General features: G+C 40.8%; 2 protein-coding genes and 1 pseudogene across 2 annotated transcripts; 2 read left to right on the forward strand and 1 right to left on the reverse strand.

The window, feature by feature from the left end:
- Positions 1-389: 389 nt before the first annotated feature.
- On the forward strand, positions 390-54291 carry TDRP (testis development related protein). The gene is made up of 5 exons (XM_063313945.1): positions 390-514; positions 1189-1378; positions 19898-19963; positions 49067-49170; positions 49742-54291. Exons 2-5 carry the CDS (start codon positions 1262-1264, stop codon positions 50085-50087), a joined length of 633 nt encoding a protein of 210 aa, XP_063170015.1. The 5' UTR covers positions 390-514; positions 1189-1261; the 3' UTR covers positions 50088-54291.
- Positions 54292-61587: 7296 nt separating this feature from the next.
- FBXO25 (F-box protein 25) lies at positions 61588-85248 on the reverse strand. Its single transcript, XM_063313908.1, has 9 exons — positions 84996-85248; positions 77813-77910; positions 75171-75220; positions 74491-74583; positions 73367-73460; positions 72919-73103; positions 72227-72409; positions 71446-71589; positions 61588-61858 (listed from the first exon to the last, which is right to left on the reverse strand). The coding sequence occupies exons 1-9, from the start codon at positions 85130-85132 to the stop codon at positions 61769-61771; spliced, it is 1074 nt and encodes a 357-aa protein (XP_063169978.1). The 5' UTR covers positions 85133-85248; the 3' UTR covers positions 61588-61768.
- A 25946-nt stretch (positions 85249-111194) lies between these two features.
- Positions 111195-114681, forward strand: LOC134493844 (genetic suppressor element 1-like; annotated as a pseudogene).
- The last annotated feature ends 29498 nt before the right edge of the window (positions 114682-144179 follow it).

Consider the following 144179-nt stretch of genomic DNA (forward strand, 5'->3'; position numbering starts at 1 on the left):
GACAGGAGGCTTTTCTCTGTTCGCGCGAGTATTAGAAGCTACAGTACTGTTAAATTTCATTCCTGCTGGTGAAGGAATGGAGGGGAAAGGACTTGTGTGAGTTGGTCGGTGTGTTGGAGAGCGGATTGGGCGAGGAAGAGGATGATGGATCCACTTTTGCCCCGCGTGCTTTAAGTTATATCACGAGTCTTCGAGGACTCCCCGCTGCGCCACCAGTGCGGAGAGCGCGAGGCAGGGAGGGAGGGTCTTGGGGGAGCCGGAGACCGAGGAGACCTCTGCCCCTCCCTCTCCCTCCCCAACTTTGAGGCCAGTTCCGCGCGCTGCCGGGTTGCTGTGGCGACGTAGCAAGCCTGTGCTCTCTCGCGCGCGCTCTACCCCCCACCCGCCCCCCGCTGGTCGCTCTCTCCTCGCTCTGGCTCCCTCCCACCGCCCAGTCAGCCGCAAACATGGCAGCGGCCGCTCGCAGGTTCTGCGCTGCGGTGGCCGCTCTGACGACGACGCGGAACGGTCACAGGTGAGGGGGCGGGAAGGGTCGGGGTCGGTGGACGGGGAGGCAGCTTGACATCCTCACCCGGCCCTTCTCCCCTGCTCCGTCCCAGAGGCGGCAGCGACTTTTTCCCCCGCGTGGAGCGTCTAGGGGATAGAGTGACGGCTCTTCGCCGTCCCCGCTTTTGCAGAGAAAAAAAGGGAGGGGACTGCCTGTGGGGCACCGGGAAGGGTAGCTGTTCCCCAGCGCTGAGCCTCAGGGTCGGGCTTCTGCCTGCTTTACCGCTTCGCGTAGTTTCTGGCGGCTCCCCGCCCGCCCCTTTCGCTGCAGAAATGTCTCTGAGCACGTACAGGTTGCATCCACCCCTTTTACTTGGCTGAGTCAGCGGGACCCATATATTTGACTCTCGGGAGAGTCCTTGGAGCACTGGGACTATGCTTGGAGGGCCACTATGCTGGTCCGTACGGCGAACCCAGAAAAGAAGCCGCTGGGGCTCTGTGTGTATGTGCGCGCAGTAGGGTTGCACTTTTCACTTTTTTTCCCTGTGCCTTTTTGCCCTATAGTAGCGTTTCTAAAAATCTGTCGGATCGACCTGTCTAGCTTCCTTTAGCTGTTGCTCCAGAAAGCTTAATATCTGTAGGCTGGTGTCTGAATAGCAAAGTCATTGCCATTTCACCCAGTTCTTTCTCAAACTTTCTCAGGCATAAATAAGAGGGACCAGTCCACTTTTCCTTTACCTCCTCCCCCTTCCTCTCCCTCCCACCTCCACTAATAATGTGGAAGCTCAGCAAGAGCAGTAAAGTTCTCCTGGATGATTCACCAGAGGAAGAAGAGAGCCATCGGCATGATACACCATCTCCACCAACTCCAGCAGGCACCTTTTCAGCTCAGGTAAAAGTCACCAGAGTGCTGACTCTGTGGATCATAGTATCTTTAATATCTCTGCCATGGTGGTGCTGTCACCTTTTGTTCTTGTTCATAGGACATACCTTGTCTAACCTCCCTCCCTCTGGCCTTCGCACAGGCCAGCATCTTGGCATTTGTTTCATATCTCTGATCTGGCATTATGAGTAATCACTTTCTGTAGTGACTCTTGTGGCAAGAAGGTATGTGCTGCTACTGTTTATCCTCTGAAAAGCTATTTTCAGTCTTTCCCTAAAAATGCCCCACTCAGCAGTGTTAAAGCTCTACTTCATGCTTAAGTAACTTTTGTCTCTGCTTTTGAATTTAGGCATCGTATAATTATTTTTTAATTAAATACAATGATGAAAATTATATTTAATATCAGTTAAACATAATAAAGAATATTGAATACTAGAAGAGAGTGGACTGTTGAAATTCTCACATTTATGTTTAAAACAAGACTTAAAACTTGAGGTAGAATTTTGTTGCACCTAAGCATTCTAATTTATCTTTGGATATATGAAAACACCTTTTATAACTCTTAGTAGAATCTACATAAGCTGCATTTTAATAATTAGCACTTGAAGACATATTAGTGAACACATACATATTGAACTTGCTCATTAATTTTACTGCTTCTTTAAAAAATCTTGCAATAGCTTTTGTTAACATTTAATTTTAAAAAACGGTCTGAGATTTTTGCATTTGATTTTTCTCCACTTTCTTCTGAATTGAATGGTGCAGAGGAATGAAATAAACAGTATCATGAATGCTTGAATTCAAGATCTAAATTATATTTACTTCAAAATAAATTTGTTTGATTTCCAAAATTATTTCTTTTATTATAGTGTGCTAATAACACAATACTATGCACTTTACACTAAAGTAGGATCCATAATGTTTAGCGAAGTAAGGATTTATTTAGGATTGCAATTCTAGGTGTGCAGTTTTAGGTCCATAAAAGGGAGGCTTATGTATAATGTCTGATCTGCTCAGAGGTGGGTATCATTGTTTCAAAGGGGCTTACTCTCAGATTCATATGTGGAATTTTGCAGTTTTACATTCATTTATCTCACACCGAATTTAATGGAAGTTAATGGAATTTTTAAAAAATGTTTTAAAGTTAATGGAACTTAAAAAAATGTTTTCTAGGCTTATACTGAAATGATATTTTAAAAGATAATAGGTTTGCTTATGTTTATACTGAAAAAGGAATAACAACTTTTATAAAGAAATAAAGTAAAATTTATGTCATTTGAGTGTAAAGTTTAAACATTTTATTAATTTATTTAAACACAAAATTGATTTTCTTGAATTAAATGTTATTTGAATAATCTTTAAAAGAGATTAATTTCTGATGAAAATGGAGTGAGAAACAAAGAAATAAATTGTGCAAGCAATTATGCAGAACTTTTAGTGTTGATTTAAAATTATAATGTTGTTATTACCATATTAAAAATTTATAAATATAATGAATACATTTGCATTTGGTAAATAATATATCTGTGAATAAGCTACAACAGAGGTATCTAAGCAATATAAGTTCTCAGATTTTCCATAGTTAGAGCCTCTCAATGGTCAGGCAAGAGAGTGTCCCAAATCACTGTTTTATTAGTAAGAAATGAGCTTGTGTTATTTTGCAAATATCAGTCTTCCTGACCTCTTCTTAGCACTTTTATGATATAATTAATATCCCTGCTCATTTGGCCATATGTTTTACCTAAGTGCAGATATTATTGACTTTGCACTCCAAGCAAAAGAGAGAAATGCTTGCTTTCCTTACTTAAATGAAGAGTAGGAAACAACAGTGGAAAACTGGAAGAGACCTTATACTGCCTCTTTGAGACAACCGTACGATTTTATATTCCATCATATATGGACACTGTGATGAGATGTGATTAATTTATTCACTATAAATTAGTCATAACTTTATTAATTACAGCAACTTTGCCTGCATTGTAGAATAGTTCAAGCTTTAAAAAAGAATATTGGGAAAGTTCAACCTTGGCTTTGACTTGAAACAAATAGATTGTTTCATCACCTTCTCCAAGTCAATAAAAACCTAGTCTGAAGAGCCCCTTTAATCATCTTGATGCCTAATGACATTCAACAACATTTGGTTGTTTTTTTTCTATCTGTACTCTCTGTACCAGAAAGGGATAGCACTTGTATAGTCTTCTCCCTCTACCCATGCTCAAAACATTCTAGCAATACGTTATACCCTTTCCTTAGAGGTGTAAACTATTAGCTCCGTATTGTTGTGGCAAGGAATAGTCTATCTCTGAATGTTAGTGTAATGCCTTCCCTCTTTGGGAATAGTTATGGGCTATGAGCTCCTAACATGGCTTTCCTGAATTAATTTGTGCTTTAAATGCTTTAAACACCTATAACTTAAAGTGCTTGCTTTCCTGTTATTTGTGAATGCCTAAGTACTCTAAAACGTTCAGAAAAAATCCTACAGATTGACATAAAGTCCCCTTTGAACCAAGCTTGACTTATAGTGACATCATGAGCATGTCTGTGTAGTTTTCTTGGCAACAGTATGGATTATCCATCCAAAACAGATACCCAGTTTAACTGAACTGCATGGTTTTTCTCCAAGTTTTATGACCATTGCCACCTTTCTTTCCTGGGTGGTCTTGTATTCCATCTGTTGATCATCTGACTTTTAGGCAGGTTGTTATTGAGTACAGATATGCTTAAGTAGAGCATTTTTGTCTCTTTTTGCATAGGCAGTGGTTGTAGCACCTCAGGAAACTCAGCTTTCCAGCTGAGGAAGTTATATCCAAAGGGCAGGTGAATGTTTGGCCACTGAACTTTGAACATTCATGTTTGACAAGCCTGATGAGTGTCATATATTTTAGTCACAATTGAGTTTCTCCAGGATAGGTGGCTGTGGTTTAATGCAGGCTACAGTACATATAAAATATTGCACCTGAGTAATAGAGGACCAGGGAGCCCAAAGACTGCTCCTGTCCATCAAGTCTATAAGTACTCTTATAAAAGTAATAGAGTTGGTAAGGAAATTTGTTCAGTTTTATTAGTTTTCTAAAGCTACATTTTTATGTTTCTGTTCAGATATTTTTATATCACATATCAACTCCGATAGTGACATGGTTTCAGTTTCTGAGGAATTGAAGGGAGGGATCCAGTGCCCTACTTACCCTACAGTTAGGTAGGAAATTAACCCTGATTTTATGAAAGGAGATGCCATCAACATTGTTAGGGCTGTTGTTCCTGCTATGCCTGCTCATAGTCCTTATTGAAAGTGGACCAGGGGGCCCTGGAGTATTAAAGGAATTGATTTTTTTTTTCTGTATTATTTGCTTGCTGATCCCAATATGCCTGGTTTGAATAACTATGCAATTTAGTAAGGTAGTATTTTCTTTTACCTGCTAAAGGCATCATAAACATATTCTACTTTTCCAATTGTACACTTCCTTTAAATGTATCTGATTTTTCTTCATTCACTTTCTTTCTTCAGAACAGCTATAAGTGGCCCAATTTCCTATAGTTGTTCAGCATGTTTACCATATTTATTACAGTAAGTCTCTTGCTTTCCACTTTTTATTAAACTTTTTTCTTACTATCTTTCAATGCACTTAAATCATATTATAATTTCATTTTCTTTGCTTTGGGAGAGTGGATTCCTTATGAGAGGAGGTTGTTTACTTCAAGACTCTTGTCCTTATTTCTGACTCTTCTTTCTGGGACTATTTCTTCTTTCTCCTAACCAAGATTCATTAGGTATCTCTCGTCTTAAACTTACTTCCTTTAATATGTATGAACAGTGGGGTTTATCCCCTTTTTTAGCACTTTTTCTCTTGTAATGGTTTGGATTTAAGGCTTTTCTCATGTGAGAGATGACTTTTTGAACTCTTCTGTGATGTTCTTTAAACAAAAAGACATGGGCACTTTAATAATTTAAAGATGCATGCTTTGTATACAGTCCTGCACCTCCTTCAAAGGATTTGCACAGTCATGGTATATAAAATTAGAATGTGGCTGCATTGTTGCATGCACAGCTACAATAATCCGATAGAAGTATAGCAGTTTCTGTGGATTCTTCCACATTCTTCTATGCATTGGAATGAAGGATTACAGGATGGCTGTCTATCCTTTTCTCATATTGGACACAACAATATTAAGTCAGCAAGATTGTAGCTGATTTATTTGTGTTTGGTTCACAGTTTCTTGTCAATAAATCATATTTATAGAATTCCTATGTATACACCACATTTGTTTCTAAACTTTTTACAAAAATATAAAAGAAGTTGAGATACCTCTGTCCCATATTACAGCCTGTATAAACTATCAGTGATCTGTCAAACACAAATAACTGCACTGAGAGGAATTTTAAAAAATCTTGGTCTTATAAGTATTAAAAACTAATGTAACATTCTAAGGATTGACTGCTAGAGTGTTCTATCTGTAAATTAATAAAAGGAAAAATATAAAGTGGCCTGAAATACATTGATGTTCTTTTGGACTGTTTTCATTTAATCTTGTACTATGTTGCATTTAAGTTGCAGACATGCAGAGAAACATTTCACTTTAATTACATCATGTGGGTATTTGGTGTTTTAGAAGTTGACCATAAGTTTTTCTATGTATATTAAGGAATTTTGTAAAATTATATGTATAATTTATAATTTAATGTAAATTTATAATATAAATGTTTTGTAAAAATTTTATCTATTGAACTAGAGTATTGTAATATGATTTACAAAAAAAAATTGTAAAATTTTTACACTTAGCTTTTATGTTAATTGAAGGAACCTAGTACTTAGTACTAAGGGAGAAGTAGGAGATAAATAATGCTTTGATGAATTTTAGTAAGGAATCTCAGATGGGAGGAATGAAGCCAGTTTTATAGAGTATGAATATACACTTAAATAACTGATATAAATTGGAAAATGAACTTTTGGGACAAAATACAAATAAACTGAAAATTGGATTATATAGGTATGCTTATCCATGTTTGGACTACTCATTTTATTTCTTAACATTGGAGATAGGACCTGTGCTACTTAAGAAAGTAAAGCAGAGTCTTCCTCCCACATGGTTCCATGTCCATGTCCATGGTTCCAGGTCTTCTCTAATTTGCTTTCAGTTGTTCTCTCTATCTCGTATCTTTTGAACTAAAAATAATGTCTGAAAGCAGTTGAATATCCATAATATTCAGATGGTTATCCTTTTTAAAAATAGTTTTAGAATTAATGATTTGGAGGGTATTTTGCAATTTTAGGATACTTCCCTATCTTGGTGGTTTCAGTCTGTTGGCATAGGGCATCTACTGTACTGTTAGAAAGAGTAGTATTCTCTTAGCAGACACTTTAATATCTATAAAATGGAAGAAGTGAGAGGTTGAGAAACAGCACCAAACAAAAAAGATGCTATATAATCCTCCATGGGGAAAAACTACCTGGGAGGGGGACTGCTCTTTTGCCTTTATCATACATGTATCATCACGTTTAATTTTTGCCCAACTACTTTGTAATTTAGAATTGAAAACAGTACTACATTTCTTTTGAAATAGTCAGTCTATGTATTTAGACTATTTAGAATCTAAAATGCCATTCAGATTCTTCATCAGAAATAATTAATTATGGACATTCTTGATTTATATACTGATTTTGTATTACATGTAAATTCTTCCTTATCCATTAGGCATGTAATCTGAGATATACTTTAGGCTCTTTTGAAACTATGCTTGAACTAGTTTTTGCTCACCATATTGATGCCTCTTGCTCCAAAAATTAGATCTTGCATGCAGGATCAAATATTTCTGATCTTTGTGCTGTAGTAATAAGTCACCACTGAGATTTTTCAGCAGTTTCCGTCTGGAAAGGGAATCTTTTATTTTAAGGATTAATTAAATATTTTAAAAAGGCTGGAAATAATACCTTTTCTGTATTCATAATGTATAGTCAAGAGTATTAATTGCATGCAAGAAGCCTTACAGCAGAAGCTAATAGATAATTTAGTTGCCACTTGTTGCCACAAATTGCTATTCAGAGGAATCTTTTTACAAAGAATAAAACTCACAAGTGCTTGTTGTTATTTCCTGCCTAGGGAAAGTTTGCTTGGAATTATGCATGCCAAGGTATCATAAGCTATATCAAACACTGACATTTTATTTAGTGTTCAGTGAGATGTTTTTTTATCTTAGGCAACCACAGCCATCTAGCCCTTCCTATAAATACTCAGTTTTTCTTTCCCTTGTGTTTGTAACAATCTTTCTGATAGGGGCAAGAACCGTATAGCTGTACAGTATCCACATAGCTTCATATACAGAAAGTACATGTTTTTTCAGCACAGATATTTGCAGGTACAGGTTTTGTGACATTTGCAGATTTGCTAATCCAAATCTTCCCTCCTGGGCCTTTTTAAAAATATCTTCCTCGTAATTATTTCCAGACAGAAAATGGACAAAAGTGGTTAAAAGAGGAGTTGCAGGGGAGAGATAGCAAAAAAAGAAAGGTTTAATTCTGATTCTCATGTGCAAATACTCTCCCATTCTGATACTGTGGATTAGCATTATGAGGCACACAAATTAAATTTTTCTCAAATACAAGAGATCTTCAGTTCTTAATCAGTGATGTACCTGTATCATGCCAGCCAAGAAATTCTTAAATGATAGCATATTAATTATTTTCTAGATTTATAGAAAATGTAAAAGATATATAAATCATATATAGGAATGAGAAATGTGTGCGTTTGTGTTTAGGAAGTCCAATTATTACCTCGAACAGTTACATTTCAATCCATGTAGCAGGCTTCAGTTTTGACAGAATTTGTAGTACTGCATGAGAATTTGCAGTTGCTTAGCACAACGTAAATGTTGAAATGAATGATTATTATTTAATATAAATGAAAGGGAGGGAAAGTTGATTTAGAATTTAATCCCTATATAAAGAAGAGTTGTGTTCTTGTTTAATTAATCCCTTGAGTACTTGTTCATTTGAAGAATTTCCTAGAAAAGAATATTGGTACATTCCTCTAGAAATACTGAACGCACTGGCACAGTTATTGCTGAAGTTTGAAAGCTTGTTACCAAGGTATTAAACAGCATAAGACAAACTGAACCTTAGGTATGATAAGAAAAGCCTTATCCTTTGAATATTTAGTGAAAGAAATGCAGTAGCTTGACCAAAGAGCATAACATTAATTACTTGCTTAAACTAGGCCATTAAAATATACAACGTGGGTGCTTAGTTACATGTATGGCCCTGTAAAAATTGCAGTGGAGGTATGAAACCACATAAACATTTTTGTTCAGGCACACATTTGCTTTGTCCACTGAAATGAATACAGTAGAATTGTTTCAATTAAATGAAGTTCATATGCATTTGAGTATGCAAATCTTTTGATTTTAAGTTGGGGGTATTTGTAAATTTACAAAATTATCTGTAAGCAGCAGTCCAGATTTCATTGTGCTTGAATTTTTTTTTCTGTTGCTATTTAATTGCTGTTGCAATTTCTGTTGGATAATAGATTATTATTGTTCACAGTGAGAACTGTGAGTGTGAGCTAGAATTTGACTTGAATGGAACTTGACTTGAATGGGAAGAGTGGTCAGGTTCTTCCTTTGGCATAACACATTTGCCACTTCATGTTGTGGTTTACCTCAAAAATTGATAGAAAATAAAACTTACTGAATGCCATTTCCTACAGAGCTTTGTTTTTATTAGAACTCTCATTCTTTCTATGAAGCAAGCATAGCCTGTCAAGCAGGCTTGACCTGAGTAACTTAATTTATGAGATCTAATTAGATTTATCCTGGGGGAAGATGCTACCAGCATGAAAAGGCAGTCTGCAAAACATGGTGCCCAAAATTTATATTTGAATTTACACTAATTTATAGAAAGTTTGCTAATATACTAATAAAGTATTTAATTTTTAGGGGAACAATTCAAATTATTCAATGTTAACTACTAGGTACACACACACACATTTTATATACTTCTATAAATAATATGGTACATGTGCAGCAGTTTAAGCCCATCCTTAGATATAAGTAGGTGCATTCAGCAACCTGTGGAGCAGAACATCTGGTGTCATTCAGGGTTTCTCCCAATATCATTGCCATCCCTCTTTCCCAAGAAGAGAAATCATGGCTGCTGAAATATTTGAAACTCAGTAAGGCAGATTACCCACAACCTCACTCAACTAGTCCTCAGTTATACAGGACAGGTTTTCCATCATTCCTCCTTGATTATGTTGCTGAGGAGTAGAATCTTACGGAGTATGGACCATATATTAATAGCAGCCTGAGCTGGAAAGTCTCAGTAATCTGGCATCCAGAACTGCAGGAACCAGCATTTAGTTTAGAAGTGGCAATTGGCACTTCTACTCTTAACAGCCTCCCATGAGATCTCTCTCTACCTGTTACAGTGGCAATCTTACTTCAGTCCTCCTGTTTTGTATAGCCATGCTACCTGTCAATTCAAGCTCTCTGGACCATCCTTGACTAGTAGCCTTTGAACCTTCCTCCCCTGCCACTGTATATAGATGACTCAGTGTTTAGTTGATGGCCATTTCTTCTGGACTCCTAATATTGTCTCAGACCATCTGTCTACTCAACCTTATCCCCACTGTAGGACTCAAGGTTCCTTTTTCTCACTAGGTCCTACTCCTCTTAGATCCCAGAAGATTGAGACTACACCTCTCCCTGTACTCTCATTTTGAGGAGTCCTCAGGAAACACTATATTGCCTTGTTTCCAGGGGAGTAAGTGTTCTCACTTCATAGTCTCCCTCCAGAGGGTTCTTCCCCATTGACTGCCTAATTCTCAGTCAGGGAGTAAGAATTTCATAATGTCCATAACCTATTGACAGGTGAGGCTTGAGCCAAACATAGTAGATTGAGATCTTAGTCCATGGCCACCCAGATCCAACAGCAAATCTGTGATGGTGGAATAGCAGCCTCTGACCAGCACACTAGGCCTTCTGTTTTCCTGTCAGTCCGATTCTTAATGGTAGCCAGTATGATGTTGTCCCAACCATCAACATGACATATGTGGCAACAGTTGAAGCAGTGGCAGAAGTGGTGGCATCAAGCATCCACATTTCCTTTCTGTCTCATCCAGTTCTATAGACACTCCGCCATAATTCTCTTTCATCGTTATGCATGCTATTGCATTTGGTATGCTTGCATCCCATTAAGGCCATTCGCCCGCATTTGCACACATCTGCCACAATTTTGGTACATTTTTAGCAAGTAGTGAGTTTTTAATTCACCTGCCCTTTCCCTTGTCTGAAAGCCTAGGACTAAATTAAGCCTTTTTTAAAAAAAAAAACAACCCTTTTTATTAGAGATTTTAACAATAGTAAAAGATAATACAAACTGAAATCAAAAAGAAAGAACAGAATAGAGAAAAGGAAAAGGAAAAGTAGAAAGAAAAAAGAGGAAAAAAACCAAAAAAGAATATAGTGACTTCCAATCTTCTTACAACAAGTCAAGCAAACTTAGTATTTCTCTACCCCCTTTGATATTATATTACATAAATCACATCTTCCTATATCGCAACCGTTAACCATCCTCAAATCCAAAAATCAGGATTAGCAAAAAGTCCCTAAGGGTACCCAGAATGTTATAAAAGTATTTCTTATTTTAACCCTGATCAAACAGGTTAATTTTATATTCTCTTCTTTTGCTCCTAACAGTCTTAATCTTTACTTCCTTAAGATGCTGTTGTAGGATCTGTTCTCCATCCAAATTTTCTTTCTCCCATCTCAGGAGTTTTTTCACGTCTTTTAACAACCCTCTTTTGTAAATCCAATAATGAGTCATTACCCAGATCATTTTTCATCTCTTGGCTTATCATTTGTATTTCCACTTTAGTGTACATCTCTATCCTATAGTCCACAACTTCTATTTTATTTTCCAGTAATTCCACATAGGTTAGGATTCATTTTATCTTTTCATCCTGTCAGTCTATAAATTCTTCCAAATTAATTCTCCTTCACATTTCTCATTTCTTTAAAATCTTTTTTTGAATAATAATGCATTTGCATAGGCAGATGCTGTCACTGTTGCTATGAGCTTCTTTCCCATTTCATAAAAAATCCTCTTAAGTGTCTCCAGTGTAATATCTTTATCTGTCATTTTTACAAGTGTCACCGCTAATCATCAAATTCAGAAGTAAAAAGCAGGCTTTTCTTTCTATTTTCCCCTCTGCCTGGGGTCTTTAGTCCCCTCTAGTGTCTCATTTCTATATCATATAGTCTGTCTCAAATTTCTTGCTTCTTTGTTTTAAAAAAACAGCCTATAATCTCTTTCCAGAAAGACTAAACAATTTCTGTTCCCATGATGATGCTGTTTTGTTTTTATTTTTCTCAAAGTCTTATAGCAAAAGTCAAATACTTCAAATTTGTCTGGTCCCTTAGTCCATTTCAAACTTTCTTGGATTAAATTATTATCTAGGTTTTTGCCATTTACTTTAAATTGTCAGATTTTCCCCTTCTTTCTGGAATGAAGTATCACTTACCAGGTAGTTTTTCAAAGTTGTTGCTTGGAAGACCTCTTTTAACTTTAAAATAGTTATATTCCAAAAGTGTTTAAAAAGTGGTTGAATGCTTGATAGCTTCCCTCATCTCCTGGTGCTCAAACTCATGAGTTGACTGATGTCTTGCAGTCTCCTTGTGAGGAGCAGCAGTCTGGAGCACAAGTGGGCAATCTCTTGTCCTCTCGTTATCCGGAGAGGTTCTGTTGGACTGGATGTTGCCGGTCCGTTGGTCTTGGCCACAGTGTCGTCTCTGCTCCTTCAGAGATGTCTTAGCTCGCCATTTCCTCACTCAGAGGTCCGAGGACTAAACTAAGCCTTATGCATACAATAGGAAACAGGAAAACTCTTACAGAATGTTCATGAATAACAGTGCATATGTTTTTTTTAAGGAATACACCCTTGTTTAGTGACTGCAATCTGTTCCTTAAATGGAAGAGAAATGGTTGCTAAGCGAACATGTGACTGAGAGAGAGATGCTGCAAAGATCACTGGTTGCTGCTCTCTTATTTAGATAAAGTTCTCTTGTACAGCTGTGCCAGCATTACTCTCACTCTGGCATGTGTTGTTGTCAGTTGTACAAAATTTGATCATAAGTGCACACATTGGAAAATTATTTTCTTTTAATACCGTCATATTTGTGAGTGGTCACTAAACGAGATAGCCACTAAAGGAGGAGTGACTGTAACATACACTTACTCACTTTTTAAAAAGAACAACTGTGGAAGTCATTGGCAGTAGAATGGATCAGGAGTGAGGGTGAGGAAGAGAAGGACTCCTTAAGCATTTCATCTCTTGGTAATTTCCATTTAAAATTCCAAGCAAGAAGAAAAGATACATATGTCCTCATAAAAAGTTAGAAGGTTAGAGGAGGAGGATGTTGTGTGGAAAGGGACTAATAGAAAAGAGGATAAAGCTGCTTCCCTCCTCACACTGTTCTATTGCTCAGACTTCTAAAGTTTCTGTGGCAGTTTTTAAATGTAAAACAGTCATGTGTATGTCTCCTATAAACAATTCATAATAATTTTGTGTGTGTGTGTGTGTGTTAAAATTGACATTAGTTTATGTCAGAGCTTAGTAAACTTTTCAAGTGCAAAGCACTAATCTATATATTTTAATTTCTTTAGATTTTGGCAATTTTGCACAAACTCATATGAGAATACTGAAAGCCCATGTGAGATTCTAAATCTGGTGAGATCTCATGCAAGAAATCTTACAATTTTATTAAACTTTTTTTCAAAAACCCTTTTATATAATTTTAGAGTTCTATGGGTATCATTTAATATTGTTATCTGGAAATGAAATACGTTTGCCATCACCTTATTTAACTAAAGTGGAGCTACATGAAAATTCAGTAGATCTAGGGAAAATTATTCCTGACATACTTTCATAGGGTTAGGAGGATTTACCTGGGTTAATAGTAACAAATTTAATATTTTTTTCTTAGGATTCAAATGGTTCTTAGCTAATTTAATATTTGCCAATTTTGAAATAGCAATGCTTTCAGATGTCATTGAAATCACAATGTCTACTAGATAAATTTGGACAATAACTCTGTCGGTCTTTTCAGTCTCACAAAACTGTTTTGAAAATAAAGTTTAAAAGGGAGACTACAGTAATATGTATGCTGCACTGAGCTGCTTGGGGAGAAATGATGTATATAAAAATGCAGCAACTATAACCTAGTGTTAGTTAAATGCATTTGATAACCTGATAGATTTGTCACAAGGAAAGCTGGTAAGCAAATCCTGAAATGAACAGATATCAAGTCAAGGGGATGGCATACAGTACTGGTTATATTCCTACTGATCATTATTATGATTTTGAATATAAATGCTTTATTGATGACTAAGGTAACTTATTTTAAGAAAAACAAAATTGTGTATCAAATAGCATTATAAAATATTAATACAGTACAAAGGAGGGGTTATATATCTGTGCATTATGCTGAGATATTTAAAAACTGCAAAATTGTCTATCTTATTTTGAAAATTAACTTCAGCGTACGTATTAAGCTAATCATGAAAATCTGAATACATCTTTTTGTGGTAATATAAAAACATTTAAATATGATTTAATTATGCATAATTTTGTGCCAAGCCAGGGAAAAATGGTAATTTTAATTTTATCATATGAATATTTCTAGGCCATGGCTCACTTTTTCAATTATATAATTTGATGCATGCAATAAATTTACATTTTATATACTGGGTTGTTTTTTAATGTATGATTTTTTTTTCCTGCTTATTGATTGTTTTTATTGTATGCCGCCCAGAGTCACATTGTTTCAATTGGGTGGTCCTATAAATCCAAATAAATAAATAAATAAAGTTGAACAAATATTACATTGGAATGTTGATTCTAGAAATAGCAGCATTTTGTTTATATGAGTGTATTTTTAAAAACTTACAATGCCGATTTTTCCCAATTGTCTAAGATTCAAGCATCAAAATAGTTATTGCAAATGAATAACTATGCTTTCACAGTTACGTTTTTTCCTTTTTGGTTTGAGAAAGCATCCAACAATGTGTTAAATTTTCTTCCTACCTAGGAAGGAAATGGCTTATATTCTTTTATTTTATTTTTTCAGTTCTGCTATCTCTCACAGATTTCTTTTTTTAACCTTTATGTTGTTCTTTCTAAGTCTCTTTTCTTCTCTGACCCATAAGGCAGTCTTTGGTTACTAAGCCTGTGAACAGAAGACAGAGACCATATAGCATATTTCATATAGATGAGGTAAGCCAGATTCCTCACAAATGCTCTTCTGCCAAAAAGAGCAGAAGAGCCACATAGTCTAATGCTAATACTTTCATTCAACACCAAAAATATATGTACATCTTTTCATATACAGAAGTGATGTGTCCTCTAAAAGGTGGACATGTCTTACTATGTTTTCTTACAACTTGTAGTATCAGAACCTTCCAAACCTAGTCTCTGTGACATGGGGATGGATGCCCATCTAGGCCTATGCCAGTTGCTACATATTCAGAAATACCTTCTCTCACTCTTCTGGTATCCCAAATCTCAGATAAAATGGGACTTGGAATAGAAATGTAAACTTGTTACCCATACCATTGCAGAAGTATAGGTCATGTGACCCTAATTTCCTTGGTGGGTGAAATAAAATTATTGGATACCTCAGTCCAACCAACTTGAAGCAATACTTAATTTTATATAATAGTGCCTTCTTTATGTTTATTTCCATCTTTCTTACATTCTTCAATTTTCACAAAGCCCACAAATACCATCCACTTTCCATTACAGTTCATAAAACATTTACCAGTAATCTTGTGGAGGAAACCACGTATTTTAAAACTATAACAAAAGTATGGATATGCAAGTGTTCTTTTAAAATTCTTTGACTTGGATCTTTTGACTTGGGTAACTATTACAAAGACTTGAAAATCTGTTTTGAAACTGTAACTAGCTTATCTTGTTTGAAAGGTCTTGGCTCTAGTGGTATCAACACCTTTTTGCTCTGATACACAGATAAGTAGATCAATATTGTAAGCTGGTTTTTCAGTAAGTAGGAATTGTTGCTGTCTGGGTAGATATTAATCATGAAATCTCTTAATAAATAAATTAGAAAATAACATGTATTTGATAGGAATGGAACTTCTACAACTCCAGAAAATAAGGAGGTCAAATTTTTGAGAGCGTTGAGATGGGAAAGGACAGAAATGAGACAGAATTATGAATTGGGTGTGCAAGAGTATAGATTTGTTTGTTTGTTTGTTTATTATTCCAATTTCTATCACCACCCATCTCCCCCTGAAAAGGGGGACTCTGATTCTTGGACTCCTATGGTAATTGGGAGGAATCAGAGATAATTGTACAGGCAGAGAAGGTCATGAGAACATTTTGGTTATGATGGGTTGTCAGAGATATGGTGTATCAGGTGAGCTTTTTACACAGGGAAGGGAAATCATCAATGTTATGCTGGCTCCTACTTTCAACACAAATGCACCACTCCTTGGTCCAGATGAGTGGATTGTTGATGATCCTTGCTTTGAGCTGCCAGTGGTGAATACCAGGTCCATTTGTAACAAGAGCATGTTTAACTAGTCTGTCAGTGAGTGAGTGGAGCTGGAGTACATTATTGAAAGCTGGTTGAGTGAGGGTGGTGATATGGCTCTTTCTGAAATCTGCCCTTCTGGGGTTCACATTCTTCAGCAGCCTCAATACCAGGGTGGAGGAGGAGTGATGAAAAACCTTGTCTGTGATTATGATTTCCACTACAAGAGAAATGAAATGTGAATGCCTGTATGTTAAGTTAGAAATAGGGACAAATTAGGAATGATGTAGTGAATAAAGAGGATGCCCTTGACAGAGGGAAAATCCCCCACAAGGCAACAATCAGATAAAAGAGGCCAAGAAAGTAGTTTGTGAAAATGCCTCAGGTAGCCCCCGCCCCCATTCTCATGAAGGTAAAAGTGAGAGGAAAGGTAATGCATTCAGATTTGCAAGATTATGTTACTATAGCTGTTCTAATAAAAGTAGCTTTTGGTCTGCACTGTATATGTTCCTTAGCCTTGTTTACCTGTATCAGCTGACTAACTCCTAAGCAGGATACTTACATGAACTCCTGACCTTAGTAACCTCTGTGCCTTGGGAGGCAGATTCAGGGGAGGCTTAGGAATTCGTGGCCTCTATTACAACCATGGTCTTGTCTCAAGTAATGTCTGGTGTGACACTCACAGGCAGACATACATTAGACCTCATTTTTGCTTTGGAGCAGATGACACTGACGTAGCTGTGGAGAATATCAGACTTAATTATTCAGCAGTAGTCCATTTCTGTGGCAGTTTATTTTAAAAATTCCTTTCCCCCCTTTTTTTAGAAAGAAAAAGCTAAAAAAAGAAACAAAAATATACAGGGCATATGTTTGCAGACAAACACATGCTCACACAAACGTATATGTTATACAATAAACATTTCAATGAATGGAAGCCATAATTCATTATAATCCATAGTTGATTTATATTGATATGATACTGGTTTGTAAATTTCTGGTAACTTCAATTTTGCAGACCACTGAATAGTGGGGTCATATGCTGAACAGTACAGGTAATCCTCAATTAATGACCACAATTGGGCCAGAATCTCTGTCGTTGAGCGAAGCTGTTAAGCGAGATGGCGTGTAACTGCTTTGCTCAACGACCGCAATATCAACACTCCCAGTTGCGGTCATTAAGCAATCTTGTGAGTCGTTAAGTGGATGGAGTCCCAGGTAAGGAGCGTGGGGTGCCTCAGGGGTGGGGGAGACCCTGGGAGGCCCGGTGCAGGCCTGGCACAAGTGTCTCTCCACTCGGGCAGAGAATCCTGCTTGGATCTCAGCTCCCTCTCGTCTCGGGGGGTTGTTTAAAGAGCTCCCTGCCAAAGGATTCCTGCTCCATGGCACGAAGGATCCTAAATCCTTTGTGCCTGCTTGCATGGAGCAGGAATCTCGAAGGATTTCACCCACCCCCAGGAAGCACCCCCTGCTTCTTACCTTACCACACTGCCTCTCCTGTCAGGCCCTACCCTCTCCTAGGAGTTCCAAAGAGGGCTTTGCACTGCAAAAGGAAAAGCAGCCAAAAGCAGACTTTTTCCCCCTTCTTCGCAGTGCAAAGCCAGCCCTACCCCCTCCTAATTGCTCCAAAGAGGGCTTAGCGTTCAGAGAGGGGAAATCCTTCATAGGGCTGCAGGAACAAAGCAGAAATCTTCAGGACTTGAGCTCTGTTCCTGGAGCCTGCCAAAGGGTTTCCCCTCCCCTCCATCCTCTCCACTTGCAACCTTCCTTGCTGGCTTCCCCGTTAACTTTCTGGGGAAGCCGACAGAGAAGATTGCAAATGGCAGTCAGATGATCATGGGGTACTTGGCAACCAGTTGTAAAGGTATGCCAGTTGCCAAGCACCTGAAATGCAGTCACGTGACCATGGGGGGGGTGTCGTGTGACATTTCATGATGGCTGGAAGTGCTTTATGGGCCATAAAGCACCCTTTCCAAGGCTGTAGTAACTTTGAACAGTTGTTAAGCAGCCGGTTGTTAAGCGAGAACTACCTGTAAGTCTTCTAGGTGTAAGTAGGATACAGAAAATCCATTTTCTTTGCCCAAATGTCAACTTAGAGTGAACTTCAAAAGAAGATGAAGATCTGAAAATACTGAATCTCGAAGTTGAGTTAATGCATGTAATAACTTCTTTCCCAAATGGAACAATTGTTGGACACTAGAACCACAAGTTAAATAAAGCATTCATTTCATTACATCACCAAAAACATTTACTCAGGTCTTTTCTATACAAATGCAATGGAATCCAATAAATCTGAAATATTTTTTGTTGTTGTTGTTGAAAAAGATGTAATCTGAGATCTATTGAGGTTATTGGTATTTTTTAACATTTTTTAAATTAATTAAGTAGAACCTCCAAAAAAAGAAGCAAAAACAAGGAGAAAGGAAAAGAATACACACAAACACACACGTGCGCTATGGTTATACATTTTTTTTTTAAGTTGAAATAAGGTGAAACAAAGATTTTAAAGAATTACATTCTGGTAGCACCCCTTTCTTTTCCCCTGCACCTTTCTTCCCCTAGCCGCTAGTTACTACTTGAATATTTTTATACTATATATACTTTGGACATGTGAGATTATTGCTTATTTCTATTTGGATCACTTTATTTTTTTAAAAAAAGAGTTTCCCTTTTTCTTCAAAAACCATATTCTAAGTGTTTTAGCTTGCCTTGCTGTGTGATATGTTGTATATAAGGGAACCATTCCTGCCTGAATTTGGTTAAACTTTTGTTGTGGATGTATACAATTTTTCAATTGACTCATTCTTCAATTTTAGTCTCCCAATTCTGTTCGTCTTTTCCAGTGTGCCAGATTAATTCTTGCCACTATCCTTCATTAAGCAATTCTTGTTGTGTCTTCAGTCTGTTTCTTGAGTCCAGATGTATCATGTTGGCATATGTGTTCAGAACTTTCTTACTGTATTTGTCCTTAAAATAAAACACATTGATGTAATTGTTTTGAAATAGGTCTTTATTGCATTCTATCAAGTAAAGTCCTAAATATTTCATTGGACCTTTTATTATTTCACAAAGAGTCTCTTTTTTTGTATTTTCTTCTTTGTAAGTTAAATCTTTATTTTCTTTTAATTGATTTTATATCCAGAAAAGTAACCATAATCTTTGATTACTTTCATCAGCTGTCATATGGAGCTTTGTGGTTTTGTAATTATTAGTATTGCATCATGTGCGTAACATTTCATCTTATATTCTTCTCCTTGAATTTTTATTCCAGTTATCTGTTTATCTTTTCATATCTTTTTGGCCAAGACTTCCAGAGCAATCAAAAATGAAGGGGATAGTGGACACCCTTGTCTTGTGCCTTTTCTAACTGAAAAGTCTGTGGAGAGCATTCCATTCACAGTAATCTTTGCTGCTTGCCATTGCTACATGCTTTCCATACAGGTTTTAAACTCTTCTCCAGGATTAATTTGGTTTAAGACCTGTAGTAAAAAAGGCCATTCCAAATTGTCAAAGGCTTTTTCTGAGTTTAGAAATATTACTGCTGCCTTCTTTTTCCATAATGTTGATGAATTCTAGTGCATTTATGATAAATCTGTTATCTTTCATCTTCCTTTTTGGAATGTAATCTCTCTGATCTGTGTGTATACTTTTAGGAATGCACTTCCTCATATGTTCAGCTAGTATAGTAGTAAATATCTTGTAATCGACATTCAATGAAGAAATTGGTCTATACTACTGGGGTTTCTTGGGTATTTTCCTTCTTTGTTCAAGTGGCATGTGCTTATGTATGTTTTATGTTTTGGCAGGTACAGTATAGATCTTTTAACAAAAAAATAGGAGAGGAAAGTAAATTAGAGCCCAAGTAAAGTATTTCTATGTCAGTAGTATTTTTATTCAAAGTTCACAATTCTTGTTATTTGTTACTCATGACATTTGTTAAACTCTCTTGAAATTATAGTATACAATTTATAGTTCTTTATTCTTTTTAGAATAAGAACAAGGATCCATGTCTTCAGGATGAGGTAACATCTTCTGTTTCACAACTTGCAACAAAGGTATGTTTCTTCTTGAGATGTGAATTTAAATTTATGTTCGATTCCTCCTGTTGGGGATATTTCAAGTATACTACTATTTGTTCAAGCAGCATTCCTTTGTTATATTTTTATTGGTCTATGACTGTTAAAAGATTGCTTTTGCATTATTGGGTATGTGTTCGTATTTCATAACAAAATAAATACAAATATATCAGTTTATATTCTTTAATTATCACAATATGTGTGATAATTTCATCTCTCATTTCTGTTTGTTTTTAGGATTTAAATTTTAATATTACAAAACCAATTTTTCTACTGGATGAGATAGCACTTTTTATGCTCAAATTTACGTGTTTATTCATATAGTGCAGAAGCTAAGCAGGGTCAGATCCAATTAGTATTTGGATGGAGGACCACCTACTAATTCCAGAACTGTTTGTGTAGTCTTATAACAATAGCTGTCTGAAAACACTAAAATAAGTAGTACAGGTAGTCCTCACTTACTGACCACAGTTGGGCTTATTGCCAGTCAGATTGTTAAACTATTTTAGTTATCACAGCAGGAATTTGGATTGCTTCAAATTGTGAAAAGGCAGTATATTTATTTAAAACCTTTTTAATTTCACAGTTCAGTCCAGAAGACAAAATACTATTGTTAGTATTGTATTTTGGTTGATTCTAAATTTACAGCTTTTTAAAAATAAAGTATCACTTAGTGTCATGAGTGCCGTTGAGCTGAAGACATCAGCGCAATGGCACACATGACAATAGCAAGGAAACAGGGGAAGGGGCTCAAGATAAGTAGCCATCAACTCACAAAGACTGAAGGACAAGAAACAATGGCTAAACGGATCGCGAGGCACACCCAAGCTGTTAGCGCTAATGCAACGGAGATCGCCCAGCTGACAGCAATCACCGGAGGAATAGAGAAACCGATGATGGGCGATCCCGGAATGCCAGCGGGGCCTCGCAACCCCTCACCTACCGGCAGGACAATGTGTTGGACAAAGGGGGGTGACGTAACGGTGAGTGAGGGGGCGCTGACCGGCGCGGGGTATTTAAACCCCGCACCGGCGCGCTCCTGTCACTCTCAGCTTTTTTCCTATACTGTACCTACACCGTGAATAAATCAGAGCCTGTTCCACAGAACCAGTGTCTGAGCATTATTCAGAGGTAGGCAGCGCATGACATAAAGCTGAGAGTCATAAACTCAGCCTCGCCGACCCCCACCGGACGACAACGAGCCGCGGGAGGAGTAGACGGCGAGAAGACCAGGAAGATGAGGCCGGCGCGACGCGGACAAGGAGGGCGAGCCGCACGGCAAGAAGCAGAGGAGGACCGACCGAGGCCAGAGGCACCGCGGACTCCCGGAGCCATGGACGCCCACCCGACCCAACCCGAGCCTCAGCTCCAACCCCAAGGGGAGATGGCGACGGAGGCAACCCGACCACGGGAAGGAGCAACATACCTTCCGAAACCAGCGGAGAACCCCGCACCCCACATCGCACCCCAGCAACGGGCATGGAGCGACAGCCCAACGGCGGTAAGCACGGAGGAGGACGATGGAGACACCCAGCAGACGGCGGAGGAAGCGGACCAACGGCCGAGAGAGACTGAACCCCACCGGCAACCCACCCCCGCCGACACACCGACAGAACCGGCCCCAGCGGCGGCGCGGATCGTGGACGAGGAAGCACGAGCTGGTCTGGCGGCCATGCAGACCCAACTGGAGGAACTCCGGACCATGCTTCAGTCGCTCATGCCCCCCGTGCCGCCCAACGACGTCCCCGCACAGGTCCGCACCCCGAGCGAAGCGCCGAACCCCCACGGGCCAAATGAAGGTCAACAGACGGCCCAGGCGGACGACACCACAGGCCGGGAAGCGAGAGGAAGGGCCGCACAAAACGCCCGGGCCCCAAAGGACTTCCCCATCTTCTTTGATGGGAACCCCGCGAAACTGTCGTTCTTTATCACGAACGCCAGGGAGTTCATGGGGAGGCACGGACACTCCTACGACTCCGAAGCGGACAAAATCGCTGCCGTGGCGATCAAATTACAAGACCGGGCGGCGGACTGGTACGTCCAACTGTACGAGTCCAGCTCCCCCGCCCTCGCCAACTTCCCCGCCTTCATCAAGGAGATGAGAAGCTACTTCGAAGACCCACTAGCCAAAGTGAGGGCGAAGAGCGCACTCCAAAGACTTAAACAGGGCACACGCACTGTCCCAGACTACGCCCTTGAGTTCAAAGCCCTCGCGGGGAAGGTCAGCGACTGGTCCGAGACCACCCTGCTGGGAATGTTCAAAAGGGGGCTCAACCGCGACGTACTGCAATGGGCCCTCTACCGCGACGACCCAGAAACTCTACACGGGTGGATCCACCTCGCGGGGAAAGCCGAACACGCGCACCGCACCTTCCTCATGACAACTACGGAAGACGCGAACTACAGCTGCAAAAAGGTACCCGCACCACACGTGGGGATGGCCGGCCCCACATACCCAAAGAAGAAATTTAATCGGGAGCCCTGCGGGAGGTGTGGAAAACTTGGGCACAAGACGGCGGATTGCTTCGCCAACCGACTGCCGACCAGTGCGCCTAAACCCACCCCGAAAGCTAGCCCCAAACCACCTAACCTGGTGCCGCCCCCTCACCGCCGAATGACCGTAGCCACAGCGACACCAGAGGAAGGCTGGGACGCCTACTGGGGGGAAGAGGACAACGTAGACCCAGACCAGCCGGCGGGAAAAGCCCCCCGCCTGCCCTGAAACGCATTGCGAGGCAGGCGGTGGGACAGCAGCGCGGACCACCTCGACGGAACGGCGAAAGCTCCGTGATAATGGCGGCAATTAAACTCTCTGCCGGCAACGGAGCCACCACGGCCGCAGCACTAGTGGACTCGGGGTGCTCAAAAAACCTCATCCACCCCGACTTAGTCGCCAAACTCGACCTCCGCTGCTTCCCCCTCCCCACGCCGCTGGCATTCCACCAGCTAGACGGCTCTACAGCGGGAGGGAAACCAGCTACGATGCAAACCGAGCCGGTCACCCTGCAAATGGGCACTCACACCGAACGCACATCATTCGTCGTCACCCACATCGGACGGCCCATTGCAGTCCTGGGAATGCCATGGCTCGCGACAAACAACCCGCGCATCAACTGGGAGACCCGCACCTTCACATTTGGCGACGGCAAGTATCGGGCACCAGTTCCAGCAGGCAGAACCAACCCCACTGTGGGACGAGCAGAGGCGACTACACAGGACAACGCCGCTACCACAGCAGACCTACCGGAACAATACGCCGACTTCTCCGAGGTCTTCGGAGAGGCGGAAGCTGACCAACTACCCCCCCACCACAAGACGGATTGCCGGATCGACCTGCTCCCCGACGTCCCCTTACCTAGACCGAAGATCTACTCGATGACCCCGAAGGAGATGGCAACCCTCCGGGAGTTCATCGATAAAAACCTAGAGAGGGGATTCATAGAGCCAGCATGCTCACCGGTCAGAGCCCCCGTCTTATTCCGGGAGAAGAAAGACGGCACCCTACGGCTCTGCACTGACTACCGGGGCCTAAACGCGGCTTCCCTGTCCAACAAATACCCCTTACCCCTGGTGAAAGACATGCTCGCCCACCTGTCCACGGGCAAAGTCTTTTCCAAATTGGACCTTCGCGAGGCGTACTACCGCATCCGAATCAGGGAGGGGGACGAATGGAAGACTGCGTTCAACTGCCCCCTAGGCGCCTTCCAGTACAAAGTGCTGCCGTTTGGACTCGCGGGGGCCCCCGGGGTGTTTATGCAGCTCATCAATGAGGTACTGCATGAACACCTGTTCAAAGGGGTCCTTGTCTACATAGACGACGTCCTTATCTACACGAAAACGCACAAAGAACATGTGACCCTAGTCAGGCAAGTCCTGGACAAGCTCAGAAGGGCACAGCTCTATGCCAAACCTACAAAGTGCGAATTTCATAAAGCGCGCCTAGACTACCTGGGGTACCGAATCTCCGGAGACGGCATAGAAATGGACCCCGCAAAAGTCAAGGCGGTGCTGAACTGGGAACGCCCCCGCAACAGACGCCAACTCCAGAGCTTCCTCGGCTTCGCGAATTTTTACAGGTCATTCGCCCGGGGGTTCGCAGAGATAGCCCTCCCCCTAACGGACCTCCTCAAAACCAAAGGGGTGGGGGACACCCGACGCGCCAAGAACCCGGGCACAGTATTGAATTGGACTCCCGCGTGCCAGACCGCATTCAACAAGCTGAAAGCGCTGTTCACGGAGCCAATCCCCGCGCACCCGGACCCAGAACGGCCGTTCGTGGTCCAAGCCGACGCCTCAGACTTCTCCCTGGGGGCCATCCTACTCCAAAAGGACCCCACGGGACTCCTGAAACCACGCGCCTACCTGTCGAGGAAATTTTCCGAGACAGAAAGGCGATGGCACGTCTGGGAGAAAGAAGCCTTCGCGGTAAAATCGGCGCTAGAAACATGGCGACACCTACTCGAGGGAGCCACCCAACCATTCGAGGTCTGGACCGACCACCGGAACCTCGAGGCCCTCCGAACGCCCAGACGCCTTAGCCCAAAACAGGTCCGATGGGCCCAATTCTTCAGCCGCTTTAAATTCCAGCTGAAGTTCATGCCGGGCAAAAAGAACTTCATGGCCGACGCCCTCTCCCGACTGCCCCAGGACGAAGAACCCGCCCCAGACACCATTGGGACGGTCCTATCCGCCTCGCAACTGGGGATGGCCGTGACCACCCGAAGCGGCGCTCGGAGGCAGCTCGACTCTACGGCGCAGCCGACGGCGGGACAACCTGCGACCAGACGAAGCCCACCGCAACTACCAGGGGGAATACGCACGGACCTCGCCGCCGCCCTCAAAACCGACCCCTGGTTCCTGGCAAACCCCGACAAGGTAACGATGGCACAGGACCTGGCATGGGGGGAAGGCAGAATCTATGTCCCGGACTCGCAACGCCAAGCGATCTTGCATAGGTCACACGACGCCAAGCAAGCGGGACACTTTGGGTTCCTCAAGACCCTACACCTAACAAGGCGTCAATTCTGGTGGCCCGCGCTCAGACGAGACGTGAAAGCATACGTAGCGTCCTGCCCAACGTGCGCTAGGGCCAAACGGGCACCAGGCAAACCCGTGGGGCTATTACAACAGGTGGCAGAACCCTCCCGCCCATGGGAGGAAATCTCTATGGATTTTATAGTGGACCTCCCACCCAGCCAGAAGAAAACGGCCATTTGGGTGGTGAAGGATTACTTCTCGAAACAGGCCCACTTCATCCCCTGCACGTCGGTCCCGTCCGCACAACAACTAGCCAAACTCTTCCTCATCCACGTATACAGTTTACACGGATGTCCCGCACGTGTGGTGACCGACAGGGGCACACAGTTCACCTCTAAATTCTGGCGGGCCTTCCTAAAGCTGACGGGGACCCAACAGGCCCTATCCACTGCCTGGTACCCCCAGACGGACGGAGCCACAGAGGTCCTTAATGCCACCCTAGAGCAATTCATACGCTCATACACCAACTATCATCAAGACGACTGGGCCGAACTGCTCCCGTTTGCCGAAGTCGCATACAACAACGCCGTCCACACGAGCACGGGGAAAACTCCGTTCGAGGTAGTCTCGGGGCGTGACTTCGTCCCCATACCGGAGCTACCACAACCCCCGGAACCCCAGGTGGACGCTAGCGACTGGGGACAGAAGATTGCGGAATCGTGGCCAATAATCACGGCAGCGCTGAAGGATGCACAGGCGGCCTACAAAGAGCAGGCCGACAAGCACCGGCGCCAACAACCAACGTTCCAGGCAGGGGATATGGTCTACCTATCCACCAAATTTCTAAAGTCACCCCAACCCTCGAAAAAACTGGGGCCTAAGTACATCGGGCCGTTCCGAGTCACGCAAACAGTGAACCCGGTGGCAATACGCTTGGACCTGCCACACAACCTACGGAGACTCCACCCGGTGTTCCACACCAGCCTCCTGAAACCGGCAACCACCTCTCGATGGCACCCAAGCACGCCACAGCCCTCACCGGTGATGATCGACAGGCAACATCACTTTGACGTAAGGGACATACTCGACTCTCGCAGGCAACGGGGAACTTTACACTATTTGGTCAGGTGGAAACACTCCCCCCACCCAGAATGGGTGGCGGCGCACAACGTTAACGCGCCTGACCTGACCCGGGCTTTTCACCGGGCATACCCCGACAAGCCGAAACCAAGGCTAGCAAGCCGTCACCTGTAAAACCCCTCCCCCGCGGGCCCCCCCGCCTACCGTGCCCCAAGGGAAAGGGCCCCCCCAAGCCCGCGACTTGGGTGGACCTCCCCCCCCGGGACTCACTCCCCCCGCCCCGGGCCCACGAGGCAGTAACAAGCGTTCGCCAGCACCCTCCCCCCGCCCTGGGCCCACGGGGGAGTGGCAAGCAAGCCAACAGGGCATCCTGGGGGCAACGCCCAGGAGCACACATAACAAAGGCAACGCACTTTGAATAAAAAAGAAGGGCCCTACCTGGAGCCGATAAGCACCCGACCAGCCACGCCTCTCTCCTCGCCGAACTGAGCCAAACTAACAGGGTGTGGCCGGAGCATGCGCACGCCAGGGTGTGACCTGGGCATGCGCACTAAGGACACACCCTAGGGAGGCACGTGGTAGAGGGCGGAACAAAGGGAGGGGCGAAAAATACTCCGGCGGGAATTTCAAAAAGTTTCTTTTGACAGCTCTCCTGGAAAAAAAAACAAAAAACAGAAAACCGGGGGGGGGCACTATTCGGACAGGGGGCAGTATGTCATGAGTGCCGTTGAGCTGAAGACATCAGCGCAATGGCACACATGACAATAGCAAGGAAACAGGGGAAGGGGCTCAAGATAAGTAGCCATCAACTCACAAAGACTGAAGGACAAGAAACAATGGCTAAACGGATCCCGAGGCACACCCAAGCTGTTAGCGCTAACGCAACGGAGATCGCCCAGCTGACAGCAATCACCGGAGGAATAGAGAAACCGATGATGGGCGATCCCGGAACGCCAGCGGGGCCTCGCAACCCCTCACCTACCGGCAGGACAACGTGTTGGACAAAGGGGGGTGACGTAACGGCGAGTGAGGGGGCGCTGACTGGCGCGGGGTATTTAAACCCCGCACCGGCGCGCTCCTGTCACTCTCAGCTTTTTTCCTATACTGTACCTACACCGTGAATAAATCAGAGCCTGTTCCACAGAACCAGTGTCTGAGCATTATTCAGAGGTAGGCAGCGCATGACACTTAGGTGAATATAATATTTACAAAAACACTGGAATAAAGAGCTGGAATATCCCGTATTAACAAATCAATTGCTAGGGGTTATAACAAGTATTAACTATGTTTCTCATAATCTCAAGATTAAGAAAATATTGACTTTCATGTTTATTGGTCATCCCAGAAAATGTTTTAAAATTGTAGACTGTCAAACTCACTATGCTGAAAGTGTAAAATGAGTAAGCATTTATTTTTACTGTATGCTATTGGCTTATCCCACTATTGCCCCCTTTTTTTAATAAGTACTTCTTCTTTCGTATCCAGATCAAACCTTAAGCTGCCAATATGATGCCACCTCCTTGGCTTTGTCATTGGCCAAAAACAAGTCATTTTCAGTGCATGCTATTGGTAATAATTGACAGGACAGCAGGTGGGCTGGATTCTGCATCTCTCCACATTCACATGGCATGTTATTATCTGTCAGCAATCCCATTTGAGCATATTAGTCTTGCACTTAGGCACTTCAACCCTCAACCTATTCAGATTCCTCCAAATAGCATAAGGGAGGTCAAATCCCTCAGCCATATTCTCCTCTGAGACTCTTCCTTCGTCAGTGATTTCTCTCCTCCATCTTCCAGTTTGGTTCTGCTCTTGCGTGCCCTCAAGAGTGTTTGTTCTTGCCATGAAATTCTTCCTAGATTTTAGTCAACGAGTTTGAGGCTCATACTCATACAGAGGGTGCCGGGGATCCTTCTCTTGTTTTGTTCTCTCAATATCTCCTGCTACTTCTCTCTTGATCTTGGGTGGTGCAATACCAACAAAGGGGTACATTTTCTCAGTTGGTGTAGGTTTAAGACAGCCTGTCACTATTTGTACTGTTTCGTTTACGGCGATGTCAATTTGTTTTGCGTGTGTAGATGCACTCCATACTGGAGCAGTGTACTCTGCTGCAGCAACACTCAAGGCCAAAAGCTGATGTTCGTAATGTGAATGGCCAGGCTCCCCATGTATAATTTGTCAATTTCCTAATAATGTTATTCCTCGCACTAACCTTGGCCTTAATATTCAGGCAGTGCTATTTAAAGGAAAGCATTTGATCAAGTGTCACACCAAGATACTTTGGTGTTGGACAATTCTGTAATTGGTTCCCTTGCCATGTAACTTTCAGTTGAGCCCCGGCATCTCGATTTCAAAGATGGAAAGCACACACTTGGGTCTTACTTGGATTACGCCTCAAATGATTAGTAGTGTAATATTGTCCTAATTTTTCAAGTGCTACAGGGGGTCTTCCAGCTATCTCATCAAAACTTGATCCTTGTGTAGCCACTGCTGTATCATCTGCATAGATAAACTGTCATGTGTTGTCGGGAACTGGTTGATCATTTGTATATATTATATAATATCAGGGACAGTATGCTCCCTTGTGGCAGTCCATTCTTCTGTAACCTCCATCTACTGTTCTTTCCATTCAAAATCACATAAAATCTCTGATTCTGTAATAGACTGCCAATAACCCTAGTGAGCTTACTGTCTCTGGTAAGACTATCTTGTGTAGCAATATCCTATGATTAATGGTATCATATGCTGCAGTTAAGTCAATAAAAGCCACTCCAGTAATCATCTTTTGTTCATAGCCGTCTTCAATATATTGCGTAAGATTAAGTATTTGGCCACAGCATGACCTCCCCAGTCTGAAACCTGCTTGCTCCTTCATGATTTTTCTATCAATAATATCCACAATTTGGTTAAGGATCATCTGTTCCAACACCTTGTAGAGATGGCAAACGAGTGACATCGGTTGATAATTTTTCGGGTCATCTGAGTCTTTACCAGGTTTCAGTAAAGCAGCAACTCTAGCCCGCCTCCACTGTTTGGGGATCTTAAACTCATCAATACAATTATTCATCAATTGTAAAAGCCACTCCAGTGTATGAGGGCCAAACTGTTCTATCTGTTCTTATTTCATCTATACCTGCTGCTTTATTTAGTTTCATATTCCTTAGGGCTTGCTCCAATTCAGATATTACAAAGAGGATATTTAACAATCCCTCCCTATGTTTCCCTGCTCGAATGACTTGTTCCTTTATCTTTTTCCTTTGTGTTTTCCCATTCTTAAACAGCTGGCTGGCTACTTGGTCTGCTGTTACACCAATATACTTATTCTGTAGTTGAGCTGGATCATCGCCTAGGGTTTTAAGTAGTTTCCAGGCTCGTTTGCTGTTCTGCTTCATGTCAGGATTCTCAACTAACACACAACAGCGCGAGTTTCGACTTTCAGCTAGTGCTTGCATCAGCTTTTCCCCTGCTTCGACTGTATCTTCCCGAAATGGTCTCATTATACACTCAAGTCTCGCTATGACAATTAAAATCTCCAATAATAAAATTAATTTGATCATACATAAAATTATCTGGTTCATTAAAACTAAAATTTACTTCTGGTGGTTTATAGACAGAGGTAACCAGGAATCGTGGAGTTTGAATGGTGAGAATTTTGATGTTATTTATTTCTGTCAATGCAGTTGATATGATACTGAGACCGGGCCTAACAAAAACTGCACTCCCATACTGATCGTGTGGTCTCTCAGTCACCAATTCTATTCCAGCCACTTTAGGTCTATTTTTTGCTATTCCACGATGTGTTTCCTGAACCAGAATTATATCACATTTATATTTATTGCACAAATCTGATAGTAAAATACTTTTAGAACTAGAAAACCCTTCAATGTTAATTGAGATTATTGTTAACATTGATCTTTTTGATGAGGTCATTCCTTAGTTTCTTTAGTTTGGTTTGATTTGGTCTGGTGTGTGAAGGATTAGCCGGCGGAACAAATTCGCCGTTGCCCAGGGTATTCCCAACTGTGAGATAGTACAATATTTTAGCTTAAAAAGAAAATCTCACAATCTTCAAGGAGGCTCCTTCTTTGTACCCCATATAGTTATATATTATATATTATATAGTTTTAATAACTATAAAGTTGTTAATATCGTGTTTTAAAAATTTGAATATCTCGAGTTATATTCTGACATTTGGAATTTATCACACTCAGGAATTATGGATTTATCAAACATGGAAGGCAGCAAAAATTTATTCTTCAGTGTTGGAAAGAGATTTACAATCTTAAATTGACAATATGTGTTCACTTTCTATTTATGAACTGGCTTTCTATCAAGGCAATGGAAACAGTGATTGATATTTCTCTTTGTGAACAGGGTTTAATTATGTTTTTAAAAACTGAATGATTTTTCGCTATGTGTAATATAGAGTACTCTGCAATATACCTATGTTTTTGTTGCTTCCTGTCCTGACTCCCAGGAAACACTCTGAGACAGGGAACTGGTCTCTAATGTTTTATTGATAATACACAACAGTAATCCTAACAAACTGAACAAACATGGGAAAACCCAGCCATATAAACCCCACAGGTTAAGGTGGTCCCAATCTGTGCCTCTTGGAATGGCTCACCAATTCCTCAGTGCTACGCATGCGCTTAACAGTCTGGAAGGGAGCCCCCTGCTCGCCATCCTTACTCATGACATCACCCTCCCCTCCAGATTCACATTCCATTTCAGCTCCCTCCCCTCCAGAGTCTTGATAAGATTCGCCGTCTGCTTCTAGGTCCCATGGGAACTGGGCAACGATGGAAAGTCTTCAAAGGAAAACTCCTCCAAGGACGAAGCAGTACTGCTCTCCAAGTCAGATAACGCCTCTGGGCCAGGTGGCTGCTGCTGGAAAACATCTAGAGAGTTAGAAAAGTCAGCCCCCCTCCCCCCTGGGAACTGTAAGCCCGAGGTGGAGGGCTGTGGTTCCCCCACCTCCTCTGTAACTGGAGGCAAGGCTTCGGGGGGGGGGGGGAGGTACACACTCACAAACTCCTCAGCTTGGGCTTCTTTGGCCTGCTCAGCCGAAAGAGGAATCTCGGGTAAAATGCGAGGCTTGGGTTTGTGAGGGAAAAGCTGATGAAAACGATGAACCAGTGCTGGAGCATGTACATCCCTGGCATTCTCCCACGTGCGCTCTTCCTCGGGGTAACCTTTCCAGTGTATGAAATATTGGATGCCCCTTCCCCTCCTCCTAGAGTCCAGAATGTCCTCAACCTCGTATTCTTCCTCCCCCTGCACAATTACTGGAGGTGGGGGGGGCAGTTGCGATCGTAAGGCACTTGGGGGAGGGTCCTTGGCTAACAATGATCTGTGAAAGACTGGATGGACTTTCATGGATGCTGGCAGCTATAAACGATAAGCCACTGGATTTATCTGCTGTACTACAGTGAAAGGCCCCACAAACTTAGAGTCCAATTTCTTGGATGGTCTGGTAGATTTCAAAAATTTGGTAGAGAGCCACACCTTGTCTCCTACCGCAATCGCTGGCCCTTCCTGTCTGTGAGCATCTGCAGCTCTCTTGTAAGCACTCTTTGCCCTGTTTAGCTGCTCCTTTAACAACTCCTGTGCGGCTTGTTGCTCTTTAAGAAAATCAGCCGCGGCTGGGACAGTTCCCTGCTGGGAGGAGGTGGGCAACACCTGAGGGTTAACCCCGTAGAGTGCTTGGAACGGAGACATCTGGGTAGATGACTGTACAGAATTGTTATAAGTAAATTCTGCCACGGGGAGCAGGGCTGGCCAATTGTCTTGCTGATAAGTGGTGTAACACCTGAGATACTGCTGTAACCATTGGTTAATTTTCTCTGCTTGCCCATTACTGGCAGGATGATGCGCTGATGACAGGTGGATCTGGACCCCTAATGACTGGAAAAGGGCCCTCCAGAACCTGGAAGAGAACTGTGGGCCTCGGTCGCTCACCACATGATTAACCATGCCTCTATACCTGAAGACATGGTCCATAAACAACTGTGCTGCGGCTGGTGCAGACGGGAGGCCCTTGCAAGGAATAAAATGTGCCATCTTTGTGAAAAAGTCCACTACCACCAGTATGGAAGTCAGCCCTTGGACCGGTGGTAAATCAGTGATGAAATCCATGGAGACAGTATCCCAAGGCTGACTGGGGGTGGGTAGGGGTTGCAACAGGCCTGTGGGCCTCCCTGGGAGAGGTTTGGCTCGTCTGCAAGTGTGACAAGAGGCAACATAACCCTTTATGTCTGCAACCATCTTGGGCCACCAGTAGTCTCTCAGAGCTCTATGGAGAGTCTTGAAAACGCCTCCATGGCCGGCCGTTTGGTGGTCATGGCAAAGTCTCAGTACTTCTTCCCTTAATGAAGGGGGGATATACAACCGCCCACTATGCCAGAGTATTCCTGCCTCCACATTGAATGGTGAGGCATTGTCTTGCAGGGCCCTCTGGAGGTCATCCATCCGGGCCCTGGCGTATGGGTCCTGTTGCTGCTGAGCTCTGGCTCTTGTAAATAGGTCCTCTGCTTGTCTGCCTGCTGCTAAAATCTCTGTCTGGCTCCCCCTCATAGACTGATCGAAGTTGTGAGGTTGTAATATAGTAGCCTGTACCTCCTGGTGAGCGGTGGGGCTTGCCTGAAAGGATCAAGACAGGGCGTCTGCCAAGCAGTTTTGCGACCCGGGCACATAAGAAATAACAAAATTGAAACGGGAGAAAAACTGGCTCCATCTGATTTGGCGTGGGGTGAGGGATCTGGTGTTTTGTAGAAGCTGTAAATTTTTGTGATCGGTACAAACTTTCACAGGAAAGGTCGCCCCTTCAAGCCAGTGCCTCCACTCTTGGAATGCTGCTTTAATTGCCAGCAACTCCTTGTTGAAAACATCATAGTTTCTCTCTGCTGGTAAGAGCAGGCGTGAAAAAAAGGCACAAGGCAGCAATGTATTCTCGGCTTTGTTTGTATATTGCAATAACACTGCCCCAATGGCAATATCTGAAGCATCTGAATACATTATGAATTGCTTCGTGAGATCAGGGTGCCTTAAGAGCGGCTGGGATGCAAAGAGCTGAAATTCCTGGAAGGCTGCTTGCTGTCTCTCCCCCCAGATGAATTTTGAGCCTTTCTTCAAAAGCTGTGTGAGGGGTCTAGTACGGTCACTGTAATTTTTTATAAAACGGTGATAAAAATTACAAAATCCTAACGACCTTTGTACCTCTTTAACATTTCGTGGAGGTGGCCAAGAGACAATTGCCTGGACCTTAGCAGGATCCATGGATATGCCTTCTGTTGATACTATATAGCCCAGGAAATGTACTTCAGTTAAATCAAAGGCACACTTCTCTAGCTTGGCGAACAACCTGTTCTCTCTCAGTCTTTGCAAAACATTACGTACATGGGTTACGTGAGTTGTGGCATCCTCAGAGAAAATTAATATGTCATCTAGATAAACGACCAGATACTTATCTAATAAATCAGCAAAAACGTGATTCATAAATCTGGAAAATATGGCTCCTGCATTAGACAAGCCAAAGGGCATAACAAGGTACTCAAATTTGCCAAACCTGGTGTCGAAGGCAGTCAGGTATTCGTGGCCCTCTTTCACCCGGATGAGATTGTACGCACTCCTGAGATCCAACTTGGCAAAAATGCGTGCCCTCTGTAAGCGATCTAGCAGATCCGAGATTAATGGCAGAGGATAGGATTCTCTTTTTATTACCTTATTGAGGGGACTGAAATCGTGTACTATTCTCATGGGTGTCTCCTGGGGTGCAGGTTCCAACGGGTCAGGCTTCTTTGGTATGAAGAAGGTCGGAGCAGACGCTGGGGAAGTAGATGGTCGGATAAATCCCTTTTGGAGATTAGAGTCTAAGTAATCCTTTAAGGTGGCGAGTTCCCTGGAGACATGAAATATTGTTTCTTTGCTGGAACTTTGGCTCCTGGTAGTAACTCAATGGTACAGTCACAGTCCCTATGGGGGGGTAGTGCTGTGGCCTCCTGTTCGCTGAAAACGTCTGCAAAATCCGCATACTTGGCTGGCAACTGGACCCCCCCTGCTTCAGTGACTGTGTTGGTTGCTGGAGAGCGTGGGGCGGCTTGAATCTTGTGGTGCTAGCATTCCTCAGCTGGGAAGGAGATTGCTCCTGTAGTCCAGTTCAGCAAGGGGTTGTGGATCCTCAGCCAAGGTGTGCCTAGGACTACCGGCACATTAAGTGATGCAGTAACATAAAGCTGGATCCACTCAGTGTGGTCTCCCGTTGTCAGTTGCACCGGTTCTGTGAGCCTTCTAATCGGCCCTGCCTTGAGGGGCTGGCCGTCAATGGTCTCCACTTCTATGGGGCATGGTAATTCTCTGGTCGGGATATTGCAGTCTTGTACGGTCTGCGCATCAATAAAATTAGTTGAAGCTCCAGAATCCACGAGGGCCTCTAGCTTGACCTGGTGCTCTGGGTTGTCATGGATTATTACTGGTAAGTAGTAAAAGGCTTGTCTGGAATCCTCGGAATGAGCCCTTCTTAATTGATTGATGGTCTCCCTGCTGAGCTCTGTGGAGGGAGACCGACGGAGTTTCCCTGATTGGAAACAGAGGCGGGGATGGGTCTTGTTTCAGCTGCCTGCCCTGGGGGTCTTACTAAGGCTGCTTGGCCTCTCGCTGGGCAAGCTCTCACCATGTGCCCCTGGGCTCCGCAGTAGAAACAAAGGGCTCTCTCTCTCCTTCTCTGCCTCTCAGCTTCGGAAATCAGTCTCCTGCTTGCCCCAATCTGCATTGGCTCCTCTTGTGTTGAGTGAGCGGCTGCTATGGGGAGAGTTGGAAATCCTGAAAACGCTCTGAGGGTTCTGTTTCTCCCCGGTTGCATCTGCCTAAGCTCCTCTAGTCTGGCATCTATGACCACCGATAACTGATATAGGGCTTCTAACGTAGCTGGTGTTCCCTGGCGCACTAATTCATTCTTAATCTCTTCATCCAGCCCCTGTTTGAATTGGTCTTTTAATGCACTCTCATTCCAGTCCAGATCTCCTACTAATAACTTGAAATCCGCAATGTAGATTCCCACCCTCTTGTTACCTTGCTTGAGCTTCCGAATTTCCCGGCTGGCCGTGGCTTCTCTGATCGGGTCGTCAAAGTGTGCTCGGAACCCTGCCAAAAAGTTCTGGTAGTCGTTGAGAATCGGGTCGTTGTTCTCCACCATGGGAATAGCCCATTTGGCAGCTGGTCCCTTTAGCAGGCCTAGGATGAAAGTGACTCTGGTTCTGTCTGTGGGAAACTCTGCGGGTCTGCTATCGAAGAACATAGTACACTGTGTGAAAAAGATTCTCAGCTGTCCTGCTTCTCCTCCAAATTTCTCTGGTAGCCTGCCCTGGGATCTCAACATTACTGGTGGAGCTGCTGCTGCTGCTGCTGCTGCTGGTGCCGGTTGTGGGTTAATCGGAGCTGGTTGTTGTAACTGCTGTAGCATGGCAGCTTGTAATGTGTTGATCTGGAGATCTACTTGTTGGTGGTGGTGTTGTAGGGCTGCTGCCAATTGCTGGATGGCGAGCCGCATTTCTTGGTTTTCTGCAGACATTTCTAAAAATCTCTCCTTAATTTCTTGTTCCTCCCTCTTTCGATGGGAGTAGGAGTTTGTTAGGATTGATGTCCTGACTCCCAGGAAACACTCTGAGACAGGGAACTGGTCTCTAATGTTTTATTGATAATACACAACAGTAATCCTAACAAACTGAACAAACGTGGGAAAACCCAGCCATATAAACCCCGCAGGTTAAGGCGGTCCCAATCTGTGCCTCTTGGAATGGCTCACCAATTCCTCAGTGCTACGCATGCGCTTAACAGTCTGGAAGGGAGCCCCCTGCTCGCCATCCTTACTCATGACACTTCCTTTTTCTTTTCTATTTGATTGTCCTTTGACTTTTTTTTCTCCTTCTCCCTTTATATATTAAAGCAATACTTTCTTTAAAAAGAAGAGGGATGCTTATTTTACATAAATGCACTTTGCAAACTTCCCCTTCAGTTGCTTTGCACAACCCTTTTAAGAGATACCAACCTTTTAAGAGATTGTGTAACTTTTATATTGTATGCCTGAATATATGAGATACAGTAGCTACAGTATATATAAAACTGGTTATAATTCAGTGAAGTAGTGCATTTCTCCAGTCAAATAATACTTATCTTTTGTAAACAAAAGGTTATTCAGCTTGTCAAGTGGCACATATTTGAATAAGAATAGAAAAGGCAATTTCTTGAGAAGAAAGGTGCTAACTCAGAAATTGTAGGTAAACTTCAAAGACGTAATAGCAACTAGTCAGTTATATATTCTTCACCTCCACTGCATATTCCTTAGTGACCTCATATCTAGCTGATAGGTTCCTGGAAGAACTATGGACAGAAGTTCACAACATTGTTCAAGAGGTGGCAACAAAATACATCCCAAAGAAAGAGAAAACCAAGAAGGCAAAATGGCTGTCTGCTGAGACACTAGAAGTAGCCCAAGAAAGAAGGAAAGCAAAAGGCAACAGTGATAGGGGGAGATATGCCCAATTAAATGCAAAATTCCAGAGGTTAGCCAGAAGAGATAAGGAATAATTTTTAAACAAACAATGCACGGAAGTGGAAGAAGACAATAGAATAGGAAGGACAAGAGACCTCTTCCAAAAAATTAGAAACATTGGAGGTAAATTCCAGGCCAAAATGGGTATGATCAAAAACAAAGATGGCAAGGACCTAACAGAAGAAGAAGAGATCAAGAAAAGGTGGCACAAATATACGGAAGACCTGTATAGGAAGGATAACAATATCGGAGATAGCTTTGACAATGTGGTCAGTGAGTTAGAGCCAGACATCCTGAAGAGTGAGGTTGAATGGGCCTTAAGAAGCATTGCTAATAACAAGGCAGCAGGAGACGATGGTATCCCAGCTGAGTTGTTCAAAATCTTGCGAGATGATGCTGTAAAGGTAATACATGCTATATGCCAGCAAATTTGGAAAACACAAGAATGGCCATCAGATTGGAAAAAATCAACCTATATCCCCATACCAAAAAAAGGGAAACACTAAAGAATGTTCAAACTATCGACCAGTGGCAGTTATTTCCCATGCCAGTAAGGTAATGCTCAAGATCCTGCAAGGTAGACTTCAGCAATTCATGGAGTGAGAATTGCCAGATGTACAAGCTGGGTTTAGAAAAGGCAAAGAAACTAGGGACCAAATTGCCAATATCCACTGGATAATGGAAAAAGCCAGGGAGTTTCAGAAAAACATCTATTTCTGTTTTATTGTCTATTCTAAAGCCTTTGACTGTGTGGACCATAACAAATTGTGGCAAGTTCTTAGTGGTACGGGGATACCAAGTCATCTTGTATGCCTCCTGAGGAATCTGTATAATGACCAAGTAGCAACAGTAAGAACAGACCACAGAACAACGGACTGGTTTAAGATTGGGAAAGGAGTACGGCAGGGCTGTATACTCTCACCCTACCTATTCAATCTGTACGCAGAACACATCATGTGATGTGCTGGGCTTGAGGAATCCAAGGCTGGAGTTCAAATCGCTGGAAGAAACATTAACAATCTCAGATATGCAGATGATACCACTTGGATGGCTGAAAGCGAAGAGGAATTATGGCCTTATGATGAAGGTGAAAGAAGAAAGTGCAAAAGCTGACTTGCAGCTAAACCTCAAAAAAACCAAGATTATGGCAACCAGCTTGATTGATAACTGGCAAATAGGGGGGAGAAAACATAGACTTTGTATTTCTAGGCACAAAGATTACTGCAGATGCTGATTGCAGCCAGGAAATCAGAAGATGTTTATTTCTTGGAAGGAGAGCAATGACAAATCTTGATAAAATAGCTAAGAGCAGAGACATCACACTGACAACAAAGGTCCACATAGTTAAAGCAATGGTGTTCCCCGTAGTAACATACGGCTGCGAGAGCTGGACCATAAGGAAGGCTTAGGGAAGGAAGATAGATGCTTTTGAACTGTGGTGTTGGAGGAAAATTCTGAGAGTGCCTTGGACTGCAAGAAGATCAAACCAGTCCATCCTCCAGGAAATAAAGCCAGACTGCTCACTTGAGGGAATGATATTAAAGGCCAAACTGAAATACTTTGGCCACATAATGAGAAGACAGGACACCCTGGAGAAGATGCTGATGCTAGGGAGAGTGGAAGGCAAAAGGAAGAGGGGCCGACCAAGGGCAAGATGGATGGATGATATTCTAGAGGTGACGGACTCGTCCCTGGGGGAGCTGGGGGTGTTGACGACCGACAGGAAGCTCTGGCGTGGGCTGGTCCATGAAGTCACGAAGAGTTGGAAGTGACTGAATGAATAAACAACAACAAAACCAACACAGTTATATGTCTAATCTAGTTATACAGGTAGTCCTCCCTTAGCTACCATAACTGGGACTGGCAACTCTGTTGCTAAGCACTGTGGTTGCTAAGCGGAAAATCATGTGACCGCAATGGACTTATGTTACTTCCCATTCAGTTGTAAAGCAAGTCACTGCAGTCGTTAAGTGAAACGTAGCATGACCCCAACATGCGGTTTTACCTCTGCATTCTCCATTAACCCTGCTTGTTGCAAGCTGGCTGGGAAGCATGCAAATGGTGGTCATGTGACCCCAGGACATTGCAACAGTTGTAAATGCAAGGATTGGTTGTAAAGGTTTTTTTTTTTTATACTGTCGTAAGTACAGTCGCTGAAGGAGGCAGTTGGTAAGCAAGGACTACCTGCATGCTCAAACCATAAGAAATATATTTATTAAAAGAACAGCGTTGTAAATACCAAATTGTAATATTAAACTTTTGCCCTTGAGATTTATGATGGGAGAACATCTTATTGTAAGATGGAACTCAAACTGTTTGAGAATAAAATAGGGACATATATAGATAAGTTACTGATAGTGCACTTAATATTGGTTGGCAATTTTAATACAAGAATTGGGTCAAATGGCAAATTGCTTTTTGCTATTCATCACCAGTCCCTAGATCTGACAACATTCACACTCTTACGCTGCCAATCTAAATATGTGATTCGAGATTACAGAGAACTCTGTCTCATCCAGATTTTTACAAAACTGAATTTGGCAATTTTTAATGGGTCCACTAGGGACGCGGTGGCGCTGCGGGTTAAACCGCTGAGCTGCTGAGCTTGCCAATCGGAAGGTCGGCGGTTCGAATCCGCGTGGCGGGGTGAGCTCCTGTTGCTAGTCCCAGCTCCTGCCAACCTAGCAGTTCGAAAACATGCCAATGTGAGTAGATTAATAGGTACCACTTCGGCAGGCAGGTAACAGCGTTCTGTGTAGTCATGCCGGCCACATGACCACTGAAGTGTCTACGAACAAACGCCGGCTCTTCGGCTTTGAAACGGAGATGAGCACCACCCCCTAGAGTCGGACACGACTGGACTTCATGTCAAGGGAAACCTTTACCTTTACCTAATGGGTCCACTAGAGATGACCATTCTAACCCTTCATTGTTAGATTATATTGGGATATTGCAGAGCTTAATCCCCTACTTATTTACGTTTACTATAGCAATTGTCTTGAAAATAATAACTTCCTGGGCACTTTATATTTGAGGACATTGATCGGTTGCAGTTACCACCTTGTCATAGTGCAACTGTAATGGATGACTTCTGTCCCACTAATCTCCTCAGCAAGAAGTTATGATTGTCAAATTGATTATATCAGAGCCAACAGTAGTGGATGGTGCATCAGATGATGCCATGCTGAATAGCTATAATTAAGTAGTTTCAGCAAATGTTAACAACCTCACAATTCTCCACTGCCAGAAGACACACAAATATTCACCATATCTGGTTTGATCATGAATGCCAAGATGTTAGGAGGTCTCTGAATCAGTATTCAATCAGTATTTCAAACTGTATAAAGAAAACCCTGTTTTTTGTTCAACTTCTGACTTACAGAAACCAAACAGCATTATAAACAGTTAACCCATGAGACAAAAGAAAGCTATAGGGGAATCCTAGCAATGTCTGATAGTGGCAGCCCATCTAGAGAACCGCACTAGTTTTTGGAAGTTGGTAGTTCTGTCTCCTTCAAATAACAATATCATTGTTCTGCTTTATATGCACCAACTAAGGCCCCTATATGGACATGGAATTGGATGTGGCCTCCTTACTCCAATGGCCCCCGGTTTCATGCTCAGAAATAATAAAGCAGTTTAAATCAGGAAAAGAATCCAGTTTGGATTTAATTACTTATGAAGTAATGAATTGGTGGTTTGGGCTGGAGGCTCCCAGTGTTGGCTTCTCTTTTTATAGGAATAGATTACTTTTCGAAGATTCTTAAAGACTGGGACTTGGCTATTATAATTCCGATTTACAAGAAAAGCAAAAGAGATAATCCCACTAACATCCACCCAATTAGTCTGTTAAGTCAAATTATCAAAATGTATAAGTTACAAGTTAAATTTCTAGACCGGCTTGAGAATCTGAATATATCCTGATGGATAAACAGGTTGAGCTTAGGACAGGTTGATCTATATTAGACCATGCTACGATGCTACAGCACTTGGTAGAAAAGTATACCCCCACACTTTGTGCAGTTTCCATTGATTTTAGATTTCCATTTGTCGCAGTTTCTAGAACTAAACTGTGGTACAAACTTAAAAACACTTCAGTAGATATATGTCCGCTGTTTTTGATATTTAAAATTTATGAGGATGTGAGACTGAAAATCAAGTATAGCAATCAAGGACATGTCACTAAAGTAATATTTGTAACAAGAGGAGTTAGACAGGAATGTGTATTGGCTGCAGTTTCACTTAATACATAAATTCCTTAGCAGTTAGGTGGATACACCTTTGAGTAGGTGAAAACCTTCAGATATTTATGGGTAGTTTTTCAAGCTTCTGAAAGCTGAAATGCTCACCTGGATTATATATTTTAAAATGCACAGAAATCAGCCTCAGATATCCAAGCTTATCATTTTGTTGAGGTGAAGAGTTTATACCTTCTGCAATTAAGTTATCTGCAACTAAATCCCAAACACAGCTGCTGTATGAGGTTCACTAGGGCCATAAAATGACATGGCTATTCTAGAGAGAGTCCAAAAAAAATTCTGGGAAATATTTTCAAAGATTATTCCAAGATTTCTCAGAATATTTCTATTATGAGAAATATTGTCTTCCAAATATGGTGCACTGGTGGGAAGTTGAATCTAGCCTTTGGATAAACATTTTTACTTATTAGTGAAAACCTATAACCCATCTGGATTGGCCAAACTCTGGCAGATACTTTCAATTTTTCTTGGGAAAAAGCTAACTCAACAAAAATTGAATTATTATGGTGTCTCCTGCGATGCTGTTTTGCCAATGGGGCCGGATCAAGCCAAATTAACCTTAAAAATAGAATTGTTGACACAGAATGTCAATTAGAACCTGCTGCTTATCCCTGGGATGCATTTATAAACAATTTTCATATCTCAGTCCTTTAACTTAGAAGAGCTTTACCTCTAGCTTATTTCAATGGGCTCCCTGCACCAGTTTTGAAAGGGAAATGCCAAAAAAATTACTTTGTACCATGGTACTGTCCATCTGGCATGAATGCCATAGAAACCACAGCCCAAGCTTGTTTTCAGCTGATCACCTCTCTCTTATCTGCATTTCTGTGGCACTCTGGTAGCCTTAACTTATACTTCTTGCTATATGACAAAGGCAATTTTACATTCCTAAATGTTGCAAAATTCTGTTACATCATGTGTAAACTCTGCCCAGATATGGACAGTAATAGTCAGTGATGTAGTTTAGCTACTCTGTTATGGTACATGACCACACTAAAATAATTCACAAAGTCACAGCCATTAGAGCTATGAGACTGATGAAGTCCATATTAATAATTTATATTCTACAGGTTTATTTTTACTTCCTTAGCCTTTTAGTTTTATCACTATTGCTTTCTATATATCACATTATTTTATAATACATTATTATAATTCCAATATTAATATTAAACATATTTTACTGGTAGAATTTACTGATACAGCAATTTTATGTTAATTATTTTTATTTTTAGCTATTTCATAGTTTCATGTATTTATTTTAACATATATTATAAATCATACGAATGTATACTGTACTGTATTATACTGTGGTTTTCATAATCTTTAAATTTTAGTAGAATTTTAATAGAATCTTAAAATTTTAGCATAATTATGATTTAATAGTTTGTATGAGTAATCTTACTGACTAAATAACTTAGTTATTTTTTTCCACAGCATACAGTAGAGGCCAGATTGTCATAATGGATGGTTGTAAATTGTATAACTTAATGTTATCTTTTGTTGGTTGATGACTGAAATAAAGATAACCAGTACAGAATTATGGGCTAGACTTCACATTGTTGTAATAAACATTACTGTCATATATATTGGTACTATGTTTATTCTCAGTAGATTTCTTTAGCAAATTTTTTGTTTTGCTTCTACCATATCAAAAATACTTAAATTCTTAAGGAGCCTTAAGCTTGTAAGAGATATTCGTTCACTTTTGAGGCAGAGAAACTAATTCAGTGAATCTAAGAATAAAGGTGGTACAAGGTACAAGGCTGAAAGCTGAAATGTGGAAGCTTCTTGTTCTGAGTTCATAGTTATGTTAGAAATGAAGAACTGTGTGAACTACTGCCCTGGGTGAATGGGAGGGCACCTTATTTCTATTTAAAAGATAAATCTGTGTATCAGTATTGGATGACTAACATCAGAGAAATGTTACTCATCAACAGAGATACCATGATTGTAGTACTTTGGAACTGTTTTGATTCCATTTCAGTGTACTCTTATTTCATTGTTATCTTTGGTGTTAGTTGAATTTCAGTGGTTAGTATTGAACAATCTTGTCAGCACAGAAACTTCCCTCTTTTATGAAGGATTTGTATTAGTTTATCAGTTATACATTAATAGTTCTAGGAATGGTCAAGTGTACTTTAAAAATGTTTTAAACAATTTATAAATTGCCCAGAGTAACTGGGAGTCAGGCAACATATAAATTTAATTTAATTTATTTATTGCTACTCCTACTACTATTACTATAAAGGTAAAGTAAAGGTTTATTGTAAACTGCCCAGAGTCTCTCCTTTGGGGGGAGATGGGCGGTGATAAAAATGAATTAAATAAATAAAGACTCTCAACTGCTGATGACTGTCTGCCCATGTAGTTTTCTCAGGAACAATATGAGCTGATTTGCTGTTGCTATCTTCTAGGATTTTTGACATCTCCTCTAGCCTACTGCTTTGAGATATTCTGGTGGCCTCCTATCCAATTACTAATCAAGTTTGATCTTGTTTAGCTTTTTCAAGTTTGGTCAAAGTCAATTCAGTGCTGTACCTTGCTCTGCAGGAGGGTACTTAAGATATACTGTAGATAGAGACAGAGAGAGAGAGAGAGAGAGAGATGAATTGAGAGGGACAATCCTGTGCATCTCAGGTTGCTATTGCATTTATGTTATTGCCACTAAAATTAAACCGAATCTAGCTAATATGTACTGGCCTAATTGTAGTTCGGGAGAAATCTAATTGTACCCGGAGTATGTCATTAAGATGCTCCATTTGATGCCATTTAGGTTTGAAGAAGAAAACAGTTCTTATTAATGGTAAGTATATGACTAATGATAATACTGTAAATGGTTTGAGATTTAGTATGTGACGAAAACATTTCACAGTAGGATTCAGCTATGTTAAGAATTAGGAATTCATTGATTTCATTATCCATCTATATATCTTTGGATATAGAGCCAGTGATCTACTTGATGGATGAACATACTGATGACATTTGTAGGCTATGGCTATATATTGTAATACAATATGCGTGTGTACTTGCTTTGTGAAAACGGTTCAGAAGAAACCTGCCTTCCTTTCTGGTACATTTTTAGAATATAATTTAACTTTATTGTACTTAATGAGATAAAAAGCTTTTTTTAAATTAGATTTTATAATTTTAAAACTGTAAGCTGCTAAAGATGTCATATAGGTTGAGATTAATAGTTATAAATAGATTTTAGGAAAAGCATACCTTTTAAAGTTTTTTATTATCTTTTTCAAAGATACATTAGTCAACTTTACAAAATTAAACCAAGAAATAAAAATCATGTACTGTACAATAAATCTATTATCATTAGCAGTAATATACAGCTAATACAGCTTTCCCTTTCCACTGTGAAGTTTGTGTCCTCTTTGCTGTTCTTAAATTATTATTCATAAAATGAGCAGGATTTTTTAATCCTAAGAAGCACTTTTGAACACTTCCCACTGAAAGTCTATTTTCCTTATCAAACAATGCAGTTTTTTTTTTCCTGTTTCCAATATATAGATTGAGACGTTTATCTGTTCTTCAGTAAATTAATTCATGCTGTAGATATATTCAGCTAATGTTAAAATGATAAAAATAAATTAATATCAGTTTATGAACTTTCATCAGCACAGTGACTCAACTTCGCTTCATGGGTGGCATCAATATTCTGAAACATTCTTATTAATTAAACTCTCCTATTGGTTAAAAAATTAATGTCCTTAGTCATTCTCAATTTCACAATGTGAAATTCCTCTGCATATACTTTATTACTATCCTGTTCTTACTGGCTTTATTATTTGATTATTAATTATTTGATTATTGAATATCTTTTTAGTATAATAAACTGAATGACCATTGCCTTTCTTTCACTCACAAATACACCTTTGCTTTTTACTTATACCTCTTTTTTCCCTTTTTTCTTCTTGAGTTAATATTTTTAATTATTTGGGGTTACAATAAGATTCCTGGTCTCTGACTTTTATGCGCTGATAGAAGTAAACCATGTTTGTGGCAGTGACTATATCACCATTGCTCTTGTTTTCTGCCAAGAGTCTCTGAACTGAGGCAGTTTATAAATTTCATAAGTGAATGATAAATAAATCCTCTTTTATTTTCATTTAAAGTATAGTTCATTTTTGAAAATCAATGGTGCTAATTAAATTCTGATTACTTGATGGCATAATTTTTTTTCTGATAATTGTGAATTTAGTTATTCAGTGTAAAGTCTGGATAAATAGAAGTTCAATTATATGCAGTTTAAATTACAATATATAATCAGTTCATTATTTATGAAAGGTCAATCATAAACACAGTTTCATACCTTCTGTATATTAAAAGAGTGAATACAAAGTCACTTTTTTGGCTTGGATCTGCAATAGTAATAAAGAAGAGTGTTAGATAATTTATTATGTAATTTAAAATATTTAAATATTCTCAAAAAGTAAGCTGAGGCTTTTTTTTAAAGAAACATTGTATAAAATTATACATTTCCATGCCAGATTTTTTTCTGAGCGCAAATCTTTACTAGTTCCTTCATAAAACCATTAACTTACGACAGACTAGAGATATTATGATATATAATTATGCTATATTTTGTCTCATATGGTATATCTTAAAGGATATTGTGAAAGGCTGATTGTTTAAACAACAGGAATTTCATTGAAGTCATAAAATTTATTATTCTCCCCCAAAATGCATAACAATCTACAGGGAAACTATCTAACATTCCAGGAAGAGGCCTGATTTAAAACTTTCCTTTGATATATGGTACTTCCTGTGATAGAATTCTTGTACATTTCCTAAAACAAAAGTTGCTTCCAGACAAGACTGATTTAGCTCTGCTGAGACATTACTTTCCTACATGTATTTGCTAATCAGAAGCAGAGCTAAAACAGTGGCACACAAATATTTAATATATGCAGTATTATTTTTCCATGGCCACACTGTTTTTCTAATGCTCACTCAGAAGATGGTTCAGTTCAGCAAGAGAACTCAGCAATATTAAATATTTCCTCCTATTCAGGCTGTTACTGCTTCTTGATTAGTTTACATAGGTGATTGGTAATAAATATTCTTTTATGTGCCCTTTGAGTGTTTCTTGATTTTTGTTTCTTGAATTCTTGTTGTTCCAGTGGTAGTTTCTGTTTCTGAAAGAGAAGGAAGACTTTACTGATGCACTTTTCTATGGTTATAATGAATGTTTATATTCTGTCATTTTATAAAATATAGTGAGATAAAATATTTCCCTATGGGAACAGAAACTGATACTGTGACAATTGATTCACAGTATTGATCATTAATTTCCAATTCATGCTCATCAGAGAAAAGTAAAATGAGTAAAGTCTGCAAATGAGATACATTTAATTAAAGGTCCAGGAACTTTTTAAAGGTCAGCAGAATTTTGCTCTTTCCTGCTATGGAGGCTGATAATTCAGTTATATTTTCTATAAATTAGATCCGATCTGAAAAAACATAGGAAGATAATTTTGTTTTTAAAAGAAGAAAGGTATTAAGCTTATAACATTTACTGGATGCTTGCAATAAATAAATAAATAAATAATGGAGGAAAAGGTACAGAAACAACTCAAAATTGTTGAGATCGAAATCAACCTGGAGGTGAGATTGGCCCCTCCTCTTCTGGCCTTCAGGAAGAGCGTCAAGACCTGGCTTTCCCAACTAGCTTGGGGATCCAAGTGTGATAGGCAGCCCTGGGGGTGGCTGGTGGCTTAAGACGCTCTCTCTGCCTTTTAATTTCTCTCCTTTATTTTCTATTTTCTGTACTTTTTCTGTTTTTATAATGGTTTTATAATTTTTATTTGTAAGCCGCCCAGAATAACTTTTATAGTGAGATGGGCGGTATATAAATTTAATAATAAAATAAATATAAATAACTAAAATAAAATGAAATGAAGGGTGTCCCAGAAGACCCTTCTTCTGAGTTTCCACTAGAGGCAATAATCATTCCCTCTGTTTTTATATTGAAGCCTGAATGCCTTATGTAGCTAAAATTGTCCAAATGTCAAAAGAAGGCTTGAGGAATCCTAAGATTTGTAGAAATGTAAGAAGTGTTTTGAAAGCTGTAAGAAATATAATCTCCAAATACAGACTGACTATTCAGTGGCAAATGATTGCTAAATGTCAGCAAGACAAGGAGGGTGATGGAGAGAGAAAACTGGAAGGGAATTGAAAAGGAATATATTGTGTGTGGCTATCTGCCTGAAAAAGAAATGGCAGCATACCCCACTGCAGCATTTTATTTCAAGTCCCAGTCCTTCCCTCTGAATCAGGCTATGAGGGTTGGCTCCTTAAGCAGTTAAAATGGTACTTATTTACAAGATAAATAAAACTTCAAGCTTTAAAATAAATATTTAGGAAGAAAACTATAGTGAGGGCTCAGTGTGTTTTAGTGGCCATACAGCACTGATTTTTTCCTAGTTGACTCCAGGGAAACAGGAAGAGGAAGGGAGAATGGAATAGAATGGAATGGCCGGAATTCTTTTTTAAAAAATGCCATACTGTAATGTTTTGCTACAGATCCCTCTTGTCACATTCAGTAAAACATTTCTTCCTAGCCAGATTATGTACCATTTGGATTTGGTGTAGAAAGCTACCAACCTTTAAGTTCTCTTTATAAAGTCACAGTGCTTCAACATAAACCTAGTAATCTTGGGCAAAATACAAAGTTTGTACAAAACCCATTATAATCTGCAGAATTTTAAAATTGATTACAGCAATAAAAACGGATTCTCTGCTATATTCCAGGAAGGCACAATGAGGCACAGTTAGACTCTTTGATGTAAAATGGCATGGTTCTGACTTGTGGTATGATGGACTGATTTCATATTCCAGACAAGGACAAGGGTTATTTATTTCTTTATATTATATTTTTATACTGCTGAATTCCAGATGACTCCCATCAGTATACAACAGCATAAAACAATTCTCAGGGACAATATAAAATCATTTTTCCAAAAATTATATATCTGTAAAATTCTACCCATATGATGTTAGATAACAAATTCAATCCATCTCGTGTTTCTTTGGTTATCTAAATGGTTTAACTGCTATTTATATTTGGGAAAAAGGAAAGCCCACAAACAAATAGAAGGAAAAGGCAAATATTGTTTTAGAATGTGTTAAAAGTGTTTATCTACAATGACAAATAACAACAACAAAAACCTTTTCTGACCTGTTATTGAGCACAGTAAAATAATTATGCAAATTTCAGATGCACAATTGGGGTGGAGGGGAAGGTATCATGAGAAAGATGCCTTGTGTAGTCCTACTGCTTTGGAAAGTTAACTAGTTCACATTCTTCTCAAACCCTGAATGGAAGGCAATGAGTGGTGAGTATGACTTCGGGTGCAATTTTCTTTAAGTGACCTCAGCCCAAAGGCAGTTGAAGAGGCTTTGCTAACCGTGTTTGTATGTTTCTGTGTACGTGTGTGTGTGTGTGTGTGTATAATAGTTTTTTTTAATAATGTTTCAATTTGTTAATGCAGGTAAACAAATTATTGTAAGAGCAACACCAGGTTTAAAATCACTCTGAGATAGTTATTTATGATATTTAAATGTCCATTTTATTTATAGATCAAAGCAGGCATTCTTCTCTAAAGCAAGAAATTAACATCCATAACTAATTCTTGAGTAATATAGAATAAAAAGCTTGCAAAGTTACCAAACAATATTTAGGTTAATAGCTAAAGCATTGCTTTTGCTTTCTGAGCCATATTAAAGCAGATTAGGAACCCTAATAAAGTAACTTTAAAAAAAAATTAAAGTGGTAAAAATGTAATCAGATCTCATGAGATTCCAGCACTTTAAAGTTTTTAAAAAATATTTTAATTTGTAAAAAGAACTTTGGAGGTCAGTGAGCATTGTTTAATATATTTGCAAGCAGCAGACTGCCTATCTCCACTTCAGATAACAAGTGTTGGGCTGAATATGAATCCAGTATTTATTTTAGATTCTTTAAAATGTAAAGCCAGAAAAAATTAATACAGAGAAATCTTTTAGGAAATTTAAGGCTTCATTGACTGGTAATGCCTTATATTGAGTTACAATTGTTTTAAAACAAGCTGCATCCAGGATACAATAGAACTTTCAATTTATATTAAAGTTATAAAAGAAAAGATAGTTCAATTATTAACCCTTTTCTACAATGTTGCCATATTTTATAGAATTATTTTTTAAAAATTTTATATTATTCATTAATAGGTTCAAGGTGCAGGTTTTCGGGGTTGGAAAGAAGTAACATCCATATTTAATAAGGATGATGAACAACAATTATTAACAGGATGTAGATCTCCAAAATCTAAAGGGTATGTATATCATGGAGTGCAAAATGATATTAAAATGTAACAAACTATCTTTTTGTAAAGTTAATCAAATTATTAAAACTAGAATCAAAGTAATAAATCAGGAAGAAGTAACTAAGATTCCAGAAACATAGACAATATACAGTTAAATTTTCCACTGTTTTTCATATCAAAACATTCTACTTAAAGATTTATATTGAATAGGAGCCGCAATTGTAGATAATTTGGGGGAAAACTGGCATTATTTCCAATAATACAGCTAGAGCTGCCAACAAATAGAAATCTGTGGTTTTGTAAAGAACTTACTTTTAATTTTTACCGTTCTGGTTAATCTTACATTAACTCTTTCTGCCTTTAGCCATTTTTTAAAAGCTAGAAAAGTAAGAATAAATGCTTAAATGAGTTAAATATCTTCAGTGAGTGGAACTTAAGCAATAAGAGGAAGATATTGGGAAAACCATCATATCATCATCTTTCATCCAGTGGCAAAACCATGTTCGTTTTGTCTGTCCCAGACATTTAAATACCTTCCTTTTTAATATGCTTTCCAATAAAACTATTTATTATTCTCTAGAACAAATATAAAACCTAAAGAGGATTTGAAATCAGAAAAGAAAGCTGGATTTTGGGACAGCTTGGTGATAAAACAGAACATCCATTCCAGGAAGCCAGATGAGATTGAAGGATGGGAGCCCCCCCAGATTCCTGCCAGTGACCATCTCAAAGATACAGAAAGTACTTTAAGTGACTATTCATCTTGGTCAGGCTGGGAAGATGAAACCAAAGGCTCTACAAAGTACACAAACCTGGAAAGCTCAGGAAATAGTTCAAGGTGGAGTATTAAATCAGCTGGAAGGTTGGTTAGCATTAGGCGACAAAGTAAAGGTAACCTTACTGATAACTGGGAAGAACTAGAATGATATGAAGGATTAGTTATGGCAAAATAGAACATTTCAGCTTCAGAGTATTCCATGTTTTTCTGCAAGAATAGCCAATCTGAATCTGGGATGGGTGCATGCATTTCTAAAATCATAAGATCTAGAATATCACGAACTTGTTCCACAAACCCCAGAACGGTTGGATCAACCCATTCCACAGGAAGAAGTAAAGCAATGTTTTGTTTTGCATGTATCTCAAAGGATGTGGAATGTTCTAAAAATTGTTTTAGGTTAGATGATTTATGTCTACACTTAAACCAAAATCAGAACACTGCATATTTTTACAGAACTGCATTATTCAAATTCTCTAATAGTTGACTCATTGGTTTCTTAGCCCTTCTATTTCCTCACTGAACAAAGTTAACATCAACTTTGTGCCTGTAATTTTCACATTCATGTTGTCTGTCATCTTGAGTTGCTGTTTAAAAACTTTAATGATTGTATACACACTGGTTGAATATTGACTGCGTTAATGTAAGATTTGGATTTCTTGAACATGAGATAACATTTTATTTTTTGAATGCTTTCCCCGTTTTGTGAAAATGCTGGTTTGTAGCCGATACCTCATTGTTCCAGCTTTACATTGCTTTCTTGTTCTTAGCATGAACATTTGATTCTCAGGCTGACATGTCAGAATTCTGCATTTTTCTAAAATACTGAATCAAACATGAAGTGCAAGAACACCAATGTTTTTATTCTGTTGCAAACATGTCACAGATGCTACTGTATATTGTGGTATTGAACTATTACTCAGCTAAAGCAGAAGTGCAGTCATCCCAAACCATATACCATAAACACAACTCAGTTGCCAGCTTAAGCACAAATTATATACTTTAGTACTAAAGTAGCTGCATGTAGTTTGGCTCCACTTCATTGCAGAAATAGAAGCAAGAACTCATCATCTGAGCAAACTTGAGTAATATGGATGCTTTTCAGGTTGCTGCTACTCCTCAGCTGAGTCATTGTATATATTACCATCATTACATATTATTAGGTATTTTTTTGGCTGTTGTATGATTTAGAAAACTAAGAAATCAAGCCTTTCAGAAAATCCAGCCTATAAGAAATGTTATCACTCGGTTTATACTTAATCCTTTTAGAAATTGCTTTTTAATCTTTGTCCTCATGTTTCTTAAACTACACAAGCCTCTATTTTTGCTGCTGTGTAGGATTTGATTGGTTATGCTCTTCCTTTGCATTTTCATGGTGACAAACATTCTGTCCTGGCTGTGTATAAACGCTTATTTTAATTTGCTGTTATACAATTTAGATACTGATTGCTGCTCATTTTATTACTGAAAAAGAACAATCCTTCTTAGTGCAAAAAGAAGAGAGGAAATGTACTCTAACACTAATGTAGGGGTTCTCTCCCCTACAGGATATTTTTATATATACATTTATTTAAAATTGTCCCGTGTATGAGCTTAGCATGATAGAAGACACTGTAATTTAGTAGGCATATGTGCCACCATGAGAGAAGAAAGTGATGAAATTACTTTATTTGAACAAGTTCCTTCAAATCAACAAGGAAATACATCAGATAAATGTTTTTTTGCATTCTTCATCATAAGCATCTTTTCCATTCTTCTGAACACTCCATGTAGGAAGTTCCCTCAAAGTCTAGAGATTAAACTTGCTAAAAATTATTTTACATAAAATATGTCCTTGTGAAGGGAATACAATAATTTTGAATTGGAGAAGACAGTTATAACTAAATAAGAAGCTACCAAAGAGCCATTGCTCAACTATTTCTACTAATGATTTGAAAAATGAAGAAAATATTAAAAGTGCCTTGAATTATAATAGCTTGCTGTAGAGATGTTTGGTTAGAGAATTTCACTGTTTTCTTGCTCTTCCTTAAAAAGCTTTGATTTTTTGATTTGAGGTTCTACAAAATGAGTATCTAATCTAGGATGGTAGCATATTTCTTGCCTCTTAATTATCAGTCCTTAGTTGATACTGATACTGAGCATATATGTCACTGCTTATATAATGACCTGTTTAGCAATATAGATACTACAAATCTATGTTCAGAATTACTTTTCAATAATCAGCAGGTTGTTTTTAAGGACTATTTTATAACTATGCAGAACATTTCCAAGGTATAGTTTCTCCCCACAAGTTAATGCATCAAATTATATTAAAAATTAAAATATACTGTACAGACAAAAATGATGGCTACAGTCCTGAGATATAACAGATACCTCTCAATAATACACCAAGATTTTATAGCCTTCCTCCACCATGTCAGTGCTATCTTATATCTTTGAGCATACATAATTTTTCCTTGCTGCTGCATTGCACTTTGAGATGCCCCTATGCCAAGCAGTATCTTGTGATCAGGTGACTCACATGCAGGTTGCAGAATTGGGGAATTAGGCTGCCACAACTAGCCTGAACCTTGGAATTGGGCTATTAAGATACCCTTTTTGATTTTTCATTTGTTTCTTCTGACAGATGTATTTCAAACTAATGGCATCTGCCCTATGTTGAAGGAAATTGACAACATTTTTTTTTTCTTTTCAAAAACTAAATTGTAAAATTATAGCCTAAACACAGTTGCTATGGCAAACTACAGCATTTTCCTTTGGAGGAATGGGATTTTATAGTAGCATTATAACTGAACCAGTAATTTAAAAACAGATTTGTTTGGGCAAATTAAAACAGTATTCAGACCAATGAGAGTAAATTGGTATATTAAGACGAATTTTAAGTTCAGAGAAAGCATTAAAAATATGTATATTCCATTGAAAGCAATTTACTACCTGACTGTCTAGTTTGTGCCCTAATTTCTTAAAATTAGTTGGAAGTAACTCCAGAATATAGCCATTTTCTTTATGCAAAGATCTCTGTAGCTTACAGTTTATGGAAGATCTCCATACAAAAGAAGCAAAAGTATGTTGGCATTGAGATCTGACATAGAAACAAATCCAGGAGTGAAACTCAAGAGAGTCAAATATGTAGTCTTACCATTTATGGAAGCTTTTATATACTGTGACAAATAGAGGTTCTGCCTTGCGTATTATACCTGTTAAGTGCCTGTATTTCACCTTGATGTCATTTCTGTGATACCCAGCTTAATTTCATGTAGGTGTAACATTCACACGTTTGTTCTATAATGATGGATAGAATTACAAAGCTAAATCCTAATTGTAAAACAAATTCCAACACCTCGATCCTATGTGTTGGCTTAAGCTGTTGTGTTATAAATAATGAGTTGTGATGATGAAGCTGATCTACCTGAAAAGCAGAACTGATATGGATGGTTTTGCCCTACTGTTGCAAAAGCTGTTTCTGTTCATTGGTCACAGTCACATGACTGGCAATCCTTTGATACAGCCTTCACAAAACCCATGGACCACAACTCATTCCTGTCTGCCTACACTGCAGATTATGTGTTGAGTGATGGCTCTCCATAGGAATTCTAAAGTGCTGTCAGTTGCTATGCTGGATCCTTTTGTGAGCAGGAATGTGCAATATGGTCTGCCTTCTATTTGGTCTTAATGCTGGATCCTTTGTGCTCTGGAAGTAGATAAAAAGTCCGAAGGTCAGGCCTAAAATAAGAATTTGAGATATATAAGGTATTGCCTAGTTTATTAAAGCTATGGAAGTTTTTTTTATAAAAATGAATAGAGTCTATCAGAATTTGCACGCTGTTGTATCATTGATTTCCATCTGTTTAATGTTCTCATCAAAATTCATGGGATATAAGTGTCCTTCACTTTGGCTGGTTTATGTCCATGTTTTCCTAAAGCAGAACTACTTAATTCTTAAAGGCAATGATTAAATTTTAATATAATTTATTGATGTGCTTTTGTAGATTTTTAAAATATAGTTTTCCTGGTCAGTGTTTGTTTGCTTGACAACTTATTATTTGCATTTTTCATGTATCACTACTTTGATATGGGTCAGCCTTCCTTTAAACAATACATGCCTTTTTTCTAACTATTTGATTTTAAGTATATTAGTTTTAAAAATACACAGTTTTAAGATTGCACAAATGTAATGATTCATATGTTGTTTATGTTGCCTTTTCACTGCATCTATGCATAATTCTTGGCTTGAAGTCAATGAAGGTGAAATGCTTTATGTGACTTTAATTAGTCACTTAATGCTCGTGTTTCCTTTTCTGTATTTTATTAGTTTCACTTAAAAATAGTATTTTCACAGATGAATAAAAACTTAATTAAAACCAGACTAGCAAAAATCTTCATTTAATTCCATTGATCATATGTTCCAAAGACTTATCTGTAGAAGCAGGGTGTAGCTATTATTGACTGTACTTCTAAAGGAACTGCATCCTTATGCTTGCCACACTTCTGTAAATGTCATTGATTAATTTGATTTGCTTTGATTTCATTAGGAGAGTCAGCATCCTGGGCCTAGGCTCTTAGTGAGCTTAAAGTCTTCCAAAAATCAGTAGAAATCTACATATTTTTTTATTTTTGTATCCCACACCTTTAAGGAAGTAAAAAAATGCAATGCATAACAAGCACTAAATAGCCAACCAAAATAATTTAGAATAACATTTAAAAAAAATCAAAAGCACAGTATTCTCTACTTACAAGAGTCAAACTTCTGCAAAAATAAAGCTTTTTTTCCTGATTCTAAAAGAACATTGAAATAGTGTATTGGACAAAGATTTCTAGTTGCCTTAAAGGATCCCACACCTTAGATAAAGGTAAAGGTTTCCCTTGACGTAAAGTCCAGTCGAATCCGACTCTAGGGTGCGGTGCTCATCTCCGTTTCTAAGCCTTGGAGCCGGCGTTGTCATAAACACTTCCGGGTCATGTGGCCAGCATGACGACTCGGAACGCCGTTACCTTCCCGCCGAAGCGGTACCTATTGATCTCACATTTGCATGTTTTCGAACTGCTAGGTGAGCAGGAGCTGGGATGAGCAACGGGAGCTCACCCCGCCGCGCGGTTTCGAACCGCCAACCTTCCGATCGACAGCTCAGCGGTTTATGTGGCTATCCAGAGAAGAGCCTCACATGATTCTAATCAATAGGTCGTCTGGTATAGATTAAGATATCAAGGATATACCTAAACCCTAATAATAATTTACAAAGTGGCATCTTTAGTAAATTGTTAATTACTTTCAGTCTTGGCCAGAGGGCCAAAGTCTCTGATATTTCTATGCAAATTTCAAGGATATGCAAAATAGTACAGTATTACAGGACAATAATATCAATGAGATACGTTAGAGGCAAGCAAAACAGGTAAACATCAATTAAAAGTATCTGCCTTGCAGCACAAGAGCCTACTGAAATAAGTAAATCTTTAGTAGATAGCAGAAGGTAACTAAATTTTGGCCATCTGAGAGTTGAACTATAGGCTACAGTCATTGCCTAGCCAGCAGCTGATCCTCTTTTCTTTTTCTTTGAACCCCTATCCACATGGAGAGGAGATTTAAATTTTCTTCTCTGCTTCTTTACTGAAATACCTGTATCCTTACTGTACAGGGAATAAGGGAAACTTGTATTGTCTTTTTTCTATTAAATCCCATGTGTTTTGGGAATTTCAGGAAAGAAGGCAACTGAGGGAAGATGCATTTAAATCTAACATAAGAGATTTAAACTATTTCCTAACATTAAATACATTTTTAAAGCAATCAGCTGCATAATATTCAATTATTCTGCCACTCCTAGGACATGTTGTTCCGGAGCTTGGGTGAGGTCACTGAGAATGACCTTTCTAGCCGATTTATGGCAGCAGGCAGGCTGCTACAGTAGTATATTATTCCAGCAATGTCACACTAGGCAAAAGCTTTCTATAGTATTTGCCCCACAACTCTCTTTTAGCAAAGGTCTTTTCCAATATTAATTACATAATCATCTTAACAGTTCTTACCCATTTTATTGGCTCCTGTTGTTTGCAGCAAAGGAATTAGTGACACACAGATTCTTAATGCTGTAGTATTTGCCTGTTCACTAATTGATCTTGAGAGGCATGGGGGACAATATAAAGTGGCAAAGCAACATTTTGACCATTGCAGTTGTAATTCAGGATTCTAAATGAATTATGGCAGTGCAAGCAAAAATCAGTAGCCCTAGTTCACAAGCGATCGCGGTGCTTCCAAACAGTGGGCTCCTAGTGTTAATGATAAACAGCATCATGCAGCTATTCTATCTTTTCCTCACATGTATTTTCCTGTAAATATAAAAGATAAGCAGTGAGAAAACTCAGAAGACTTACACATAGAAAATCATGTTATCTTGACCTGTATAATACAATAAACAATTGCAGAGAAGCCTCATCTGAAAGCATCCAAAATCTCTCATTGTCTGAAGTAAGTCCAATAAATATACTCAGCATACTGTGAATCATGTGCAGTCAACTACAGAACCATGACAGAAAATTTCATTGCAAAAACTTAATTATAAATGAATATTAACTACAACTGGTTTAGAGTTGAGATATTCACACACCTGACCCCTATTGTGTGAAGCCTCAAATATAGTTGCCTTTGAGTCACGTTCATCTTGTTTACTTAGCAAAAGTGTGAAAGTGATTCGTCATTGATTTATTTCAGGGTACTTTTAGAATTTCTTACTTTGATGATCTCCCGTCCAAACACTAAGCATGACTGATGCTGCTTAGTTTTTTCTGATACTGCACAAGATCAGCTAGGGACTATCACATCAATTAGGTACTATCTATTGTGCTATTAGGTACAAGTAGGCAGTGCCAAGTCTATGATTAAACTAGATCTTGGTTTAATAAACTATATACAGCTGCCTTGTGTGTGTGTGTGTGTGTGTGTGTGTAGTTTATAGAGCAAGAGCTTATTCCGGAACAAAGATACCATGTGGGTAAGGAGAGGCTTGTACAACCCCCGTTCTTCACAGCTGTTTACTTGGGTGATGGCAATGAAATTTTGTTTTTAGATGTCAACTTAAGCAAAAATCTGAAAGGTAACTGCATGTTTAGAGCAGACCCTTTGAAATTAACAGGATATGAGCTATGATTAACCTGAGTTTTTATTTCAATTGGTATACTCTATAGACAAAACCTGGATCCAATCCAATGTGTTCTTCCTGAACTTCATAAAATAATTTATTGGAAAACGTCAGAATAGTTTCATACTATTGGAGTATGTGTGTGCTGTGGTTTTAATGCTTTTTAAAAATTTTCAGAAAATTAATATTTTCTGAAAAATGGTTGCAACCAGTTCACACAATTATGAGAGTACTTTTTAAAAAACTGCCTCTCACTGACTGCAGCAAAATGTAAACAAATAGAGGCAAATTGCATATTTCATGTTGAAATATCCAGGGAGAATTCACATAAGAAAACAGTGGCCATGTAAATAAGCTAATAGTGAAATAATGTCAGTAAACAATACTTCTTTGTTTTCTGTTTTCAATGAATAATTATAAAACATATTTAAACAAAGGCAATCAAAATAATAAAGGTGGGATAGACAATAAATGTATGTATGTATGTTCTTCAATATCTTTATTCCCCCCACCATTGCTGAAAAACCTTGTTTTTCTTTTCTTTCCCCACCTTTTCCCTGAAGTGAATTCTGTTTAAAAAATAACAGACTCACAACAATAAATTGGCAGTGAAGCATATGGTAGCAACAAACCAAAGGAAAAGAAATCAGGCTTCACTTCCCATTAGGAAGTAAACTATTGTCTAAGAAGATCTATGGGTTGATTTCCTTCAGACTGAAGAAGGCCCATAAAAACATACAGCATATTTTATTACCTTATTTTGTACTAACATAATTAACTTTGCTTAAATATAAACACACTTTTCACACGATAAAATGTCATTCCAAAAAATTGCAAAAACTGGTTGAGCTCTCTGGCATTATCAACCAAGGCTGCTTATTGTAAATTTGAATTCCTTCTATCTCCAGCTGTGCCTTGGATTCTGGCCAGGGTCAGTATTAGGTGGTATATAATCATTTCCTTTCAATTGTGCACATTTTTTTATGAGAGTGCCCTTGGGTCTTAAAAAGGTAACAGATGACATTGTCCTACTAAGTCAGACAAAAGATTAATAGAGCTCAGCATTCTTTTTTTCTTAGTGTGGCCAATCAGATGCTTACACAGATTTTTGAACATGAAAGTAGTCTGCTTCAGTAACCCCAGCTCCTCAACCAAACAGCCCTCTGCTAGGCTTAGTTCCTTTCACCTCAAACTCCAATCCATGAACAGCAAAACAGGTTATCCATACCACAGGCCAAACCTATTTGGCTGGATGCGTCTAACATTTACTGCAGCTCTCAGAGCTGATTTTAAAACAAAAACAAAAACCAGCTCCTCCTGCTTTCCTAAGGGATAATGATGTGATGTGCTTGTTTTAATCTTGATTTTAAATTGTATTAATCAAGTAGCTGTATTGCAGTGAATTAATTTCAAGCAGGAATAAACTTGAATGAGATGCCAACAGTCAGACAAGCCAAGTCTACCCTAAAATGGGAAAGATCATGAGTCTGGGTAGTTTTCTTGACAAAGAGTCTTCTTCCAGGATGTGGGTGGAGGTGGCTACACAACTCCTGATACAGTTTTTACCAAATAAGCTCCTGGAGTTTTAGAAACCACACACACACACACACACACACACACACATCCATACATCCATTTTGTCCCTGCCCATCTCCTCCCATCAGATTATATTATATAGCTTATTTTATATAGCTGCCCATCTCACAAACATGACTCTGGGTGGCTCACACAGTTAAAATAACAAAATACAAATAAATACAAATAAACTACCAAACGAGACCATTAAAACAAAACAAATTTAAAAAACTTACAGAAGCAACCCATCTCCTAAGCCTGGCAAACATTTATAACTGGGAATAAGGAACAGGATCGGAGAAAGGTTGCCTATCCCCTTCTTTCAAATTTCTCTAGATCTGTGTTTCTCAACCTTGGCAGCCGGCATGGGGAATTCTAGGAACTGAAGTCTACATACCTTAAAGTTGCCAAGGCTGAGAAACACTGCTCTGGATTGTACAACTTAAGCCACAAGTCTGAACAAAATGGATTGAATTGCTCAGTGAAAGTCCCTAGCTATGGGAGGAAATGGGGAGAACTCCGTAATAGCCAGAGCTCCTAGGACCAGCCAGACAATAGCCCTATCACATAAAATGCATTTGTCTTTATTGGCACAATTTACTGTTTGGTGTGCCATGCGCTTACAAAAAGAAGCAGAAGAAACAAAAGAGCTGGCATCACCACCACCATCTAAGCTCCAGGAATCCAGCGTTTTGCAATGAGAGCGCTTTGAAGGGTTTTGATGAAAAACAGACTCAGGTTTTCTTAACCGTTAAGTTCATTGCAGAGTCATGTGGTGACTTAGTGTGCAAATTTAAGGCAGGATGAAGACTAGAGTTTGTGTTTTGTCACTGGAATACGAATTGGTAGTAGCCGATATGCCAGCCAAAGATCATCAGATGGAAATCAGCATGGTGCAGGTGGATTTCTGCTTACATCATGCAACTTCTTTTCCTCTTTCCTTTGTACCCCTTTAAACCTCCTTCACCGTGTCCTCACCTCCACCCTGAGAAAGCGCAGTGAAAAAGTAAAAAAAGGAGATGATATTCTACCCATCATTTCACTTGCTCTCACAGGTACATTTGGTTAGATTCTTTTCACTGTCTTTTGGGAAAGTTTGTTAAAATTGGATCATACATCAATTATAGGCTTATTTCTATTTCTGAAACTTCTTTCCTGAGGAAATTTGAATTTTGTGCAAAATTGTATAAAAAGATATTATAAGCTAAATATTACATGCAGTTACATATAATAAGCCTCCCAATGCTTTAAAAGACGTTTGCTAGGGGATAATCGAACTGAAAGAGCAAAGGGATAAGGATAAAGATCATACTTTTCTAAATTGCTGTTTCTCCACTGAATTCATATTATCTCATTGCAGTTGAGGGGCACCTTATGCACAAGTTTGTAATAATGGCTTCGTTCAGAATAGCTTACCTTAACATAGTTTTGCCCAAACCTATTCTTTGGCTTTCTTTATATTCTGTGTGTGTGGTTTTGGCTGGGGGGCAGGGGTGTGTGTGAATGAAGGCCACAAGTGCTTGGGAGAAGCTCCATTGCTGACCCCCCCCCCCCCCCAGTGGTGGCTCCAACTTCAGCTGAGCTATCGGGCATCCAAGCAAAGGTGATGAGGAGGAAGAGTAACCAACTGCAACTGGCCACTGAAGTGCATTTGGGTAATCACTGGTTCCCTCTGGTAATGCTATTCAGCAAGAATCAAAAATAATTTATATCTTTCCTTTGTTAGCAGAAAGAAGAGCAAAGTTATTCAGTCTTTGGGAAACAATTCTTTCTTGAAACTTGAGATACAAGCATGACAATGGCTGCTGTCCCATAGGACTATGGTAGCAATGTATTAATGTGAATTGCTATGAAAATGCTGGAGATGTTAATTACACCTGACTGTAAAAACACATAGTAGCCTTTCTCCATAGCTTATAGCCATAAATCGATAAAAAATATACAGCAGATGTAGCATTAGCATGCATGTTAATAAGCAGGGAGCACTAAAATCAGGAGTATGTAATGTGTTAATAAAAAGAACTCCACACAACTCCATACTCTAGTTAAAAGATGAAACATGATTTATTTGGGTAGAAACTTAGATTCAATACACATGGTGGTACATAACATAAATCCTGTGTTCATTTATGTATTCTCTTATAAGGATATGGTGATTTAAGAATTTCAGAACACACTGGAAGTTCTTGCAAGTTTTCCCTCCACTTCTTCAACCAATCCCATTCCCAGAGTAGCCTCTAGAACATTCAGACTATCTTCTGTTTCTCTGAAGCTGGCCAAGATATTCAGAGCAAAACTTCAATAGTGCTGCTTCAATGGAAGTCCTGTTCTCTGTTAAAGCCCAGCCACATCTCTTTTGCTCAAAGCCTAATGGCAGTTAAGACTTGAGAGTACATCAAACACACATACACCTCTCACTCAACAGAATTCATTGGATTGCATCCAGAAAACAGTATCTTGGCTCAGCAGCCATGGTTCCAGCAGCTTACATTATTTAGAATACAGAGAGATTGGACAGAATAATAGAACTTTAATAGAACGTATTTTAAGAAAATAAATACTGTGCTGAATATCTTTACAATATGGAATTGTTGGCTTTCCCGCACAACTGGTATGCAGGACTATGTTTTGCCCATGTGTAATGTTCACAATCAACATGATATATATATAGAAGCCCTAAGGGTATCTTCTGAAAATTTACAGGAAGTACCAACTGTGTATATTTAGAATTGGACAAGTAAGAAGAAACTCATCAGTTTCTGTCACCTTCAGTTCAATAACACTGCCTGTTACTCCAAACATCTCATTGAAGCTCAAAGAGAATGTTAAAGCATTGACAGCTATCAGCCAGGTAGCCCAATTCCAATTATTCATTTCACAGAAACCAATCTCTTCATGGTATATCTTCCCTTACTAAATGAATTTTCCTTCTCTTTTCTTTCTCCCTAGAAATTGAACATTTTAATGGAAGTTCCAGCAATGCTCTGTTTGACCTGATTACATTCAGGTTTAACTCAACAGATATCAGAAAAAAAAACTGCACATACACAAAAGAAAACCATACACTTACTGCATGGTTATGCAAAAGCTTTACAAAAACCACCCCAGCCCCTGCCAAGGATTGCACTTAAAATTTGAAGAGGTCTATGAAGTGCTGAGGAGACACTGGTGTGAAGCAACCGGTAGGATCATTGGCTGTGCAGGGATGACCTGTATCCTAAGGAAAGGAAAAACACTGTTGTTATTGTTATGGAGTAGAAAATTGCTGGCCACCAAATGGGATTTAAAGCCAAATATTTGTACAGAGAAGCAGCTCTGAGACAAAGGAACATTTTGGTCAAGGTCTCCTGCTTCTATTTTTGAATCAGAACTGAGGCTGGATCAAAACATATTTTGAGCTCTAAGGCCCCACAACCAATTCTAGAGTTCAAGAATGCACAGCTTGAACCCCAACCCACAACTCACCCCTTACACACTTGCCAAAAGGTTTTTTTTTTTGGTATGAAACAGGAAGGTGAGATGGTTAAATACACTGTAAATTCCTAGTCTGTGGGCTACAATAAATATTTACTTTAAATACATGGGAATAATTATTTTGCATGTATTTAAGAAAAATCACATTTGTCGTTTATTTGGTCCCACTCATTCTGAAACTGCAGCTTCCAATGTGCTATACAAAGGCCAAGCACAATTCTTGGATGAAAAAAAGATTCATTCTTTCACCTCAGATAGGCCTTAGGGAAAATCTCATCCAGGATTCTCTATATCAGCTAACAACAAATCCTGTGTTTCAAACTAGATTCTTTCACAGCTATACCTGGAAATGCTAAAATCTGCTCTTGGAGCCTATTATGGCCAAAGCAGGTGCTCTACTGTTCTTCCCAAAGGATTCTTGTACATTTTCCAGCATGTTTTCTCCAGGCAGTTGGAGCCAAGAGTTAGGTATGCTTGCTTTACAATTCTTGGTGACTGCAGTTCCTTCTGAGCAGCTTCTGTAGACTTAATACAGCTTTCCCTAACTTGGTGCTCTTCCAGGACACTGGGACTATAACTCCCAGACTCCTGGCCATGCTGGCTTGGATTTCTGAGACTTAAAGCCAATGCATTCAAAGGGCACCAAGTTGAAGAATAATGCCAGAGCGTTCTCACCTGGCTTAAGCTCCTTCAAAAGGTTCAACCCTGTAAAATGCATCCATGATACTGGGCTCATATAACAAGCTCAATAATTAGGTGATTTGCTTATGTTCTAGTATGTGGAACAAACCCAGCCATTTGCTCGTAAACTATGATTTATGGCTTAACACAATCTGGGAGTTAATCACCTAACACTCCAAAGTGAGTTATTCTGGCATGGATCACTATGCTACACAGAAAATCCTTAGAATTTCTACTTTTAATTCTGTCTTCAAAAAAAGCACTTAAAATTAAAAAAAAGTCTCACGCTGAGAGATTGCTGCTTTCCATTTTCTTAACTATTGCAAAGCAATATATTTCCCACAGCGCTTAGATTTTCAAAACCCTTTATTCATTCAGAACAAATGCATATAGCTCCCAGGTCATTTTTTAAAAAGTCATCTTGTGATGCATATCTCTGTGCAGATCCTGTTTTGATAAATGGCTGACTGAGGTTGAGGGCAGCATAAGAGTCCTTTTTAACTCTTTAACTTTTAACTTTCTTGGGGGAGATGGGTGGTAATAGAAGTTTGAAGAACAAACAAACAAACGAACAAACAACCCTTGCTCTCCATGTTTCTTTCATTGTCTAGAACCCTTTTATTATTCCACAATAGTCAGTTCTAACAAGTAATGCAACTTTGCAGGGAGAATAAAGCAAATGGCCTATGTGTTTCTGCAATTCCAACGATAGCACATCATTCCCAGTTTCCATGTTCCAGCCAATTAGCATCTCAGATCACTAATTTTACCCCTCAGTTGAAGGCATGCTGGTCTCATAGTCCAGATGCCATTTACACACACAAGAACAGCACTTTTGTTTTTCTTTGCTCTTTTTTTCTCCTAAAACAATTATCAGAAATTGGAAGTGTCCCTCTCTTCCCATCTATTCATGCACACTTAAAAAAAAACCCAGCAACCTTAAAGTTCATTAGCTAAAAAATTAAGGGAAACAAAAGCCTTTACCAAAATGTTTAGGGGAAAAAAAAGGCTTTTGCCACCCAGGCTGACACAATGATTGCTGAAAGGCTACAGTTTGTACAATGGAGTAGACAATAATATATTTTTCTTCAGTCTGGAACATTTAAAACAATCACTTCTCTGAGACAACTACGCTTTTTTTTAGAGATGGGGGAAAAAGCTTTAATGGAACAAACAGATGAAAATAATGTAGTGAAATCTCATCACATAATGAATGAATCATTCTATATTTTACCCAGAAGCATTGTACCCTTCATCTCAAGAGGCTTCATGAACTGCTGTTGTGAAGATTCATTTGGCACTGTGCCAATGTAAAGTGTTCCTTACTGAGTTATTGTCCTATAGAGTTAATCTCCACCTAGTACTGGGATCAAACTGATACTCATGAACAATAAAGTAATTATTCCATCTATCATACACAAAGCCTTCTATATGAAGATCCTCAACTCTGGGGGCTAGTGGTCACATCTGAATTTCAACAGCATGTTATGGGCGCTGCTGGAAAATGGCTGTGAAGAATGGAATTACCCATTAGAAGAGCCTTGCTGGATCAGACCACAGGCCCATCTAACATTCTGTTAGATTGTAATATTCTGTTCATCTAGTATTCTGTGTCCCACAGTGGCCAACTGGAAGCATTTGGAAAATTCACAAGCCCAGCCTGTACGATAATAGTTCACTTCCCACCAACTAGCATTGACAGTACTAGTTCAGGAGGCAGAAAATAGCTGTCGATATCAGTAGTCATTGATAACTTCACAAACTTGTTCAGGCCACTTTTAAAATGATTTAAACTGGCTGCCAGGAAGTTTCATGGTTTAATTATGTGCTTTATAAAAACTATTTTCTTCTATCAACCTCTGCATTTAATTCCAGTAAATGTTATCACATTTTAATATAATGAAAGAAGGAGAACGCCTTCTTTCTTCATATTATCCCAGCCATTTATGGTTATACCGTACACCTCTAATCAGGTCTCTCATCCTTCCTTGTTCCATGCTAAAAAGGCCCTACTCTTATTTTGTAAAGGCGCTGCTCCAGCCCTGTAATGCCTCTGGTTGCCTTTCCCCACTTTTTCTAGTTTTGTAGTATACTTCTTCAGGGGTTGTGTTCAAAAACTGTATACAATCCTCTGAACAGAGTCTCACCTTAGATTTGTGTAAGGCATTTCTAACTCAGCAGTTTTATTTTCAATTCTCCTCCTAACAATTCCCCGCAGGGTCTTTGCTTTGTTTACAACAACTGCCAGTGGGTTGACATTTTCATCAAATTGTTCACTATGACTGCCAGATTCCATCCCTAATCTGTCACTGCCAGGACAGCAACCAGTTTGGGGAATGTTTCTGGGCCAGCATATATTATTTTACATGTGTTTACACTGAATAGTTTTTGCCATTCTGAAGCTCCCCAGGTTGCAGAGAGCCTTCTGGAACTCTTTGCAATCCGTTCTTGATTTCATCATCCTGAACAGCAAACATGGGCATCTCTCTACTCAGCCCTAACTCCAGATCATTTAGATAGCATTAATCATAGATATGATCCCTGGCAGGCACCACTTTACACATCCTGCCAATAGGAGGATTGTCCATTTATTTCTTCTCTACTTCTTTTTTTAACCAGTTGCCAGTCCATGAGAATACTTGTCCTCTTATGGGGCAACTGACTTTGCTCAGAAACATTTGGAGATGGACTTTGCCAAGAGCTTTTTTCAAGTCCAAATATAGAGAATGATATAGAATATCTATTAGCTCACCTCTGTCTACATGCTCAACACCCTAAAAACCATCCATCTATCCTCTTATATCTGAAGAAGCCATATCTTTCTTTTTTACAAGATTCATTCTTCTACCACAGAAGTATAACCCTTAATAATTCTTTTAATCATTTGCCCTGGAAGATATGTTAAGCTAACTGATCTATAATGTCTTTTATTGTCTTTCAATCCATTTTTAAAAACTAGGATTTATATATATATATATATATATATATATATATATATATATATATATATATATATATACATACACACACACACACACACATACATACATACATATTATTTATATATAATTTTTATTAAAACCTTTAAAAAAGAATATAAAAACTAATACAAACTAATATATAGTAAGAAAAAAGAAAAGAGAAAGCTAAAAGTGCAAAAAAAGGAAAGTAGAAGAAAAATAGAAAAGAAAGAAAAGAAGATACAAAGATACAAAGAAGTGGCTTCCGATGTTCTTCACAGCAATTAAAAGTACAATTATATTTTAGCCTCTCTCTTTAAAGTTACATTATGATTCTCTACTTTCTATAATCTATCCTGTCTAATCATCAAAGCCATAAATCTCAGGGTTTTTTTTTTCATTTTTACACAAAAAGTCCGTAAGAGGAAAAACTAGGGATATATTGGCATTTGTTCCTCAGAATTTGAAAATAACCAATATTAAATTGCCTATTCTTTTGTGAAAAGATCAGCAATGTTGTATTTAAATTCTTGTAAGAGCTACTGTTTCTTTATTTTTAGTTTGTCAATTTGACTGCTCATTTCAGTTCTTGTTACCTCTGTTAATAAAATGGCTGTTATGGTTGGTGTGGCTTGTCCTAAAATACCCATTTTCCACAAGGCAAACTGCTAAGGTTGCTCTTGCCAACCCATCCATTCCTGCAGGATGTTTTCTAGCACCTGAGATGACTTTCATTTTTTCCTGAGTGGATAGGTGCTCTTTTATGTAAATCTCTGAACTGTAATCACAAATCATTATATTTTCTAAAATATTTTCTATTTATGAGGTTCTAAAACAATGCTAGCCCTTTCCAATAGGCCAGTTTCCAATGTATTTATTTAAATTAAAAGGTTTTTTTTTTCAAGAACAGGTAAAACCTGGGTGGTTGCAAGAGAAATATCTGGTATCTGCAGGTATACTTGGAATGCCAGTTCAATATTGAGTTTGTGTTACATTCTAATACCATCAAGTCATCCCCTCTCTTTTCATAATTTCTTTGGAAGATATCCCTTATTATTACTATTAGGGATCTGAACTTGGGAGACCATCAGAAGCATAAGAAGCCACACATGTGCCTAACTAGGCATTTCAACAACAATTCTCATTCTGATGAACACTGTAGGATAATTTATAGTAATAAGAGAGCAGAAAGCTGCGATTTTAAAAAGCCAAAATCCTGGAAAGAAAGGGGAAACTGTCTATCTTGAAGGAAGGCAATACAGATGTTCCTGCCCTCTTGTCTGAAATGCCAGGAAGCGAGAAAAAAAGCATGCTAATAGGAGGTGGGGAGACTATCTGTCCCTGATATAGAGGACATGGCTTATAAAGGGCTTATATTATGACTAATTACAGTTGTAGTCGAAATTTTTCAATCCCCATTGTAAATCAGGTTGTCAAAATGTACAGACTTGCAGCTGTTTGCAATGAACAAATCAAACAAAAGCAATTGAAATAACTCAACACAACGAATGCTTCAAGTGGTGTCCCCAAAGTCAACTGAAAATGCAACTTATCATAGCTTCTCCAGTCTCAAAATTATTCAACCCCCCCAAGTAGAATCCGTCACAACAGCACATATACAGTATGCAAAACAGGTGTTGTCTCAAGCACACCTGATGCAACTAATCAAGGGCTTCGTTAGTTGCACCAGGTGTGCTTGAGCTGGAACACATGAAATACCTGAAGTGGCTAGGGGTTTGTTGAGTGTCACATTTGACTGCATGTTAGAAATACAGTATGGCTAAGTCAAAAGAATGGTCCAGAAAGGTAAGAGAAGAGATCACTGCCCTTCACAAACAAGGAACAGGATACAAAAAGATAGCAAAGGCACTGAATGTTCCTAGAGAGACCGTTGGAAGCATAGTTCACAAGTTCAAAGTTAAAGGAACAGTGGTTACACTACCCAGACGGGGCAGAAAAAGGAAGCTGTCAATGGCTGCAACCAGATTTCTGAGAAGGCAGGTGGAGAGAAACCCTCAAGTGACTGCAAAAGACCTGCAGCAAGGCTTGGTGGCAACAGGCACTGAGGTTTCAGTGAGCACAGTAAGGCGCATACTAAACACAGAAGGTTTCCATGCTCGAATTCCAAGACGTACAGCATTACTGACTCAAAAGCATGAGAAAAGTTGGCTCCAATATGCTCAAAATCATATCAATAAGCCACAGAAGTTTTGGGATTCTGTTCTGTGGAGCAATGAAACAAAACTGGAACTTTTCGGCCCAATGGATCAGCAGTACGTCTGGAGGAAGAAGAATGAAGCATACACTGAAAAGAACACCCTGCCTACAGTTAAGCATGGTGGTGGCTCAGTGATGCTCTGGGGCCGCTTTGCATCCTCTGGCACTGGAAACCTGCAGCGTGTGGACGGCAAGATAGATTCACTGAAGTATCAGGAAATCCTAGGAGAAAACGTCATGCTGTCTGTAAGGAAGCTGAAGCTTGGGCATCACTGGACCTTCCAACAGGACAACGATCCCAAGCATACCTCAAATTCCACTAAGGCTTGGATGCAGTAGTAGTCCTGGAAGATTCTACAGTGGCCATCACAGTCACCTGACTTGAACCCCATAGAAAATCTCTGGTGGGATTTGAAGAAGGCAGTTGTAGCACGCAAACCCAAGAATATTACTGAACTGGAGGCCATTGCTCATGAGGAATGGGCTACGATTCCTCAGGGACACTGCCAGAAGCTGGTGTCTGGCAGGTCATAATAGCAAAAGGGTGCTCTATTAAGTACTGAAGATGCTTGCCATGAAGGGGTTGAATAATTTTGAGACTGGAGAAGTCATGATAAGTTGCATTTTCAGTTGACTTTGGGGACACCACTTGAAGCATCTGTTGTGTTGAGCTACTTCAATTGCTTTTGTTTGATTTGTTCATTGCAAACAGCTGAAAGTCTGTACATTTTGACAATCAACCTGATTTGCAATGGGGGTTGAATAATTTCGATTACAACTGTATATCTAACTGGGCCTTATTTTGGGAGTCAGAATGACCTGCCCCACCCAGATTATACAGGTTTACTCTTATTTACCATGTGCTTCACGTCTTGTCATGAGTGCCGTTGAGCTGAAGACATCAGCGCAATGGCACACATGACAATAACGAGGAAGCAGGGGAAGGGGCTCAAGATAAGCAGCCATCAACTCACAAAGAAGGAAGAAGATACAAAGGCTAAGCGGATCGCGAGGCACACCCAAGCTTGTAACGCTAGCGCAACGGAGATCGCCCAGCTGACAGCAATCACCGGATGAATAAGGAAACCGATGATGGGCGATCCCGGAGCGCCAGCGGGGCCTCGCAACCCCTCACCTACCGGCAAGACAGCATGTTGGACAAAGGGGGGATGATGTAACCCTGAGTGAGGGGGCGCTGACCGGCGCGGGGTATTTAAACCCCGCACCGGCGCGCTCCTGTCACTCTCAGCTTTTTTCTACGACTGGCACTACGTGATGAATAAACCAGAGCCTGTTTCAACTGAATCAGTGTCTGCGCATTACTCGGCGGTAGGCAGTGCATGACACGTCTCTTGGCATGAATCATCCATAGTTAGAATGTCAAACTACAGCAGGAGGGGGAGAAATGCACAGACACACACACCATTCAGCCGCTCAGCATGCTGGATTAGTCACTCTCTCAACTGTCTACTTCACAATGTTGCCATATGAAACTGAAGGGGGCATACATGCCATCTAAAGTCCTTAGAGGACAGGCACTATACAAATGCAATGAAAGACCAAATATGCTCCTCACATGGCTTTCTGCACTTTGGTCTCCACTTGTACCACATGAGTCTAAGACTGGATTGAGGAATAATTGAGGTAGTCAAAGTCAACAAGCCACTGGCCTTTGCTTGGTATGCTCCCAATTCTACAAAGTATTAGCTAAAACTCCAATAATTAATCTGAACCATCCCTTTAAGAGAAAAGCATGTGAAATGGATGTTAACCAAACACTATCATTGCTTCCAAATGGAAGTGGGGAGAATCTTGCAATTTAAAGCACCCTTTCCCCCCATCAATGGGTAACTTCTAGAAGTGGTAGCTCCCACACATCTGGATTCTCAAGTTAAGGGGCACAATTCTAGAATGCCAGCACTTATGAGAGCAGCATGTTCAGGGTTGTGACATTCCACTTATAAAGGACATTTCCTTTCACTTCAGCTACAACAGCATGGACACAGAAGAAAGCCAAGTTGAAAAGCACATGAAAAGTACCTTGAATAACAAAGCAAGGTGGTAGTCCTTTTTGAAGTCATGGAGGAAGAAACAGGAAGGAAGGCAGTGAAGCAAAAGAGAGGAAGATTTTATTGGACAGGACCAACATTCCATTCATGGTTATAATAATGTGCTGTGGGGCATTGCTATCAAACAAAGATTGAAGAGAAAACTTACCCCCTCTTGAAAAAAAATTAAAAGCAGCAAATTAGCAAAGTATTTCTTAGAAGCAAATGAGCTCAAACCAATGGATCCGTTCTCCTTATCAATAAAGTAAAATGTTAGGCATAAAGCATTACAGAGGAAAAGCTTTTAACATGATAATTAGTCATTGCTACTGACCAGAGTTAGCTATTACTATACAATTCTTTATCCCCATTTTTAGTGTTTCAGCCTTGGAGCACTTTTCTGTATGAGGCTTTTCTTGCCCCACTTCTGCTAATCAAGGCTGCTGGCTGCACATGCAAAGGCATCACTGGGAAGGCAATGAGCACTAATGTGTCCTTATTATCAATCTGACTGAGAGTTTCCTTGGGATTTATGCTGGATATCACAAGAAGTACAAACCAATGAAATACCTGAGCACCTATATTCTCCCTCTAGAATCAGACAGCCACTTGGGGAGAGCAGCAGAGAAAGCTACTATCCACACATCCCTTTTAGCAGCTTCCCAGAGCATCCAATTGATATCAGGAGGAAGCAGGGTGCTAGATGGGGCTTCATATTATATTTTTACAAGCAGGCTTTAATACACCTATTCACCCGTGTCAGGAAGTGGGAAAGATAGTCGCTCTTCCACAAGCTTTGAAGCTGCAGAGGCGGACAGGGATCATCCCAACAATGGCACAGGAATTCCTGTATCTTCAGTATAAGCTTCAAACGGCTTGCAAACGTTTCAAGCCACACAAGGCCACAGGCACTGCCATTAACTTTGCTTGAGAGACCTGGAACATTTTCAGGCAGTAAAACCCATTTTACTTGTTCTTGATGCCCCAACTTTCAAACACAAATTATTTGTTCAGAGCCACATTTATTTAAGAGCCTAATATGAGAAAGGCATGGGTTAATAGCTTTAATGGACCTGCTTGCAAAGCCAGCTTTTACACACACACTGCTGAGTTGAGAGTAAGCAGAAGTGCCAAAGAAAATGGAAACATCTATTTGCTAGTATATCTAGTAACATCAAAGCTGCTTGTGACTCCGACTTTGCTATGTTCTTGATGGAAATGTATATATTCCTAAAGTGATTTCTGCAGGCATATTACTATTTCTCATAGCACAAAGCTGAACCAGATTTAACAAGGGCATAAAATTGCTTATTTTATATGGAAAGCTATTTATATGTTAGAACAATTGTCATTCCAGGAGTCTGTGAACAGATATTAACACACTGCTAATGGTTTTTCTTTACTCCGAAGTTTTACACGTTTACCTTCCAGAATAGAATACTGCAGTGACGACAAAATTGTAAGGTGTCTCCATATTGTTCCTTTATGGGATAACATTTCTGAAGTGCAAAATACATCAGCTTCCAGTCAATATGACCTTTTTCTGACAGAATAAGATGCCTACAAAACTGAACATATAAAGTGACATTGGAAGGCAATCATATTTCATCCAGCAATCAGCACAGATAACAGTAATGGAACAAAGCTATACATATCAGAAGAAAAGTTTTAGAAACCCTTTGGGAAATAAGTTAGGTGATTACTGACTCACTAAGTTTTTTTTTTTTTGCCTTTGCCCATAAATTAATAGTTAGGTTATGGAATGTTAAGCAATGCTAGGCAAATATCTCTCAATTATTATAGACCGCTTATTCAATCTGAGCAAAACATGGGCCTAGACATTTCAGATGTGTGGACTTCAACTCCCAGAATTCCTCAGCCAGTGGGGAATTCTGGGAGTTGAAGTCCACACATCTTGAAGTTGCCGAGTTTGAAAAACACTGGTCTAGACATGCCCTTTACCATCAAATGTATACTTAACTGGAAGTACATTCCACTGAAATCAATGGGATTTCCTTCTGAACCAGTTAATATGAGAGCAAAAGAATACTGCTAATGGTTGTTACACAGTTCCTTCTGGAACTGCAAGCAAATATTGGAAGTGGCTTCATTTTTCTTTCTCCAGTTTTTCTGACTTCTTTACATAGGAGCAAATTTCAGAACCTCGCTAGACAGAAGTAGATGTACAACAGAAGTTTCTCTTACTTGTTTTTCAGCAAAATGGTATTGGCAGAGCTTTTTCCATAACTGCCTATCTTCACTGAGCATATATAATGTTGGAGTCACTTGTCCCAAAGTAATGATATCCCATCCATCTGAGAATCTATGTAAGATGTTGTTCAGCATATGTAAAGGAAGATCACTAAGTGTAAGTCCATTGTTGATGTGCTGAAAACCAAATTCATCATTGTTAGCTGTCTGTTAATTTAAACCCTCAAGCATACAACAACAGGATTAAAAAAATAAACATTTGTATCAAAAGCAAAGCTCTATAAATAAACATGAAGTTCTAAAGTCGAATCTAAAAGTTCCAATAATTCTGAAAATCTGAAGTAGGCTAACTATATATTGCTATATACCACATTTTCAGCGCTCAAATGTTAATATTCAGTTTAGAAAGGATTATTTTTTAAAAAAAATCCAATACCGAAAACAAAACATGGCCCATTTCTTCATATTTTAGCTATATTGCCATTTCTATTTCTTCACAGATAGTGTAGTTTTTTAGATTAAGGTTTTCTTTCATTTTTTGATTAAGGTTTAAAGCTTGTCCTGAAGAGCAAAATGAGGGGAGATAATCCTTAACAAGATTCTCAGAGAAAAGGTGTCCCACTTTGCCTTTCAGCATCTCCAAATGATTCTTCCAGATTTAACAAGGGCATAAAAGCTGGATGTACCTTGGTCATCTGAAGATTACTGAGCTGCTGCTGCCACACAAGGATAGTTTCCAATCGGCAAATCCAAATATTGATGTTTCCTACCAGCACCGATTTCCCTACACTCCTGATTAATATGCAGAGGGTGGAACTTAGGTCCTGAAGAAGGTCTTTAATCAGGCGTGGGTTGTACTGGTCTTCCAAAACTTGGAATTGGGATTGAAATATATACACAGGCAGATAAGTAAACCTGATGTCAAGTACAGTGTATAGACTTTTCATTCTCTTAGCTAAAACAGAACCTTCCACAAGACATGCTTCAAATGAACAGGTAATATGATCAGGTTAGCTAATCCTTAGCCAGAATTAATCAGAATGAACTAGTCTAATACACAAATAACCCACTGGTAGGCAATCTTTTGGGATCAGTGAACACATCTGGAATTCTGAGGACATGATGCAGCTTTACCTTTTTGAACAATTTTGTCCAAAATGTTGAAGTAGTTCTTCTGAGCTGCACCACTCAAGGATGTCAACTGGGATTTTGCTATTAACTGCAGAAGCTAAAAGGAAACAGCCACGCTTAAACAGTACATAAGGTCAAATGACACATATTAATAACAAGTTGCAGCAGGGCTAATCAAGCAGAGTGCAAGTGGATGACTTTTCTGATGCTGTCAAAAGGAGCTGGTCTTTGAATCTGGGGCTTGCCCTTCTCTGCATGTGTGCAAATTCCTTTTGAGTGTCACAGCGGGAGTGCAAGTCGCTTGTAGATCCACCTGTCTACCCACTCTTAACATCAGAAGTTGCTTTAAGAGTGACATGCAATTCCCCTCCAATTTAATTCTATCAACTTCAAACCAAAGATGCTTCCTAAGTGATAGTTTTTAAAGAATGCCATATAAAAAAGTAGTTTTTGAGTTCCTGCCTAGCAGATGGAAAATGAACACTTCCAAAGCAATTCTCTTGAAAATATTTCTGAACTCTAGAAAGCGTTTTTGCTATACATACATCATCAAATATCTTTGAGGGAGGTGCAAATATTATTACTTTGCTTGAGCATTTTAAGCACATTCCAGCAACAGCACTTCCCACTGATTTCAATAGGAGGATTAAGAAAATCAACAAGAATCACCCAGAAAGAAGGCATACTCAGATGCTCAATATGCCTGAATATTTAATTTAAATATACTTAAATGAATTTCAGCATAATCCTAAACATGAATATATCTGAATGAATCCAACTCTGTGGCTCAGCCAAAGTAACTTTAAACAATGTGCAGGATTAATGCTGCTATGCAAGATGTTCTCTGGCTATGAGAAGCTTCTGTGAGTAAAGAAGGCTCCTTTAACTACTCTAGTATTAATATCTTGAATTGAGTTGGGATATAAGTAGGTAGATAGTGAAATCAATGCAAGACTGGGAGCCAGGCCATCTGAATGCATTATACCAATCAACATTCAGCCACATTTTATACTAGTTAAAGCTTGTTCTGAATCACCTCAAAAGGTCAGGAGCATAAGGCACTTATAGTTAAGTTCACTATAAGAATAAATTCAATCATGGAACTGCATAGTACAGAAACATCTTACTTTAACCACATAATTGAACCTCCTGATGTCCTGAATTGCACTTGAAAAATCCAAACGATTGAAAGCTTCTCCCAAAGTGCAATAGCCATGCCTCTTGAAACAAAAAATGAACACAGATGTTAGATATACAGAAGGACCTGTCTTAAAGAGGGACCACGCAGCAGGAATTGGAAGTGTACAAACTATACAAAGAGCCATTCACACAGCAGCCAATGCGCCACAGTTTCCAAGCTGCCTAGTTTCCCAACATCTTCACCAGAGGAGTATGAAGGATAATGGAGGGAAGCAAGAGGAAGTTTCTATATAAACCCAACAAAGCTCATTCTGCCTCTACGGTCATCAATGGCAGGTCCTCCATGCCTGACATGCTTTCTCTTATGTCTCAAGAAGGAGGGCATGATTATGATGTTGTACTTTAGACTAATTAAGGTAGCAAATATAAGGTCTGGGGAGAAAAAGTAAAAAATGATTGATACTGAGGTTCCTAATCCTCAAGTCTCACATTGGAACTTTTTGTTCTTACAGATAATATGAACAAATCAGTCACAAAATTTTGATAAGCTGTCCATATCCTGCAAAAGAGTTAACACATACCCCATTTTCTGCAGTTGCAAGAGGAGATCATTTAAATGAGGGACTACCAGGGCCCCTTGGAAACAGTCACTGTACAGAACACTTACTTCTCGGGTACTTTCTTTATGAACATAAATCCAGTTTTCACGATAGAAACCTGAAAACAGAACCAAGCACAAACTCATTGAACACCCTGCAAGACTAGGATAGACAACATTCTCCCTTGCCCAGATCCCTTTTCCATGGCACTCAAAGCTCTTTTTTTGACCGCAACGCTGAATTTTATTTCCCACAGCTTTATGGTGGGCAAACACGAACACTATACCAAGGCTTTACATACATTTCTCTCCCCTTCGAACCAAATTGGAAATAGTCAATCGTCATCATTGTTAGAACTTTCAGAAATACGTTCTCTTTGGCAAAGGCCTTTAACAATACAATTCCTAGAAAAAGTGCACCTGTCCAAAATAATAAAATACTTAAAAATATACAAAGAAGAGAAAGCTTTTACGCTAATTTTTTAAAAATCCCAACTACTTGTCCCTGACCCAACTAGGCTATTATTAAAAAGGCTATTATGTAGAGTTATTTTTTTTTATGCATGGCTCCCTTTCCTGACTGACAGGTCATGCTGTTTGTAAGGCAAGTCCATTCAGAATTATTAAATATATTCAGAAATTGGAGCAGAGGCTGAATTTAGAGTCACTCCCACCAAAGAGTTGGCTAGCAAGATTGTAGCCATTTCAGACAGGCTTCCCATGTGGGTCAGAATGTGGTGCTTATGTAAATATCACAGTAAGTTTTGTCTTAAGGCTATTCTGTGAATTGCTGTGATGAATCCACACATCTGACCATGTGTTTGTTGTCCTGTCAACTAGACTATTCAAAAGGCATTCAATGAAGATGATCACATGTACATATAGATCCCTTCAACAGAGTGCCTCACTCAAATCTAGAGGAGTGAACAGTCTCTTTGGGCAAAAAAAATCACACAGTATTTAGATGTCTTCATCATTAACATTACACACTTCCAGTTATTTCACAGGCTACCGAATTTGAGAGTTCAGAGAAAACAATAGAACAAAGAGGGCAATATTTACAGATTTGGCTTAGGATGGAATGTCAGTCTGTGGAGTAGAGAAGGTAAAATTGGTTCAATTCACTTATCTTTTTAAACTGGGAGGGGGAGGAGGTCCTTATGGTGAGCTCTTTCTGCTTCTGTGGAGCTTGAATGGAGCTGCCCTCACTAGCGTTTCACTTTTTTAAAAAACCAGATTGTTAGCCTTTGGGAAAGAATGTGATTCCGCAAAATGACCAGCAAAAACTGCCTCTCGCTAGCATAAGAGAAATGTAATTAACATACCACTTCTCTCCACTTCCCTCTAGTTATTCATCATGTTACACTGGAATGAGATTCTGTACAATGTAAAAGCTTTTGCAACCATCTTAAAAAAGAGAAAGGCATGCCCTCTCTGTGCCAATTCAGATCCCCTTTTCTTTGTGGAATCAGATTTACATTCTAGCTAGAGTCAACATATGATTCCCTGAATAATCTGGAGGTGAATCTGACTGGGAAACACACTTTCGCTTCACAGCTATATATCCTGGGTATTTAGTCATGTCTACAACTAGCTTTTGATTCTACCTCAGAACCGTTCAAACTAAGTACCAGGGCTGTGGATGCTTCGGAAAGGATTCCGAAGTAGTACTCAAGCCTAAGCACAAGCAGAGCACTTCTCGGTGAGTCATGCCTGACTTCTTTCAGGCCTCTGTGCATTAACTTTACCAAGCTAAACTCTTAAAGCATAGCACCTTCTTTTCAGACCCAATGGAAGCCTGAAAGAGTCAGCCTATTTTGATGAATAGCAGGGAGGGTTTTGCTGGCATTTGGTCTGAGGCGCTTCTCCTAAATCTTTTTTGAGGCATGCTCAGCCCTACCAGGAACCTCCAAAAGTGAAAATCCTTAAAATTTATTATGGTTGGATTTTTTTTAAAGAAAAGAGCCACCCTGTGGAGAGGGTAGTAGCCTCAAAGGTCAACTGTCTAAGTCTACAGATAGTCTGATTAAAAAAAATAAATAAGCAAGGATTTAACCAGAAACACTTTGGTGTAAATTCTAACCTTATCACATATACAGGTAGTCCTCACTTAACAACCATTCGTTTAGTGATGGTTCAGACTTACAACACTGAAGAAAAAAACGTATGGCCGGTTCTCTGTGGCAGCGTCCCTGCAGTAGCATGATCACGATTTGGGTGCTTGGTAACTGGTTTGCATTTATGATGGTCGCAGCATCCTGCGGTCACATGATTGCCATTTTCGACCTTCCAGGCCGGCTTCTGGTAAGCAAACTCAATGGGGAACTGCGTGATTCACTTAATGACCACGTGGTTTGCTTAATGCCCATGGTGATTCATCATGTTACATCATCATGTAATGCCCATGGTGATTCATCATGTGGCTTAACGACCACCACAAAAAAGGTCATAAAATCAGGTTGGATTCACTTAATGACCACTTCACTTAACCACCAGAATTGGGACCGGAATTTTGGTTGCTAAGCGAAGACTACCTGTACAGCTTTTTACACCCACTTACAGAGAGGAATCCTTACCTAGTCTGTGTTTCTCATGTACACAAGTATTTTGTGTGCATACTTATAACAGTTCTGCTGAGACAGAAAAGCTACTCTTTTTTGTACTATCAAATTGCAAATGGCATTAAAAACTGAAAAGCAATTCTTGCTTACACTGAGATTTTGTAGTGTTCCTAAAGTGATCCTTTTTCCTTTTCTTGCTTGCAAATTCACACTCGGTACTGCATATTTCTTCATCATTGTTCAAGATGCTGAAAGCAAACCACAGAGGCAATCCCTGAAATGTGACATAGGAAAGAACCAAGCAGGCTGTGCTCAAGCAACTTTTAAACAAGCACAAGGGTGAACGACTTGGATGAAGTCACTTGCAACACAGTGACGCCTTGGAAGAAAAGCTAACTCTCTTTCATTTACAAAGACATTCCTGGTCTCCAAGATGGATGTGCTGAGGCACACATCACACAGAGAATGGCTCTGGTTCTGTTCTGCCACCTCCATTTAAAGATGCCCTGGGGCAGTGTTCAAAAAGGCAACTCTTCCTAACACTGGAGGATATGGATCAGGGCCCTGAGCCTGATTTATTAACCACCTTGAGATATGGCCTTCTGTGAAACCTCTCAAAGAAATTTACCACCCAACTGAAAAACAGTGCTAAAACAGCAATGGTTAAAACATAAATATAGAACAGTTGCTGAAATTATATATATGAGAAAGTGTAACTCACAGAAAATAATTAGGAGGTTGGCCCAGTTGGCATTCTGGACTGTTTCTGTTGGCAACTATTTCATAAAACCTTCCCTAACTTGGTAATGAACATGATTAAGTTTTCACTAGAGAGTTAGGCTGGTTTACTTATTTGTATTTCATGCCTTATTGGCTCTAATAAAACAACCTTGATTCTAAAAAAAAGTCTCCCTGCTGTTGTAGGTAGATTTCTGCACCAACTTCTGTTCTACTCAAAGACAAGGACAGGGCTTTGCTTATCTGGGGCTGGTAGTGTACAAGGGCAGCAGCAACAGGGAAGGCACTCTGTTGTGTGGCTGAGTGGCCAGATCTGGGATGTTTGGGCCTTCTGGGAGCAGGTTGGGGAGAATAAGTTGTCTAATTTGCTTTCTTAACATTCATTTAGGATGCCCATCTAAGTACCCTAAGTTGTATAATGTTATACTTACATACATGCTGCATATGATTGCTGTATTCTACAATTAGTCACCTGTTCACTGGACAATAATGTTTTCTAGTTGACAAATTATCTAAAATACTTTGCCTTTAAACAGTAGTTTGTAACTGGTTTGATGTTGTAATAGCAGTTTGTTGAGGTTTACTTTGTAATTTTTGGTAGATATCACTCTTGTCACAACTGCTGCAGTGAAGATTGAGCTGAAGCATGGGACTGAATAAACTGAAGGGGAAGGTCAATGGTTATCAGTTGGATCTCTTGTTTCAACACTCTTTGGGTTGATCTGGTGCAGCCTTCCCTTACCTGGACACCCTCCAGATGTGTAGATTTCAATGCTCAGAATTCCTCAGTTAGCATGGCCTTTGCTAAGAATTCTAGAAGTTGAAGTCCAGGCAGCTGGAGGTGCCCAAGTAGGGTATGACTGATCTAGCATGGGAACTGTGATGAGTTACAAAAGAGCAGCACAATGATTGTATTCAGTCCTGGTGTTATTCCAAAATCCACTGTAAAGCAATGTAAGAGGGTGTCCATGATTAGCCCAAGAATCTTTGGCAATTATTTGGTTAATGACTTTTTTGGTCATCCTCTACACCACCTAGATGGTGCAGTTACTCTAGGACTTTCAAGAAATGTATAGAATTGAACTTCATATTATGCATATTTTCTTCAGAAGAGAAGCTTTGACATAGCTTTCTGAATTAAATCATTTAAAATTTATGTACGTGAAGTACAGAAAAACCTTATGGAAAAAAAATGACGATATGTACTGCAGGTACAAAATAATTCCTACAGCTTTTGAAACCAGTCAGGTCTCAGTGATCTCCTCTTCAAATAAATATGAAAAAGCAAACATGAAGTATGTCCAGGCTTGCAAGCTACAAATATGGATCATCTGGGAAAGGTTTCACATAATTTCTAGCAATAGTAACAACAACAATATATGAGTTATTATTGGTATAAATAAAGTAATTATAAATTTACATAATTCTTTCCAAGCAAAGTAACTAAGTAAGTTAACTATAGCTCAGGCAGCACAGAGAAAAAGATAGTTCCAATTAAAGTATATCAAGGGTCATACAATATTTTATTACTGTTTTAGCTCCAGTATTTTGTGCTATTCAAGATATTTTTAAACTTCCTTTAAATATGAGTTTAATGTAGAAAGTACCAAGTGATTTATGTCAATTCTATACTTACACTTTCAATTCTCATAGAGAAAATTTTTAAAAAAGCAGTTTTGTAAAAAGACACAGCAAACTTATTTCCAGAACCCAACCCAAGATTGTTTGCTTTGCTTAATTCAGAGAACTATTGAAGATACACAACATGAACAATACAGCAATATGGAAAAAAATGTGTTACCTTCCTATTTTTATTCTTCGATGGGAAAATTGTGTACAGGAATTTTCTCCATTCACTGAGCTCAGTATGTCAAATGAAAAGTATTTATCACTGTCAATTCAGATTTAAGAAAGTCCTACTATATAGCCTGAACATAGTAAATATCTAAGACAAGAAAAAAAGAACAGAGGGTGCAGGAAAAAACCTTCCACCCACTTCTCTAGGGATAAAACAGTAAGTATTAAACAGTACGGTGCATCATGAATTCAACACTGCAACCCATTTTTGAAGAGGAAAAAAATCTCTTTGGAAATCTTAAAAAAATAAAAATAATAATACAGCCAGCCATATGTGGCAAAACAATTATCTGCTCTATATCAATCTGAACTAGAATCAGAAACAGATTCTTCCAATAACAATTTTTAATGGAAAAGATCTCAGTAAGGAAAATAGATTCAGCCCAAGTGCCATGAGGCACAAGGCCAGAGACCTGGGATTTATTCCAAAGAAAGAGACTAAACCTGACATTGCTAACTTGGACTCAGCTGAGACTTCAAGTTCACTTCCATTTACACAAAGAAGCAGCTGCCAAAATACCATTGAAAAGACCAGAAGTTAAGAGCAGAAGGAAGAGTAATTCAGTTATGAAAGAGGTTTCTCTGTTATCAAAGAACCAAAGTATTTGATTTAAACAAAACAGACAAAATATCAAGAATACCCCATTCAATCCCAATCTATGCACTGCTGCACATCCACACAGAAATAAATTAGTGGAAGGGGCAGGCAAGTCATGGTCCTCCAAAAGTTGGTTGAACAAAGTGCCTGTTATCTCTCATCAGCAGTCATGCCAGCTGAGCACTACGGGAACTGAAATTCAGCACATTGGTTCTGGAGGGTATGATGTCATCTGCACCTCCAGGAACAGTCAATTCCCATTACAGTTGACCATTAACTGAAGTGATGAAACACTGAGCTCTGGTGCTACATTTTGTTTTCCTTCTTCCCTACTCATCTACCAAACTGTTGGTCTCTTGAAAATGATTCTGCCTTCTTCTCTCAGCAAGAGGAGGAGGAAGGATCGAGAGGGATGGAAGGAGGGGTGCTGGGACAGACAGTGAGTTAGGGTCAGAAGAGCACGCTCACTTGACGTCCTGCCCCCGTCTTGTTTTGTTTACCTTCCTTGAACCAACTGCAACATGCTCAGTTTAGACAACACATAAAGTGTAAGCCAACTGCCTCATAGTGTCAAGCATATTGTATGAATCCACAAAGTGAGAAATTCAGAATGTGGGGAGAAAGGAAAGGAACTATCAAGGGGTTAGTACTTTGAAGACACTCCTGAGGCTTTCAGGCTAGGTTCCTTTCCCTTAACATCCCATGTTGATTTCTGAGTGAGCCAGCGGAGAATAAGCCTGTGCTCCTGCACACTTTTACTATGGAGTAAATCTGGATAAACTTGAAACAAGTGAAAGCACTATATAATTTTGGCTGATCCCCAAAAAGCTAAATAACATCAGGATTGGTTAAATTTGAATGAAGACCCCACAAAAGTACAGAACTTACATTACTACTTGCTTTGTTTTTGCCTAACGCCATTCTTGCCCTGGGGTTTTGAACTCCCTATCCAGCTTCAGGTGGCCTCCTGGGGGCTGTGCTTGTTTTATTTGCTATAAAACTGAAATAAAGGATTTGGGTTTAGAAAAAGTATTACACATAACTGAAAGCAAGAAATAGCAAAACTCAACCAAAGATATAAACACACTAATGGATTCATACCAACTTTCTGTCATTGAGTTTTATTTTAGTCAACAGATACTAAGAAGACAACAATTACCATGTGTGGGGCTGCAAAATATTTGATCTAACAAGAGATTCTCATGCTGCAAAAGCTGGAGAACCATTACCTTAGAAAATTGTTATTTACTATACAGTACTACCTAACAAATTACAACATATGCTAAAACGTTAGACACAATATACTTAACTTCTAGTTAAAACACAGGTATTAATCAAGCATAAAAACTTGTTACCAGCAAGTTGATTTCAGGGTGAAACTCTACTGTTCTTTGACACTTATAAGGAAGCAGGCATACTTAGGCTGCAATCATATTCTTATTGTTCTGAGTAACTTTGTTTAAAATGTAGCTATTAGAACTGCAACCTGTTCCTTATAATTACTGATTCCCAGGTGAAAGCAAATTTGCAGACATGCTGCACTAGGAACAGAGTTAATATACGAGCAAACAATGTAGAAAGTGGTGGGTGACTTCATGAAATGAAATAACCTTATGTAGCACAGAGCAAACAGTTCAGGAAGACTCAAAACATTTGTTGCAATTAGCTGGAATTCATCAGCTACAAATGGCCAGTGTTGTGACTATTACTCATGAGCAAACTATGTGATCCAGCTGTGAAGAACAAAGACAAATTTTAGATATAATAGGTATGGAATTTCTCACAAAATGTAGGACCTGGAGAGTTAAGAGGCTCCCTACCTTGTACACATCTGGAGAGCATCAGGCTAAAAAGAATGCTTTAAATCTTCTTCAGGTCATATTTGAAGGAGCATTTTTAGCATGACATATTCAGAAATGAGCATTATTTTGTCCATACATAAAAGCTCGCTGAACAATCCAAGCAGGAACACTTTAACTAACCACAGTTTCACATCTTGTCTAAACTATGGTTACTCAGTTTGCTTCAAAACAAGCCAGATATTAAGCCATGAATTGCTTATCCAGGAAACCAAGGTTTCTTAGTTTGACTGCTCAAATTAACAAACAAAGGAATTGTATGCACACGCTGGTAAAACATTAAGCTAAACTATAAACTTCCAGGCTTTCAAACTACGCTGATCTCCAGATTATTTAGGGTTACTATACCTGGGCTGCAAATATGTAGATGATTACTAGATGGCAGCAAAGAGTTTTTTCCTTATATTGCTTTGTTGTCACCTAGCAGTTGTTTGTATTTTTGCAGCCTAGAAACAATAGCCCTATGGTGTTTAAGTTTGTCTGTCTTTCATCTAAAAGCAAAGTCACCTTTTCCTTCTTGTTACTGCTCAGTGATTTTCAATCAATTATGGCCAATTTGGAGATATGGTACAACTCAGCCTTCCCCAACCAGCATCCTTCTGATATGCTACAACTATAGGCAGTGGCTATGTTGGCTTGGAATTCTGGGAGACCCAGCATCCCCCAATCCAGAGAATGCTCATGGAAAAGCTGGCAAAATTAAGCAAGGTACAACCGCAACTAAGAAATATCTTGTTATTGCCATTAGAAAGGTTGGCGACTACATCGAAGGACTTCTACATCTGTATGAATAAGTATATAAAACCACAGACTCTTTTTCTGCAAGAAAACTCTCATGGCTTCTTTGCTGCTATTGGAATATTAGATCTCGTGTTTTCAAGACACTATTTGTTGAATATCTTTGTGGCGAAAAACAATGCTTCTCCCTAAGTCTGCAATTTCTTTTTTCTTTTTAGCTCAAATCCAGTTTTAGCAACATGGGTCTAACAGCCCACCTTGTATTTTAAATACTGAAGTCCCCATGGCAACACTGTATCAGATAATTAGGTTGTTACAGATGAATACCATGATATTTTAAATAACTACAAGTAGCTTTCCTTATCTTACACAAAATGGATGTCTCCTCACCATGGAGGATGCACAGCTTGTACCGTCACACCCTAATAATTGATTTAACATTTTAAATGTTTTTAACGTTTACAAGATCACAGTTGGTTTACACCCCAATTATGTAAGATTTTAAGTTGTGTGTTTCAAAGCAGCAGTAAGATCTTTTGCAATTAATTGTAGCTGGCTGCAAAATGTTCTACTGATACCCACAAATGTTTTATTCCAAAAGTAGTGTTTTTTCTTAAGTCTAAAATCCAGAAACCAGCAGCCTGGGTTTACCAACGTCATTCAAAACCCACCATCTCCTTTATTTACATCTTTCTAGGCTTAACTTAAACAGGCATCAGGATTTGTCACAGAGCCCCTCTTCCTCTCCTCCACTCTTGACAAAAGTCTGCAAAGCATATTTCTTAGGCATCCTAGCAGCAGTTCATGATCACATTACACCAAAAACTACACAACATACACAGGCCTGCCATTTGGGGGGGCTGCAGTGACCAGAGAATGGCAGGTAACACAGCAGCAGCAGCAGCAGTGGGTTAGCTCAAGTACTATGCCCATGGGATATATCACTGCCTCAGATAGCTGAGCAAAGAACACTTCAATATTTCCCTGGGAAAGAGCACCAAATCCTATTCAGCAGTAGTGCTGCCTGTGCACTACTGGCAACCAGATTGCCTCAACAAAGACTCCAGGCAGGGCCAGAATGGTCCACTTCTCTAATCTGCTTTACAGAGCTGCAGCACAACATGGCTCCAGAAGCGGGGCATCCCCCAGGTGGCTTGCCTGCAATCTATATTCTCAGGCCTGGTATGTCTTGTAAAAGAACGAACAGGAAACTCCTTTTCTCCAACAAAATGGTATTTATTTCCATGTTAGATGTGGGCTTCATAGCTGGAGTAATATGTTCACCCATTGAAAGCATACACACTACATCCTGACCACTAAATCCAGAAGAGTAAAATTATGCAGCTGCCTGAGTGACATGAGTAATCATCCACATCTGGATTGAACAGAGGGCTCAAGCCAGCTTCTTTGTGGGCTAAGTAAGATGGATGGTACAGCATTAATATATACACAAATAGCAGCTTTATACTATACAATTGTACTAGGATCAAGCTCATGAATAACCCCATCTTCATTGGTCTAAACTTTCTCCCAGAAAACTTACATAGCATGATGGACATCATTAAGCTGATTGTCTTCATCCTCAAGTTCTGAGCTGCAAGGCTCACTTCGCTTCCAACCATCTTCTGTTTTAATCCATCTCCATCCTGGAGATCGCCAGTCCTGGCCCAGAAAAGGCATGGTTTCCTTAAGGAAACAAGCAATCAAGCTAATTAACCATTTTGCTATTAGGCATGGGTGAGCTTTAGAACTTTTTGCCAGGCAAGAGGTGTAATAAGGGACAGCCAGTCATGGAAGGTGAGAATGTCAATGGTAATCAGCTGATGTCAGGACCTATCTCCTTTTGCTCACTGTGTGGCTGAACTTTCAACTGTAAGTCAATGGGAGGCAACACAAGAAGAATAAAAGCATGCTGTGGATGCCATGTGTTACGTCACATTTTCTAGCATATGCTCTTACAAACACAAGATAAGAATTAACTGAGAATGAATCAAGGGGGAAGTTATCATTACTGTATTTGACCAGGTGGTTTAAAAAATAAGAAAACAATATTCTCTGTTATGAATTCAAACTCATCGTAGTTGACCCCACTCCCCACCTTCAAGGAGATAAAGGAGACCAAGATACACGATCCCCTTCTAGTAACTGGAAAGCAGAAGTGGAGGAGCAGCAACAGGGAAGTGAACTAAGAAAGCACCCTTCCAAGGTCAAGGAAGGAAGAGAGGAAAAAAGGACAGAAAGGACAGCGATGTAAGGAACCTTTCAGCCGTGTTTCATTTAGGTTCCTAACCACGTTACTGATCAGCTTCTGAGTAGGCATCACAGGACCCTACTATGACAAGAGGCCACTTTACCATTACAATGCGTGCTTTATTTGTTGTTTGACTGTCACATGGGAACGTTTCGAAGGACACTAATAATTCAGGGACAGGGCTGTGCTACGAATTAGATTTTTCTGGCGACTCTCGCCTTGCAAAAACCCGAGTCAACTTCTCTTTGCTAGTGGAACGCAGCTCGAGGATTCCTCCCCCACTTCCCATACACTCTCCTCCGGCATAATGGAGAACAAAAAGGCTCCCTTGCAGCCCAAGCTAGAGGCAGTCTTGCAGCTCCACCATCCCGAACGCCTCTTATGCCAAGGCGGCCCCTTCCTCCGCCGAAAGCGTCCTCTACCCCCAAGCCCCTTCGCCCACAGCAGTGAGACCCTCCCGCGATGCTCACCCAAGCCAAGACCGCGCAGCCCGAGCGACTCCCAGGGTTATGTTATTGTTATTGAAGGATGCAACACGGAACTTCCATATCCCCACCCCGTTGCTTTTCGCTGATTGGTCCGTCTGCGCCGCGCTTGTTGCCATCCGGGATCCCGCCCGGCCATTGGCTAACCGGCCATTGTGCCTTTCCAGGGTTTCTGCCTCACGTGACGAGAAGCAAGGTAGCACGTGCCAATGTTTTGGTGAGGAGAAAAGGGGCGGGGTTGGGCATGGTCAGCCTCCCCCCCAGTGGGCGGAGCTGCGGACAGTGGCTCCTGCTTAGCCGGGAGGGAGTGTTATTCTATGGAATCTAGCTGATGAAATGCTGGAATCGCGTGGGTTTGAAAGCGGTATTGTAGTTTGCCGGAAAGTAAACACCGTAGGCAATTTCGCACATGTAGGCTTTCTTGTAACTAGAGATTGGGCTGCGAGGTTGAAATTTTACTGTACTTTCGGGAACTCAGCCGCGTTTGGCAGCACGTAGGACTGAGCTAGCGAAAAATGTTGTTTGCAGGTTTTATGAAAATTGTGAGTTTTGGCCATTTGGAGGTGGCTTTGCAAATCGGCGGAGGGGGGGGTGGCTTTCAGATTGCAAAAAGTTTTTAAGATTGTACAGCAGCCGGAATGAAATATTTGGATGGTTACGGTTGGTAAGCGCCAGATAGATTTATCCCATCTTTTTCCTGGCAAGATGCTTTGACAAGCTGCATTCCCAGATTAATGCTACATAAATATGATTGATATCCAGGCCGTTCAGCAGTTAGGTCACTCAAAGGCAGCTGAAAAGAAGGCATACAAATCTTATAAAAACAGTTAAAATGATTGCTGATCTTGACACAAACATAAAAGGCTTGGTTGAAGAGAAGAATATTAATTTTCTCAGGAAAATAAAAAGTATTGTGGCTGGCTGCAACTCCCAAAGGAGTGCATGCCCTTAGCAGTGAGTTTCATGCAGGAAAAGACCTTCTGTGAGCCTGACACTGAGGGTCTGGCCTGCTGGTGCTGGGGTTGAACAGATGGCCTCTTACGTACTCAGGCCCAAAGTAATTTACAGCTCTGAAGATCAAAATCAGCACTTTAGTTGCACTCAGAAAACAACTGGGGAGAGACTATGAAGAAACTTGTCCTGGGCCTCATATGGAGTGCACCCCTATAAACTATAGCTCATTATTTGAAATAATGAGATGGATCTGTCTGTTTCTTTACTTGGCACTAAACATAATTAAAATACAGCTTAAGAAATATTTCAGTTTTACGGTTCCCCAGATGCTGCATTTCCTGGACCAGTGACTTCAGTGGTAAGAACAGCAGAGAAGAAAACATTACATTGACGCAGAATTTAAGGGAGAAAACAAATTGGTATTCCTCTCCTGGCCCTCTGGAGTAGAAAGTGCAACTCTGTGAACAGAAGTTGATACAACCTCTATGGGGCAATGTCAAATACAACATCCTTCTGAAAATTGGAATACATACTATTTATTTGCAGTTGTTTACAGAGTCAAACTAAGAAAACAGTAAATATGGTTGCTGCAGAAATTTAGACATCCAGTCAGCACTTTGTAATTCTTCTTTAGGTAGATAGCTTCCTTGTTTCCTGTAGCCCGCAAAGAGTCTTTCCAAGCTTTTAGCATTTTTCCCCCTCATTCTTCCTTGCAGAACATTTCTGGCTCAGAAATATATTTCAGATTCATTACTGGCATTCCACGTTTGAGAGCTCCCCGTAGATTTTCAGTAATATTTAAATCTGGAGACTATAAAGGAAGACCATTCTAGAACCTTTCTCTTTCTTTCTTGCATGGCTGTTTTGGAGGAGATGTGTTTCGGATCATCGTCTGGCTGAAATATCCGGCTTCTCTTTGGTTTCCATTTCTTTACTTGTTTGTACAGTGTAAGAGTTGGCTGTTGCATTGCTCTGCAATCCTACACAAGGATTGAATTTGTAATGAATTTTCAACTTCCACTGAATGCTTTATTACATATCCAGGAGTGACCCAACCTTGACCATATAATAAGGCTGTGCAATGCTTTGTATTGGACTTCCAAAAGGTGGTTCTATGCTTGTTTCTATTTTCCTGCCTATCTTATTCTACTGTCTTCTTTACAAGTTTATACTTATTTCTATTCTTATTTAATCTATACATTTCTGTCTCCACATTCTCTCTCTGTTCCTATTCCTGTTTGTAGCACTGTGCCTTCTTACCGTAACTATTTCTTAGCTCTTTAAATCTTTCCGTTTCCCCCAGGTCTCCAGCTCTCGTAGCCAGTCCACCTGCATGTGAAAACCCTTTTCACTCCTTTATGGACTCTTTTGAGTTTTTCTCTCTGCCCCCCAGCACTCACAGTCCTGTCTCTGGAGCTGGTTTGCAGAGCTCTGCCCCTGAGCCGCTGCACACAATGGGCTTGGTTTTGTTTGCAGGCTTGCTTGAGTTTCTAGACTTTGGTCAGGCTATTTTCCTCCCCCATCTCTCAGCAGTCTTGCAGCTCCAAGAACCAAAGTTTTCTCTTGCTGCCTGAAGACTGCTGATGAGGGGCTCGCCTTTGGGTTGGAGGTTCCTCTTTCCCGTGCCTCTGCTGTCTTCCTGGCTTGACTCTTTGTCTCTACCGCCCCCCCATGCTTGCTTTCAGTTCCCTTTTTATAAAACAAACTCTCCAGTTGAAGAGAGGGTGGGGCTTTTTTAACCCTCCTTCCCAGGTAGCACCAAAACTCTGGATCCCAGGAGGGAAAAAAGTGCCTGCTCACTCTGGGTGGGGAGTCCACTCTTCCACACAGACTGAGCATTTGGAGACATGAACACAGCACCTACCTGTGCAGGTGTCTAGGGACGCCTATGCCTGTCTGCAGCTCTCCAGATGGCCTCCACAGAACTGAAGTGCTGCCTAGCCATACTTTCTAACAGAAAGATCCTGTCTCATGGTGCACTGAAATATAAAAAGAAACAGACTAGGACTCTATCCCATTAGAGGCTTTTTTGATAAGTTAACATGACTTTGTTACTCCTTTATGTTCTCAGGTGGGCAATAGCATGCCATTCAACCATTTTAATATTGCAGTTTAAACTGTTGTGATGTATCCAGCTCTATCACAGAAAAGAGAAACAGCCCGAAATGTTGCACATCAAAGTGCATGTAGGATTAGAACATTTTTGTCGAAAATGTCAGCTTTAAAACTGATAAGTTATATGAATTTGAAAGAGATAAAACTATAATTGAAACCAAATTATGTTCAAACCATGATCATCTTATAGCTAAAATGTATAAATTATTATTAACGTTGGAAATGGAAGAGGAAGTAGTAAAAGACTGTATAGGAAAATGGGCAAAAACATTTCAGTATAACATCCAGCTTGAACAATGGGAAAATATGTGGTTAAAGGGTCTTAAATTTACAGTATGTTATAATCTTAAAGAAAATTTCTATAGGAGGATGTATAGATGGTATTTGGCACCAGATAAACTTTCTAAAATGTATAAAGGAGTATCAAATGCCTGCTGGAAACTTAAAGAACATGAAGGACCTTTTACCACCTTTGGTGGTCTTGTTAAAATACTGGGTGGACATATATATAAAACTTCAAAAGATTTTGAAAATGGACATTCAATTGAGACGAGATTTTTTTTTATTAGGGATGATGGACATACACCTAGAAAAAGCACATGGTGCTTTACTTCTTTATATGACAACGGCTGCAAGACTGCTTTTGGCCCAACACTGGAAAGACCAGGCATTACCCACAGTTGAGGAGTGGTTAGTTAAGCTTCGGAACTAGCAGGAATGGCAAAACTGACAGCTATTGTAAAAGAAGAAACATTGATAAAATTTAAGAAAGACTGGAAGCCATTCACTCACTTTTTGCATGAAACTGAGCGTAGTCAAATAGTGACATACGGTTTTGATGATTGGTTATAATTATAGATTATCGGGAAAAATAGAAGCAATAATATAAAAAACAAGGGGTGTATGAAAGGTTTTTTGTATATATCCTTTGTAAAAGAAGTTGGAAGTCGCTTTGTTAAATGTCTATATATGTTTGTATCTCTTCTTTTGTTTCTTTTTTTCTATTTTCTGTTCTGCACCTCTATTCTTTCTATTTCTCATACTTTTACTGTACTTTCTTTTTTCTTATTTTTAATTTATATATTACAAAAATAAAAATAATTAAAGACATTCTAATGGTTGTAATGCATATTGGGGTAATGAGTTCCATGGGTTGCATCCAAAAGCACTTCTTTTTTTTCCTTCGTAAACCACTTGCCCACCCAATTTTATAGACAGATCTCTATTTTGGATATTGAACACATAACCCTTTCCCTATGCACACCAAATTTAATAATTTTCTACTTTATTCCCACCTTATCAAGCTGCTTTCTCTAAAGCTAAAAAACACAGTTCACTTTCTTATTTTGGCATTCTAGAGAGAATAATAACAAGTAGAAATATGAATATGTGCAAGCATAGTGGTATGCTTTCAAGTGGTATCCTAGGGGAAATAATAACAAATGGAGAGATGAATATATGCAAACATTGAAATCTTGTGTAATCTAATTCCTATTTTTTATTTTTTCTGTTAACAGTTTCCCTGGTGAGCCTGCTCTCTTGAGATTCATTTCCTGATCTGTCAGTATTCTGATTTGTTGATTCTGTCTTGTTTTCAGTGATAGAATTGGGGTTTTGTTGTTATTTCTGCTGCTGTTCAAAAAACATTCCCCAAGCCATATTTGGGGCATGCCAGCCACCCCAAGGCCAGCATCATTTCAGGAGAAGCTGAGAAATAGTCGCTGCCCTGCCAGCTCCCTTGTAGGATCAGAACTGCTGATGTTCTGCCCACTTAAAACCCATCTGTGGAGATTTTGCTCCCTGGGCATAAAAGGACCTCTATCCTGTGGGAGTGGGGCTGATTCTGAACGATTCTTTTAAAATAAATTCCTTAGGTTGATTGCCCTCATGTGTGGGTGTAGGGAGGAAGGTGAGGCCCTAACAGGAGGACTTCAATCTGCACTTTGGTTAATTGTGGATGTTGTGTGATGAGTCAGAGAAACAAGGGAAAGTATGGCCTGAGCATAATTATTGGTGTAGTAATTGTCAGGAGAACTCGAGCAGGAGGCTTCAACCTACTTGTTGCAGAGAAAGAAGGGCAGGCCATTGGGTGTAGTCTAACCAAGGAAGCCAAGGTAACAGAAAAGGTGGGTCTTCCCATCCAAACATACTACTTTTTAAATGTCAATTTAGTTGCTCATAAAATATCCATTATCCAGGATTTAATCCTGGATAAAAGTGCTGACCTAGCATGCATTATGGAAACCTGGCTGAGATATAAGGGTGAAGTCAGTCTTCCCTAGCTCTGCCAGGTTACTCCATGATGAAGCAGGTGAGGCTGGAAGATGGACAGGTGCCAGCAACTCCATCTTGCTGACCAGAAACTCCCATCAGACAGCTGGCCAATTTTGAGGGTTGCTCCTATATCTGGCCAAGAAAGTATACGTGTCCCATCCATGTACCATTCACCCTGATGAGGAGCAGCATTTCTTCCTAGCTAGTCAAAGTTACCTTGGGATTATGCTAGACTTTTTGTCCTGAGGGACTGCAATTTGCACATTGATGTTGCCTAATCAGGAGTGGCTCAGGACCTCTTGTCCATTATATTGACCATAGACTATCCCAATTTGTTTCTGGCCTCATTCAGGAAACAGGGCAAATGCTGGATTTGATATTCTGTTTGGCTGTTAGTTTCAAGAGTGGATCTTGGATTTAAATGGACATGGAATAAAGTGGGAAAAAGTGAAGTGAAAGAAATGACAAAATAAGTACAAGAAGAGAAAGCACCTTTATTCCCAAAGAAAATCTTCTTAGGGAATTTTCAGTCTAGGGTACTTATACACCTTGACTTGAAGAGAAGGGCACCATTTTCTGGCATTGGGAACAGCAAAATGTTTCTGGCTGATTTTATAAAGCCATACAGTACATGCACCTCTGTTTCTTTGAGAAAGAAACTGGTCCAGGGACATTTGACTTGAGATGAAATTGAACATTTTCTTTCTGCCCTATATTTAAATCTCACCGTTTTACAGAGCATATTCACAGATTGTGAGCATTCATTATCACTCCTCAATCTCTCCTATCAAATTCAATGTTAGCTTTGGAAGAATGCTCCAATTACATATTGATCAATACATTATCACATCTTTTTTTAATGTAAGCTAGAAAGTTTGTGTTTGAGCAGAAATTAGAAAGCAGGCCTGCTTTCTTGAAATAATTTGGATTAAAAGAGCTAATTTCCCTATCCTAAACTTTCTACTATAACAATGAAATGTGCATAGACATATTTAGCATCTGTCCTGTATGTCTGTTTATCTTTAAATCCCCAGTGAATCAGAATGGCTAAGGAGCAGGCTAGACTTAATGGTAGCAGGCACATATCTTTCCATGCATCAATTTTGTGCACAGATAAAATGGAGATAGGGAGGCTGATAGCACATGGAAGAGGGTGACAGAACCTTCACCCATCATATCTCTATATGTCTTTATTCTCTTCAGTCACTTACTGCAGGAGGGACTATTCTCATTTCATGGCTCACTACCCAAGTTGAGAAAAGAAGTCATAGTTTTCTCATTCTCATTCCATTCCAAGGTGGGTTTGGATGGGCCTCCTCCATCCTGAACAGTGCAAGGGAGAAGTGCCCTTGCTGTCCATTTTTCTTTCTATTTCTCAGTAGGAAACTGCGAATCTCAGATCAGAGCTGACCTGTACTCACAGGATTGCAGAATTAGATCTACCTCATTTCCCTTCCTGACAGCCTTGTGTGGCACAGAGTGGTAGGGTAGCCCCACGACTCAAGTTCGATCCCAGCGGAAGCTGGATTCTTGGGTAGCCGGCTCAGGTTGACTCAGCCTTCCATCCTTCCAAGGTTGGTAAAATGAGTACCCAGCTTGCCGGGGAAGGTGACAACTGGGGAAGGCAATGCCAAACCACCCTGCTATAGTCTGCCAAGAAAATGTCGCAAAAGCAGCGTTCCCCCAAAGGGTCAGACATGACTCGGTGCTTGCACAGGGGACCTTTCACCTTTTTCACCTTTCATTTCCCTTCCTATCTGCTGGTGGGAAAGCAACCACCAACTACTCTCCCCAACATGAGGGGGGGCAAGAATAGGCAAATGTTTAGAACAGCAGGTTTTAGCAACCTTTCAAATTGCCTGACAGGTTGTTAGGGCAGAAGGGTGTGCCTGGCTAAGTAGGGGCAAGTCTGTCTATGTTCCTCCTCTGCACAACCCCTCTTCTGTGCCTTTGACCTGGCAGTTTGACTGTTTCTGAGCATGGGTCTGCAGTAGTGCTTTTCTGAAAGAGATGAGTTCCATGGGGTGGAGCAGGTCCATGGGGTGAAATGGGAAGTAACAATAATGAGTAAGTTCCATCCTTGACTAGGGTTGAAAGGGAATGCCAGTGATGGTAGTGAGTGAGGAAGGAGTCCAGTTCTGGTCTCACAGCAGCTGGCAGCACCTAGTGCCATCCAAACTGGGATGGAGTAAGTCAAATGGCACTGCCCTCCCTACTGCACCAAAATAAAAATTGCAGCCACTTGAAACCCCTTACTGGCAGAAGCAGTGAAAAATCTCTAGTGCACCCAATGGGGAGAGCATAAGCAACACACAGCCGGTAAAACCCAGTTTTAATTGATTTTCTGTGCAGCACAACACTAGCACTCACTCCAGAGAATGCTGGTTCTGATGCTTAGTCAACAGTCTGGCACTCTTTCCAAAGAACACTATGACATCATGCCCAGAGCTCTTTCAAAAGAGTGCTGATCCTGTGTTTCTAAGAAACCGGCATAAGACCTGACAAGCACCAGCCCGAGATTATGTGGGAATCTGCCTGGTCTCTCCTGCCACCCAAACCAAAATAGCCATGGAGGGCAGAGCCCAGTAACTGTAGGGGAAAGTGTGTGCCCACAGCAGCCTACAGAGGTCAACAGGAGCTGAGTAGATCCAGTCCATGACAGCCACATTGTCAGTGAAATATACCCAATTGTATCTATGTCAACATTTGTCTTGGAAAAGAGGAAATCCACCATTTTAAAACAGAAACAGCTCAGTTATGAGCTGGGTAAGAAAGAAAGACAATGCAAGGAGATCATGCCATATAAAAACAGTTACTGGGGCACGTTTGTGCCACTGTTAGGGGTTGTGTTGGGGAACACAAGGAAGAGCCTTTCATCTGAAAATTAGAATATTCGTACCCCAGTCACCAAATGTGAAGATCTTTAAAACACAAACCAGCCTTTTGAAGTGAGTTTAGGAACACACCTGGAGCCAGCACAGTTACCACAGCATTAGTGTGGCAGTAAACAATACCTGTAGTATCCCAACTTTTTAAAGCAATATCAGAACTGCCATGTTTTTTCCAGATGATATGGTCAATGTAATAGGGAAATAATCTTTGCTGAAGGCCAAAAATAAAAAAAAATCAAAATATTTCACATGGAGAAATGTCTCCAGGTTTGTGAAAGAACTGCATTATAATCCTCACCAAGATTACTTAGCTTTTCACAAGCTTTCTTTTTTAGAGCCAGAGATTCTTTCCATTTGTTTAATGATATATAATATCAGCCAAACAATGTATTTATCACATGAATACTGCATTTAGAAGCATGCTGTTAAGGGAAGTGCACACACAAATATCCACCCACAGAATCATGTTGAACCATTGGAGACAGTAGTGAATCCTTTTGGCAGAAACAGGAAGCCGAGATGGCAACAGTGTATGGTTATAAATCTTTGGGATGAGAGGATGGATGAAAAGCAGGACAAAAGTGGAATATTTAGTCATTCATTTATCCATCAATGGAGAACTTGGCATCATATTTCTGCTCCTTGGCTGAAGTCACCTTACAAAAATATCAGCCCAAGTGCTTTGGAAGAGCAACAGAAGCATACATAGGGATGGTGATGTCCCGTTTATAAAGTGGGAAGGAAAGCTGCTCAGTCACCTGCGTTTCCCGTTAGCATTTAATCATAAAACTAAGCACCACTGTTTTGCCAAATGGAAGTGTTACTTTAACAAATCACAAGTGAAGATCCTAAGGCCAACAGTACGGAGAAGTTATGACACATCCCATCAGGAGAGAGAAGGAGAGAGAGACAGAAGAAAAAGTATATATTGGGTGAAGCAAAGTTACTTAACGATGAGTGTTCCAAAAGACGTAACTCTGAGATGTATGTTGTTTTGGATGCTGGTAGTTCTTAGGACTGGACAGCTGGAACTATGGCACCATTACGTCATCGCTTTTTAAAACATAAGTAAGAGTTGGCGTGGAATCCTTGAATGTTGAAGGGGTTGATTTAATCAAGGAGACTTTTTTCCCCAAGACAGCTCGAGGGGGAGATTTTTTTTTTCTGACAGGAGGATAAGTTAATGCTCTTTCTTATATGCAGCAATCCCATTCTAGCTATTCAGTAAAACAAAATCTGATGCAGATTTTTATTTATGGAGTTAATACATTTCATCTGTCCTTAAGTATCCTTAGTGATACACTGAACTGATAATACTAGTGATTATTGTTTTATCCCCATTTTTATGGAAGAGTTTTGTGTTAGCTGTGGCCAAGGCCTTTTAAAGGGGTACAGTAATAGCATCCTGAGTGTCTCTCTCTCTCTCTCTCTCTCTCTCACACACACACACACACAAACACATACACACACACAGAGAGACTTGGAGGGAGGCCCACTGAAAGTAATGTTCAGTGTTAGAAATGATTAAGTGGTTCCATGCTCATTAAAAGCCACACAAGTAGTTTAATAAATTGGTTAAAATAGAATTACATCACTCATTTGGATTTCCTCCCATATTCCCATTTTTGGGCCATTGGTAATAATGGATATAAACATGCATGCCTATCATGCATTTCCCTTTCAGGCTAAGCAATTTTAGGAGAAGTGCAGAGAAGGAGTAAGGCCTAGTGAGTAAAATAAATTAAAGATAGGTGGAAAGGAAGGAAAGTAATGCTCAACAGTTGGGTCTTTAACTATTGTCCTCTGCCCTGCCCTGCCCTCCCTATCACGTCTTTTTGTCAGTTGAGGTTTTCACATAATGTTTTTAATAAGCTAGAGAAGGAGTTGGCTAGACTTAGATGGATATAAAGAAAGGAGAAAAATTATTACATGGAATTATATGCAGTGAGAAGAAAGGCAGGATTAAAATTTCAGCCCGGGGATCATGACAACTTTTTCCCTGACTACTGGTTGCTGAACAGAACAAAACAGATTTCAGATCATTGCCTGCCAATGGCACAAAACTACATGTGATGTTACTTAAGCAGTACAACTGTATCCACCATCACAAGAAGCAAACAGGGACATGTGAAGGAGGAGCTTGACCTCTGGTGAGGTGGACTCACTGTAAAGCAATACTTGAGTCCTGGGGCCCCATCCCTCTGTGCTTATTGAGCAGGATTCTTCATCCAAGGAAACCTAGGAAGACTCTGTGAGTTCACACCTTCTAGAAACCCTGCCAAACTATGCTGAGACCAATGCAGCAGCTGACAAAGATGAATTCGTGCAGCATCCTCTTCTGCTCTGAAAGAGAGAAAACACTTGAGAGTTGTTTCGTAAAGTGCAGTTTCATAAAAAAGCATCTAGGCTAGTATACAAATGCCATGAATAAGTGCATATTCACAGATACAGTATTTCTGTAAAGGTCCAGTGCATAGCAGAAGTCTTGGCTTTGCTATGAATTCCATTACCTGCACTTCGGGTTTTCTTGCACTTTGACACTTCAGCTGTTTTTGGACGGCCCTTGTGAGACTCCTCAGGCTTGAAGAATTAGACCTGTGACTTGCTCTCTCAGCTTTTTTGACCTCTAGCACCTCATGACTTTGCAATTAGCTTCAAGTAAGTGTTTTATGGCCAGCTTGGGCCATAAAACAGGACACTGACACTGGCATAATACTGTGCTGCAAAAGGCTGGGGAAAGTTAACATTAGGACATCCCAGTGGACCATGTGCCACTTTTTCTCCCTCCTAATCCAAAACAAGATACCGGCTTTAGCCAGGAACTGCTATTTCCGCAAATACAGATGCCCAGGAGGGAGTCGGAGTCAGGAAGCATATGCCTCAGGACATCTTTCCCCAACCTGGGTCCCCGCCAGATATGTGGATTTCAGCTCCCAGGATTTTCAATGATTGCCGGTGCTGGCTGGGGAATTCTGGGAGTTGAAGTCTGTACATCTGAAGGGGTTGCAGGTTGGAAGGGCTTGATTAGAAGCTCACACCCATTGCATACAGTTACATAGGAAGATTAATTACTACTCTACTCTGACCAGCAGTAACTCTCAAACAGGGAACAGTCATTCCCATTTCCTGCTCCCTGGTCCTTGAAAATGGAGATAGATATGGATTGAACTTCTCTATATAGAACATGAGCTCCATCCCTGAAGTTCATTAGATCTCTCCAGGCACCCAATATCAAGGGAAATGAGTAGAAAGGAGAACCAGTGTGTATAGTGGTTAAAATGTTAGATGAGGACTGGAGAGACCTGGGTTCAGTGGTCCCCACAAGAAACGCTGATGGTGCCAAAATGATGCACACAATGACATCATACAAATGCCACAATTAATTATCTGTATTTGTATTGAGGATGGCTATTTATGTTGATCTCATAATAACCAGAAAACCAGCACTTTTGAAGCTACGTGGACTCTGAAACTCTGTGTGTGTGCATGTGCATGTGCATGCTTGTGCTTCTATATGTGTTATATACACAACAATGCATGCTCACAGAATTTCTTTCCTGTATTTCCTAAATGGCACTTTGAGTGCTAGAATGAAATAATTCTTTCATATTCTTCTGTTGTCAATATTTCTGCATCATTAATATGTTCTCTCTTTTTTTCTCATCGGGTCAAATCCAATTGGTGAAAAGGGTAATTTGACTGATGACAACTGAGCATGCAAATTTCTGTTACAAACTTGGTCTTTAGTGCCACAAAATATTGGCACTACTGAGTAGTAAGATCAAATTGTCAACTGCACAGGCTGAATTCAACTACATAAAGAAAAAGAAATGCCTTTAAAAGGAGTGGAATGTCCATGCAAGCTGGCAGAGTTAACTGAAAAACTGAACAGCATTAGCAAAGGTTTACAGTGTCTCCTTACATAGGAAAGGATTGTTACAAACCATTCCGCTAGCTTTCGACTAACTTGAAAATTGCAAGCTAGCTTCTGTTTATGGAGATATTCAGTACTGCCTTCATCTCATTCCTCCCCTACCATCACAACACTTTTTATGGAGCAGCCTGCAACTGCAATCCTATTATAAATGGCTGCTTTTGAAATATTGTACGCTAAAATTGTCAAAGATATGAGTTCTGGACGCACAAAGGAATAGTTTCAATTGCTTGTACGTCCTGGAACGTATCAATTCCAGGAGAAATCTGAAGGATGCTCACATCTACAGCACACAAAGTGGCAGCCTCTTAGTGTGTTAGGACTATGCTATATTGGAACTACAAAGCCCATCCTGGTCAAGAATTCTGTGAGTTACAGTGCACATCTGGAAGATACTACTTTGTGGGAAGCTTGCATGGGGAAATCCCATCATCAATTAAAAATGTGGATAAGGTTCAGAACTGTTTACTTCAAACTGAAGGGCTTTAACTTAGCATATTCTCAGGAAGGGATTTTTCACAAACTCCTCCTTCCCACTGCAATTCCAGACTATGTTACTCCTACATAGTTGAGCAGCTGCAGAGAGACTAGGTAGCTGGGAAAGGGGAGAAGGAACCTTTCACAAACAAAAGCTGCAGAAATCTCCCTCGTAGAAATTGAGATCCCACTGGTATCTCCAAGTTTGAGCATTCCCATTCAGTGAAAGAAGTGGGAGGGAACAAAACTTTGTTACTTATGCAGACTGGAAGGACTAGATGTCAGTTGAAGACATCCAAGGTTGAAGTTGTTGTTTTTGTTTTAATGGAGTTAGATGAATCTTTTTCAAATGGGTTTTTAGATGTGCATATTATTCTCACCTCAGACATCTAATCAACATTAGAGTAGTTTTGGAATGTGCAACCAAGGCAAGCAGGGAGGGAAAGAAAGGGACCCAAGGAATACACAAGTTTTTGAGGTATGTGTGGACTGCGTTCAAAAAGCGGTAGGACCAGGACAAGGAAGTGAGTTGGGCCAGGAGAAATGTCAGAGTTGATCTAATTTAACTTAAAATGTTTCATCTGATTAATCCCCCTGTGTTCAATTATTTTCTATTTGATACATTGAAAATTAATGTTGGGTGGCAACTTCTGGCAACTTTGCACCCAAAGAATTAAAAAGCCACATCTGTCCTTGGAGTTTCCAACCATTCCAAGTTTGTTTCCTTATACCAGCTTTTATATCAGCCTGATTTTTAAGCCTTCTCTCAGAAGATTACTTGTAGCACAGCCCTTCCTATATGAGGTCACGTCTCCCTCAAAACTCTCCTTCTGGTGAATACATAGAATCATAGGGCCAGAAGGGAGTGTGGAGGTCTTCTAGTCCAACCCCTGCTGAAGGCAGAAATCATCATGCTATCCCAGGCACATGGCCATCCAACCTTTGTTTGAAAATCTCCAGTGACAGAGCACCTATGATATGTAGGCACCTATGCTGTTTTACGGAACATTTGAAATGAAGGAATGGTTAGAAATATATAAAATATAACATGTGGAACATTTTATTGTGCTTGACACTAGAGGGCAACAACATCCATTGGAAATGATGGTTTGTTCCCTGGCCTTTTATAAAGTATGCAAAAGAGAATTTCAGTGCTTATGATGCAATTTTGCAAGAATGTGCAATCAAATCAAAAGAAGATCAGAGTAGCCCGTTTTTCATTATCTATCTTGCTGATTTCCTGATCCAATGAGTCAGCCAAATTGATGAGCTGTTCATATTTTTCCCTTGGATCTCATCTGGCTTCACTTACACTTACATAATGCTGTGGGCTGGAATGTAATAATATTAACTGATATCAAAATAGATGTTTGGAAACAAATCTCAGCTACTGGGGGAAAGGCATCCCTTGTAGACATGGTTGGGAATAAACATGATGACGATGACGACGACGATGATAACAGTGAAAGGAGGCTGATCTCCTGGAATTTGAATTGTCAGATAGCTGTCACATTACATCATATTAAACATTGTCTGAAGCCTTGCTTTCAAATACAGGGTCCTGCTAACTAGAAATAAGAGTCTCTCAAATGGTGACATGCTTAGCCTCAGGTAAGCCCGTTTAAGGGACCACGTGAGATTGTTGTTAGTAGAGATGGCCCACCTCTGCAGGCAAAGTTACTTTGTGTATTTGAAATATGCTCCAAGTCTGAATCCAGGCTAGTGGCTGGGTTTGCAAGTCACACTGAGACCTTATTTGTTTTAACTTGGGTTTCTTGGATTAACAGTATTAGGCTGTCAGTGATCATTTCACAAAACTTCGCCTTTACCATTTTGAGAGCAACAGGGCCTTATCTGAGTAAAGCTGCTTGAGAGAAGCGTCAAGGAAAGCAGAATGATTGCCTATTGTACATTTAGACCTTCCCCCTCCCTAGCCCTTGACAGCCAAATTTGATTGAACATCTGTGTTTGAGGGTTTCTGCTGTGTTTGTGCCATTGAAAAACACTGTCTAATAATTACTAGAGTATGGATTCCTAGGGTGATTTAAAAATGGTCTTTTTTGGCCAGCATGTCTCTCTTTTTCCACAATTTTTTAAAATGGATTGGCAAGATTCTGATTATGCTTCTTTGCATCAGGCCTGTGGGGATACTACCCCCACATTGCTAATGCAGACTCCATAGAAATCTGGTCCCAGGGGCGGGGCGGGCTGGCCACCGGCTGTAGAAGCCCCTGTGGTTTCCCCCCCTTACGTTTTGACATGGCACAAACAGGACAGGAAGCCACATAGTCTTTTACATCACGTCTCAAGGTAGGCCACCAGAATTGACGAACCAAATGCAAGGTTTTGACAAAACCAAAGTGCCCAGCAAGTTTATCATCATGGGAACACTGCAAAACATCAGCTCTTAAAGTTTCAGGCACATAAAGGCGGTGTTCCACCCACGCCAGACTGTTGTCAAAAGAAACATTGTCTCTATTAGCTAGCAACCAAATGTCAGATTTCAGCGCCTGGAGAAAGTCCTTCTGTAACTGACAAGGAACTTGCACTTTCCACTTCCCAGACTGGGCTGGGGGCGGGGTTGCCTGTGCACGGGTCTGGCTCAGAGTGACAGCAACCAAACCCAGTTGTGGTTCAGTGAGAACAGTCCCAACCACATCTGCTACTTGGTCAAGGTCCTGAGGTAAACATGACAAAGCATCGGCCAGAAAGTTTTTCTTTCTTTCCTGGGATAAATTTTAACTGGAAGTTGAAACGACTGAAAAACTGAGCCCAGCGAATTTGTTTAGGACTGAGACGCAGGGGGGTGCGGAGGGCTTCCAAATTCCTGTGATCGGTCCAAACCTCGAAAGGGCGTTTAGCGCCTTCCAGGAGGTGACGCCAGGCTTCCAAAGCGGCTTTTACAGCAAAAGCCTTTTTCCCAAACATGCCACCGGCGTTCAGTTTCAGAAAATTTTCTGGACAGATAAGCACAGGGTTTTAAGTGATTTTCAGAATCTCTCTGTAACAATATAGCCCCAACTGAGGAGTCAGAAGCATCAACTTGGACCACAAAGGGGCATTCAGGATCGAGGTGCTGTAGAATAGGCTCAGCAGTGAAGAGGGTTTTTAATTTCTCAAATGCTGCCTGGCATTCAGACGTCCAATTCAACACTGCCCCAGGGTTTTTTACTTTGCGTGTCTCCCCCAAGCCCTTGGTATGGAGTAAATCAGTGAGGGGCAAGGCAATCTCAGCAAACCCCTGGATAAATTGGCGATAGTAATTACTGAACCCGAGGAAACTTTGCAATTGCCTCTGGGTGCGGGGACATTCCCAACTTAGAATTGCCTGAATTTTTGCAGGGTCCATTTCTATACCCCGGTCAGACACTCGATAGCCCAGATAGTCAAGTTGGGTCTTGTGGAATTCACATTTGGAAAGTTTGGCATAGAGTTTGGCATTTCTAAGCTTGCGTAACACCTGTTTGAGGGAGCGTTTGTGTTCCTCCTTCGTTTCAATGTAAATGAGAACATCTAAATAAACCAGGACCCCTCTAAACAAATGATCATGTAATACTTCATTAATCAATTGCATGAAGACTTCGGGTGCCCCTGCCAACCCAAAAGGGAGGACTTTGTACTGAAATGAACCCAGTGGGCAGTTAAAAGCAGTTTTCCACTCATCTCCAGCTCGTATGCGGATGGGGAAACAGGCTTCACGAAGATCAAGCTTGGAGAAAATCTTGCCCTTAGACAAATGAGCTAACATGTCCTTCATGAGCGGAAGAGGGTACTTGTTGAAAATTGAGATGGAATTTAACCCTCGATAGTTCGTACAGAGTCCAAGCGTGCCATCTTTCTTTTCTTGGAATAGCACAGGGGCCCCAACTGGGGAGTTTGCAGGTTCAATAAACCCCCTTGATAGATTTTTGTCAATAAAGGCCCGTAATGCCTCAAGCTCCTTCTGAGTCATTGGATAAATTTTTCGCTTGGGCAATTGAGCATTGGGAACCAACTCTATCACACAGTCAGTTTTCCGATGGGGGGGCGGGTAGCTGATCTGCTTCCATTTCCCCAAAAATGTGTGCAAAGTCTTGGTATCGATCAGGCAAGCCTTCTAAATGTGCCAAGTTAGGGTGCAGCGTGGCGCCGCAGCCCTTCCAACCCCCGCACGTGCAGCTTTCTCCACTGTAGGAGCTTGGTAAAACCCATCTTTAAAAGTCACAGTTCTGTGTTCCCAGTTTATATATGGGCTTCGATAGGTCAACCAGGGGATCCCCAGAATTACCAAGGGATTGCCAACAGGTGCTACTACGAATTTTAAAGTCTCACGGTGGCTGCCCATTTGCATTGCCACAGTTCCAGTGAAATGGGTTGCCGGGCCGCCCCCCGCTGTTGAACCATCCAACTGTGTGAAGATCAAAGGCTGCTGGAGGGGGAAGCTAGGCAGGTCCAAAGCAGCAACCAGATCAGGGTGAATTAAACACCTGGAACACCCAGAGTCAACCAAAGCCCAGACCTCTGTAGTTTTTGTGCAGGAGCTCAATTTCACTTTGACTGCTAAAGTGGAACAGTCAGCACTCACCATAGCATCCTCACGCCCATCCTCCTCCACCTGTCCGCAGGCGCTCTTCATGGCAGGTGGCTGGCATTTCCCACCGGCTCCTTAGAGTCGTCTTCAGCCTCTCCCGAGAAGTAGAATACTTCCTCAGCGTCAGCTGCACCCTTGGCTGCTGTCATCTGCTGCGAGGGGGGGGGCATTTGGCCGGCGGCTTGCCCGCTCGATCTCCAGCTTTGGCTTTTGGGCAATCAGCTGCTCGATCCTTCAACTTGGTGGCAATGGCAGTTATCTTAGCCTCTTCAGAAGGGAAGTATGCTCCAAACTGCCTCATGTAACTTTTAGCATTAGTTAGAAAGAAAGATAACTTGGTTGGATCCCCATCAAACTTGACAGAAAAGTCCCTCACCCCCACTCCGGTTGGAGCGGAATCTGCGGCTGCTTGAGTGGTTGGGCCCCAGGTTACAGTAGCTCTCCCTCTTTGGGGTGGGGACACTGGTGGTCGAGCCCTGCGGGGTGGAGATTCATCCCGGAGCCGTCTCCGGCCCTGCTCCGCTGGCGGTCTGGGTGGGAGGATGGGGGATGGTTGCGTGAAGCTGGGATCTCCTCCGTGCCTCCCCTGCCCCCCCAATGACACAGGTTTCTTAGCATGTACTCCATCAATTCTATTTTGGCCTCCACCACTCTTAGCCTTTCAGGGGTTTGAGATTCCTCCCTCCCTCACGTGTTAGGCTGTCTCTCTGTTGATACCGTGGTAGATTCTATGTCTGGGGTTGGTTGGAATTGATACTTCCAGGATGCCTGGGACGTCCCTGGCTGGGGTTCTCCCACTTCATCCCAGGTGATCAACTCTGTGGGCGATTCGCTGGGTGCCGGTTGCTCTGGTTCTCCCCCATCGTCAGATTCCTCTACCTCAGGACTGGAACTCGATTCCTCCCGGAAATCTGAAGGTTCTGGGGAGGGAGCTGCTGTGAGACCTTGTACCAAGCTCTGTATGTGAAATCAGTACAATGGAATGTGTTTGGGTTATGTGCTCTGCTCAAGGACTTTTCCCACAGACCATCAGAAACCGTTAGGAGCACCTGGGATTGTGAACTTGGGAAGATTCTATGGGGGGAGGGATCTCATTTACACCGAGGGTTTTTAGTTTGCATTTGGCGCGCTTTCATCATTCTCAGCTTTCTCTGTGATCCTGCATACTATTCTTTAATAAATCAGGTATCTTTGAATTCCTGCTCATGAGTCTGATAGTGTTTTAGATTAGGCAACCTTTACAGTTAGTTCATTTCAGCCTGCCCAGACTCTCCCATTCTATTGGAAGTCTCTTCTTTGGTATAGTCTCCCCTCTTCTGTTAGTGGTACTCATCCCTGCCAGTGGAAGATGCGAATATTAATTCCTAATTCTCTGTCATCCACCATGGGGGAGGAGGGTGGACAGAATCAAAATTAGTATGCCCTTCCTTAATAGGTAAAATCACTTCTCCATGTATTTGCTCCTGATGTGCTGTAAAGTTCTCCTTATCTCTATTCCAGATAGAGCAGGGAACCAGTTCATCTAGTAATAAGGTTTCCATGAGTTCTTTGGTAAATCACCCATTCAGAACGATCATTGACAGATCTAGTGTGTTATTGGCTGTCCTCACTTTTCTTCCTGTAAGCAAAAGTTGTAGCTGAGTCTACAGAAAGTATTTTAAGAAGCTGCCTTTGGGTAATATATTTTATAAAATAAGGTAAGTTTTCTGTCCATTCTTACACTTGCAGAGAACAAAGTGCCCTAACGTTTGCACGGTTTTTATGGGATGATATCCCAGGATCAGCCATGAAGGGATTTCTGCAACCACAGAGCATCTGCTAGCTTGCAAACACAGTCTGTTAAGGGATCTGTTGGGGCCTAAGTGTCATCTTTCCCAGGAGGAAGAAAAGATGAGTCAATGCTTTGCTAAGTTAATTCATGAGTGCTAGATGGTCAATTTGTCTAGTTCTAGCACTAGGCCTGATGTTATTATCTTTTTAAGAACACAGCCCTCACCTTCTCTGCTCTGATCAGGTGGTAACCTTTTCAGAAGGATACTGGAATTGGTTCAAGAGCAGCTGCTTGAAGCTGCCGGAAATGTCAAGGCATTCCTCAGGAGTTTACTGGGAAAAATCATGCAGCTATGTTGCGGTGGTGAACAAAGAGGTGACTTGTGTGACTAGAACAAGATTGGTGTTAAAAGTAACAAAGGCACAAATTAGTTGTTGGGTTCACACATCACATAAGGCCATGATTTACTGAAGAATTTACAGCTGGATTTATCAATATACAAAACTAAGCAGGGTTGGCTGTAGCATTAGGTGAAATGAAGCTGTCATTTTCAGGAACAGATTGGAGTGGATTGGGATGAGGTTCACCACTCTGTCTGGCTCATCAGCAGGTACAGCCACTACATTGTGCTGAGAGTGTAGACTGGGGAGCAGCAGCCATCCCTAGATAGCTGCTTCATGCACATTGCTCTGAGGGAGTCCTCTAAGTGGAACTGTGTGAGGTGTTTGTTGTTTTGGTCTGCACAGGGCTACATTATAGGGAAATAGTGGTAGACAGTGGCATGTGAGAGGGCCATTGTTGAGATGGGCAGCTATAGAAGTCAAGTCAAGTCAATAAATAAAATCCTCCCTCCAGCTGAAAAAGCAAGTCTTCCAAGATCCTTGGGGCCACCTCTGTGCCCATTATACTCTGACACAAAGATATCAGCTATGGTTTACAAACCGCAATGGCCAAGCTAAGCCAAGGCCAAACAAACCACCTTATGGCTTAGCATGATTTGCGTGAATCCAACCAATATAAGGGTTATACTTTTACAGGGTGATACAGGAGTCCAGGCTCAACTGATGATTGAGTGATGGAATAGCCAATCAAAGGACAGCAACACTGGGTGTCTCCTCCCAGGTTATATTCCAGCAGGAGAAGGGAACTAGGAGAGAAGGTTTTGAGAAGGGCAGGTGGAAGAACAGGTCTAAGGGATGGTGAGAGTCCAAGCCTGGCAATAATTTCCTCTGTCAGGGGAAGAAATTTAGGAATAATTTTAGGACTAGGGTAGACTAGTGTGGCCAGATATTGATAATTTGTAGAAAAAAGTGAACTTTTTTACAATATTTTTATTAAAAAATAATAAATGCTTATTAGTTTCTTTGTTCCTATGATAACCAAACATCTTTGCTATCCTGTATCTTCCTGCTATTCCACCTGGTTATGTCACCTTAGAGATTTAAAAGATTTTCTAAACTTCAGAAGGGTTGAATGGCAGCAGTAGAACAAAAGGATAATAAAGGAATAGACCCCAAACAGGGAGTGTATATGGCTGCTCATAATAAGGAATGATGCAGACTGAAGCAACTTTATCAACAGATTTTAAGCAGAGAAACAACTGGACTGAGATACCGTGGCCCCTTATAAAAATTACACAGGGCCAGTCTCTCTTAATGAATACATAAAAATTATTCAAGTCCATTAATTTGTATGAGTGTAGTTATTTATATCATAATTAACAATGGGACAAACAGTCTTCTGAATCCTGGTACCAATAGAGCATTATGATTTGGAATGCAGGGTAGAGTTAATCTGTGTATCAGGAATCAACAATATAGCACATTCAGGTGCCAGGACATCCAACAAGACCTGAAGGGGTTCCCCCACCAGTGATAGAAAGAGAGAGAGAATTTGCTGCAATCTCATAATAGCTTGGTAGTCTCACTAAAATTGAGCCAGTTTTGTGTAGTGGTTAAAGCATTAGGCTAGAAATGGGGAGACCATGAGTTCTAGTCCTGCCTTGGGCACAAAGCCAGCTGGATGACCTTGAGCCAGTCATTCAGCCCTAGGAAGGAGGCAAGGGCAAACCACTTCTGAAAAACCTTGCCAAGAAAACAGGGACAATTTTTTTTTTGAAATTTTGAAATTAAAAAAAAAAATCTCTATATCCAGCATATTAACACAGGGGGTTCCCAACCCTTTGGTACTGGCTGACCCAACTGGAATTTTGAAAATTTATTCAGAGTTCTCTTATATCTGAGGGGACATTGTCAATTTCAAATATAATGGGGGAGAGTGTGCCCAAGCACCAAAATGTCACCAACCCAATTTATGGATCCATAGAGAGCTCTTAGATATAAATGTATATATTTGGGTATACACATACTATATGTATACCCATTTTCCAGTTATGTGTAAAGCCCTTATTTTTCACCTCAAAAGGGGCACGTGACACCAGGCTAATCCAATGAGTAAGATGGACAGTGACATCCTCCTTCTATAATCCATACTTTTCCCTTGTTTTTCAGCACAATGTACTTATATCTATTGAGCAGCTTCCATGTTGGTTTCCCCCTGGGATCAGAAGGTAGCTCTCAGCAATAATTTGTCTCTTACAAGATGAAGAGATTCTGTCAGGTGAAAAACACTTTTATGATGATAGTCGGATGCAAAACGTGATGGAGAAATAAAGCAGACATTGTGATGGTGAAAGAAAACAAAATTCTGTTGTGATGTGGTGTCTGCCCAATGATTATATTGTCTCTGAGTTACTGTATACCAGGGGTATCAGCATTAGATGCCATCAAATACCTAATATAAAGTGGAATTTTTGCACGTGTTATAGAACGCAACCTATTTTTTTAATTTAGTAAACCTATGGGAGTCTAAATTACTCAAGGCATTTCATAATCACAACCTACTTCAAATTCTCCTAAGGACATGCTTTTGTGTAACCTTCTGTTTTCTGTAACGGGCAATTTCATTCAACTGGAAACATTAGATGACTGAAAAAGCATTGGATCTATTACAGAGGAGACAAGGGTAAATCTGATTTATTATGATTTGTATTATTATTAAAATGAAGCAAAAAAAATCTTTGTATCCAGCATATTAACACAGGGGGTTCCCAATCCTTTGATACTGGCTGACCCAACTGGAATTTTGAAAATTTATTCAGAGTTCTCTCACAAAATGGTATCTGAGGGGACATTGCCAATTACAAAGTACTTCTTAGAATCCCACTTCCCACCCGCTTTACCTTGCCATATAACAGAATATCCTTACTTTACTACTCCTGCACGCTTTTTTTTCCTGAGCAGGTTGGCATCTAATGTTTCATGCTGTTGAGGTGGAAATCTCTAATTCTTATGAGAGAGAAAGTCATTTTCTAAGCAAGGGAGAAATGGCAGAAACGTTCAAGGCTGAGAAGGAAATGAATAGCCACCCAGCCGTTGATTCAAAAAGGTGGGAGGAGGAGACCTTGGACTAACAAACTACTTACAAGCCAGGATTCCTGACTCTGAATCCAGAATTCAAACCTTGACCAACATATTTATAGGTCAGCACCCCTGGGTTCTGCTAAAGAACATCTTTCATTGTATGGCTTCATAATTCTCTGCAATATATTTACCTATCTAACTGATCTGTGTCTGCTTGAGACTGCAGAACAGAGAGAGCGTGGAACGGCTGTAACTGGCACAAAGCCTTGGCAGCAAATTCTCTGTCTCTCTGTTCCCAGTGCTAGGGGATGATAGCCCATGCTCTGATCCCAAAATTAAGCAGTCACAACAGATCCTCTTGCCACTCAGTGACTGTGGATCAGGTAATAGTGCCTTGTTCCCATATCAGAACAAAGTTCAGCCCTGATGGACAGGCTAATCCAGATGATGAACCAGCTAGCCAAGCAGGGGGGACAGAATTTGCCACAAGCAGTGGCTCCAGTATCATTCTTGGCTCAAGATCTTGTAGCCATAGCTGCTATAGCGGCAGCCTTCTAATACCTGATCAGTCTTCCTGCCTGGCAAGTACGATAAGAATTCTGGCAGATTTACTACCTTCCTTATTCAGTGTGAATTATGCATCTCCCTTAGGTCTGAGGTCTTTTCTACTGACTGGTCTCAGGAAGGATTTATAATCTGTCTAATGACTGATGGAGCTCCAAAATGGGCAATTCCCCTCTGGACTTGGACTATCATGGTAATTTCACAACATGCCTGAAGGCTGTGTTGGTGACTCCATCAAAGAGGTGACTGCTAACTGCCAGAGCCCTCACGGATAACAGGGTAAGCACTCTGTGCAACAGAATATGGCCGACTTTCAGTTGTTAGCTCAGAAGGTAGACTGGAATGAAAGTCACATAACTGACCAGTATAAAGAGGAGACCATCAGATGAAATACAAGACAAACATATTCAGCCAGGTACCCCAGAAACTCTGCCTATCAGTCCAACTTGCTTCAATATTAATTGAAGATTCAAGGAATTGCAGCAGAGTGTTGGTGAGAGAGGAAGCCACCATTCTTCTCTTTCATTTCCATTCTTCTCCCTATTTCAGAGACTTAAAGTTGAACCTATACAACTGGGTGCTATTAGAGTTCTACTTTGTACCTGAGAAAAATTGCACTGACACATACAAGTCTATGTTTATATTGTGGAGAGCCTGACTACTGAGCACCTAATTGCACTGCTAAGAATGTCCTTTCCAAGGATCAATTAAATGTCATACTTTTGGGGAAAGGGGGCATTTTGAAATACCCTAAATGACCCAGATTTCTCCTGTTGAGAAAGAAGCAACTTCTAACCACAAGGACTCAAAGGCAAGCAGAAAATATGAAGCATAGACATGTGACACAATGCGTTGTAATTTAATAAGTTCTGTTAGGGTTGGGTGAATTGTCCCTCACTCTTCATGTGCTTTACGAATCATATTTTTCAGGCTGTTTTGAGTGCTTTTCTGGTTCTTTATTTGGAAAATTCACTTACTTTGAAAATTCCACTGTCCACATGGACTGGGTAAAAGCTCTTCTACAGAGCCTGTATAACCAATAAAAATGTGCAGTGCTTCTCCAAAGGAGAAAACATGCTTCAAGGTAGGCATGGGCACACACACTGCATCTCCTCCTTAAAGAAGCTTCATATTTTCAATGTTTTGCCTAGGATGTTGTTTCTCTTTCAGACTCTACCAATTTTGTCAACAGATTTACCATTTAGAGAATGGCAGAGAGATATTTCAAAATTTATTTGGCAAGGCGAGAAACCAAGAATTAAATATAAATTGCTACAAGATGCCAGAGAATGAGGAGGTTTGGGTCTGCCTAATTTGAAATTGTACTTTGATGCCGGTTAATGCTTTGGATGAAGAAATGGATTACCTTGGAGAACAAGAAATTATTACAGCTTGAAGGACATGAATTAAGATTCGGGTGGCATGCCTATTTATGGTACGACAAAGTTAAAGTTAACAAGGATTTTAAAAATCATTTTATCAGGAATGCCATACTTAGAATCTGGAATAAATATAAGATAAGGTTATCTCCAAATGTACCTTTATGGTTGTCACCTCAGGAAACATTTGTTAGAAGAGAAAATGTGGGAGCTGTAAGTTGGTTAAAATATAAAGATTTGTTAAAGTTTGAGGATGGTGAACCAAAAATTAAAACAAGGGAAATGTTAGAGTTGGATGGGTTTACATGTTATTGGTTCACCTATATGCAACTGGTAGAATGTTTTAAATTGGACAAAAAGAACTATAAATTTGTTAATGAAACAACTCAGTTTGAAATGGACCTTTGTATAAATGATGATCATGTTATTACTAAGATGTATAAGATTTTGTTACAGATGAATATGGAAGAGGAACATGTCAAGGATTGCATGATTAAATGAGCTAAGAACTTTGGCTATAACATTATGTTGGGCCAATGGGAGAACATGTGGATGAAAGGTTTGAAATTCACTCTGAATTATAATTTGAAGGAAATTTTCTATAAGATTATGTATCATTGGTACTTAACTCCTGATGAGCTGTCAAAAATGTATAATGGCGTAACTAACGTCTGTTGGAAATGTTTACAGGGTGAAGGAAACTTTTACCATCTTTGGTGGACTTGTGAGAAGACTAAAAAGTTCTGGGATCAAATATGCATTATTATTCAAAAGATTCTTAAAGTAGATATACAAAGAAAACCAGAACTTTTCCTCTTGGGATTGATGGAAAAGGAATTGGAAAAACAACATGGAGTGTTGCTGTTACAGTATATATGATCACGGCTGCAAGATTGTTATATGCACAACGATGGAAAGATCCACAAATACCATGGTTGAAGATTGGATTGTGAAACTAATGGACTTGGCTCAAATGGCTAAATTAACAGCTTTAATAAGAGATCATTCTGTTTCTGCATTATATCAACTTGGCAACCACTTGCTTATAATAGAAAAAAATGATGTTTTGATTGTGGGTTTTAGAGATTAAATGGTTTGCTCTAATAGAAATAATGTTAAGATAGGTTAATTAATTGTAAGAGATTAGACTTGTAAATTTATCTATATCTGAATTGGAGAAAGTCGGAAGTCACTTTCCCTTTCTGTTTTCTTTCTACTGACACTTTTATAGTTTGTTCTTTTTTCTTTAGTTCTGTTTTCTATCTGTTCTATATTCTCTTTTGTTTGTATCTTAGTATATCTTGAAAATAATAACGTTTTATTTAAAAAAAGCTTCATATTTTCCTGGTCTCATACGTTAACTGTGCAAGCCGAGAAAAATACTTCTTTGAGATAAGGAAGCACTAAGAGGATGGAACAAATGTAGGCAATTCTTGTAATAACGATGATGCTGGTTGCTGGTGCTATGCTTTTGAACCAGCCAGCTTTGTTTTTCATTAAAAGTTGTGTTTTTTAATGTAAAGAATCAGGTAGACCAGGAAGCCTAGTGGTGTAAAAAATATTCCTAGGTACATCAGCACCTCCAGACCTGGGACTCCAGTACTAACTAATTATACAACATGAAATTGAACAAATTACAGTCTTCAGATACCTTGGAATAGCCTTCAAGGCCTCAAGTGAGAGAAACACACATCTGGATTATGTAGTTCAGAATGCTCAAAGATCAGCTTCAGCAACTGCATTTTTTAAAATAGAACAAGAGGTGCCTTATTTATTCCAGCTGCCCTAAAGCTATTTACAGCCAAAGCATGTGCCCAACTCTTCTATGGTGCACAACTTGGTCCTTATGACAATGATTAAAACTAGAAATCATGCAGTCCAAATTCTTAAAAAATATCTTCCAAGTACCATGTTGTGTCTCCGATGTTGCTTTCCACTGCAAAATGGGATAAATTAAGACTGAGTCAAAAATCTGGCTAATCTTCATTTATTGGCTGAATTTATTTTTTTTCCCCATAGGATTGACCTCCCCACTGAGATTAGCAGACCATTTTAGTGCTAGGTGGAAGAGATATTTCCTACACAAATTACACTTTTATGGCTTTTTGCAGGAGACTCTCCTCCCCTTGGGATATGAACAAGCCAAGAGAATTTTAACACAACATGTTCTGGATGCAGAAAGACAACAAGACCAGTCTCTATTGCCAGGAATGTTCCTTTATATTTTATATTTTCTGACCTGTGAGATACTAAGCTGAGAAGATTCTTGGCTCTGGCTCGATCTAATATTGTGCCTTCAGATATTCTGGAAGGCAGATACAAAAAAAATTGATACATGCTCAACTCTACCCATGTGATACAGGTGCTGTAAAATCTATTGCCCATATTTTACTGTATCTTTGTTTTATAGATACTATAGTAGTTCTCTTTCCCATCTGGTAAAATCCTGAATTTATTCTGATACTTTCCATGTAAAAACTCTTATTTCAGATGAATTGCCAAATTCCTGGCAATTTTGTATCTAAAAACATTTATTAAAAAATATTTTTAAAAAAGAGAATTAATTCAGCTCTTCCCTGAGAACATCCATTGTGGCGGGATGTAAATGCTTCTTGTGGCATTGCCTGGGTTTTTGAAGGGAGGAGATGGCATCTTGGCAAACGTCAATATGAGGTTTTCAGTTGCCATCACACTTCACATCTGCCCTGCTTGGTGTACCCAAGTTATTATTATGATCTGGAGGATTTCTATGATGAGAATGATGAAGAGGAAGTACGAGCCTAGGCTGTGTTGCAGAGCAGCCACTGTTGAAGCTGGACACTTCCTCTGAGAATCTGGAGTTCCTATAGCTTTTTGGATTGACCACTCAGCAACAGAAGAAGAGGCTGCTGATCCAGAAATGGAAGAAAAGATGGAGAAATTTGCAGGAAAGCAGCTTCTCCCCACCAACCATCCAGAATAAACATCCCACGCTTCCCCCGTTTTGTGTTCTTGTCACGTTACAGCCCTGATGAAATGAACCACAGTCCCACTTTGAAGAGAAGAGGTTCCTCTCCACCTTCAGTTTAACTCATATTACTGCAGAAAAGAGAAAGAGAAGCTGGTAGAGATGCTTCATGCCATGAAACAAGCAAAAAAAATCTGCACAGCATCATCCTTAAAAGCTCCACAGCTGCACAGCATCATCGTTAAAAGTAAGTGCAGCAAATGGCGCTGGATTCAGATAAACCAGTCAGCGTCACTCCAGCTTCCCTGCCAGAAACCCAGAAGACAGCTGAGTCCTACAGAACAAACCATCTGAAGCCACATGAGTTTTCAAGAGCCAAAGAGCTGGTTCCTCTCCCTACTGAGAAGCCCAGGTTGAGTGATAGGCACACGGTCAAGAAAAAGCTGAGCTTCCTGAACTGTGTCTAGGGCTCTTTGTTGAAAGATGTCCCTGTTTCAGTCTCCCACAGTATGAATGGGAAGAACAAGCAGTGGGAACTGTTCCTTGCTGTGGAGTTTGCCCATCAGTTCCATGAGTCCATCTTGTAGTCTACTCAGAAAGAGTTACAGAAACACAGAGGTAATTCAGTGGTTCATTTGGCAGAGCAGAACCATAAAGTGGATGCTTCCATCCATTGTAACACTGCAGACTTTAAGCTAAGGGTCTTTGCCCCAGCAGAATGCCCGGGAAGATTCCCAGCATAAGGGACTTATTTCTCCAGAATATGACAAGATCTCGGACTCAGAGGAAGAAGAGGAGAAAGAGGAGGAGTACCCCAGACCAAAATGGCATGGGATTGAAGCTATCTTTGAGGCTTCTCAAGAACATGTAGGTGAGCAAAACCTGGAACAGCAAGTGCTGCAGACGCAGTGCAGATGCTTAGAAGCCCAGCACTACAGTCTCAGTCTGACACAAAACAGCTCATGCACACCATGATGGAGCTAAGGAACCAGAAGCAGAAGATTATCTCTGAAAAGGAATGACTTCAGGCCGAACTAGATCACTTGAGAAAGTGCCTTGTGTTGCCTGCAATGCAGTGGTCCTGGAGTTATTTCAAGGGGTATCCCAAGTGACACTCTCTTGCAGTAGGCCAAACACAGAGTATAGAAATAATAATCTATTTTATTACCTGAAATGTTTAATATTTTTCACTGAGAGGTTTAAAGCTGCAATGAATGAATGAATGAATGAATGAATGAATGAATGAATGAATCCAAATGTGCCATGTGTGGAGCAAAGGATTTGGTGGGAGCCAGACAAATCTGAACCCATCTCTTGAAAAGTGCAGCTGAACTGAACCTTTGCAAGTGATCCATTCAGAACAACTCTAGTTTTGTCAGCCTTACCAGATAGTCCAGAAAGGAAACATGACCAGATCAGCTAATTCTACTTTATTGTAAGGTTATGTTAACAGAATCTTGCAAGTCTGAAAGTACAGTTCTCCTCCCATCTCCTTTACCCCCGAGAAATTAGGAAGGGTCCCTTCTGAACCTCTTGTTCTGCCCACTGTCCAGCTGCGGGCTATGCTGTCTCTTATCTGACCCTTCCCTAGGCAGTGTCTCTGGGCCGAGTCTCCCAAGGTCATTCCCACATACCACTACAAGTTTTCGTTACATTTGAAAGGGTTATTTTCTTTCTGCATCTTCATCTGCTTTTTTTGCCTCCTTTTTTGAAGATCTTGGTTTAATCCATTAATTCCATTAATTACACTAACATTCACCTCCTGTTGAAGGGGCTGCCAGTTTTATATCCTGGCTTCTGCTCCTTTTGCTGCCATACTAGTTCAATTGCTATACTTGAGTTCTGTCTGTTTTATTTGTTCTGAAATAACTTGTTTCTTCATCCAAGAGAATACCAGTATAGATCCATTTTTGTTAGAATGAACTGAATATTTTAGATAATAATGACCAACACACTAATAATCTAGCAGAATAAAATGCAGCTTCCAACACTGACTTTCTATGCATAAATCAGCTTTTTGGCTGGAAATGCATGGAAATTTCACAAATTAAAGTGAATAAACAACCTGATGCTACAGTCCTATTACTGGGGAGGGGAAGATGTATAGAACATACAATACATAGATTATGCACCCTAGTGGGTAGAATTTTCAAAATATTTTGCAATTAAAGAATTGAAAAAGGTGCTTCAGCCTTGGTGTGTATATATTTTAAAAAGTTTGCATGTTTTTATTACTTTAATTATTATAAAAGGCTTGCCATTTAAAAAACAATTACTAGTGAGGGCACATTCAATTCCCAACAGGCTTCAGTACTATGTAGCATTCACACTGGACAATTCCTCATATATCTAGAATGACAAAATAGTTTAATTTGTGTGGTGATATCATGCATGTGCCAAGATTCAGAAAGGCCGCAAAGCACAAGTGGAAGATTGTCCTTTGCTTGTTGGGTTCTTGGCTGGATACATCTACCCCAAGTAATGTTAGGAAGTAATCATAAAGTTTTTCTTTGTGGGTCTGTATGGAGCAAAATGTCAGTATACATTCTTTGACTTGAACGAGAAACGAGGCCAATATCTTTTGGTGTGCTATGAAGCCTGCCAAAAGAGCTTTTCATCTATATCTCTATCTATCTATATCTCTATCTATCTATGTCTGTGTGTGTGTGTGTGTGTGTATAACAGATTTGTTATTAGAAGAAAAGTCACCAGCTCATTTCTCTCATTGGTGCTCCATGGGAAGTTGGTGCTATTTGGACTCAAGATACTAAAGCTGCCATAGGTGGATCTGCAGGCTTTGACCTTACCCATGATTAAATACCTTTCAGCTGGAATGCTTTTTTTTCTCTTGTTGCTTAGAGAAGTAATACTTCAACAATGTCCGTGCAGTTGTTGATTTCTTATCATCACATAAAACAAGTGCAGATTGTGGGGGAATTAGCTGAAGAAAACATTCCAATCTGTGATAAAATGGAGTTTTGAACTCCAAACATGAAATGGAGACATGCACTAAATGTTGCACAGGAGACTAAACAGGAGGGTGACTTTTCATGAATTTGGTGACTTGACACAGATCGGCAGGCTGTGTTCTGCATCAATGTTAAATTATAAATCTTGTCTAGTAAAAATAGAAATGGGATGGTTCAGTGACAGCTGCAAAAAAAGAATTTCCTGCTCCAATTTTCAGCTAATAATACCTAATATAAACAGTTTGCTGCCAGCATGTTTAACTATTTCTGAGCAGTTTTTGATGTTTAGAAATATTTTCTCTGAAGCTGAAAGCTAAAAAGGAAAGAGAGGGGCAAATTGTGATTCCTTGTAAAAGACATTCCTTTGATGTCACTGAAATTTAAGCGGCTTGAACTAAGGTTATCACCTTATTTGCACATAGTATTAAAACCTAAAGAATACTGTGAGGCTTCACGAGTTTCTAGGGGAACCGTTCATACCAATGTCCTAGCCATGTTGATGAGGTTATCCTTATAATTTAACAACCTGATAGAGATCGATGGATTCTCTTGGTTTCATTCCCCTTCCATAGCACCACCAGCCAACAGGACAAACAACCCACCAGTTGCTGCCCATAGTATTGGGATGGTCTTGCGTGACTCTGGAGGGTGTTATGGAAGGGGGCTGTAGCTACCTTTCAAGCTGCCCAGATACTAGCTTAGTAGCATGAATATGTTCGATGATGGTGACTTGTCACCTAAGCTATTTCTGAACATGGGCCTGTCAGTATTCCAGAAGACAATATTCTCATATCCAAAAATATCCTGGCTGATAGGCCTGTGGGTGTCTAGGATGCTATTAGATGAAGTGGGAGCAAGCTTGCACAAAACATCAAGAGAGTTTCATTTTTCTTTATCAGAGGCCCATCTTACAACACATGGACCTGTCGCTAGGGCTAATTTTGGACACAGGTTTTCTGGATATCCAGAATACCAGTAGACCTGTGTTCAGAAATAGCCAGGGTAAGATGTCACAGGTGTGCTGGAGGTGCTGCACCAAGCATTGGAGGTGATCCTTCTACAGTGTCCAACTCAGAGGAAGAAACTGGCAGAACTCTTGCAAATTTCACCCCAGCTTCCAAATATTTGAATTGATAGGTGCTGCAGGGGAACAGCAATATTGGCAGAGAGTCACCACTGCCAGTACCACAGAAAGTATCTCATGATGCATGCAAATTGGCATTGGAATAAGCAAAATAGTGCCTGTCCACAAATTAATAAAAACTGTGTAAAACATAGCCACGTGAAACTTATTCACAACTTCCTTGGTCTGTTGGTAGCTTGGTTTCATGAAATAGCTATTTGTTCATGCAAGTATGAGAACCTGCCTGCTACTGGAAGCAAAGCTATTAAACAATATCCTTACAATTCAATAATTTCCATCTCAGTTTTCTTTACTACAGAAGTTTTCTGAACTAGTAGCTCAAAAAGCTTATATTTGCTATAATCTGAAGATATGATAATTCATTTGGGATTTAGGCAGCAAGTAGGAGCATTACAAATTTAACATTTCATTTAACCAGCTCCTTCCCCTTTTCATCATCTCCAGTGTCATTAAAATTATGTATTAAGGAGCACATTTACATCAAACATGACTCACAATTTTTAATTAGAAATGTTGGCAAAAATAATAGGGAATATGACTTCTGCTCCTATTCATTTCACAAATTGTATTCAGTTGCTGCCAAAAAATGTCATCCCAACTGACTTTAAAGCTCCTATCAAAAACAGCCTCTTCAGTTGGCCACATTTCCAGGGTTGTTCCTACTGAAATGGCTTCTAGACTTCACTTCCCTAAGCTCTAATTAGAAATGGATCCAGTATAAATTTGAACCATCAGTTCCCTGCCCAAAGTTGTAATGAGTCAGTGGGGTGTAACCCAGCACTGATTGTGGGACCCTCTGTGAGGGTCTTACCCAGCCAAATGCCCTCCAGGTGTGATGGCCCACTGCTCCCAGAATTCCCATCACATACGAAGAGAGCTGCCAAAGTATCTCCAGCAACTGAACAAGACCAAACATTTTTAAGCAACTGTGAAATATTCTAAAGAAATAAATAATCAAATACATCTCTCTCTCTCTCTCTCTCTCTCTCTCACACACACACACACACACACAAACACTCAGAAAGAGAGAGAGAGAGAGAGAGATTTAATTCCTTTTGAAAATAGGGCTCTCTGTTCAAGTGACGAAGGGAGAGAGATTAGGTTACTCTTAGCTTCATCTGGAGCAGATGAGTAGGGAGAAAATCAGGCACCACCAAATCCCCAGCAGGGCTTTCCTTCAGGCCTAGTGGAGAAAAGGAGATCTGGATGTGTGTCTCCAACAAAACGTAATATACAAGAAAGCATATCTAGAGCTATAGGAGGATGGAAGAGAAAACCTCTGACTTGTGTATGGGTGTAGGATTTTTCATTGCATTTTCTCCCCTCTGTGCAACAAAGGATAGAGAAATTTCACATCATTCCTTCCTATTCCCTATTAGTTTGTCAAGCCACATCTGTCCATATGCACAGATGCCCATGCAGGCAAACTGTTGTGGTGGAAAGCCATACCACAAATTAAAGTTTCGTACTTAATGCAGCCATCCAATCTTGGTGAGCCCTCTTTGCTTCTGCTCTGCAAAGTTCTGTCAATCTTGGATAAGATCAGACTGCTTTAACAGGCCACTTCAGTTTTTGTTTACTTTTACTCAATAGGTCTGGGTCAAAACAGACAAAAAAAGATTTTGGCAGGTAGGTCTACTCTGTGCAAGCCAGGTTCCTGGTCTCCTTCAAAGCCCAAGTCTGAATGGCCGTAGAGGCAGTTCCTAGTGACCCAGTGGGAAGATGCGTGCCCACAGTAGATTTAAGCAGCCAATGGAAGCTGGGAGATCTGTACCTGACCTTGTCATTACCAGCAGCTGACAAGTAAGAGACAGAGATGACATCATGAGGACATGTCCCCTAAAAACAGTGAGGTAAGCTGGATATGAGGATGACTTCTTTATTTCCGCAGAAGAGACATAGTGACTGATAGGTGAGATTACTGAATCTGAAGCCAGGTACCATCATACAGAGAAATTACCAGCCATTACCTGTGGTCTGCATGAGCAGGAGACTTTTGATATTCACCCTCAAGTCTTCCTAGAGATTTATGGTTGTATCTGTCCTTGGGCCTCTTCCATGTTCCTTGAATCATATTATAATGTGGTCGAGAAGGAGGAAATATTTTCCCTGAAGGACACTTTTAAACCAGAGACCAGGACATGGTTACACTGAAGTACAAATTGATTTATTGACAGGCATGGTACCAGTGGTCAGAAGGTAAAAACCTAAAGAGGGATGGAATTATAAACCCTCTTTTAAAAGTTTGGCTTTCTTTAAAATTACAATTAATTAATAATTGTGATCTGTCATTATAATTCCTGTGATTTATAGGGTTAACTTTAGTGATTGTATAAATCCATATAGTGGCACTCATTTCACATGCCAGTAAGGTAATGCTCAAGATCCTGCAAGGTAGACTTCAGCAATTCATGGAGCGAGAATTGCCAGATGCACAAGCTGGGTTTGGAAAAGGCAAAGGAACTAGGGACCAAATTGCCAATATCCGCTGGATAATGGAAAAAGCCAGGGAGTTTCAGAAAAACATTTATTTCTGTTTTATTGACTATTCTAAAGCCTTTGACTGAGTGGATCATAACAAATTGTGGCAAGTTTTTAGTGGTACGGGGATACCAAGTCATCTTGCCTGCCTCCTGAGGAATCTGTATAACGACCAAGTAGCAACAGTAAGAACAGACCACGGAACAACAGACTGGTTTAAGATTGGGAAAGGAGTACGGCAGGGCTGTATCCTCTCACCCTACCTATTCAACTTGTACGCAGAACACATCATGTGACGTGCTGGGCTTGAGGAATCCAAGGCTGGAGTTAAAATCGCTGGAGGAAACATTAACAATCTCAGATATGCAGATGATACCACTTTGATGGCTGAAAGCGAAGAGGAACTGAGGAGCCTTATGACGAAGGTGAAAGAAGAAAGTGCAAAAGCTGGCTTGCAGCTAAACCTTAAAAAAACCAAGATTATGGCCACCAGCTTGATTGATAACTGGCAAATAGAGGGAGAAAATGTAGAAGCAGTGAAAGACTTTGTATTCCTAGGTGCAAAGATTACTGCAGATGCTGACTGCAGTCAGGAAATCAGAAGACGCTTAATCCTTGGGAGAAGAGCAATGACAAATCTCGATAAAATAGTTAAGAGCAGAGACATCACACTGACAACAAAGGTCCACATAGTTAAAGCAATGGTATTCCCAGTAGTAACATATGGCTGTGAGAGCTGGACCATAAGGAAGGCTGAGAGAAGGAAGATCGATGCTTTTGAACTGTGGTGTTGGAGGAAAATTCTGAGAGTGCCTTGGACTGCAAGAAGATCCAACCAGTCCATCCTCCAGGAAATAAAGCCAGACTGCTCACTTGAGGGAATGATATTAAAGGCAAAACTGAAATACTTTGGCCACATAATGACAAGACAGGACACCCTGGAGAAGATGCTGATGCTAGGGAGAGTGGAGGGCAAAAGGAAGAGGGGCCGACCAAGGGCAAGGTGGATGGATGACATTCTAGAGGTGACGGACTCGTCCCTGGGGGAGCTGGGGGTGTTGACAACTGACAGGAAGCTCTGGCGTGGGCTGGTCCATGAAGTCACGAAGAGTCGGAAGCGACTGAATGAATAAACAAATAAATCCATATACTATTCAATGAGAGGTAAAGGCAACGTTTCTCAATCTTGGCAACCTGAAGATGTGTGGACTTCAATTCCCAGAATTCCCCAGCCAGTCCTTTTCTCCCAGTGCCTAGTGTTATCGATTCCCAAGCAGGCAAATGGCTTACAATTGTGCAGTTAGCACATTCACTTAAATGGCTGGTGTCTTGTTACCTTAGGGTTAGGGTTAGAATCAGAGGAGGATTCCAGACACCTGATTACTTTTAACTGAATTTGCAGTGTTATTTATTAGAAGATGCAGATGGGTTAGGGTCCAAATTGATCCATCCCTATTCCTCCTACAGTAGTTGTAGGCACCCTTGTATAGGAAAAGCAGGAGGGAGTGATAGATGGGTAATTTATCTAGGTAATTCTGTAGAGGTTGCTGCACAACAGTGTCCCAACATCCATACCCTTAACTCTGCTGGCAGGTGATGTAAGATATGATATTCAGAAAGAATTGGATGGCCACAGGTTCCCCACACAGGAATAGATCTAGGAAGATGGATGAATGGGCTGCAAGGTATTTAATATGGACTGCCCTATAAAGCAAGAAAGATTTTACAAAGGAATTTATAATGAAAGCTCTCAGTTTATAGGATGGTAAGTGAAAAGTAAAATTGGGCCATGTTCTGAATATATAAGTGATGGGCATGGGAAATGTCAAAATAACCATGACTTTGTGTGTGAACAAATGATTGATGCAATGGTATCAACAGTTTTGTCAAAGGAAATTATGAAATTATATTAAGATTGATGCAGGTATCAAGCAGGCAGTCAAATCCCATCATGCAGTGCATATAGCATGGAAATTGACAAGAGTGAAATATACTTGTGGAAAAGTTTTTCAAGAGATAGGGCTTCAAATAAACTCAGGTTTTTAAAATTGTATAATATGAACACATGCATGTGTACATTTACATCTGGCTGAGGAGTAATAAATCTCAGTTGAGGGAATGCAGTAATTAAGAAAACGTGTTAGGTACAACAGTTATCAAGGAAAGGATTTTAAATATCCTTTGAAATTCTGCACTTTCACCTTCCAGAGCATACTTCATCTTCAGTGACGAAAGCTATTCTGTTTCTGTCAGTGCATCCTTTGTGTGTGTTGAACTTAGACGTAAATAAAATCCAGTACCAGTTCTGGACTAAATGATAGGCTTATTATCTCCTTATCTGATCTGCTATTTATACATTATCTATTTATTAAATGAGTAGGTTTTGAAGCCCTTGATTAAAAGTTTGTTCACTATAGCTTATTGTCATGTTATACAATGAAGAAGACAAATCAGTGCATTGATCCATCATTCATATGATGTTATTCTGCCTGGATTGTAGACATGATGGTTTTCTTCCAGTATAATTCCTGGACTATCCATTTGTGTAAAGAGCATTACAGGAGAAGAGCAGACTATTTACATTGTTAGGCGTGACTGTCAGGACTGTGTGGGCTGGCAAGGAAAATATTGAAGGAAATTATTTCCATGGTTATGAAGGCTCAGAAAAGTTGGTATATTCTAGGAAAATTATGAAGTTATTACAAAAGAATTCCATATACAAGGTGAGAAGAAATTATCTTTTATACAGGAAACACAGTTTTCATCCATTCCTTGTATCAGTCTTTTTTTTTCCCCCATCCTCCTGTCCCCCTCATACTGGAGGAGCCTGGTTCTTCTCTTCCTGCTGCCTTCTGGATAGCCAGTCTAGGAAGGATCTGTGACTCCTCCACTTAGTCTCTTCATAAGTCTCTTGAAATGTAGTGCTCTCTCCTCCCTTTCTCCCCCTAGGGAATCTGTATGAACATATAAACAGGGATCATCCCATCCTCCTCTCGTCCCAAACAGTTATGAGGGAAAGAATGTCATATCCTCCAGAGTTTTAGACATAGTGTGTGTTGTTCTGACATCATACCCTATTGACCAGAGATACTGTCCAGATCAGAGTTCATCCTCCCAAGCTTTAGTGGGGAAGGGGAGGGTGAGATGGTGTCCACGCAACCTGAGGAACAAAGGCAGGGAGAGAAAGAACATTAATTTCAGATACACATGTTCATAACCCCCACCCCTGATCCAGTCTGTCCTGTGGAGACAGCTCTCATGGGCCGGGGACCTTGTAGGCTACTCATCCCACCACCTTCCCATTATGGTCCAAACACAACACCCTCCCTCTAAGGATCCAAATAGTCTGTAGGTGGCTGGGGAAGATTCCAGGGGTAGTCAAATTGGGTTTGGGCTTGTGTGGATATTGCAAATGGAATTGGCAAAGAAAGCAGAATATATGACCATTTTTAGCTGCTTCCCAAGATCTGTTCGTGTTTGGATATCCCTTCCAGTAAAGCAGATATTCAAATTTCACCTTCCTGCATCCTGCATCCAACATACTGTATACTCCACCTCAAATACCTACTCCCCTCCAACTGAAACTAACTAGAGAGAGAGGAAGGAAGGAGGTGCATAAGGGGCAGGTAGAGGGTTCAAGGTTCAGAATGGGAGACTGGCAAACCAGATATATTTCATAGCAATGAAATTGCAGAAAAAAGGCAGTTGGGTTAATCTGAGGTGGTACAGAGAAAGGACCAATTAATTTGACATTCAAGGGAGATAGAAACTTGGTGGAGACTTATGTGATTGCAAAAAACAGCTGGGAGTATCTTCCTCATTATAACAGGGAGCAGTATGATTATAAGAAACCATGGCAAGACCCAGCTTTCCTTGAGGAGCTGGAAAGAGGACAGTGGGGCAGAGTCTGGCAATAGACATAGTTGTAGCCATAAGATTTCTGAAAAGGTGACATACAAGTAAGATAATAACTAAATTCTTCTATGTGAACTTAGCCACAGACCATAGTTCAAACGAGGTGTCTTGCTGGTAAGTCATATGGCAACAAAGGTATTTTTCCAGAGTAGCACTGGTCCTTCCTATTTCACTATCACTTTGCAGATGATGTACTAAAGAAAAATGGAATCTAAATGCACAGTCTGAAAAAGAGCTCTTCAAAACTAAGCTAGAGTTAAATGTAACTCTGTCTTATATAAGATGATTGGGCTTGCCTCCATATCAGAAAACATTGTTAGGTTTAGGGTTAGGGACTATCCTCAAGGAAAGGTCAACAACAGTCAGTATAGTGTCTAACACTTGGGAGTTGGTAGGCCATCAATTAAATTCCAAGAAACCCTGTCTCAAGCCCCCTGTGGGGATGGGATGCAACAGCCCAGCTGGTCTGGTTGTCAGAGGTTTAGTATGGTAGCAGGTGAGACAAGACACATAGGCCTTGGAATCTATTTGATTGGCTACCAAAAGTCTTTAAGCAGAATGTTCATTGTCTTAATGACTCCAAAGTAGCCAATGGCACAGCTTCAATATCTCCCAGACATTGTGTCATAATTCTCACCTTTCCCAGGAAAAGGAAGAGTATGAAGTGGGATGGGACTTTCCCTGAATGTCATGTGTCCAAGCCTGCATCAGGCAGCTGGAAAAAAAATTGCTTCCAAAATAAAATCTGAAGCATCCATTTGAACAACTTTCAGCTCTTAATTGAATCTAGGCATGCATCATAGGTAGACTATTGTCTGCTTTTTGATTATGTGGACCACACACACACACACACCTAGACACCTATACCTGTTTGCTGCCCAGAATCCGGCTATAAATATTGATAATAGATAAATAAAGCAAAGGGACTAGTGGAATCTGAATGGTGGAAAAAGGGCTGTGAGGTTAAAGGCTGTTTTAGCTCTATAAAACTCTGTTGTGCAATAACATTCCACTTAAAAGAGACCCTCTTAGTAAACTATGTTAATGTTCTTGTGTAAGCCACAAAATCTGTTGTGAAACACTGATAAAAGTTGGAAAATCCTCAAAAACTCTGCAATTTCTTGACATTTCTTGGAGAGTGCCATGATAGGATAGAACCCACTTTGGCAGGGTCCATCCAGATGCACTCAGAAGAAATTGTGGTACCCTAAATAATCCAAAACAAGCAGATCAAAGGCACATTTCTCAAGCTTAGGATATAAATTGTGCTGACAAAATTATTCAAGTATTGTAGAGAGCTGCAGAGATGACCTTGGAGAAACTATTTGGCAACAGCCCCAAAAACATGTTTTAAGCCTGGGAAATCAAGACAACCTTAGAGAGAAACTCACACTGACTCTGTCTTAACTCCCTGGGGTATAAGAGGGAAGAAAGGGAAAACACAGTCAGGCTTTCAAGATTCTGTTACTATAATCTATATCAATAATGTAGAATTCCAGCATTCATGTGAAGGCTGTTTCCTGACTTGGTCTATCTCAAAGGATTGAAAAGAGCAGTCCAGACCTTTTCAGTGAAGGTAACTGGAACTTTGGAAAAAATCAGTAAGTCATCTAAATAGTAACCAAATAAGAATCCTTATAGATCTCAAAGAAATTAAAGAAGCATTTACTAAATATTAGAGCACTACTGGGTACTCACACTTTCCATAACGTGTTAAAAAAAGTAAAATATTCATACCCTCCTCCATGTAAGTTAGACTGTAAATTCCCTTGAGATCCAGCTTGGTCAAAATACATGGTTTTTGCAGATCTTCCAAAAGCTCAGAAATAAGAGGGAGAGGATAGTGATCCCTAACTGTTACTGAATTCAGAATTCTGAAATCGTGGGCCATGCTCAGAGAATCATCTTACTTCTTGACAAAGTACATCAGTGAGCTGGTAGCAGATGCAAAACATTGAATAAACTGTTTCTCTGTGTTACCAATAATAAATACATTATTAAAGAACCATTATTATTTTTATTAACCATTGGTAAAGAAGATCTGTAGGTGCCTCATATTTCTCAGTGTTTCTCAGTACCTGGATGGTAAAACAAGAACAGTGTTCTGCTGGTTTGTTGGAAGAGGTGTTACAATTGGTAAATTTGGCGTTTCTGAGTGTCCAATGCAATTTTTTGTTGTTGTTCCGGTGAATATGTACAGTAGATTATGGATCTGAAGCCAATTCATCTTTAATAGTTTGGGGACACATAAAAGAGAAATGAAATGGTGTTGCAAGGTTTCCTGATGGTCAAAAATAGTGAGGTGAAGAGGGCTGTATTTTCAGAAATTAACCCAGAGTTTAAGGGTTTGTCATCAATTCCACTCACATTAATGGGCATATTGTCTGATTGGGTAAGGAATATTTTTGTGTGATTGCAAAGTTTACACAATTATGTGCAGGCCCAGAAACAAATATGATGGATGGATGGATGGATGGATGGATGGATAAATAAAATAAAATAAAATAAAATAAAATAAAATAAAATAAAATAAAATAAAATAAAATAAAATAAAATAAAATAAAATAAAATAAAATAAAATAAAAAAATAAAATAAAATAAAATAAATCAGGGCTTGATATGCAAAGAATAACAGGCAGGATCAAACATCAGTGCTGAGCTTTGTATTCTGGGCTTACTTAATTGCCAGATGCCCCCTTCTTTGAGCTCTTGAGGGGAGGGGCTGAGTAATTTCCCAACAAACCAGTCTTGGATCATTTAGAGCACTGTTTTGTTCTTGTGACCCCTTCCCAATTTAAAAATTATGGAGGACCCAAAAACAGCTTTTGTTTCTATGGGTTATATTTATTGATATTTACCATATTAAAAATTAAAATTGAAGCATTCAAGGAATATTTATTGAATAATGTAAAAATAACAATATTAAACCCATTATATATTAACATAGATTACATATTTTTCATTAAAAAAACCTTTTTTAACAAATAAAAATAATGATAGAGTGACATTGTTTTAAATTTTTAAAAATATCTTCAATATCTGGCAAATATTTTTGATTTTGCAGACCCCTGAGAGGGTCTTGGGGATCCCCAAGGGTCCTTGGACTATGCTTTAAGAAACATGATTTAAGTTATCTGCTTACAAAGTGCCCTCCTAATCCATACATGTAGCATATCATGCTTGATTCAGAGCAGGAAAATTTTAAAAGGCAATCTTGCGCAAAATGTCTCAGAAACCCACAATATAAACAAAGAACTTATGCATTAATATTGCTTTTTAGCAACCATTTGGGCTCTGCTGGCTCCCAGTTGCATGAATACAATATCCAAAGACTCAGCTGAACTGGTAGAGAGAGGAGGAACAGATAGGGTGAGAAAATAGTGGTTTCTTTTTCATCTGTAGTGTGCCTCACTTCTTTGAATTTTCCATCTATAGACTCACACTGGTGGATTAAGGTTTCCAAGATGTCTGGAGTGTCCTAGTGAATCAGTTCATCTGACAGGCCCTCCTTAAATTAGTCAGTCAAAACCATCTTATTTCAGCCCACATCTTGAGCAAAGAGTTGAAAGTCATCTACATATGGCCATATTCTCTACTTACCTTGTGGTAACTGGCAAAGTTCCCAGTCACCTGTTGCCTGTTGGGCTGATTCATCAAAAGCAGCTGCTTATAACATTCGCATAATTGTCTAGAACAGTGTTGTTATTGTAGTATACAATAGGAGAAGGATTGCCCATTTATGTGGCGCTGCGGGTTAAACCGCTGAGCTGCTGATCGGAAGGTCGGCGGTTCGAAACCGCGCGGCGGGGTGAGCTCCCGTTGTTCGTCCCAGCTCCTGCTCACCTAGCAGTTCGAAAACATGCAAATGTGAGTAGATCAATAGGTACCGCTTCGGCGGGAAGGTAACGGCGTTCCGAGTCGTCATGCTGGCCACATGACCTGGAAGTGTCTATGACAACGCCGGCTCCAAGGCTTAGAAACGGAGATGAGCACCGCCCCCTAGAGTCGGATTCGACTGGACTTTACGTCAAGGGAAACCTTTACCTTTACCTAAGAATAAATTCTATCTGGGTGTGCCCCATGGGAAATTCCCCTGTCTCAAGAAAATGTACAACACTGAGTGATAAAAGCTTTAAATCTCTAACTCAGCATTTCTAACAGCAGATTCTATTTCAGTGAAAATAAATACTATGACAACAAATAGGATCTATAACTGTAACCAAAAATAAAGACAATGAAATCTATAAAACGTGTAAATGAATAGCACAGGAAAAAATGAAATAAACATGTAACTTTTTTTGTTGGGGTGGGGGAAGGCATGTTTTCACCTGATAAAGAGTTTGAGAGAAATCAAATGGTTAAACTTTTTTAAAGAATAAATGCTGTTGGTCCTAATAAAGACATTAAAAAATAAAATAAAAACCCAATGCCATATTTTGGGTTTTTTCTCATGGACCAACCAAAGCAATCTTTGCATTGCTGTTGTTTTTATACATCACCTGAATGTATCTTTATTACAAAGGATGAGGAGAAGTGTTTGTGGGATTTTCTGCTTTGCCTGACAAAACAACATGGCTGGCTTTGTGATAGCTCTTCAAGGTAGTCCACACAAGAAGCACAACCATGAGTACTAACTCTGTCTTTATTGTAAGGTTACATTAACAGGGTCTTGCAAGACTGAAAGCATTTCTCCCCTTTCCTTTTACTCTCCAGAAAACTAGGGAGGGCCCCTTCGGAAATACTTTCCACACCTCCTCTCCTTCTGTGGGGTGAGAAATATTTTACATGCCAATTGTCCAGTCTGCAGCTCTTCCTCCTGTCTCCCAAGGTCATTCTCACATACCATTACACTCTAAGAATGAAGTACCTTGTCTCAAATTGTCTCTTTCCTTTAGACAATTCAGTGGCTTATTCTGCTCTGTGGGAGGAAGATGCTGGATAAAATGGATCCTTTACCTTACCTCAGCAAGGCTCTTCTTTTGTCCTAAGTATCCAGAAAAAGATCATCTTAATGGTATTTTCCCAGGTGGCCATGTTAGTTTGTATTGCTAAAGAATCTGAATTGTCATTGGTGCAAGTATAATGGTAAATAGTCATTATTATTGTTGTTGATAATAATGTTATTGTGGAGCTTTATGGATCTGATTGTGAAGCAGGAGGAGGCCAAAGATTTGGTGTGCCTGGGGAGAGATGGAGACAGCAGAAGTCACAGAAGAGAAAACAGAAGCTGAAGTCCAAAAGTTCAATCCAGCTATCATGACAAGGTCTGAGATAGTGCTTGGAAATTTGAAAATACCCAAGGGTGTTAGGAGTTGCTGACACCTGTATGTTTTTATAATCCAATCTATTATGATACAAAAAGACATTTTGTTCAACTTGGTCTGTAATATTTTTGGTTTGCTGTGGAGTGGGATATAATTCAGCTTGTGGGAAATACCAGTTATGATTCACTGACTGTTACTTTGCTTGGCACATACCTTAATAATTGCCATCTTTTCACTGAACAGCTTTAAACAGAAAATATATTTAATTCATTCATATTTCATCTGATTGAAGGGTGGAATTTTTTTTCAGCCTTGTGGTTTTTATTCTTTTGGTTTTAAACATGCATGCACACACACCAAGATTAATTCTGAGAACAACTGCTGCTGGTAGAAGCATTCTGCATAAAACCTCCATCTGCAGTCATTGTATCATTGCTATCAGCTTTGAACAATTATATTGATCAAGCCATAATTTGCATCATCAACATGTTTATTTCTTTTGAATGCCAATGTGGCACACTATAGCTTTAGGCAAGGCAGCTGTCATACTCGGCTCAACTATTCAGGCCAGTTGAAAGCATTTATTTATTTATTTATTAAATTTATATGGCCGCCCATCTCATCTACATGAATCTGAGCAGCTAACAGTTAAAAACAAAACCAGGCTAAAACTGTAATTTTAAAAACAACATCAATCACATAGAATAGCTGCTGAGAATATTCACAACATCCCACATTCAAATCAGCCATAAGACAAGCTCACCCATACTGAAAGTATTTTAGAAGACAGGCCATGAGTCTGTTCCAACAAGGCATTTAACCCAATGAGCCACTAAGACCATTAAACCTCTTTATCAGTGGTTCTGGCAACCCACAATCACAGAATAGGGTGAGAATCCATTATTTTGGGGCTGCAGGGTCTACTCTTTTTCTCCAGGAATTACTTGATAGAGCACAAATCCTTGCAAGAGGAGACTATTGACAAGGCCTCATTACACCACCAACTTGCAGCCACTAGTAGAGATGGCCAGGCTGCTGCAGCCACTCAGGGTTCAGGAGGCATATTTTATGCTGTCAGGCTTTAATAGTGAGCTCTGTGAAGGAAAGACTTGATTTTTCAGGTGTTATTTCTCTTCAGTTCTTTTTCCTGGAGAACAAGGTTGGAAAAACTGGATAATTGACTAAAAGGCCAGTCTGGTCTAGTGGTCTGGGCTAGAAACCAGGAGACGGAGAGTTCTAATCCCGCCTAAGGCATGAAAGCCAGCTGGGTGACCTTGGGCCAGTCCCTCTCTCTCAGCCCAACCCACCTCACAGGGTAGTTGTTGTGGGGAAAACAGGAGGAGGAAGGAGTACTAGGTATGTTTTCCACCTTGAGTTATTTATAAAAATAATAAAGGTGGGATAGAAAATAAATAAATAAATAAATTTAGGTATTTCCACAAAGTAGTGAAGTTACCTTGACCCTGGGAGTTAATTGACTGGATCAATTGACCCCCTTGTAGTGTTTCCACAAAAAGTAACCCCTTTATTGGCCAATTAAGTTGTGTTGGGGAACAGGCCTATAAGTCCAAAGACCAGTCAAGCCAAAATATATCTGTGCTTTTATTGAAGAGGATGCAAATGTAACAGCTCCAGGATGTACTTGCAGAGGGTATTGTGTCCAGGTTATTGAGTTAAGATATGTTATGATGTGCACCTGAGCCTTTTTCCAATCGGGTGTGCTGCTGCTGGAGTTCTATGAAGATGCCAGAGAAGATATACCACGCTAGGGAGCTTAGTAGCCACCATCTTCAGTGAGCAGCTTTTGAGAACTATTCTTTTAGAGAATCATAGAGTTAGAAGGGGCCATTAAGGCCATCAAGTCCAATCCTCTGCTTAATGCAGGTATACAAATTAAAGCATTCCAGACAGATGATAGTCAAGCTTCCACTTCAACCCAACCAATGAAGGAGAAGCCACCACCTCTGTAGGCAGTTGGTTCCACTGTGGAACTGATCTTAGAATTAGGACGTTTTTCTAATATTCAACTGGAATCTGCCTTCCTGTAAATTAAATCCATTATTTTGTGTCCTATACCCTGGAATGACGGACTGAAGATGGCTCTGCAAAAAGTAGAGCTGACTACCATGATGAAGAATTAAGAGTCAGTGAGTAGACTGGCTTTTTGAATTTCTCCAGACAAAGAGGACAGGAGATCACCCGCAAGTGCTCCAGACAATTGCTCCTCATGAGGAGACTGCAAGACAGTGATCTCTGGCAGGTTTTGAGCACTGGGAGATGAGGGAATAGCCATCTTGCTCCAACTGCGGTTAGCACCTTTGAAAGGACACTGGGTTCGCATACTTCTTTTTCTAATCACTTTCAGAAACTGCTTATTAACTACTTTTCAGCTATTAGAAACCTTTGGATTGACAAGTCTGAAAACATCAGATGAGTCTGCCTTCAGTCCTTAATGAAAGAAAAATTTAACTACAAGCTTAAGAACATAGAGAAATTGAAATAAACAGCAAAAAGCTAATTAAGACTTTGATTTTAGAAAGCTATAAATAAATTAAGGGTCCAGATAAATTTGAAATAAGATTTTGGAATTAATTATAAAAATCCTTCCTGTGGGATGTGTGACTTCTTTCAACATAAAAGAGATAAACAATTTAAAAAATTTGACACTAGAGGAAACTAAAGATTTTAATTAAAGGAGAATACATAAACCTGATTAACAGCTACAGAATGATGCAAAATATTATAACTTTGGAGATACTGAAGGATACTTTTGAAAAATGGAATCAGAAATTAATGTTAACAATGTCAATAGCAATGTTTGCTTCTATGGACAGACTGTGCCCAAAAGATGTTTTGGAAGAAATGGCAGAAGAGGAACAAGTTTTATGTGACAAGACAGAGACAAAGGTGACACTGAAAGTGGATCTACAAATGAAACGCTACAAGAATGACATGGAAAAAGATCTTTATTGGACATAGAAAAGAAATCAGTTGATGCTTTAAAAATCAAAAGGGAATTACAAATAATAAACCAAGGGAGTAACCTGGATAATTCTTTTATATTGGATTTACAAAAGAGGTTTGTTAAAGCTTGGATAAATCTTGTGAGAAGGGATAAAAAAGAATGAAATCAAGTTCTGTGACATTACTTGAATGGACTAAAGATTAAGGTTGTTAGAAGTAAAAGGAATATAACGTTTGTTTATTTGATCAAGGTTAAAATAGATATGTTGTTATTTCTGGCAACCCTTAATGGACTTTTGCTGACACTGGGACAGAAATGATGATGCTTTATGGATTTGTTTATAGATAAGAGATGGGGCATGCGATGAAGAGATCATTGCTCGTAAATTAAGAGGAGGTGAAAAGTTACTAAAATTGTTTATACTTGTGATGAAGGTTGGATCTTTCTTTCTTGTTTTTCTTTTCCTTTGCACTTTTTACTCTTTCTACTCTTTTTTTCTTTCTTTTAGTTTGTATTACTTTTTACTATTATAATCTTTAATAAAATTATTTTTTAAAAAAATATTCCCTATCCTACACCCATGCATTTTATTTCTGTTTACTAAATGAAGAACTCTGCATTTGTCTGTTAAATTTCATTCTGTTACTTTCAGCCCATTTCTTCAACCTATCAAGATTATTTTGAGTTTTATTTCTGTCTTCTAAGGCATTAGCTATCCCACCGAATTTTGTCATCTGCAGATTTGATAAACATTCCCTATACCTCTTCATCCAAATCATTCATGAAAATGTCAAAGGGCAGAGGATACAGAACGGATTGTACTGCAGCTGATAGCTTTCAATTTGGTGAGAAACAATTGATGAGCACAACTTAAGTATTATTTTTGAGCCAGCTACTGTATGTAATCATTTACAGTAATTGTCATTCCATCCAGCCCACACCTGGTAACTAATCAGCATGGCATGGATACTTAGTTGAGATATATTATATCTACAGCATTCCTACAATCTATTAAGGAAGTTATCTGATTGTCACGAGTGCACTGCCATGGGGCAAAAGCATGGCAGTGCACACATGACAAAAGAAAGCCCCAAGCACAGAAAAGAAAAGAAGAAGTAGTTAAGTAAAACAAAAGAAACAATAGCCAGGAAATACCTTAGCAGGGCTGAGCCGGCACCCGACCGTTAACACCATATCCCAACGACGAACAGGGCAGGAATGAGCAGGGCGCGGTAGCAGCTACCCAAATAAGGAAAACCTGGAAGGGGGCGGGGCAAGAGTGGGGAGGGAGGAACAGTGGCGGGAACAAGGCAATATATTTGAAACTGTAACCACACCACATTACTCTCGGCTTTCTCCTGGACGGCAACTATCCAAATAAACCCTGAACCTGCATTCCTTAAACCAGCGTCTGCGTGTTATTTGTGGTAAGACGATCCTGACATAAAGCCGAGAGTCATCTCCAAACCCGCTAGCCTCTACCAAAATTTTTTTTGCGAGAGAACAAGCTAGCGATGGCGACACTGATGTGGTCCCTGACAGCAACGGCACAACGCCACAACGAAGAAGACTCCATACAACTGGGGGACCTAGAAGTAGTCCTAGACAAGCCAGACACGCCGGAATGGGACAACGCCTTCGAACCCCGACCAGAGTCACCCCGCGGAGCAGAACAACTCCACCCTGTCGGAACATCAGCAAAAGTACTAACCAAACGACAGACGGAGCAGCAGGCGGCAGAAGCGCAAAGAGACTGGTGCCAAGGAATCGAGACCCGAATACAGTCAATCGAGGTCATGATACAATCCATGGCACAGGCACTACGAGACATCACGACAACCGTAGCGGCAGCAAGACCGAGGGGGCCCAACAGCAACTCACCCCAACAACCGCCGACCCCGAGGAATGGAGACCGGGCGTAAAACTTCATAGCCGACCAGCGTGCAAACCCCCTGCCCGGACCAAGTGCACCTGAGCAACAACCCCAGAGGCGGCGGCGTGAAGGACTTCAGGGTGAAGTTTGATGGTGAGCCGGCAAATCATTCTTTCTAGCAAACGCAAGAGACTATGTGTTACAACAGGGCCACCACTTCACCTCGGAAAGAGCAACAGTCTCGGCCATGGCCACCAAACTAAGAGGCAGGGCCACAGACTGGTATGTGCAAATGCTGGACTCCAGAGACCCTGCCCTAGCTAGCTGCAATGCCTTCCTAACCACACTGAGAGAGTACTTCAAGGACCCGCTAGCCAAAGACAAGGCCAAAATCGCACTCACGGGACTCAAACAGGGACAAGTCCGTAGCGGAATACGCACTGCAATTCAAAGTACTAGCCGGTAAGGTCCCGGAATGGGGAGAGGCTACACTGACCGACTTATTCAAACGGGGCCTCAACCGCGACATACTGCAGTGGGCGGTGTATAGGGACAACCCGGACTCGCTAAACGAGTGGATATGGCTAGCCGGGAAAACCGAGAATGCCAAGGACGTCTTCCACATGGCAACCCGCAGCGACGAGATGGCCGCCCGTGACAGAAGACCAGCACCTCCACCGAGAACGACCTGGGACGACGAACGGCAATGGCGGCTGACACGAGGGCTATGCCTCAAATGCGGCAAAGAGGGCCACAGAGCGGCGGAATGCAGCAAGCCTCGGACAAGGAACCAACCACCCAAAGCGATGCCGAAACTGATCCCCAGACCCCAACCCCAGCCGCGAACACTCACCGGGAAAGTCGCCGCCACAACGGGGACGGAGGACTTCTACCGGGAGGAAGACGACCCCAACTCACCAACGCAGCCGGCGGGAAATGACTTCCACCTGTTCTGAACGGTGCGGAGGGACAGGTGGCAGGAGAGATGTGCAGAGCTACCAAAGTGAGTAAATACGCCCCGATCCTCAGGATCAGCATTGAACTGACTTTCCAGGGCCAAACCGTCGCAACAGGGGCCATCATAGACTCTGGTTGCTCTAGAAACCTAATCCACCCCTCCATAGCCGCTGCCTTGAAGTCACCTTGCATCCCCCTTCCAGAACCACTGGAATTCCAGTAACTAGATGGTTCCACAGCAGGAGGGGGACCGGCAACCCTGAGAACGGGGGTAGTCACCCTTCGGCTGGGGACACACCGGGAAGCCATACAATTTGTGGTTGCCCCAGTAAGTCGGTCCATGGTCATCTTGGGCATCACATGGCTAATCCGCAACAACCCCTGTATCGATTGGAAGGCCCGATCGATCAAATTCACTGATGGGACCTACCAAGTGCCAACCGACATCAAGGACTCTGCTGTGTTAGTGGGGAGGGGAGAGATCGCTCAAAACCCCGGAGAGGACTCCCCATTAGAAGGGTTGCCGGCACAATATGCCGACCTGGCAGACGTATTTGGGGAGGAAGAAGCCGACAAACTACCCCCCCACAGGAAAACTGACTGTTGCATCGAATTCCTTCCCGATGTCCACCTCCCAAGGCCAAAAACGTATGCGATGTCACAACGAGAAATGGCGGCTTTACGAGAATTCATTGATAAAAACCTCACGCAGGGCTTCATCGAACCGGCAAGCTCCCCAGTCAGTGCGCCCGTACTCTTCCGTGAAAAGAAAGATGGGACGTTACGACTATGTACTGATTATCATAATTTGAATGCTGTGTCTATATGTAACAAATACGCAACGCCTCTAGCAAAGCAATTATTGTCACACTTGTGCACGGGGAAGGTTTTCTCTAAATTGGATGTGAGGGAGGCATACTACCGGGTACGAATCAGGGCGGGCGACGAATGGAAAATGGCCTTCAATTGCCCTTTGGACTCTTTCCAATACAAAGTACTACCATTCGGCCTAGCGGGAGCCCCGGGAATCTTTATGCAACTTATCAATGAAGTATTACACGAGTTTTTGTTTAAAGGCGTACTGGTATACTTTGACGACATCTTAATCTATTCAGACAATGAAAGGGATCATGTGGAACTCGTACGACGAGTACTCGCTAAACTCAGGGAAGCCAAACTGTACATTAAACTCTCGAAGTGTGAGTTCCACAAATCTAGCATAGACTATCTAGGTTACAGAATCTCTGTACAGGGGGTGGAAATGGACCCGGGCAAGGTACAGGCTGTCCTCAAATGGGAAAGGCCCCAAAAGCGCAGACAACTACAATCCTTCTTAGGATTCGCTAACTACTACCGAAATTTCATACCAGGGTTCTCCGAAATTGCACTACCACTCACGGACCTGCTACGCACGGGAGGCACGGGGGAGACCCGCAGAGTGAAAAACCTGGGGGCAGTGCTCAAGTGGACCCCTGTGTGCCAGGCAGCATTCGACCAATTGAAAACTCTATTCACCTCCGAACCCATTCTAGCCCACCCAGACCCTGAAAAGCAATTTGTAGTACAAGTAGATGCCTCCGACTTCTCCATCGGAGCCATCCTACTCCAAAGGGACACTACTGGAACCCTTAAACCCTGCGCATATTTGTCAAAAAAATTCTCCGAAATGGAGCGGCGCTGGCACATTTGGGAGAAGGAGGCCTTCGCCATGAAAATGGCCCTAGACCATTGGCGCCATTTCCTGGAGGGGGCTACCCACCCCTTTGAGGTATGGACAGACCATAGGAATTTGGAAGCCCTTCGGGCGCATCGACGCCTAAACCCTAAACAAATCCGCTGGGCACAATTCTTCAGCCAGTTCAATTTTGCATTGAAATACATCCCGGGGAAGAAGAACTTCCTAGCAGACGCCCTCTCTCGACTCCCCCAGGATGACGAACCTGCCCCCGAGGTCATGGGAACGGTCTTTTCCGCATCACAACTGGGCCTGACGGCGACCACCAGAAGCCACGCCGCGACTTGGACCAACCTTCACGATGCACGAACACCGGCAGAGCCACCCAACCCGGGCCGTAGGCATGCACGAGAACTGGGGGGAATTCAGGCAGAATTCGAGTCCACACTGCAATCTGACCCATGGCTCCTGGCGAACCCCAGGAAAGTGACAATGGAACAGGAACTCGCATGAGTCAGACAGCGGCTGTACGTCCCGGACACCCAGCGAGCGACAGTGCTTGGGCGGTCGCACGACAGCAAGCAGGCAGGGCATTTTGGATTCCTCAAGACTCTCCATTTGCTCCGGCGCCAATTCTGGTGGCCATCGATGCGGAAAGACGTCAAGGAATACATAAAGTCTTGCCCTGTCTGCGCAGTCACCAAACGACTTCCTGGAAAACCCCAGGGACTACTGCAGCCAGTAGCCAGCCCCGTCCGACCATGGGAAGAAATCTCCATGGATTTCATCATCGAATTATCCCCAAGCCAAAAGAAAACGGTCATCTGGGTCGTCAAGGACTTCTTCTCCAAGCAAGCACACTTCGTGCCCTGCGCCTCCATCCCAACGGCACAGCAACTGGTGAAGCTATTCCTGACCCACATGTACCGCCTACACGGCTGCCCATCCCGTATAATCATGGATAGGGGGTCAAACTTCACCTCCCGGTTCTGGAGGGCCTTTCTAAAACTCATCGAAACCAAACAGGCCCTCACAACAGCGAACCACCCTGCGGGAGACGGCGCAACCGAAGTCCTTAACGCAACATTAGAACAATTTCTATGCGCTTATGTGAATTACCAACAATCCGACTGGGTCGACCTACTTCCACTAGCAGAGACGGCATACAACAACGCCATTCACCAAAGCACGGGGAAAACTCCATTCGCCGTAGTCTCGGGCAGAGACTTCGTGCCCATACCCGAGCTCCCGCAGCCAGCAGAGGCAGCGATAGACGCCGGAGAATGGGGCACAAAAATCGCAGAGTCATGGCCAATTATAAAGGATGTACTCACTGAAGCACAAGCAGCATACAAACTCCACGCCGACAAACGACGACGCGAACAGCCGAACTTTCAAATCGGGGACTTGGTGTACCTCTCAACAAAATTCATCAAGTCAACCCAACCCTACAAAAAACTAGCACCAAAATTCATAGGCCCTTTCCCTATCACAAGGATAGTAAACCCAGTCACGGTACAACTAGACCTCCTGCACAACCTAAAATGGCTGCACCCAGTATTCCACTGCAGCCTCCTCAAACCAGCAACACAACACACGCGGTGGCACCCACAAGAACCAACCCCAGCGCCCATCATGATCGATGAGCAGCAACACTTTGAAGTACAAGAGGTACTGGATTCCCGCAAATACAGGGGCACCCTCCAATACTTAATAAAATGATGTCATTTTCCCCAACCCGAATGGGTAGCAGCCCGCGACGTGCGAGCCCCCGACCTAGTCCACGAATTCCACGACACATACCCAGCCAAACCTACAGTTTAAAAGAACTTTTTTACCTTTGGAATTTACCCTCCCACAACCCCACCATCCACAGGGGAAGGGCCCCCCAAACCAGCAGCCAGGAAAGACCTCTCCCCCCCTGGGACTTACCCCCCCCCTCACCTTTCCGCTGGGGAGGGGCGGTATGTCACGAGTGCACTGCCATGGGGCAAAAGCATGGCAGTGCACACATGACAAAAGAAAGCCCCAAGCACAGAAAAGAAAAGAAGAAGTAGTTAAGTAAAACAAAAGAAACAATAGCCAGGAAATACCTTAGCAGGGCTGAGCCGGCACCCGACCGTTAACACCATATCCCAACGATGAACAGGGCAGGAATGAGCAGGGCGCGGTAGCAACTACCCAAATAAGGAAAACCCGGAAGGGGGCAGGGCAAGAGTGGGGAGGGAGGAACAGTGGCGGGAACAAGGCAATATATTTGAAACTGTAACCACACCACATTACTCTCGGCTTTCTCCTGGATGGCAACTATCCAAATAAACCCTGAACCTGCGTTCCTTAAACCAGCGTCTGCGTGTTATTTGCGGTAAGACGATCCTGACACTGATTAAAACATACATGAGATTATTCTGGCAAGATTTCTCCTTGACAAATCCATGTTGATTTCTGGTAATTACTACACTGTTTTCCAGGATTTCAGGATTTGCTTACAGATCCATCTCTTTATATCCTTCTCTAGCATCTTCATAGATATTGATGTCAGGCTGACTGATCTGTAGTTTTCTTCCTCTCCTTCTCTCCCCAGTTTGAACATAGGGACATTTACTCTCTTCCAGTCTCCTGGCACTTTACTGTTCTCCAGGATTTCTCAAACATAGTACACCGGCTACTATTTTCTGTACTTCGTGGTACAATTAATCTAGTTCTAAGGATTTAAATTCATTCAAAGCAAAAAGGTTTTCCATAACCATGTTTCTATCAGTCTCAGCCTTTAATCCTGTCTCTCAAAGTTTCCTGGTGGAAGGCACAGCTTTGCCTATTCTTTATAAGCTGTTAGCATGTTTCTTTCTTAAATTAGTAGCTGATATACTGTTTATTTTCTCTTTTTTTCTTTTCTTTTGCTCTTCTGTCTTTTTGTCTTCACTGGATTTGTTTGCAATTGTGTTTTTAGTATTACCTTTAGAAAGTCACCCATTTTGACCTTTTCCCATTGTTTATGTATTTCTCAACATTACATGCTGCTTCAATCATAAAACTGAATCTAAACAGCTTCCACTCCAGTTAAATAACAATTAAACTCTAATAGCATCATATACCTCAAAAATAAATAATATACCTGAGTAACAAAAAATATATTGTCATAGGATATGTAATGGCATGTGAGAATGACCTTGGGAGACAGGAAGAAGAGCTGCAGACTAGACAATGGTCAGATAAGAGACAGCTGAGTCTGCAGAAGGAATGGGAGCGTGGCAAACACCTCAGAAGGGACCTTCCCTCATTTCTTGGACTGTATAGGTGAGGGGGGAGAGAGGTACTTTCAGACCTGCAAGATTCTATTAATGTAACCTTACAATAAAGTTAGAGCTAGTACTTCTGGGTGTGCTTTTTGTCTTGACTACCTTGCCAGGCTGACAGGACCCTACTGAGCATTGCTCTGAATTTTTTAAGAACCACTTTTTTGAAGTCCAATTTCTATATTTGTCTTTCCTCAGTTTTAATTTTCCTTATAGTTCTTACAATCCAAAAACATCTAGAGAGAGTACCTTGCCTGTACTTCCAAATTGTCCCATTGAACCTGACACTCCCCATGGTTTGCAGAGGAGCTGAGGGTTCTGAAGAGGATTAAGAGATGTCTAGAGCACCACTGGAGGAAGACTAGGACCGATTAAAGGTTGAGACTGATAGAAACATGGTTATGGAAAACCTTTTTGCTTTGAATGAATTTACATCAGAAGGAGTGATTGGGACATTTGGATACCCAAGAATGAATAATAATAGGAGTCATGAGCATCTGCTTAGAAAAAAGCTCTATTTCTTTCAAATATGTCGTTTAAAGATAAGTCTTTTCTGATGTACATGTGGAAAAAGGATGAATATAAAACCATGTTTATTATGAAAGTTTAAGAGAATTAATGAAAGAGAAGGATGATGAGAAGTTCTGAATGTGGGATAGGTGAGGTTTTGGTAGTGTCAGCTGTGAATTTGGGCTGGGAAAGACATGGAAGAAAAGTGAAAGAAGCTAGAACGAAAGTAGAATGATTGCAGAAGAAGGAGATATGAGTCTTCTGAGAAAAAAAAACATGAAAAGATAGATTAATATTACAAAAGAATAAATGGAAAGTGACTATAAAGAAGAGAGGAATCTGGCTGGTACATAAAAGAATTATAATACAAAGAGCTACAGAAATGTATGGAGTTTGGGACATAGGAAGTATGAAAAAATTGTTTATTTCTCACATTTCTGCACCGCCCATCTCAAAAGTGACTCTGGGTGGTTTTAAAATCATGCTTGGATCATCAAATGTTGGAATGAAGAAGTGAAAGAGGATGTAGATATGAATGATATGGAAAAAGGCATCTAAGAGGAAGATTGCTGCAAAAAAATAGAATGAAATATATTGTATAATACGTATACAGAGAAAAATGTAGTCAAAGGGAGTAACGCGCTGTTAAGAAGAAAAAAGGCAGAGAAAATGCAGAGTGATTTTGAAGGAATAAAAAATAGTTTGGGAAGTGAGTGAAAAGAGCAAAACAAAAAGTCAAATCACAATGCCTAAATCTATGCCCTTCCTAGAGTGATTCTAGAAGGAAGATACAAAGGCATCACATTTGGGTTAAGGTTTTGCCCATGCAGCAAAGGGGCTATTGAAATGATAAAACTTTTACTATAGTTAATTTCCCAGTTATTTAGACCAGTTTTATTTAGTTTTACTTTCAGATATATGCAACCCTGTCACTTTAAGTGTTGCTAAAGTCTGTAATGTTATATGCAAAATACACAGTCAACTGATTGATATGCCCAATTAATTTTAAGTTTTGCACTTGTCCAAATATATATAACTGGTTTTACATTACTGATTTGTATTATGTACTCGTCTTTGGCAACAACAAAGATTTTTTTTGTCAACTCTTTCTCTATTTTTTATTATTGCATAACTTTAATTTCTTGGCTTCCTATTTCTCATTTCTTTTCTGCACTTTGCATAATGCTGCTTACCCTGAAATAAGACATATCCAAGATGGAGGTCGGGAGCAGACACTGCCGCTGATGCCGACTGCTGCCGCTCCTTCCCTCCCAGCGCTGTGGAATTTCAGGGGCTTTTGGCCCATTTGGCCAACTGCCCGCCTTGCTACTGATGGGGCTGAGGCTGACGAGAATTGCCTGGGCTTAAATTAAATAGCCTGGACTTAAATTCTTCAGTCTCCCAGCCTGGACTTTAATACCTGGACTGGTGGTGAGCGGGGAGCTGCAGTGAGAGGTCCCAGTGAGTCTGACGGGTCTGGCAGTGGATTCTGCGGCCTGCGGGCTGGATCTGGGTGGTGCGGTGAGCTGAATGGGCTGAAGCTGGGCGACACGATGGCCCCGATGGCGTGGAGGTGTGGCCTGAGCATCTCTGTGGTCCCGGACGAGGCTTGGTGGCTTGGCAACTGTGCCTGGCAAGGAGGCTTGGGGGATCGTGATGGCTTGCGGCTTGTGGCGAGGAGCGGTGGGCCTGGTGTTTTTTCTGGCCCCTGGCCCCTGGCCCCTGGCAGCAAGGCTGGGCCCCAGCAGCAGTTGGTGGAGTGGTGGGCCAGCAGAGCAACAAGCCCTGGATGGGACGGCCAGGACTTGGTGGTCATGGCGACTGTGCAGCTTGTGGTGAGGAGCGGCGGGCCTGGGGCTTGTTTGGGCCCTGGTCCAGGGCAGCGAGGCTGGGCCCCAGCAGCAGTTGATGGAGTGGCAGGCAGGCAGAGCGATGAGCCCTGGATGGGACAGCCAGGCCTTGGTGGAGCAGCGGACTCCAGGACAGTGGATTCCGCACCAGAGCCTCCTGATGGAAGGCTTTGGGGGGAGGCTAGGGTGTGGGTGCGAGTCATCCCCTAACCTGCCCAGAGACGGCAGGCAGTTAAGAGGGTCCCTCCTGTGTGGGTGTGGCACTCCCCTCCGAGGGTGAGAGATTTGGGGGGGGGGGGTTCCAGAGTTGTGTGCTTGTGTATGACAGTGTGAGAGAGTGTCTACCCCCTGTGTGAGAGACGGGGGGCGGGGGCAGGAATGGGCAGGTGCTCCCCATCGACCAGTGAGAGAGGCTGAGGGGTAGGTGTGCGAAGTTCTGGCTAGAATCACGCAGCGCCGAGAGCGTGAGCTGGTGTGCTGCAGGACTGACCATTGCCCAGTTGTTGATTGATTGTGGAGGATGTGTGAGTGGAGGAGGAGACCCTTATTTCCACCCAGGGTTTCTGGAGGTCTGGGAGTGGAGGCAACTGGGCCTGGAAATTCTGGGGGCTATAGAGCAGGGTGTACCATCGAGGTGGTGACGGGTCGGGGATGTTATGACGGGAACCGGAGGGCGGGCCATCTTCGGGGAAGATGCCCCCAGGTTCTGTTACCAGTGGCATGTTCCAGCCCTCCAAGTTCAGACCCAGGCCCTGGACAGCAGATCCTTGAGGGCCCTGGTCTCTGGCTGCTGCTGCTGAACGCCAGGTCAGTTAACAACAAAGCCCTCCTCATATGCGATTTGATCGCAGAGGAGGGGGCAGACCTGGCGTGTATCACTGAAACCTGGCTGGGCTCAGAAGGGGGGGTAGCCCTCTTGGAAATGTGCCTAGCTGGGTTTCAGGTGTGGCACCAGCCAAGATACCAGGGTAGGGGAGGAGGGGTGGCTGTTGTCATCTGAGAGTCTCTGGTGGCCTTCAGGGGCCCTCCCCCACAAGTTGCCGGGTGTGAGACCCTGTTCTTTAAGTTGGGTTCCTGAGAACAGTTGGGAGTATTGCTACTGTACCAGCCCCCCTGCTGCGTAGCAACCTCCCTGCCTGAGCTGCTGGAGTCCGTCTCAGGTTTGGCGGTGAAGTTCCCCAAACTTATGGTTCTGGGGGACTTCAATCTGCCTTCCCTGGGGCATGCCTCAGAGGCAGCTCGGGAGTTCATGGCTACCATGGCAGCCATGGGCCTGTTCCAGATCATCCAGGACCCAACTCGAGACAGTGGTCTCATGCCAGACTTGGTCTTGTCGGAGCAGTGGCAACGTGATCTGAGGGGAGAGCCGCATCTATCCCCATTGTCATGGTCAGATCACGCCCTGGTGGCCCTGAGATTCTCCTATGCCGCTCCCCTCCGCAGGGAGGCAGGGCCCATTCGGTTGGTCCTCCCCCGGTGACTGATGGACCCAGTGAGGTTTCAGAGGGAGCTGGGGGTGGTGCCTAGGGATCTGCTGCACAGTCCAGGGAAGTGGATGGGGCCTTGGACAGGATTGCGCCTGTGTGGCCTCTCTTGCCTCATCCAACCCAACACTCCCTGTGGTTCACGGAGATGCTGAGGGTTTTGAAGAGGTTTAAGAGACGCCGAGAGCACCACTGGAGGAAGACAAAGACCAAATCTGACCAAACACAAGCTAGAGCCGCTATTAAGGCCTACCTTGTGGCGGTAAGAGCGGTGAAACGGCAGTATTTCTCCGCTCTTATTGCATCTGCA

The sequence above is a fragment of the Candoia aspera genome, chromosome 1, assembly GCF_035149785.1.
Source record: "Candoia aspera isolate rCanAsp1 chromosome 1, rCanAsp1.hap2, whole genome shotgun sequence".
Taxonomy (NCBI): Eukaryota; Metazoa; Chordata; class Lepidosauria; order Squamata; family Boidae; genus Candoia; species Candoia aspera.

Bases quoted from the DNA above. Each gene is read 5' to 3' on its own strand.
- FBXO25 (XM_063313908.1), bottom strand. From the start codon at position 85,132: ATGCCTTTTCTGGGCCAGGACTGGCGATCTCCAGGATGGAGATGGATT. The intron at 74,584-75,170 runs GTAAGTGTTCTG...TTTTGTTTCAAG, and splicing joins ATAAAGAAAGTACCCGAGAA to AGGCATGGCTATTGCACTTT. The intron at 71,590-72,226 runs GTAAGAGAAACT...TTATATGTTCAG, and splicing joins ACCATTTTGCTGAAAAACAA to TTTTGTAGGCATCTTATTCT.
- TDRP (XM_063313945.1), top strand. From the start codon at position 1,262: ATGTGGAAGCTCAGCAAGAGCAGTAAAGTTCTCCTGGATGATTCACCA. The intron at 19,964-49,066 runs GTATGTTTCTTC...ATTCATTAATAG, and splicing joins TTTCACAACTTGCAACAAAG to GTTCAAGGTGCAGGTTTTCG. The intron at 49,171-49,741 runs GTATGTATATCA...ATTATTCTCTAG, and splicing joins AGATCTCCAAAATCTAAAGG to AACAAATATAAAACCTAAAG.